This window comes from Lycium barbarum, chromosome 10 (assembly GCF_019175385.1).
Source record: "Lycium barbarum isolate Lr01 chromosome 10, ASM1917538v2, whole genome shotgun sequence".
In the NCBI taxonomy this organism is placed as follows: domain Eukaryota; kingdom Viridiplantae; phylum Streptophyta; class Magnoliopsida; order Solanales; family Solanaceae; genus Lycium; species Lycium barbarum.
The window spans coordinates 63,526,784-63,670,962 of NC_083346.1; the positions used below are offsets into that span (position 1 = coordinate 63,526,784).

At 39.3% G+C, this 144,179-nt stretch overlaps 3 protein-coding genes and 1 long non-coding RNA gene across 5 annotated transcripts; 3 read left to right on the top strand and 1 right to left on the bottom strand.

Moving 5' to 3' along the window:
- Window positions 1-25,856: 25,856 nt before the first annotated feature.
- Window positions 25,857-29,195, bottom strand: LOC132614486 (uncharacterized). Its single transcript, XR_009572316.1, has 2 exons — window positions 28,401-29,195; window positions 25,857-26,639 (listed from the first exon to the last, which is right to left on the bottom strand). It is a non-coding gene; the product is annotated as an uncharacterized LOC132614486 (long non-coding RNA).
- Window positions 29,196-44,834: 15,639 nt separating this feature from the next.
- Window positions 44,835-55,475, top strand: LOC132613804 (double-stranded RNA-binding protein 2-like). The gene is made up of 3 exons (XM_060328045.1): window positions 44,835-45,305; window positions 51,142-51,361; window positions 54,105-55,475. Exons 1-3 carry the CDS (start codon window positions 45,069-45,071, stop codon window positions 55,082-55,084), a joined length of 1,437 nt encoding a protein of 478 aa, XP_060184028.1. The 5' UTR covers window positions 44,835-45,068; the 3' UTR covers window positions 55,085-55,475.
- An 8,363-nt stretch (window positions 55,476-63,838) lies between these two features.
- LOC132613493 (protein REBELOTE) lies at window positions 63,839-95,053 on the top strand. Of its 2 annotated transcripts, XM_060327525.1 has the most exons (14): window positions 63,839-64,005; window positions 64,089-64,212; window positions 70,248-70,305; window positions 86,773-86,878; window positions 86,959-87,010; window positions 87,131-87,225; window positions 87,909-87,977; window positions 90,723-91,232; window positions 91,739-92,041; window positions 92,145-92,468; window positions 92,565-92,771; window positions 93,606-93,695; window positions 93,787-93,884; window positions 94,581-95,053. In XM_060327525.1, exons 2-14 carry the CDS (start codon window positions 64,104-64,106, stop codon window positions 94,729-94,731), a joined length of 2,172 nt encoding a protein of 723 aa, XP_060183508.1. In that variant the 5' UTR covers window positions 63,839-64,005; window positions 64,089-64,103; the 3' UTR covers window positions 94,732-95,053. The 2 variants fall into 2 exon arrangements, with proteins under 2 accessions (XP_060183508.1, XP_060183509.1); XM_060327526.1 differs by lacking the exon at window positions 87,909-87,977.
- A 3,329-nt stretch (window positions 95,054-98,382) lies between these two features.
- LOC132613017 (uncharacterized) lies at window positions 98,383-99,654 on the top strand. The gene is made up of 4 exons (XM_060327079.1): window positions 98,383-98,581; window positions 98,710-99,320; window positions 99,406-99,537; window positions 99,610-99,654. The coding sequence occupies exons 1-4, from the start codon at window positions 98,383-98,385 to the stop codon at window positions 99,652-99,654; spliced, it is 987 nt and encodes a 328-aa protein (XP_060183062.1).
- The last annotated feature ends 44,525 nt before the right edge of the window (window positions 99,655-144,179 follow it).

The window sequence follows — 144,179 nt, forward strand, 5'->3', positions numbered from 1 at the left end:
ACCGTGTGATTCAAGGTATGGGAAGGCCTAGATACTGGAAATGTAGTAGAATATAGGAAATGGGCCATTATTGAGAAAAAAGTACCATAGTTGGGTGGTAGCTAGGTTGGATCATGAAAGCTGACATGCTATGATTATGAATACGTTGTAAATGATGTTTAGGTCATGAAATAAGTATTATATACAAGAAAATGTGATAACGAGCTATAACCATAAATGTGAAGGAAATTGGAGGGAGATTGTGGGTTTTGCTTAAGGCATATAAATGATGATTGTTGCTCGCAATGTTATGAGTATTGTTGTAAATGTTTGGGGGTTGAAATAGAACAGGGGAAAAGTAGTAGAAACAAAGGAAATGCCGCCTAATCTCCCTATAGTTAACGACACATTTTTTTTAAAGTTGATTAACTAATGTTAGTACGATTCTCTCGTGAAGGTAACGACGTGACCTCGAAGGAAGACAAGTGATCGATAGTGTAGCTAAGCGACAAGGTATGTGAGGCTAGTCCTTTCTTTCTAATGGCATGAATCCTATAGTATGAGTTCATGTATCCCGAGAAGCTAAAAGTCTATATTCCTACATGTCTATATAAGATAAGAGATATGATATGATGATGCCCTTATTGCTTACACTCACCTCATGTACTAATTCATTCAAGGTGAGGCAGAATATTGATAACTGCTCCATAATGAAATCAGGGGATCACGACCTTACGTCACCCCGATAGAGTATAGAGGATCTTGAGCCTTATGCACGTATTATGTTAAGATAAGAATATTTTGATAAACATATTATTACAAGTATTTTATAGTGAGCATGTCATTATTGCATCACACCGCTCCTAGTTGGCCGGGCAGTCACCGCTACGGCGGGCAGCTATACGGATACACCACGACCTTCGGGCGTGGGCAGACACCACTAGTGGGCGGCATGAGATGGTACCCCGGACGTGGGAGGCCTGAACGCGAGCTAATATTACTGATTATCACACCGTTCCGACATGGACGGGCAGCTTGCATGTCATGCATATACGATATGATGATAAGTACGAGTAAGACAGCATGCATCACTTCTCTTATGATTATCGTTCAGATTCAGATGTTCATATTGATGTTCTCATTATATTATCGTGTTGTCCTTCTTCATTGTTCATGCCTCTCATACTCAGTACAATATTCGTACTGATGTCCTTTTTCTTTGGACGCTGTGTTCATGCCCACAGGTAGACAGGGAGGTGAGCTAGATCCAGATCCATAGCAGCGGTCAGCTGAGGGAGGGCACTCCATTGTCCGGAGGTGCTTATGCTCATTCTGTTGTTATATAGATGCATATTTTGGGCACGATGGAGTTTTGTTCCATCTATGTGTATTCAGTCTGTCGGTAGAGGCTCGTAGATACGCAGTGTGGGTTAGATGGTCTCACAAGATGTTTCTATATGTATATATTATTTTGATAGCCGAGAGGCAAATGTCTATAAAGCATTTATGTTTCTACTTAAAATATGATTTTTCCTGCATTTCGTGTATAAATTTGCAAAGAAGTATTAAATGAGTAAGATGAGCATTAGAACGAGTGGTGCTCGGTGGCTAGCTCCGGGTACCCGTCGCGGCCCATAGCTGGGTCGTGACACTGTCCCGCTCATGTGACATGTTATACTCTCCTTAGAGGCTCGTAGTCACGTGTATATGGTTAGATATGTTTGGCCTTGTCGGCCTATATTTTTGGTATGTCATTTTGTTGGCCTTGTCGGCCCATGTACATTGATGTGGCATAGATGCCTATGATGATATAAGAAATGTTGTCGTCCAATTGGGACTAGTATGATTGATGGCTAGAATGCATGATTTGATTTATGGCTCACCTAGACGTTATGTGGAAGCATGTTAAAGGGGTGCCCGGGTGGGTTAGCGTCGGGTGCTCGTCGCGTCCCTAGTCGGGTCATGACAACATACCTGGCCCTACCAAGGTTCGGTGTTATCCGTACCAAACTGTAGTGGTGCGCGCGCGATAGACATCATACCCGGCCATATAAGCTCGGTGTTCTTAATAGTCATACTTAGATATATACATGTATATACATAGGAGTACATAAGTATCATCAACATCATCATCGTCATCGTCATTTTCATTATACCTTTCCTTAGAAGATCAACTATCATAGGATGGGACCAATAGTGTCATGGGAATATCAAGAACTATGAGCTTTAATGATTCTAGGAAATGAAGTCATCATGGAAGACGTTATGGAATTCATGTGAAGGTATATGACAAATGGGAACATGCCTTAAGAAGAAGGGTTAGCCTTACATACCTCTTTGTCTTCTCAACTATCTAACGTTCACCGCCAAGGCTTGAGAAATCTACATTTAAAAGGATTTATACCATGGTTAAGTCTTAAAGACACTATTGAATTCAAACTAGAACAACTCATGAGCTAATAAAAATTGGGAAACATTTCCCCTATTTCATCGACTTCCACCATATCGCAAAACAACCCCCAAACAACCATAATAATATCCACAATACCATACTCAAGTAGTCATATTCAATTAAGTCTCAAAGTTCATTCTCATATTCAACTTCACATCCACCCTTTGCACAATTTTATACAACACTTCCTTATCATCATTAATACTCTTCATAGCAAGATTATATCCATAGCATACTAAGAATCATAACTCAAGTTAGCTTACTACTCACAAACATCGTGAAATCTACATTTAGACCTTATCTTCTACTTTCTCCTTTCACCCAAGTTATTCAACAACTAAGCATTATTAATAACATGAAATAAGCATGAAGACTAACCTTGTGCCTCATAAAAATGAGCTTTGGAGCAAGTTATCAATTTGTATGAAAACCCTAGCTTTAATACCAAGGATTTCTTGAAGTCTACTAACCCTAGCAAGTCTTCCAACACATGGATATCTTGATTCTTGCTATTTGATCCTTGATTTCTCTTGGGTTTGAGTGGAATATGCTTGAGAGAAGGTTCTAGAGCTTTTAAGGATTTGGGAGAAGTAGGAAATGAAAAATATGAGCTTGGGTCATATATATATAAAAAAAGGAAAAAATCTGGAAAAAGTGACCCAACTTGCTTATACAGACACTTATATGGTCCGTATAACTTTATACGGTCTGTATAAGTTACCGTATAATCCCACCAGGGATTGGCCTTCTCTGGAAAGGTTATACGGACCGTATAAAGTTATACGGAACGTATAAGTGGTCGTATTACTCAGGAATCCTTTGTTCTCCACCTGCTAGCATATTTGCAGAAGTTCTCGGTGGATTTCTATTTCACTTTCTCCAAATAATACCTATCTGGCACTGTCTCCATATTAAAATGGAATCTTTCCACGAAAGCAGTTGCCATGTCTTCCCATGTGACCTAACGGTGTATATCTTGCGCTATGAACCATTCTGAGGCTTCTCCTGTCAAACTCTAGCTGAACAGCCTTATGATGAGCGGTTGATTGTCTCAGACACTGACCAATTAGTCGCAGTAGGCCCGTAGGTGCGCTTTAAGATTTCCCATCCCGTTAAACAATTTGAATCGGGGTACTTTGAAGCCTTCGGGTAAATCCAAATTGGGATGCATGCACAAATCGTCATAGCTCAGACTTGTGCCAGTGAGCGTAGTCCTCATAGATTGTTCCAACATTGCGATTATCTTCCGTTCAAGTCTTTCTTCCTATTTTTACTGTTCGACCTTTCATGCCTTTTCCATCGCTTCATAGTGGTCAATTTCTTGGTTGGGCGAGAAGGTAACTGGCGTGACAAGCGTACGGAAAGACACCGCAGGGCGAATTCAGGTAATAGGGGTGCTTTTGTCAGTGTGTAGTGGGGTGATGCTTGGTTGTATAATGATTCCAGGGTGGGTATTTTGTGGTGCTGGGTAAGAGGGGATAGAGTGGGTGGTCCCGGGTATTTGGTTGATGCTAAGTGGTGGTGGGATATGGCTTGAGGCACCCATATGTCCATCAATCGGGGTAAATGGCATGGTGTCCACAACGGACCTAATGGAGAAATGATCCGGTAATAGTGAATTCAGAGATGGAAAAAAGGGCGGAGGCCTTCTTTCTTTAACAGGGGCCTCTCTGGTAGCAATGGCAGCTTGTTTCACGCTACTTCTTCTTGAAGATGGGCGATTTTTTCAAATATCAGTTTCATGACGTCTTCAGTAGGTGATGATTCGGGCAGCTCGCATAAAGGCGATTCCCTAAGAGAGATGTCAGTAGGAGTAGTTTCGTTCTCCGAAGTACCAGTCATTTTATTTTTGCCTTTGTCTTGTAGGGATAAGGAAGCTATTGCAGCTTTAGACCTCGTGAAGTATGCCAGTGTGAACACGAATCAACTTCTCTTTTTAAGAAAAGAATAACTCAAAGGCAAACAAAGTTAGTTTCATCAGAACACGGGAAAGGGAAGCAAAATATCACATATAAATGGCAGTTTAATACACTTAGCACAAGAAGGATCATATGTTTGATTCAAATGCTCAATTGATCTCTTGTACCGGTTATAGGTACTTGGGCTTTGTTTGAGTGAGGGGATATAACATTTATAATATGTAGGGACCGAGTCTTACGTTGATTGCCTATGTATCCCTCCGCGGGAATTCAGGCCCTTTTGTAGTTCGGTTTACATGAAAATAACCTTAAACCTACCTGTGACCAGGCCTGTACAGGCTTCCTGCGTATCCCTTCTTGGGACATCAGGTCAGCGCAGTTCTGTTTACCCAAAATAGGGGGACAAATCCGTGTTAAATACAAAAAATGGGATCCCCTAAAACTACCCAAAAAGCGACCTTTGTTTTGAGGTCAATATAGGTTGTTTGTCCGTTCAACCTTTCCTGGCCCTAAGGCTCCCAAATCCTAATACTGAGAAGGGAGCACCAACCAAAGGGCTCCCTCATGGACCAAATAGGGCTCCCTCATGGACCAAATTTTCCAACTCAAATTTGAATGCATCGCATTCCTCTATGTCATTCCCTAAAGCTCCAGAATGATACAGACACATTTTGCGGCGGCCAACTCCTTCGGTTTGGGCCCTTCTAGCTCTGATGGGATGAATCTTCTCAATACTGACCAATTTCTGGAAGATGCTGGCATAAGAGTCTATGAATATAGTGAAGTTGTACCGCCAAATACGAGTGTTCCGAGAAATCCCTTCAGTTGGGATGATGTTGTCATGGACCAATAGTGAATGCGCCCCACATCTTAGTGATACTTTTCTCATCTATCAGTCTGATGAGTCTCCTTTTGAAGGCTAAACATTCATTGAGGGTATGCCCTGTCTGATCCTGATGATAAGGGCATCTCTTATGTGCGAAAGCAGGAGGGAAAGATGGCAACCTGTCGAAGCAAACACTGACTATTCCTTTGCTTCGAAACTTAATCATCATCTCCTCATTCATAACCTGCTAAGGCGAGACTCGGTAAGGACAATCCAATGCTTTGACCGCAATATCCCACCATTCGGGTGAAGCTGGTCGAGTATACTTCATTTGCTCTATGCGCTCCTCCCTAGTGTTACACCCTATAGTTTCGTATGTTGAGATTCGAGCTACCTTTCAAGAGGTATGTGAGATGATATGTGTTTATCTTATGGTTATGAGGATTTAAGTTCATATAATAAGCCATGGGAGGATAGGAGAAAGAATACCTTTTAGTATATGTGAACTTTTGAAAGGTACAACCATGGGAAGTACGTAGCAATGAAGTAAGGGATGAATTACGATCTCTTAAGTCGTAACTGGGATGGCCAAACTTGGAACCGAAGGATATGACCATTATCAAGTATGATTAATGATAAATATCATGTATGGAGAGTTTCGGAAGATTCTGGGATCAAGAAAATCGAAGAAAATAAGTTTGTCGAAAATTTGAAAATAAATTGGCAGAATTTTCGGTCATATTTGGAGGGGTATATCTCCGGGTATATTAGGAGATTTAAGGCGTTTCAAGAGCCTAAAATGAAGTTCGTCAAGTCTAGTTTCCACCGCAACAAACCGTTCATCAACACGACATCGGAGTAGGGAGTATGGGCATTTTAAAACGGACAGTTAGAGAAATCCGAACCTGGGCGGAAAATCCGGAAAGTTCAGTTAAAAAGGCCCAACAATTTCGGCCCAATGGAGCCTAAACCGACCCACACACCTATAAATACCCCTCTAACTCATCATTTGTCATCATCCTCTCATCCCCACACTTCCAAAGAGTTCTTGAGAGTTCTTGAGGATTCTATAACCTTCCATAATCTTCTATAACCTTCCATAACCTTCCATAATCCTCCATAATCTTCCCTAATCTTCTATAACCTTTCCATATCATCAAGAGAGAAGATCAACATCAAAACCCCAAGGATAATCCATAGAAGGTAATTCCGATAGGGCTACACCACAACCACAAGTCACCTACACATAACTGTCTACAGACCTCTAATGGAATAAAAGCTGTAAAAAGGACGGGACAGGGCCCCGTCATACCCATATGCATATATGTATCTCAAAAGTATCATACCAAAATGAACCACTGCTCCGGATCAAGTGGAGCACACTGACCACCACTGGATGAATGTCCTACGAAGCTGGACCGCCTTTCGGTCTAGCAGTACCTGCGGGCATAAACGCAGTCCCCCGAGTAATATGGGAGTCAGTACGGACAATGTACTATGTATGTAAGGCATAAGAGGAACATATACCTAAGAATCATGAAAGGAATCTGAAACTCATAAACAACTGACAGTCTGAATGCATCTGTATGAATGAAAATACCCTTGCGGTATATAATATGCATGTACTCTGTGTAATATAATATATCTTGTGGACGCTGCGTTCATGCCCGCATGTGTAGACAGACGGGATGAGGATCTTCTGCAGTAGGCTGTTTCCAGGTACTAGTTTTGGTTGGTGGGCTCCACTTCCTCCGGGAGCACTGCCGAGTCTGGATGGTATATGTATTTTGTGTTAAGGGTATGTCAGGGGCCCTGTCCCGACTTATGTACTTCAGTCATGTTCTTAGAGGCTTTGTAGACAGATTCCTGTGTACAACTCAGTTATGTTTTGTTAGTGGATATGTTGACATCGCAGGCCCATTGTATATATATGTACACATGATATTATATTCATAGTTGGCCTTCTTAGCCTTATTTTACCGTTTGAGACATCGAGGATGCGAGTTATAAGTTGGTTCGCTCGGTTTCCGTAAGATGCCGGGTGCCAATCACGCCTCACCATTGTTGGGGTATGACACCTAGGGCTTGATAACGCATCAGAATCTCCTTCCCCTTTAGGGCTTGACGGTGCAGCAGAGGTTTCTTCCTTTTTTATGCTTGAAGGCGTAGCGGAGGCAGCCCCCTTTGATTGCCATATGGGTTCCTGTGGGTCCAACTCTATTTCTTCTTCCTCGGACTCTTCCATTATCGGGATGTACTCGGGACGAATTCCTTTTCCCTTTTCAAGGACGTTTTCTCCTTAAGCTTCGATAGGGTTTTTCAGGAGAGCTTTCCGCTGAATCCAACAACTCATCTGCCTCTTTAATCTTGGATTTTACCATCCGGATCTGCTTTTCGAGGTCTTGAATCTTCCGTCGCAGCGAAACCTCATTTTTCTTTATGACCTTGAGCTCAAACGCAGTCTTATTGTTTATCTTCAGATTCTGAGAAAATCGTTAGGCTTAGTGCGGTTATAGGCTTAGTGCGGTTATTTTTTGTTCATTGTTTTCTTTGGGTGAGTGGACAGTATTCGAGACCAATTGAGCATTTAAACGAAACATATGGAAGCAAATAGAGTCACACAAAGTAGTTCATAAGATTATACTACGCGTGTACTAAACGTTTGAAACATAAATGTTCCATTTGAATTAAACCATTGCCCCATAATCATTAATAATAACATTTTTCCCCGCAGGGGTACAAAAGATAAAGTAAAGACAGTGCATAAAAATAAATCAGCAGAAATTTCCTCCAGTAGTGGATGATGAAGCTCGATCCCTATCAGTCTTGGCTTTCTTTGCTTTCCGGAGGGTAGTCTGGATATGAAGATGGGCTGACGTCAAAGTCGCCTTCATAAGAAACCCTTTCTATGTGAAGGTCAGTGGATCGACATCATCTAAAATCTTCTTCATTCGGTCATCTAGCTCAACCAAACAATCGTTGGTAAGCTCCAACTCATGCCTTATACTCTCTGTGACGGCCTTATCATGCTCAATTTTCTCCAAATACTTAGCATTTTTGTCGTCAACTCTCCTCTTAATCAAACGGGCTCGGATCTCGGCATGTCAATCCTTGTCTTAGACACAGCTATAGATAATAGGCCTAGGAGGAAGTGTGCCTCGCAAGTCGGCCCTCAACCAATCTTTATATTCTACGACACAACCTAGACGAAACCTATCCTCAGCCAAGGTGTTGGGACCCCAGATCATGCGACCCTTCCATTCTCGGACACAATCCAATGCTCTTGGTGTTCTGTCAATGTCGTAGTCAATGATGAAATATCCCATGCCTCCAATTTGGGGTACGACTTGGATTCTCCCAAATTGTCTTACAACCCAAGCAGGAGCATAAGGTCGAATCCCTCGAATTCCCATAAGCGGCACGAATGGAAACTTTCTTCCTTTAACTACGACCTCGGTGGATACGAATTCATGGAACATCCATTGAATGCTTAATTCCTTCAACCTGGAGAAGGTGAATGTCCAACTTTGCCTGTTTTGTTCTCCGAAGTTCGGGCAAAAATCCTGAAGACTGTCCCTTTCAGCCGGCCTACTTAAGTGTTGTTCACCCCTAACCTTGACCATATGTTTGAGAATCCACCATTGCAGGAGTAGATTACAACCTTGGAAATATTTGTAATGATTCCGGCAGAGACTCAAGGATACAAATCAACTAATATGATCAGGGTTATGTCAAAGTATTTAGTTTTTTCTTTTTGGGTTATGCCGTAGAAGACGGTATGGGCGACCGAAATGACTCGGGTATCAATGGCTAAGGACCAATCTTTGGGAAAACCATAGTTCCGAAAAAGCAAATGGCGAAGGCCAAGGGTTTGGTAGCCGTCAAGTCGGCGTAAGTCTTGAATTCTCCAGGATGCTCCACGAATCCGTCCGGGCTTCCAAACCTTCTGTACAACTCTATGAAGGGTATAGTGGGGCCATGGGCCCAATTGGCGTAGTTTAAAGAAAGCATCCTACAAATTTGGGAGTAGGTGGGTTTTTCCAGGATCAAAGCATTTTGGTCGGGTTTCTTTCTTTTTTTAAACCCCGAGCCTACGCTGGTTAACACATCCCTAAACTCCTCCAGTGTTGGTGTCATTTCGATGTCATCCCCAAATCTGAAAACCATCCGGTCTCTATCCCAGAATCCGATAATTACATCTATCAACTCCTTGCAACCGGTCATAGTCATGATGGATGTCAAATTTCTGAATTAAACTGACTCATAGAAGAACAATATCAGGGATTATACATCAGGCATCTATCTATCTCTCTCTCTCTCTCTCTCTTTATCTATCTATCTATCTATATATATATATATATATACTGAAGGTAACAATGTAAGCCGACTAGGCTGTCACATGAACTGTACACAAAAGAAGAGGAGCCGATAGGGCTACACCACAACCACAAGTCACCTACACATAACTGTCTACAGACCTCTAATGGAATAAAAGCTGTAAAAAGGACGGGACAGGGCCCCGTCATACCCATATGCATATATGTATCTCAAAAGTATCATACCAAAATGAACCACTGCTCCGGATCAAGTGGAGCACACTGACCACCACTGGATGAATGTCCTACGAAGCTGGACCGCCTTTCGGTCTAGCAGTACCTGCGGGCATAAACGCAGTCCCCCGAGTAATATGGGAGTCAGTACGGACAATGTACTATGTATGTAAGGCATAAGAGGAACATATACCTAAGAATCATGAAAGGAATCTGAAACTCATAAACAACTGACAGTCTGAATGCATCTGTATGAATGAAAATACCCTTGCGGTATATAATATGCATGTACTCTGTGTAATATAATATATCATGTAATAATGTCTAGGAACGTACGGCCCGATCCATATCTCATCTAATCCCGCGTCTGGGCATCCAGCGTCCGGGACGATAATCATCTCACGCTGCCCACTAGTGGTGCTGCCCGGCCATACAGGCACGATGTTACTATCATCATCCATACGCCACCCACCGTAGTGTGCTGCCCGGCTATACAGGCACGGTGTTAATATCATCATCCATATGCCACCCACTGTAGTGGTGCTGCCCGACCATATAGGCACAGTGTAAGAAAATAGTTGTACATGTATGTATATACATATGTATGGTGCATGACAAACTCGTGAAATCTATACTCAAGATTTCTCTAGATTACCAAGATCTATATAAGACATGAACATGAACATAAGAAATCAAGGATGCGATGGATCCGATATCATCTATGAGTAGAGTCTTTGGAACTCGCTTGACTACTTGTTCGTTCAAACAATAAAGATCATGCCAAAAGAATGAAAGGAACAGCCTTAACATACCTTGAAGCGTATCTACTCGTCCAACATCCACTTCCTGAATTAGTAGGTCTACAACCAAGATAACATAGGCCACAATTAGGCACTTATAACACTTACCACCCAATTCAAGTGAAAAGGGGCTTGATGAGTTCGGACAACATCCCCTTCGTCAATCACTAATTCCTCAATCTTCCAATTCAGCTAAAATATTAGCAACAATACTAACAATAATCATGTCAATACTTACATATAAAAATATAATCAATTCTACTCCAAATCATCCCTTGAGATAACCCTGAAGTCCAACTTCACTCTTATTCCCCTTACAACTCTCATAAGTATAATTCTCTTTGCTTAAAGCCACTAAAACTCTTGGTAATTAACTTAAACACAAAGATAGAAATCATATACATACCTTGAGGAGTTTAGGGTTCCAAGAATCAAACTCCAACTCCAATCCCAAGGCTCAACAACACCAATAAAACCCTAGGAACAACTTTCCCTTTATAAGCTCGGGTTTACGGGGCTCGGATCTTGCTAAATCTCCACTATGGTGTTAGAAAATATTGAGAGGAATATTCTAGGACTTTCTCTGATTTTGGACATGGTAAATAATGAAAATAAAACGTGAGGGCCAAATATATACAGAGGGAACTAGAAGGTTCTAGTGATGCGGGTCGACGGTGGGTCGACGACCCGTCGACGTCTCGACGGTCCGTCTACTTGCTCTGTCGACTTGCGCCTGCAGATTGGAGGCTGCAGAGACATGAGGACGTTGCACAATGATGGTCCATCGACATGTCGATGGCTCGTCGACGATGACTGGTGTCTGCAAATTCTCCTGAATCCGTTCACATTCCGCCGACTCGATTCGTTCAACTTCTAACCTTGTAAATTACCAGGAATACCTACTAGTACCTTTTTACACAGGGTGAAACACTTTCTATCTCAAAAATTTGGGCACGGGTCTCTATTCTAAAGACATACCCAACTAGGAAATCATAAGTTCTCCTACGACGAAACCGAGAGGTGTAACATTTATGCAAGAGTGGGTTTTTTCCAAATTGACCTTAGACCCGAGCGGACTACTCGGGGTGAACCGTTGTCGGCCGTTAGGTGACCGCACACCAACTTAACGTTCAATGTGTTCCAAACAAAGAGTGTTTCGGATTTTTTAGTGAAGGCTAGACCGCGAGTGTTACACCTCAGAACTTTTCCGCGAGCCTACAATGAATAGACCAATGAAGGGTATGAGTGTCCGATGTTTCACTAAGCAGGGAATGGCTAATTATGAATTTTTGGAAATAAGAAAGTTGCGGAATTGTATTTCAGCCCAGTGGTCGTAAAGTGATTTACGGCCCGTAAAGTGATTTACGGACCGTAAAGTGCCATCGTCCTTCAACATTTCCAAAATTTTGACTTTCTGTTAAATGTTGAAATGGTAAAATACGACCCAGAATATGGACCGTAAATCGAAATATGGCCCGTAAACTGAGTCGTAAACTGTCAGGATCTCCAGCCAACCTTTCTGTTTCTGATATGCTTAAATACGACCGTGGAGGACGGACCGTAAACCAGTATACGGTCCGTAAACTGTGGTTTACGACCACTGTACACCCCGACTGTTGTTCATTAAAAATTAGATTTTGAGTATTAAAAAAGGACCCTAGCCTCATTTTATTTCATTTCTCATCTCCACAATTCAAGAACACTCTAGAATATTCTCCAAAACACTTCATCCAAGAGAATCAAAGGAAAATCAAGATCAACAATATTAAATCCATGAAACAAAGTGTATGGAATGCAAGTAAAGGTCATCTACCTCAAGAAAACCCAAGAAAGGTGAAGTAGGATTTTGGTGCAAAGAAGGTATTACTACTCAAGACTTATTCAACCATCATCTATGGTAAGTTTCATGACTTTATCACGTTGTTTAAGTTATTGGAAAGCTAAGATGCTTGAATTGTAGAAAAACATGGAAAATGGGTCTTGAATGAGTGAATAGTGTCACAATTGAATGGTAGTTAAATGGAATCATGAATGTTGATGTACTATGATCATGAATACGTTGTAAATGATGTTTAGACCATGAAATGAGTATTATATATGAGAAGATGCGATAACGAGCTATAACCATAAATGTGGAGAAATTGGAGGAAAATGGTGGAACGTGGTGAATATATATAAATGATGGTTGTTGATTGTAATAATGTGGATGTTGTTGAGAACGTTGGGAGTTGATATGGACTATGTTATTGATTACTCACACTCACCTTATGTGCTAATTCCTTCAAGGTGAGGCAGAATGTCACTAATTGCTCCATAATGAAATTGGGGGATCTCGACCTTACGTCACCCCGATAAAGTATAGTTGATCTTGAGCTTTACGCATGTACTATAATAATATGAGCATGTCATGATAATATTACACCGCGCCTAGTTGGCCGGGCAGTCACCGCTAAGGCGGGCAGCTATACGGATACACCATGACCATTTGGCATGGCCAGACACCACTAGTGGGCGGCATGAGATGGTACCCCGGACGCGGGAGGCCTGGACGCGGGCTAATGTTATTGATTATTACACCGATCCGACATGGACGGGCAGCTTATACATTATGCATATATGATTTGATGATGAGTATGAGTAAGACAGCATGCATTACTTTCCTTATGTTTATCAGTCAGATCCAGAGGCTTCATATTGATATTCTCTTTATATCATTGTCTTGTTTCATTGTTTATGCCTCTCATACTCAGTACAAAATTCGTACTGACGTCCGTTTTCTTTGGACGCTATGTTCATGCCCACAGGTAGACAGGGAGGTGAGCCTGATCCAGATCCATAGTAGCTGTCAGCTGATTGAGAGCACTCCATTGTTCGGAGGTGCTTGTGATTCCCCTTTTGGTATATATGCATATTTTGGGCACGACGGAGTCTTGTTTCATTTATATATACAGTATGTCAGTAGAGGCTCGTAGATACGCAGTGTGGGTTAGATGGTCTCACAAGATGTCATTATATGTATATATGTTATTTTGATGGTCGAGAGGCAAATGTATATAAAGCATTTATGCTTTTGTATAAAACATGTTTTTCCTATAATTCGTGCATAAGCTGATAAAGGGGCATTAATTGAGTAAGATGAGCAGTAGAACGAGCGGTGCTCGGTGACTAGCCCCGGGTACCCGTCGCGGCCCCTAGTTGGGTCGTGACAAAAGTGGTATCAGAGCAGTTCGTCCTAGGAAGTGTCTACGAGCCGTGTCTAGTAGAGTCTTGTTTATGGTGTGTTGCGCGCCACGCTAATAAACAACAGGCTACAGGGCATTTAGGAAAATGACCATCCTTCTTCTTATTAGATCGTGTGATAGAGCCATGCGTAAGATTTTATCCTCCCTAATACTGTGCTGTGATTTCAGAATGCCGCCAAAGGGGAAAGCTACAGCTGCCCAAAAGGGCAAAGCTACAACAAAAAGACGGGCGGAAAGAGAGCCTCTGATGAATGTAGAAGAGGGCGAATCACAAAATGAGGCCCCGCCCAATGTAGAAGAGCAAGGAGAAGCCTCGGCTTCGATTCCTCCAGCGGGTGCTTCGGGTCAACAAGTGACCGAGGCCATACATTTATTGACATAATTGGTTGTCGCTCAGGCACAACGACAGAATGCGGGCCCGAGTGATCGTTCAGCTAGTATGAGAGCCCGTGATTTTATGAATCTAAATCCTCCGGAGTTCTTTGGGTCGAAGCCGAATGAGGATCCGCAAAACTTTATTGATGAAATGTCGAGGACCTTAAAGATTATTCATGCCTCCGAGACCGGATCCGTGGACTTGGCCTCTTATAGACTCCGCGATGTGGCGGTATTATGGTATAACAATTGGATGGCATCAAGAGGAGAGAGTGCGCCTCCTCCGGTTTGGCAGGAATTTGGGGATGCCTTTATTCGTCATTATTTGCCACCCGAGGTCCGTCGAGCTAGAGCGGACAGGTTCTTGAATCTAAAGCAAGGAAGCATGAGTGCCCGAGAGTATAGTATGCAATTCAATTCTTTGGCTAGATATGCCCCAACTATGGTGGCCGACATGGGAGACCGAGTCCATAGATTTGTGAGTGGTTTGGGGCCACACTTGTTTAGATATTGTCTAACGGCCTCTTTGCAAGACGGGATGGATATTTCCCGAATACAGGCCCATGCTCAGAATCGTGAGGAACGACAACAGTCGCAACGAAGTGATCGTGATAGTGACAGAAGACAAGGTAAGAGGGCTAGATCTACGGGAGCGAGCGGTGAATATAGAGGGGGACCGAGACAGATGTATTCTAGACATTCAGGCCAGTCAGCGACTAGTGCGCCTCTCAGATTCACAGATAGGAGGTTTGATCGTTCTTTTTAGTCAGGACAGGGCCAGAGTTCGAGGGCCTCAGATTCTCAGTTCCGGGAGATTTTAGTCAGTGGAGACCTCCAGTACCGCGGTGCAGCCAGTGCGGTAGATTGCATTCCGGGCAGTGCCGTCAGGGTTCGGATGCATGTTATGCCTGCGGGCAAGTTGGCCATATGATGAGAGATTATCCTTCGGCGAGAGGTAGAGTTGGGACTCAGCCTACAGGATCAGCAGCTGGGTCTTCTTCAGTACGCCCGACAGTACAGACTTCTCAGACTACAGCAGGTAGAGGCAGAGGTAGAGGGGGAGCATCTACTTCAGGTGTTGTTCAGCCCCGCGTATATGCTTTACCTGGGCGACAGGATCTTGAGTCTTCCCCGGATGTTGTCACAGGTACATTAACTATATTTTCCCGTGATGTATATGCTTTGATCGATCCAGGTTCTACTTTTTCTTATGTCACTCCGTATGTTGCTGATTGTATTGGGGTGCAATCCGAGCCAATTAAACCTATTGAGGTATTCACTCCGGTTGTGATCCGGTAATAGCGAGGAAAGTGTACAAAAATTGTGTCATTGTGATATGTGATCTCCAGACTAAAGCCGACTTGATTGAGCTTGAAATGATAGATTTCGATGTAATTATGGGTATGGATTGGTTGGCCTCATGTTATGCTAATGTTGATTGCCAGACGAAGATGGTTCGATTTCAATTTCCAGGAGAGCCCGTGCTTGAATCGAAGGGTAATACGGTGTCTCCAAAGGGTAGGTTTATTTCCTACCTTAAGGCGAGAAAACTGATAGCTAAAGGTTATATTTATCATCTAGTTCGGGTTCATGACACAGAAGCAAGGGTGCCAACTTTCCAGTCTGTTCCGGTAGTGAATGAATTCCCAGATGTATTTCCAGACGAACTTCCAGGTCTTCCTCCGGAAAGAGAAATTGACTTTGCTATTAATGTGTTACCTGACACTGAGCCTATTTCTATTCCTCCTTATCGAATGGCTCCGGTAGAATTGAAAAAGCTGAAGGCACAGTTGAAGGACTTGCTTGAAAAGGGGTTTATAAGGCCCAGTTCATCGCCGTAGGGAGCACCGGTCTTGTTCGTAAGAAAGAAGGACGGATCTCTACGGATGTGCATCGATTACAAACAGCTGAACAAGGTAACAATAAAGAACAAGTATCCCCTCCCCAGAATTGACGATTTGTTTGATCAATTACAGGGCGCTAAGTGGTTCTCCAAGATAGATTTGAGATCTGGTTATCATCAAGTGAGAATTAGAGAAGGAGATATTCCCAAAACAGCCTTCAGAACGAGGTATGGCCACTATGAGTTCCGAGTGATGTCGTTTGGGTTGACAAATGCCCCGGCAGTGTTCATGAATTTAATGAATAATGTGTTCAGGCCATTCTTGGATCTCTTCGTGATAGTATTTATCGATGATATTCTGGTGTATTCTCGCACAGAACCAGAACATGCAGATCATTTAAGAATTGTTCTTAGCGTTCTTCGAGCTCGGGAATTATATACAAAATTTTCAAAGTGCGAGTTCTGGCTAAATTCTGTGGCATTTCTAGGTTATGTTATTTCAGATGATGGCATCCGAGTCGACACTCAGAAAATAGAAGCTGTGAAGACTTGGACAAGGCCTACAACGCCTACGGAAGTTCGTAGTTTCCTGGGTTTGGCGGGATATTATAGAATATTAGAGGGCTTCTCGTCTATTTCAGCTCCATTAACGAAGCTAACCCAGAAGTCGGCGAAATTTCTATGGAACTTGTGAGCGTAGTTTCCAAGAGTTGAAAGACAGATTGACTTCAGCCCCAGTGTTAACACTTCCAGAAGGGCCAGAAGGCTATGTAGTATATTGTGACGCTTCCGGTGTGGGACTAGGATGTGTATTGATGCAGCATGGAAAATTTATTGCATATGCCTCGAGACAATTGCGGAAACATGAAAAGAATTATCCAACTCATGATCTCGAATTAGTTGCGGTTATTCATGCCTTGAAGATATGGAGACATTATCTGTATGGTGTTGTTATATCCCGCATTTTTTTTCTCCGCTTTTGAATAATTTAAGATAATGGCGGGAGGTTAAGAGCAAGACTACGATTTTGATCTTGTTAGGTGCATAAGTTGTTTATGAGAATTTTGAAGTGAGAATATTAAGAAAGGTCAAGGGCATGAAGGGAAATTCACAATATGACTCGTGGAAATATGGAGGAAGACGAAGGGCAAATCTGGAATTTGGAAAAATTTAATTTTTCATGAAGTGCAAAATAAGACACAAAAAAAAAGGTGGGCTTATGTTTTGGGCCATGTTGGCCGACCCACTTGGAGTGGGCTTAGCCCACTTAGGAGTCTTATGGATTAATAAAAGATGACCAAGTCATCTTTTCATACCACACTCTAGAAAATTCAAGAACTTGGAAACAAAAGATAAGGAGGAGAAACCCCTCTAAGGCCAAACGGCCAAGTACAAGATCAACAAAAACCTTGGTAAAAATTTCCTCAAAAATTATTTCCTACCAATTGAAGGGTCCCTAGTGAGGTGAAGAGGTTCTTGGAACAAGAAAAATTCATATTCTTACAAGTTATAAGTCTTAGCCAAGTGAGAAATTAAGGAAGAAGGTAAGAATCCATTCTTTTCCTTTCTTTATATATTATGGATGTTTATGCATGTTGTAGTGTACAAAAATGGATGAAATTCATGAAGAATAGGAATATTGGGGTGTGACCGTGCATGCATGTATGTGTGTGAGAATCATGTTTTAATTATTTCATCTAGTGGTTGGTTGTTGTTATTGTGGGTGCCATGTTGATAATGGAGGTTGGATGATTTTAGTAAGGTTGAAGCCGTGTGTGTGCATGATCTTTGGCCGTGTATATGGTGTGTATAGCCGTGTATATGTGTTGAATTGTGAAGGAATAGTGAGCAAGTTTTATTTAGTATTTTAGTTGTTGTGTTGAGGATTTTACATTGCAAATAAAGGTTTGATGAGCTTAGTGAAGTATTAGTAGTTGGAGGTTTGTTTTGGAAGATTATGTAAATTGAAAATTATGTCCTTACATGTATGGAAGATAATGATATTAGTATGGTGTTGTTGGAATATATATTATAAGGTTGTTATTGTTTTTATTGGAGTTGGAAGGTTTTGAAGGAAGTAGTATATTGATTGAATCGTTGGAATGTATTTTGTATAAATCGTTAAAATTGTTAGTGTGATTGTTGATATTGTTGTGAATAGTTTGGCTGGGTTGAATTCCCGGATTGTTGTTGATGAGAATTGTCCAAGGTGATTTTTGGGAATGATGTATTTACAGGGGAAGTGCTGCCGGAGTTTCGGTAGCCAAGTGTCACTTTAAGAATTCAATTCTAAATGCTCTAACCAAAGTTGGTAAATGTGACCAATTTGTAAATTTTGGCGGATTTGCAACTTGAGTTTGGAATAGCATAAGGAGCGGAAAGAGGTATGTAAGGCTTCACCCTTCCTTCTATGGCATGTCTTAGACGTAATATGTTGGATATGAGCCTCGGGGATAACTCTACCCTCCGGAATCCGTGCCTAAAGTTTCCCCTTTTTCATTCAGAAGAATTGAATTAAAATTGTGTACAATGTTGGAAGAACTTCCTAAACCTCTAGAACTCGCATAAAATAGGACCCGACTACCTTAAAACCCTCACAAGTAACGCCATGACATGTAACATATGCAAATTTGGTACGCCGCCTCATTTGACCCGAGGTGGGCCCATTGTTCCCGGATTCTCCTTATTGTTCCGCTTGACTTACTTTGAAGCTGAATCCAAAAGAAACCTTCGATCCTTATTCCATTACCAAATGACAAGTACTATACCTATCCCAACGAGAATACTTCCATGACGATAATGATAACGATGATGTTAGAAAAGAGGATATGCCTACGATAAGTATGACTAGAATGATTCCATGACCAAGATTTCTAAGCAAAGGATTCAATGTGAATACGAAGGTGACAAACTAGTTCTTGATCCTTATCCCTATTTCTTAGCTATGACACTATGTTCTAAGGATTTCAAAGCCTATGAATTGACGTCTATGATGCCTATGATTTCATACTACACTTTCTTCTAGTACTATTCTTCGTTGGTAGTCTCGCTTAAAATATTCGTTCCTTCAAGGTGAGACAAAGCGATCACGGTTATTCCATAATGCAATCGGAGGTCACCGACCTTACGTCACTCCGATGGGTACATGATTTTCTTTGGGCTCTCTTGCATGCTTATATGATATATATATATATATATATATATATATATATATATATATATATATATAAGCTATGAATAAGAACATGGGGTGGGGGGAAAGGATACATGGGGATGGGAAGGGAAACATGTTTCACTGCCACCTGGTCAGCTGGCTTATCATCCCGGACGCGGGATGCCCGGACGTTGGATATATATATATATATATTTGGGCGAGCTGATGTATTTCGGCGCAATGTGGGCGAGCCGACATTGTTCGGTGCTATGATATTACATAATATACTATGATATGCTATGACATGATACAATGTGAAATAAGCTCTATTTTCTATGAATATGAAAAAGAAATGTTTTCAAAAGACAGCCAAGCATGCATGGTATCCGGCCTAAAAGGGCAGTCCTATGTACAGGTTACTTTCTTGTCTCATTATATGTCTATGACCCCATGATATTGGTAATCATAATCTATGTTCCTGTGTTTTTTTTAATTTCCATGCCTTACATACTCGGTACACTATTCGTACTGACGTCCCTTCTTGTGGACGCTGCGTTTCATGCCGCGCAGGTCAGCAGGTAGACGGACCAGATTTCTAGGAGTTCTATCAGCGGTTATCGGCAGCGCTCCAGTTGTCCCGGAGCCTCAGTTTCTTGGTACTATTTTGTGTATATATGTTCGGGCACGGCAGTACTCGGCCCTTCCTATGTATATGTATACTATGTTTAGAGGCTCGTAGACAGATATGTACAGTTAGATGTTTTGTACTTTTAATGGTTCTCGTCGTTGTATAAGGTGCTAGTAAAATCTATTAGCCTATGTTTATAATTATGCTACTAATGTTAATGGTTAGCAACAAAAAAAAATATGGCATAGTTCATACGGCCCACTCAGTAATAGAGGTGAAACGATAGGTAAGGGGTGCTCGGTACAAGTATCGGGTACTCGTCACGGCCCCTAATTGGGTCGTGACAGGTGTGCACGTCGATATTTATACAGATCACAAGAGTCTCCAGCATATTTTCAAATAGAAGGAGTTAAATTTGCGGCAGAGGCGATGGTTAGAATTACTGAAGGATTACGATGTGAATATTTTATATCATCCCGGAAAAGCGAATGTGGTAGCCGATGCGCTTAGCCGTCGATCAATGGGTAGTTTGTGTGAAGTTCCTCCAGAAAACCAAGAAATGGTTCGTGAGCTCCATCGATTAGCAAATCTCGGAGTACGGGCAATTGATTCGGGTAGCACAAGTATTAGCATCAATGACCCCACAGTGTCATCTTTGAGTATAGAAGTAAAGGAACGGCAATATGAAGATTCTCGGTTAAGCCATTACCGAGACCTATCTCGTGAAAAAGAGAAGTCTCCATTTGAAGTTTCCATAGATGGGGTCCTTAGATATCAGGGCAGGCTATGCGTACCGGATGCGGCAAATTTGCGCCAACGAATTTTAGAGGAAGTACACTATTCTCGGTATTCTATTCATCCGGGTGCGACCAAGATGTATCATGACCTCAAATCACTGTATTGGTGGGATGGCATGAAACGGGACATAGCAGAATTTGTAGCTCAATGTCCAAACTGTCAACAAGTAAAGGCCGAACATCAGAAGCCAGGGGGCTTATTACAGGCAATGGAGATTCCTACATGGAAATGGGAAATTAATATGGATTTCATTGTAGGATTACCTCGCTCCCGAGGCAAATACGATTCTATATGGGTGATCGTGGATAGATTAACCAAAGCAGCTCACTTTCTTCCAGTCAGGACCACGTATTCAGCGGAAGATTATGCTAGGTTGTACTTGAAATAAATTGTGCGACTTCACGGAATTCCATTAGCCATTATTACCGACAGAGGGGCACAGTTTACCGCCAAGTTTTGGAAGTCCTTCCAGGAAGGTCTAGGTACCCAAGTTAAGCTCAGTACGGTGTTTCATCCGCAGACGGATGGACAAGCCGAACGTACTATTCAGACCTTGGAGGATATGCTACGAGCGTGTGTGTTGGATTTTGGCGGTAGTTGGGATGAGCATTTACCCCTTATAGAATTCGCATACAACAATAGCTACCATTCCGGTATTCAAATGGCTCCATATGAAGCTTTGTATGGAAGGAAATGTAGATCTCCAATTGGATGGTTTGAGACCGGAGAGACACAATTAATAGGCCCCGACCTGATTCAACAAGCAGTCGAAAAATTCAAGGTGATACGAGATCGATTAGTGACAGCCCAAAGTCTCCAGAAGTCTTATGCAGATAATCGCCGACGAGATCTGGAATTTCAGGTCAATGATTGGGTATTCTTGAAAGTATCGCCAATGAAAGAGGTAATGAGATTCGGTAAAAAGGGGAAGTTGAGCCCACGATATATTGGACCTTATGAAATTATCCGTAAGGTGGGTCGTGTAGCCTACGAATTGGACTTTCCTTCAGAGCTTGAGTCAGTGCACCCAGTTTTTCATGTTTCGATGCTCCGCAAGTGTATTGGAGACCCAACAAGAATAGTTCCGGTTGATGATGTCCAAGTGACGGAGAAACTAGCATATGAAGAAGTGCCTGTTGCCATTTTAGATAGACAAGTGCGAAGACTTCGAAACAAAGAAGTAGCTTCAGTGAAAGTCTTGTGGCGAAACAACAATCGGGAAGAAATGACTTGGGAAGCGGAGGAGAATATGAAAGCCAAATATCCACATTTATTCCAATCTCCAGAAGAGGTTCATGATGATACGCCGAGATTATAAGGTATGTATGCTTACTTTTTATGTTCTTGGTCGTGTGTGGCCATAGATGTGTTGATATTGTGATGTAGCCCTGTGAGGCGATGATATTGTGGGCTGTTGCGACAGGTTGGTAGCGCCAGATTACAGAGGAAACTCTGGCAAAATTTTCGTAGAATCCCAAGTGTTTAACATTCGAGGACGAATGTTCCAAAAGGGGGGAAGAATGTTACACCTCGGAAATTTTTCGCGAGCCTACAATGAATAGACCAATGAAGGGTATGAGTGTGCGATGTTTTACTAAGTAGGGAATGGATAATTATGAATTTTTGGAAATAAGAAAGTTGCGGAATTTTATTTCAGCCCAGTGGTCGTAAAGTGATTTACGGCCCGTAAAGTGATTTACGGACCGTAAAGTGCCATCGTCCTTCAACATTTCCAAAATTTCGACTTTCTGTTAAATGTTGAAATGGTAAAATACGACCCAGAATACGGACCGTAAATCGAAATACGGCCCGTAAACTGAGTCGTAAACTGTCAGGATCTCCAGCCAACCTTTCTGTTTCTGATATGCTTAAATACGACCGTGGAGGACGGACCGTAAACCAGTATACGGTCCGTAAACTGTGGTTTACGACCACTGTACACCCCGACTGTTGTTCATTAAAAATCAGATTTTGAGTATTAAAAGGGGACCCTAACCACGTTTTATTTCATTTCTCATCTCCACAATTCAAGAACACTCTAGAATATTCTCCAAAACACTTCATCCAAGAGAATCAAAGGAACATCAAGATCAACAATATTAAATCCATGAAACAAAGTGTATGGAATGCAAGTAAAGGTCATCTACCTCAAGAAAACCCAAGAAAGGTGAAGTAGGATTTTGGTGCAAAGAAGGTATTACTACTCAAGACTTATTCAACCATCATCTAAGGTAAGTTTCATGACTTTATCACGTTATTTAAGGTATTGGAAAGCTAAGATGCTTGAATTGTAGAAAAACATGGAAAATGGGTCTTGAATGAGTGAATAGTGTCACAATTGAATGGTAGTTAAATGGAATCATGAATGTTGATGTACTATGATCATGAATACGTTGTAAATGATGTTTAGACCATGAAATGAGTATTATATATGAGAAGATGCGATAACGAGCTATAACCATAAATGTGGAGAAATTGGAGGAAAATGGTGGAACGTGGTGAATATATATAAATGATGGTTGTTGATTGTAATAATGTGGATGTTGTTGAGAACGTTGGGAGTTGATATGGACTATGGGAAAAGTAGTATAAATAAACGAAGTTCTGCCCAATTTTCTCTAGAAATAGTGACGTATTCCTTGAGTCAATTAACTAATACTAATTCGAATTCTCTCGTGAAGGTAGCGACGTGATATCGAAGGAGATCAAGTGAACGATAGCCTAGCTAAACGACAAAGGTATGTGAGGCTAGTCCTTTCTTTCCAATGGCATGAATCCTATGGTATAAATTTCTTTCCTCTTTATGAGTTCATGTATTCTGAAAAGCTAAAAGCCTATATCTATAGATGTCTATATAAGATAAGAGATATGCCATGATGAAGATGTTATTGATTACTCACACTCACCTTATGTGCTAATTCCTTCAAGGTGAGGCAGAATGTCACTAATTGCTCCATAATGAAATTGGGGGATCTCGACCTTACGTCACCCCGATAAAGTATAGTTGATCTTGAGCTTTACGCATGTACTATAATAATATGAGCATGTCATGATAATATTACACCGCGCCTAGTTGACCGGGCAGTCACCGCTAAGGCGGGCAGCTATACGGATACACCATGACCATTTGGCATGGCCAGACACCACTAGTGGGCGGCATGAGATGGTACCCCGGACGCGGGAGGCCTGGACGCGGGCTAATGTTATTGATTATTACACCGATCCGACATGGACGGGCAGCTTATACATTATGCATATATGATTTGATGATGAGTATGAGTAAGACAGCATGCATTACTTTCCTTATGTTTATCAGTCAGATCCAGAGGCTTCATATTGATATTCTCTTTATATCATTGTCTTGTTTCATTGTTTATGCCTCTCATACTCAGTACAAAATTCGTACTGACGTCCGTTTTCTTTGGACGCTATGTTCATGCCCACAGGTAGACATGGAGGTGAGCCTGATCCAGATCCATAGTAGCTGTCAGCTGATTGAGAGCACTCCATTGTTCGGAGGTGCTTGTGATTCCCCTTTTGGTATATATGCATATTTTGGGCACGACGGAGTCTTGTTCCGTTTATATAAACAGTATGTCAGTAGAGGCTCGTAGATACGCAGTGTGGGTTAGATGGTCTCACAAGATGTCATTATATGTATATATATTATTTTGATGGCCGAGAGACAAATGTATATAAAGCATTTATGCTTTTGTATAAAACATGTTTTTCCTATAATTCGTGCATAAGCTGATAAAGGGGCATTAATTGAGTAAGATGAGCAGTAGAACGAGCGGTGCTCGGTGACTAGCCCCGGGTACCCGTCGCGGTCCCTAGTTGGGTCGTGACAGCGAGCCCGCGTGTCCCCTTTGAAACCATGCTTTTTGCCAGAAGTGGCGGAGTTTATGATATGATATGAATGATAGTTCAAAAATTGGAAATTAAACACATAGGCAAAAAAATACAGTTAAGATCACATTATATTGATACCCTTATAGTTAGAACCTGGAAAAATCCCCAGCAGAGTAGCCATATGTTACGGTTCACTTTTACAGGGGTTAAGGCATAGAAGCTACTACGAGGTTGTTGGTGCTCTAATTGATTTTAGTATTTTTTAGAGTCGCCACCTAATTTATTAAGGGAAATTAGGAAAACCACGTTAAAAAGGGTTTATTCAAACAAAGAAAAATTCTTTTAAACCAGAGTTCGAGGTAAGGGTTCTGGTGATCTCCTATGGAAGGTTTTAAGCACCCTAATATTAAGAATCCATAGAATACAAGACCTTCAAGCTTCAATGTGTGATTAATGTATGTACTTGTTTAAAGTGTTTAATTTTCCGCAAAAATGTCATTCTTATTCACATCATAAACTTTTGAGAAAAAATCCTGCAAAAAGTCTCCTTATTAAAAGGGATTTTGGTTTAAAAAAATCCGCGCAAATGTTCAACTCACTTTGTTGTCGAACTAGGATACACCCGAAATTCCTCCCAAGTAGAGTCGCTACTATTCTAATTCTAACAAAACGGTTTAGTACTTACGAATTTTGTTTTATATATATACAAATTAGGGGATATATTCCCATTTTATACATATGTACACACACAGAGAGATAGATATATATATATATATATATATATATATACAAAAAGGTTACAAATTATATTAAGTCCAATTTTAATCATCAAATTATATTAAGCCCAATTTAATCATTTGAAGCCCATAGGTCAAGCACATTCTAGATCCAAGTTCATTTCACCGTCATTACCCAGTCCAAATACTCTCGGCCTAAAAAACGCAATTTCGTCCAAACAGTCTTGCGGGCTTCCAGGCCCAATCTATTTCCAGAAAAAGGTCTATATATATAGAAAAAGGTTACAAATTATATTAAGTCCAATTTTAATCATCAAATTATATTAAGTCCGATTTTAATCATTTGAAGCCCATAGGTCAAGCACATTCTAGATCCAAGTTCATTTCACCGTTATTACCCAGTCCAAATACTCAGACCAGAAAACGCTATTTAGTCCAGTCTTGCAGGCTTCCAGGCCCAATCTATTTCCAGAAAAAAGGTATCTACGTTTTCCAAGTTCAATAGTCCCAATTTGCCAAAGTTCATAATGTCTAAAGATAATTCCTCTTTAAACTTACTAAATTCCCAGAAATCATTTTTTTTCAATTCATCAAATTCAGTGGGTGTGTTTTGAAAGGTTCATTATTACCAATATTAAATCCGTAACAATTTCATACTCAGCAATACGATCATTTTTGTTTTCAAAGGAGTATCCAACTCGTTTTTAGGACTTAAAAACACTTATATTAGGTAAGACCCCTTTGATTACTGCTATTAAGTCGTGACAGTAAAAAAGGGTTAGCTTTTGAAATCTCTTGAGTTTTTTAAGAAAAAAGCTGATTTGTGTTGACGACATTGCCTAAATTACTAAGTTGTTTTTCCTAAATCCTAACATACACAAGGGTTTCACTAATAATGAGGTTTAATTTACATTTGTACAGACAATCAAATAATAGAAGGGAGAGAGAGATTTCACTAATGGGCTACCAAAGACCCATTAGGCTATTTTTACCCATAGCTGGGCCTTCAACACAATATTTGCTTCCCTTTCAACTTGCAATAGGACTCGATCTGAACTTGGAACTGGGCCTCGGTCCAATTCCTGCTTTGGTAGATGAAATGGCCCAACAATGCAAGGAGAGTGTTTTGCGCACATAACACAAGGAGTACAAACTTTATATCCAGTTTTAGACAAGTACATCAAAGTATAAATAAAGCAGGCTGAATATAGGCTACATAACTGAATTAAATTGAGGCCATGGATTAAAACTTTAAAAGATAGACCCAAGTTATTTTGAATAAGTCAAAGTCATATGGATATACTTGTATATACTGCCAATATACACCTATTTATACACTTATAGGATATAGAGTAGCCAATGAAAGAAAGCTTTTACCTCCATATTCCCGATGTGGCACAAGATTCAAGGGGTTTCATGAACCCCAGACATGGCAGACACTGGGAAGGACTCAAGCTTAATCCTTAATGTCTTATTAAGTCTTCCTACCAATGTATATTAAGTGTAAAATAGAGGTATATATGCATATATCAAGGTCTTTGTCTTATTTAAAGTAAGTATAAGCAAGAAATAGAAAAACAGTCAACAAATAGTCATCTACAATCATTTACAGCAATGGCAAATAAACAGTCAACATTCAATGTCCCATAAGACATACACAAAAAGGATAAGTGATTCAAGACAATTTCCTACTCCAGTCACCTATGCATTTGGTCCAGTTAAGGTCCCATCAAGTTTAAACTTAAAGATAGGCAGGCACAGATGAGTCCCCAGAACTTCCAGTATTGGTATAGTCATGCCTCAACAGGATACCAATTCAATTTTAGGCTCCTTCCCCAAGCATAAACAATTAATCAAACAAACTACCCTAGTATTTAAGGCCTTAGTCTTCTTAGCTTTTAAAATCCACCCAGGTCTTCATTACACTATGTGTCAAAACACATTGGATAGATTTCCAAGCTTAAAGTCAAGTGAAGTTTAGACAACTGTATTCATATGAAGATTGCTTATGCTAAAACAGAGCAGATGAATACTTTTAAGGTTTATAGGACATAAGGGACTATCTTTGCTATTATAAAGCTTAAACACAGTTCACAGAGACAGATTATGTTAAATTCAGCTTAAAAAAAAGTTTTGAAACAAACTCAATGCCACAGCCTTGACTCAAAAAGCTTCTTAGTTGATTTTTTAGGTTAGATCAACTAATAAAATCAATCCTGTTTTCAGAAAAACCAAGCGTATAGCCTCAAGTTATCAAAGTTGTTTTGAAATGAAGTTCATCCAGTTGCAAAGTTGTATCCAACAATTCAAACTAATCATTGTAGCTTTCATACACACTGGCACATATTGAAGCAACAAACTCACACACCTAGATAAAATTCCATTTAGAGACTCAACACCAAGTAGGAAAAGAAATCATGAGCAGATAATTCTTTTTTTAAAATTAAAAAAAAAAAAACTCTGGATTTCAGTATTTCATTTAGACAAGGCAAACAGAGAACTCTGACTTCATTTTATCCATATTGCAACAATAACAAGAATTCTGACTTCATTTTATCCATATTGCAATAATAACAACTTATCAGCTGACTAGAAAGACCTCCTCCTCCGAAAAGGAAAACAAAATTCACAGAGTCTAGTTCAAATTGTAAGGTTACTCAGGTACACCCAAAAACAATCAGTTTTCCCCTAATGAAATGAATAACATCGGTGAATCCATAAAAGTAAACAATCAACAAACAGACCTAAATTATAAGCAACAACTCAATCACACTTCATCTTTCTCTGAAATAATTCACTCAAAGTCACACATGGCTTAACAGATTTACAAGCCAAGTTCAAATGTGCCAACATCTTTACACAACAGCCCTTTAGGATCCAATCTTATTCTTAACTTAAAAGTAACCATTTATTCTTGTGTTAGGTGGTACAGAAGTTCTTGAATTTAATCACACCTAAACTAACCAAATGGACTAAATCTGATTAAGGAAACTCATATCCCTTTATTCATTCAGACATTATACATAGCTTACTCAAATAAATAAGAGAACTGTCTAAGCCTATTTAACTAAATCTATTACCCTTAACTAATACTTTATAGAACAAGACATGATTTATCTAAGATATATATCAAATCTTAACTAAACCCCTAATGACATACTCAAATTGTATTAGCAAGCAAGTATTAAGCTAACAAATAATTAACTGAAATAGGATTGCAATTAAACAAATAAGAAGAGCATTACCTTGTAGATGTGCAGCCTGGAAGAGATGAGACTTGGATGCTTCAAACCTCAAAATACTCAACCCAAAACACGAGCCACACAATAACAACTAAAATAATATTTTAAAAATTTTAACTTACTGAAAATGGTAAGGGTTCAAATTTAGAACAAACCCTAAGTATTTTCAGCACTTACAATACAAAAACAAATTCGATTTTTGTAAGATATTACGATTTTTTCTATCTATCTCTGTCTTCAAATGCAAAATGGGAACCCCTTTATATAGGGGTGAAACCCTTTCAAAAACCCAAATCCCATCGGTGTGGGACAAACAACTTTTACCAAAAAATAACCTTAAACAACGAAATCAACGACTAGGATTTACAAAATGAAACAAAGGACGGTCAGATTTCGACTTGAAACGAATCGATCTAAGTCAAACGACCCAGAACCAATGAAAATGAGCTCGTACATATAGTCACATGCCAAAAAATACCAGATCTTCGTTGACTCGAAGAAAAAAGTAAGAAGTAAAAGGGGTTTTACCTTGATGCGATTTTTCTGAAATTGTTACACAAAAATGGTTGTGCAACAGTCAAAGAAGGTTTGCACCTCTGTATTGTTGCCATTAACGGCAAGACATGCAAAAAAGGTGGTTTGCGGCGCTTAGGGTTAAGCTGATAAAGGAAAAGAGAACGAGAGATAAGAGAAAGGCTGCGTTTGGTCGTGAAAAATGAGGAAAGAAGGGGATATACCCCCTCTTTGTTATCCACGGGCTGGGTCGGGTCTACTCTTTGTGAGTTGGACCTGGCCCAATTAATTTTAAACAAGAAGTGGGTTGAATATGTATGCTTATATCTATATAGGTTTAATATATAAGTATACATGTGTATATCAACGTATATAGGTATACATACATATATATAAAAATTCGGGCAACTTAACATAATTTTCGCAAATTGCTTTTGACATAATTTCACATAATAAAAATATCAAATTTGCAAGAAATAATCTCAATTATGCCACCCAATGAAGTCATAAGAAAATTAACGAGGAAATTTGCAAAAATAGCCTCAATCCGAGACATGATTTCAAATTGATAGGTGATTGGACTTATTAGTTGAGTACTTCAATTATAGCCACTTTAAAATCAATTATCCTCAAAATTACCTTATGATAACAAATAAATTATTTATGCAAAAAATAATTAGATGACAAGTAAAATGATTAATTTATTAATCAATCAAATTCCTTGGATTTTAAAAAGAGTAACATACCTGTAATTTTATCATTTAGCCGTTAAAATCAATCAAGTAAGTAATTGTAATGAACTTGTAAAATGTAACAATTAATTTATAAATGATCTATAATATTTATAGAAATCATCTTAACATTCTAAATGGTGAAATAATATTTGAATATTTATAAAACAAAATCATTTTATTTCAAAATGGTAGGTATTTTGCCCTGCTTGGAATCCAGGGACTCTGAATGATTAAAATAAATTTCGGGAGGTCGAAAATTAGGTGTCAACGACGAAAACCTCCAAATTTTGGTCTAAAAACCCTAACTTTCATTCATGAAATTCAACTCTAGCATGGAAGATTATTGGTTAACAAGCCTAGATATGTCATTATCCAGCATAAATAGCAACGTTAACATCAATTATTCACAATCTAGGAAGCCAATTCGTTTTGAGAACCTTTTCAAGAAAAACCCCGTAAACCCTCTTTGATTCTATGGGTTCTATGGTCATATTGACAATTAGAAGGTGAAACTAAGTAAATATGAGGTTAAGAACTTTACCTTTGGGTGGAATTCACCTTTCTACCCTCAAAGTCGCCTCTTTTATGCCTTAGAATAGATAAGGAATGCTTAAGGGTTTATGAAATAAAAGGGGTATTCTGGTGCAGTTATGCCGCTACAGCGGCCATCGTGACTCTCGAGCGGTACCACACCAGTGGTGCCCAGACCGCTATGGCGGTCTGGCCTTAACCCTTCGCAATGCCGCCCCAGCGGCACCCTGAACACCAGAAACAGATTCCTAACTTTCGTAAAATCAATTTCGAAACTCGATTATCATGCGAGACCCAGAACATACAAATAAAATATGTAGATATACATAAAAATGCACTACGAACTCACCCTTGGCCTTGGATTTCCCAACAGAGGTTTCGTTGACCAAGTCAACTCTAGGTCAAACGGTTTTCGCTTAAAGTCACAATCCTAAAGAGTGTTCCAAGACTCAAAATGACGCCTAGGAAGCCATGACAATTATCTTCTCGAGTCCAAATAGTTCTAACGAGACTTAGGAACGGGTCAATGAGGGGAAAAAGGGGGATAATCATGGTAACGACAAAATAGGTCGTTACAACCCAAAATAAAGGAAATAACTTGAAATAAACAAGATAAAGTTGATATGGTTGCTTCCACGAACAATGTGGTAGCTCACCTCAGAAACAGAATCCACTCACAAAATCTTCAGCCACGAGTAGCGTTCTCAGCAACGGTATCTACATGGACATGCATGTAAGGAATGAGTTATACATAAATATAACCTAGTAAGATCCTTGACCCGTCACTTTAAATGCCCCTGGAACAAGTGTTAGAAAATACAAACACACAACGAGCACAGAAGTATTATACACAGGAATTATATCCGAATATGATATCCAACAAGATCCAAACAAGTGTTTATCAAGAATAGTATCTATCTCAACACAATTTGCACCAAGGATTTGTCATAAAGGACAGTTAAAAAAATTAATCAACATCACGAGTCCACGGTGGCATACACAATGTGCCAAATATATCAAGAAGCATACACAATGCTCGGGAAGCATACACGCCCAGTGAAATCAAGTAGAATACACAATGCTCAGGGAAGCATACACAATGCCCCAATCTCATGGCTCACAGTCGTATCACATCACGAAATAATTCATAAAGAGAGTTTTAGAGTATTTGAAAATAAAATATATGCGGCTGGCCTTAAGGGCTACCGATTCTGTCAAGCACACGCTCGTCCCAACACATGGACTAGTAGACAAAACATATTTTTAAAACAGGTTTGAAAAGCAAGCACCCAAAGCTTAAAGTCTCAATTACCTCGTTAACGATAAGTTCCCCAACCTTGCAATGTCTAGAACACTAGCCAAACGGCCTCCAATGGCCTCAATCTATACAAACATATTGACTCACAATGTCAATTATGCTAGTCAAGGTCAAATCTCAATATCCCTAACTGTCAAGCTTAGAGCTAGACCTTAATATCTCACAACTTAAACCATGAATTAAAATAAAATATCTCTACATCACTATTGATTGAGTTGTTAGAATGTATCTTGGATTGAATATGCAAATTGTTAGAATGGTTGTTGACATTATGTTGATAGTTTGGCCGGGTTGAATTCCCGGATTGTTGTTGATTGAAATTGGCCAAATTAGATTTTGGGGATGGTGTATTTACATGGGAAGTGCTGCCGAAATTTCGGTAGACAAGTGTTACTTTAAGATTCCACTTCTAAATGCTCTAATTAAGGTTTGGTAAATGTGACCAATTTGTAGATTTTGGAGGATTTGGAACTTGAATTTGGAATAGCATAAGGAGCGGAAAAAGGTATGTAAGGATTCACCCTTCCTTCTTTGGCATGTCTTAGACATACTAGGTTTGAATACGAGCCTCGGGGACGACCCTATTCCTAGAAATCCGAGTTTGAAATTGACCCTTTTTCATTCAATAGAATTGAATTAAATTTTCATATCTTATTGAAATAATTGCATCTAGCATTTATAACTTGTCAAATGAAACCGGATTACACTAAAGCCTTCACAAGTGTCGTAATTATTCTAATGAGAATATTTCTATGACGATTACGATGAATATGTTCTACAATGACATGGATGAAGTCAAGGAAGAAAATGTTTATATGAAGAATATGACAATGATGATTCCATGATTAAAGGTTCCAAGTTCATGATTTCAGTGACGATATGAGAACGTTGAGCTATTTCTTGAATTCTCAACTCTATTCATGAATGATGACTATTTTTAAAGATTCCAAAGTATACGAAACGACACCTTATGATCCTGTTTTATGTTTTCTCATGATATTACTCTCCATTAGTAGTCTCGCCTTATAATATTAGTTCCTTCAAGGTGAGACATGACGATCATGATTATTCCATAATGTAATCGGGGGCTACCGACCTTACGTCACTCCGACGCGAACATGGTTTTCTTGGATTCTCATGCATGATGTATACATGTTATAAGTATATGTAAATGTATATGGGGAATATGGGGAAAGGTAAGGCGCTATAAACGCATAGCCACCTGATCAGTTGGAGTATGGTACATGATATCGTCCCGGACGCGGGATGCCCGGACGCGGGATATATGGTTAAATGGACCGCAGCCGACGCTTCGGCAATATGATATGATCTATGTTATATATATATGAAACGAAATGTTTTCCAAGAAAGCAAAGTATTATATGTATATGGATCGGGCTGCACGTGCCGCAGCAATATGTTCATGAATGATGACTATTTTTAAAGATTCCAAAGTATACGAAACGACACCTTATGATCCTGTTTTATGTTTTCTCATGATATTACTCTCCATTAGTAGTCTCGCCTTATAATATTAGTTCCTTCAAGGTGAGACATGACGATCATGATTATTCCATAATGTAATCGGGGGCTACCGACCTTACGTCACTCCGACGCGAACATGGTTTTCTTGGACTCTCATGCATACTGTATACATGTTATAAGTATATGTAAATGTATATGGGGAAGATGGGGAAAGGTAAGGCGCTATAGACGCATAGCCACCTGATCAGTTGGAGTATGGTACATGATATCGTCCCGGACGCGGGATGTCCAGACGCGGGATATATAGTTAAATGGACCGGAGCCGACGCCTCGGCAATATGATATGATCTATGTTATATATATATGAAAAGAAATGTTTTCCAAGAAAGCAAAGTATTATATGTATATGGATCGGGCTGCACGTGCCGCAACAATATGTTATAGTATATGCACATATGGATCGGGCTGCACGTTCCGCAGCGCTAAACATGCATGGTATCCGCCAACGTGCACTTATATGTACAGGTTATGTTTCTACCTCATGACATGCGCTATATCTCTTTTATGTCATTATCCCTGTTCTATATTTGTCGTATGTTATTATTCATGCCTTACATACTCGGTACATTACTCGTACTGACGTCCCTTCTTGTGGACGCTGCGTTTCATGCCGTGCAGGTCAGCAGGTAGACAGATTTGACTCCTAAGAGCTCCATCAGCAGTACTGTGGCAGCGCTCCAGTTGTTCCGGAGCCTCAGTTTCTTGGTACTACTTTTGTGTATATATTCGGGCACGGTAGAACCCGGCCCTTCTTGTATATGTGGATGTACTTTGTTTAGAGGCTCGTAGACAGATATGTACAGTCAGATGTTTTGTACGTTTGTTGTCCTCGTCGTTGTATAAGGTGCTAGCAAAGTTTATTAGTCCATGTTTATAATTATGCTATTAATGTTACTGTTAGTAACAAAAAAAAGAAAAAGATATGGTATAGTTCATACGGACCACTCGGAAATAGAGGTAAAATGATAGATAAGGGGTGTTCGGTACAAGTATCGGGTACTCGTTGCGGCCCCTAGTTGGGTCGTGACAGAAGTGGTATCAGAGCAGTTCGGTCCTAGGGGTTTGTCTACGAGCCGTGTCCAGTAGAGTCCTGTTTACGGGTGTGTAGCGCGCCACACTTATAGACAAGAGGCTGCAGGGCATTTAGGAAATATGACCTTCTTTGTATTCTAGATCGTGCGATAGAGCTATGCTATCAGGTTTCCATATTCTCTTCCTAATCCTATGTTATGGTTTCAGTAATACCGATGAAGAGAGAAGCTTCAGATAGTGAGGGCACTAAGAAGGCCCCTAGAGTATCTCCAGAGCCGAGTAAGGGGAGCCTCGGCTATTCGATTGAGACTGATCCGTCGGAGGGCCCAACAACAATTCCTCCAGAGTTCCTGACCCCCAGAGCAGAGGATCCCACGGAGGACAGCTATGATACAGATCCGTCGGAGGACCCAGCAACAATTCCTCCAGAGTTCCTGACCCCAGAGCAGAGGATCCCACGGAGGATAGCTATGATACAGATCCGTCGGAGGACCCAGCAACAATTCCTCCAGAGTTTCTGACCTCTAGAGTAGAGGATCCCGCGGAGGGTAGCTATGATACTGATCCCTTGGAGGATCCGACGACGATTCCTCCAGAGTTTCTTACCTCCACGGAGGAGGATAGTCATGACACAGACCCATCGGAGCATTCTTCTGGGACACCGAAGGAGGAGATTTCCGGGGACATACCAGATGCTCCTGTGATGGAGCACTATGTCAGACAGGCCTCCCCGGAAAGTGCTACGGATTACTCCTGTCCTTTGTCCTGGTCATCAGTGAACCAGGAATCGCCTGGTTATCTATACTCCTCCGATTCGGATGCGGGAAATGACGGGAGTCAAACTAGTGGAGAGCAGACAGATGAGGATGAGGAGCACACTTCACATGACAGCTCCCTGGACCAGGCCCGAGATTGATTGGCTACAGGTATATGAGATTTTCTTTGAAACTTTCTATGTATACGTAATCTTTGCAAAATACTAATTAGTGACGGCAGACAGAAATTCAAAAGGGGCCAAAGACTTAGCGGTTGTGAATAATGGCGATTGAGATGTCTCCGCCACCAGTGCGAATTTAGAAACCCCAGATAAAAGATAATCATATGTATGGATGGGAGTAAATAGTGAAGATTTAAACAAAGGCAATATGGTAATTGTATGGTCAGGAAAGTGAAGATAGGAGTAGGACCCGCTGTGAGGACGTTTTGGGAAGTTGTTAGAACCCCGACTTACCTTAAATTATGTGACAAAGGTCATGCGGGGCAGTCGATATAATTATACCAGCATTCACTCATTTAAATGCACCAAAGTTTCGAGGTTAAGCGTGCTAAGGTGGGAGGATGGGTGACCCCTTAGGAAATATGCTGAAAATTTCATAAATGTGGGAACAAGAGACAAATGTGAAATGAGGTAGCCTAAAGTAAATTAGAGTGTGTGAAGTGGTTAAGAACCCTGTAGAAGTCGTGTAGGCTGAGACGGACTAGACTAGCAGAAGGGGAGAAAGCATGACAGAGCTTCAGGACTAGAGAAGGTTTGATTAGTGTTTGAAAGTGTTTGTAAGTAAAGTAGTGGTGGAAATTTATATATGTACATGACATCTTATCTGTGACTGTAGAACACTAACAAACAGTGTCGCGATACATAGAATATGCTAGCTGAATGAAATTCAAAAAACGTGATGAAGGATATAAGTACGGATGTCACAGGGTAAGACCGATGCCGAACCCACACTAGTTAAGGCTAGACGACCCTAATGCGGTGATATACGAGAACATATCTAGCGAGGGAATAGACACGGCAGACTCCGCGAAAAAGGGATTACAATTGTAAAAGATCGCGGAAGGCGATAATTATTTAAAGGGCATAGGCGTGTGTAGACCCTCTTAATAAAGGGGGGGGGGGAGAACATGTTAGGCCTAAAATGGACTATGAAGATTCAAGTTCCAATAAAGAGGGCTTATTAACGTAAGGCCAGAGTTCGGAGTATGTTGGCATATCGTGAGGGTCATGAAAGAGCGTAGAAATAAGTTGGCAACGGATGTAATATGAGGTAGAAACCAGGAGGCCATACGAGGGATACCTGGAAAGGTCGCCGAATATAAACGACAACTGAGACGGTACTAGGTGGGGATTTGTATCTTAGGAAGAGTAAGTCATTAATTCGTTGGATTGGTATTAGCGGAGTTAAGTCAATTGGCCTACAAGCAACCCAAGCTCCTAAAAGGGATATGTTCAGCGACGTGTGAGATATCTACAAAGGAGACCTCCCGGAAGCATTATAATACATTATGAGACCAGTTTAACATTCGAGGACGAATGTTCTAAAGGGGGGGAGGATGTTATATCCCGCATTTTTGTGCAATCGGATGATTCAAGATAACTGCGGGAAGATAACAAGTAAGGCCTTATTTTCATTTTGTTTGGCATACAAGTTGCTTATGAAGAATTTTGAAGTGGAAACGTTAAGGAAGGCTAGGGGCAAAAAGGGAAATTCGCGATATGACTCATGGAAATATGGAGAGAGACTAAGGGTAAATTTGGAATTTGAAAAAATAAAAAAAATCCTTCATGAGTTGTAAGACCCAAATGCATATATGGACTTGGGAATTAAAATGGGCCATTTGAGTCATCCAATTGGAGTGGGCTTAGGCCCAACTAGAAGTTTAAGAGACCAAATAAAAGATGACTTAGTCATCTTTTCCATGGGACTTTCTAGACTTTTCAAGAAAACAAAGAACAAGAGAAAAAGGAGAAATTTTCCAAGGCCATTCGGCCAAGAGCAAGTTCCACGAGAAACTTGGAAATTTTTTTTCTTTAAAAATCATTTTCTACTAATTGAAGGGTTCCTAGCAAAGTGAAGTGGTCTTTGGAGCAAGAAAAACCCATATTCTTGCAAGTTGTGAGTTCTATCCAAGTGAAGAAGTGAGGAAGAAGGTAAGGTTTAATTCTTTCTTTATATGTTATGGATATTGGTGCATGTTGTAGTGTACAAAAAATGGATGAAATTCATGAGGAATATGAATATAGGGGTGTGGCCGTGCATGTATGTGTGTGTGTAGAAATCATGTTTTAATTATTTTATCTAGTATTGTGTTGTTATTGTTGTGGGTGTTATGTTAATAATGGAAGTTGGATGATTTTAATGAAGTTGTAGCCATGTGTGCATGATGTTGGCCGTGAGTTGTATATTATATGTATAGCCGTGTATATTTGGTGAATCATGAAGGAATGGTGAGCAAGTTTATTTAGTATTTTGGTTGTTGTGTTGTGGATTTTTTTGTTGCAAATAAAAGCTTAATGAGCTTAGTGAAGTTTAGTAGTTGGAGGCTTGTTTTGGGAGATTATGTAAATTGAATATGATGTTCTTGCGTGTATGGAATATGATGTTGTTAGTGCGTAAATTATTAAGTCGTTATTGTTTTTATTGGGGTTGAAAGGTCTTGAAGGAAGTAGTATATTGATTGAGTTGTTAGAATGTATCTTGGATTGAATATGGAAATTGTTAGAATGGTTGTTGACATTATGTTGATAGTTTGGCCGGGTTGAATTCCCGGATTGTTGTTGATTGAAATTGGCCAAATTAGATTTTGGGGATGGTGTATTTACAGGGGAAGTGCTGCCGAAATTTCGGTAGACAAGTGTTACTTTAAGATTCCACTTCTAAATGCTCTAATTAAGGTTTGGTAAATGTGACCAATTTGTAGATTTTGGAGGATTTGGAACTTGAATTTGGAATAGCATAAGGAGCGGAAAAAGGTATGTAAGGATTCACCCTTCCTTCTTTGGCATGTCTTAGACATACTAGGTTTGAATACGAGCCTCGGGGACGACCCTATTCCTAGAAATCTGAGTTTGAAATTGACCCTTTTTCATTCAATAGAATTGAATTAAATTTTCATATCTTATTGAAATAATTGCATCTAGCATTTATAACTTGTCAAATGAAATCGGATTACACTAAAGCCTTCACAAGTGTCGTAATTATTCTAATGAGAATATTTCTATGACGATTACGATGAATATGTTCTACAATGACATGGATGATGTCAAGGAAGAAAATGTTTATATGAAGAATATGACAATGATGATTCCATGATTAAAGGTTCCAAGTTCATGATTTCAGTGACGATATGAGAACGTTGAGCTATTTCTTGAATTCTCAACTCTATTCATGAATGATGACTATTTTTAAAGATTCCAAAGTATACGAAACGACACCTTATGATCCTGTTTTATGTTTTCTCATGATATTACTCTCCATTAGTAGTCTCGCCTTATAATATTAGTTCCTTCAAGGTGAGACATGACGATCATGATTATTCCATAATGTAATCGGGGGCTACCGACCTTACGTCACTCCGACGCGAACATGGTTTTCTTGGATTCTCATGCATGCTGTATACATGTTATAAGTATATGTAAATGTATATGGGGAATATGGGGAAAGGTAAGGCGCTATAGACGCATAGCCACCTGATCAGTTGGAGTATGGTACATGATATCGTCCCGGACGCGGGATATATGGTTAAATGGACCGCAGCCGACGCTTCGACAATATGATATGATCTATGTTATATATATATGAAAAGAAATGTTTTCCAAGAAAGCAAAGTATTATATGTATATGGATCGGGTTGCACGTGTCGCAACAATATGTTATAGTATATGCACATATGGATCGGGCTGCACGTTCCGCAGCGCTAAACATGCATGGTATCCGCCAACGTGCACTTATATGTACAGGTTATGTTTCTACCTCATGACATGCGCTATATCTCTTTTATGTCATTATCCCTGTTCTATATTTGCCGTATGTTATTATTCATGCCTTACATACTCGGTAAATTACTCGTACTGACGTCCCTTCTTGTGGACGCTGCGTTTCATGCCGCGCAGGTCAGCAGGTAGACAGATTTGACTCCTAGGAGCTCCATCAGCAGTACTGTGGCAGCGCTCCAGTTGTTCCGGAGCCTCAGTTTCTTGGTACTACTTTTGTGTATATATTCGGGCACGGTAGAACCCGACCCTTCTTGTATATGTGGATGTACTTTGTTTAGAGGCTCGTAGACAGATATGTACAGTCAGATGTTTTGTACGTTTGTTGTCCTCGTCGTTGTATAAGGTGCTAGCAAAGTTTATTAGTCCATGTTTACAATTATGCTATTAATGTTACTGTTAGTAACAAAAAAAAAAAGATATGGTATAGTTCATACGGCCCACTCGGAAATAGAGGTAAAATGATAGATAAGGGGTGCTCGGTACAAGTATCGGGTACTCGTCGCGGCCCCTAGTTGGGTCGTGACAACTTCCCTCAGAACATAGTCGGTTTCCCCTGGTCCTAGGCATCTCGCTAAAGGGCCGTGGAATGATCTTCGGTACAACTGGCCATCGACCAAACAAAATCTAGCTGCCTTGGTTCGGAGGGCCCTTGATTCCTTAGCATCAGATGGTAACTTTCGTGTTTGGAGATAGTCTATGTATTTGTTCCTCCAATCCCAAGTGAGGCTAGTCGAGTTTATCTCGGCGTGGCCGGTCTCTATGACTGATTTTATCAACTGTACTATAGCTCCGGAGGCGAACCCTTCTGATTCGACCGAGGATCCCAGATTTTCCAGGGCATCCGCTTCATTATTTTGATCCCAGGGTACGTGTTCCAACGTCCACTCCTTGAACTGGCGAAGGACAACCTGTAATTTTTCTTGATATCTCCGCATTCTACCATCTTTGATTTTGAAGGTTCCGTTCGTTTGGTTGACCACCAAGAGAGAATCGCACTTGGCCTGTATGATCTCAGCTCCCAAGCTTTTAGCCAGTTCTAAACCTGCAATTATAGCCTTATACTCGGCTTCGTTGTTAGTTAAATCAGCCGATCTAATAGATTGTCTTATTATGTCACCTGAGGGAGGTTTGAGAATGATCCCTAACCCGGACCCTTTTACATTAGACGCACCATCCGTGTAAAGGGTCCAGACTCTCGTGCTAGTCCTCGAGGCAAGAAGCATCTCCTTGTCGACCTCGGGGATCATGGCCGGTGCAAAATCGGCCCCGAAATCCTCCAGTATTTGGGATTTGATTGCAGTTCGGGGTTTGTATTCAATATCATACCCACTAATCTCCACAGCCCACTTTGCTAGTCGGCCTGAGAGTTCGGGTTTATGCATGACGTTCCTTAGGGGGTATGACATTACGACGCATATGGGATGACACTGAAAGTAAGGTTTTAATTTTCTCACTTAATAAAGCCAAAGCGAGTTTTTCCAGATGTGGGTACCTGGTTTCGGCGTCACCGAGGGTTCTACTTACATAGTAAACCGGGTATTGCGTACCTTTCTCCTCTCGAACCAAGACACTGCTCACCGCTATCTCGGACACCGCCAAGTATAGATACAACTGCTCGTTCGCTTTTGGTGTGTGGAGTAGAGATGGGCTTGATAAGTATCTTTTGAGTTCTGCCAAAGCCGTCTGACATTCGGGGGTCTATGCAAAGTCAGTCTTTTTCTTGAGTAATGAGAAGAAACGGTGACTCTTGTCCGAGGATCTGGAGATGAATCGCCTCAGGGCAGCTATCTGTCCCGTTAATCTTTGTACCCCTTTGATGTCGTTTATCACGGTGATATCTTTGATTGCCTTTATCTTATCCGGGTTGATTTCGATTCCCCGATTTGATACCATGAATCCGAGAAACTTGCCCGATCTAACTCCGAAGGCATATTTTTCCGGGTTCAACTTCATGTTGTGCTTTCTTAATATGCTGAAAGTTTCCTGCAATAATTTCAAATGGTCCTCTGCTAGCAGGGACTTAACGACCATGTCATCTATATAAACTTCCATGGATCTCCCTATTTGGTGTTCAAACATTCGGTTGACTAAACGCTGATACGTGGCACCACATTTTTTAAGCCGAAAGGCATTACATTATAACAATATATGCGAAATCTAGTTATAAAAGAGGTTTTTTCTCGATCCTCCGGGTCCATTTGTATTTAGTTGTACCTGGAATAGGCATCGAGGAAACTCAGCGTGTCGTGACCCGCGGTAGCGTCGATCATGCGATCAATGCTGGGCAAAGAAAATGAATCCTTTGGGCAGGCTTTATTTAAATCTTTATAATCTACGCACATTCTAAACTTATTCCTTTTTTTAGGCACTACTACAACGTTAGCTAACCAATCTGGGTATTCTACCTCTCGAATGGATCCTATATTAAGGAGCTTGGTTGCCTCGTCCTTGACGAATGCATGTTTTACCTCGGGTTGTGGCCTTCGCTTTTGTTTGACCGAGGGAAAACTCGGATCCAAGCTCAACTTGTGTGTCGTCACGTCCGGTGGAATACTTGTCATGTCTAAATGGGACCGAGCAAAACAATCTGAGTTAATTTTAAGAAACTCAATAAATTCTTTCCTGAGCTCGGGGGTTAACCCCGTGCCCAGGTATACCTTCTTTTCTGGTAGATGAACGAACAGTGTGACTTGCTCGAGTTCTTCAATGGTGGACTTAGTGGCATCCGAATCATCGGGCACCACAAAGGTTCTCGGTACTCCGAATTTAAACTCTTCGTCTAGTGTGTCTCCGTTTCGATCATCCGAAGATTCCGAGATCGGGATCTGTGATTGCTATTTGGCATTCTTCCTTTCGCTCCAATCTGGCGCCTTTATAGTCTTAATAGATTCTTCAACCGCGAACATTTCTTTTGCGGCCTGCTGTTCACCACGGACGGTTTTGATACCTTCTGGAGTCGGGAATTTCAATACCTGATGCATAGTCGATGGAACCGCTCTTACGAGGTGAATCCATGGTCTGCCCAGCAATGCATTGTATCCCATGTCTCCCTCTATCATATAAAATTTTGTCTGCTGCGTAGTTCCTGCCATACCTATCGGTAAAATGATCTCACCCTTCGTCGTTTCGCATGCCATGTTGAATCCATTGAGGACCCGTATTGCTGGCACGACCTGATCTAGTAGTCCCAGCTTTTCGATGATTCTCTATCGGATGATATTAGCCGAGCTACCTGGATCAATCAGCACACGTTTAATTCTAAAGTTATTGACAAGGACAGATATTACCAGTGAGTTATTATGAGACTGGGTGATGCCTTCCATGTCCTCGTCATCAAACGTGATGGGGCCATCGGGGTCATCGTTCCGGATACGCTTTTCCCTCGTTATGGAAATTTTCGTGCGCTTCATAACTGGCCCAATGGGAACGTCAGTTCCTTCCATGATCATGTGTATCACCTGCTGAGGCTCTTCCGGCCTATCTTGCTTGTTGGAATCCAGGTTTATAAAATGGGTTTTTGCTCGTTCACTTAGGAATTCTCGAAGATGTCCCAAATTGAACTGACGGGCGACCTCCTCTCTCAGCTGTCGATAATCCTTGGTTCGATGGCCGTGAGTATGATGATACTTACAAATAAGAATTTTATCCCGCTTCTCCGGGTCAGATTGGATTGGCCTCGGATGCTTTGTTTCTTTGTTTCGGATAACGGCTGCCGCTATGGTTGCTACATCGTCGCAAAAGTTGTACTAGGATAACCTTGGAGTTTCTCTGTTTCCCAGAGCTCTATCGACAACATTTCTGTTTACCAAGCCACAGTTATTTTGGCCTCGATCATTCCTTCGATCGTTTTTCCTATCATTCTTGCCCGATTCGCTGTTACGCCCGTTCCCCCTTCGATCAAGCGGGTAAGGCTGGTATCTGTCATATGACGATCTGGAATCTCGATCTATCACTCTTCTCAAGCGATCACCTCCTTTACCGGAATGCCATGATACTAAAGCGGTCCTCAGAATCTTATCATCTTCGACCCTGATCTTTGACTGATACCTGTTGTGTACATCAGCCCAGGCGATTGCCGGGTATTCTATCAAGTTTTGTTTTAGTTCCATAGATGTGATCGAGCTCCTCGAGTTGAGCCCTTGGATGAAAGCCTAAACGGCCCAATCGTCAGTAACTGGAGGTAAGTCCATGCGCTCCATTTGAAATCGAGCCACAAACTCGCGAAGGGTCTCGTCATCTTGTTGCTTAACGTTGAATAAGTCCGATTTTCGAGTTTCGACCTTGATGGCCCCGGCATGGGCCTTAACGAAAGCATCAGCGAGCATGGAAAATGAATCAATCGAGTGCTCGGGCAAGTTATGATACCAAATCATAGCCCCCTTTGATAGAGTTTCTCCAAATTTCTTAAGTAGCACCGATTCCTTTTCGTCATTGGCGAGATCATTGCCCTTAATAGCGCATGTATACGCAGTCACATGCTCATTTGGGTCCGTTGTCCCATTGTATTTCGAGATATCGGGCATGCGAAATCTCTTGGGGATTTTTATCGGTGTTGCGCTCGGCGGAAACGACATTTGAACAAACTTTTTCGAATTCGGTCCCTTCAACACTGGTGGAGCCCCCGAAATCTGATCGACCCTCGAGTTGTAGTTCTCCACCTTCTTGTCATTCGCCTTTATCTTCTTTTCACCGGACTCGACCCATTTGGTCAATTCTTCGAGCATTCTTATCAATTCAATACTTTGTCCGGGGTAGTTCTCGTTACCCCGTGGGGTATGTCTTTCCTCCGTATCCTGGGTCTGTTCTGATGGGGAAATATCGGGTGCCTGACCCCGATTTTGCAATTGTGCTATGATCTCTTGCTGGGCCTGCAACTGAGCCATAGCGATGTCTAACTGGTTTTGGAGCTGTTGCAGCATGACCCCGTTATTCTCGCCGGCCGGTACGTTGCCCACCGATGATCCGACTTGAACAGGATTAATGGGGGGCGCGTTGTTGTTTGGTACGTCCCCGTCGTTATGCTCATGATGGCTTGGTTCCACTTGGAAGTTGACAGAATGGGAATCCGACATTTCCGGTATACCTAAAATCAAACCTTAAAAAGCAAGTGTAAAATATCGAGCGTGACCAGAATGTTGTATTGAACCGCCACTACTATCTAAGGCCCCACGGTGGGCGCCAAACTGTTTAACCTTAAAACGGAGAACAATTAAATTTATGCGTGATGCCAAAGATATGTGGCTAAATTCAATTCAAGATTAAATAGCGAGATATGTCATTAAATGAACAGAGAAGCAGATCTGACCAACTGTTAAGTGCGTCTGGCCTCGGGTATAGAAACCGAGGTCGATACCTTTCGTTACGAACTTACACGACGTATAATAAAAATGAACTTAAGAACAGATGGGAATGGATTTAATAAGATTCTTATGATTGTTGATGTAAACTATTTCTGTCCTTGCTATTGTCAACCCTCTTCATGAATGATAACCTCCTCTTTATATAGTAGAGGAGATTCAACCCTAATACAATTCTAAATAAAACAAGTAAATCTGGTGACAGCTGTTTTGCCGAGATCGACGCCGAAATATCCGGTTGAGGACGGATATTTCGGTCTCCCGCTGATGGTAGTCAATCGCTTCATTCCCGGCCCGAACTCGAAGCCTCGTTCCCGGTTAGACGGTCGTACTGTGACCGAGCATAACCATAACAACGGGAAACTGAGCGTGCCTGTATCCTTGGTTTTACCCGTATACAAGTCTCTTTTGAATTTTTTTAGCGTGATTTGGAGTGAAAATTGTGAAAATAGTTTTTTGAGTTCCGGAAAATTATAATAATTCTATGTCTAAATAATTTTACGGAATAAAATATTGGGAAAAAAATGAAAAGTATTCATGGCCAAACGGGCACCCGGTGGACTCAAACTTCCCTCTCTACCGGGTCAACATTCATCGTTTCTCCACCTTAACATGAGAATGCGCGTAGACACAGTAGTCCACACCTCTTCTTTAATGCGAAAAAAAAGAAAAAAAAAATGACTTGATTAATTTAATTAAACTTTCTCTCTCTCTCTCTCTAGAAGTAAAAATCCACTGATCTTAGCTCGCTCTCTTTCTATCTGGAAAATCATTTACCCTGCCATTGAAACAAAAACCCTAAAAGACCAACATTCCAATGGATCATTGATCTGAGTTGATTTCTATTTTGTGTTGTTTGTCGAAATGTATAAGAACCAGCTACAAGAGCTGGCACAAAGGAGTTGTTTCAACTTGCCGTCATATGCATGTATAAGAGAAGGTCCTGATCATGCCCCGCGTTTCAAGGCTACAGTGAATTTCAATGGAGAGATATTTGAGAGTCCAAATTACTGCACAACACTACGTCAAGCTGAACATTCTGCTGCTGAGGTGGCACTTAATGCACTTGCTACCTCTAATTCCCTCGCTGCTAGAATTCTCGTGAGTCTTTTTCCCAATATCTTTATTCTTTTTTCCTAAATGTATGGTCTCCCGTAAAACTAGATATTTCGTGTACATATTTTCTAGAATTGATATAATATTAACTGCTGGTACCTATGCTCCGAAAAGGTTGAATGGTGCACTTGCTGGAATGCTGAGTTATTTACCTAGTGAATAAGGGATTAATTCCCACTTGCTACTTTTTTCCCCTTGTTTTTTGAGTGGTGCACCTATGTTCTAGAAATCCTAGATTCGCCTCTGCTTCTGTCACGACCCAACTAGAGGGCCATGACGGGTACCCGCAGCTAGCCTACCGAGCACCACCTTTCCTTTTATTATCTGCCTCATCCTGAGTTAATACAATTCTCAAAGCAACACTTAACATGGGACAGTCCTCAATTACTCCTCGAAACATATATATAAATGTACAAGCCCATGAGGCTACGAAATGATATACAAAACATACGCTAAAGAGATCATAAGACAACTACTACCCACATATATGTATCTACGAGCCTCTAACTGGAGTACTGAAATCATAAGGACGGGATAGGACCCCGCCATGCCCCAAATATGTGCACAAAAGAATATAACAATAAGCGGCAACTCCGGAGTAGTGGGGTGCTCCTGAATATCTGCTGATAAAGCTCCTAGGTGTCTGTGCCGTCTCCCTGTCTACCTGCGGGCATGAACGCAACGTCCATAAAAGAAAGGACATCAGTATGAACAATGTACTGAGTATGTAAGGCATTTATAACAATATAATAAAGAAATAAGAGAGCATAAGATGAAAGAGTAACCTGTAACTGATTGCCTCTTAAGGCGGAGTCATGCATGCTAACTTTTATATTAAAACAACATCATATCATATATATACATACATAAACTGCCCGACCATATAGGTACGGTGTGATCATCATTAGCCCGCGTCGGGGATAACCATCTCATGCCGCCTACTAGTGGTGTTTGGCCGGCCAACTAGGCACAGTGTAATTATCATCATAGCTGCCCACTACGCCCATCGTAGTGGTGTCTGCCCGGCCAACTAGACACGGTGTAATCATCATCATATACATAACATAAAGCATGCATGAGAGCTCAAGTAAAAGCTATAATTCTATCGGAGTGACGTAAGGTCGGTAACCTCCGATAATATTATGGAACATTCATAATCGCCATGTCTCACCTCGAAGGAACTAGTATCATGAGGTGAGATAGCCAACAATGAATAACATCAAGGAAATTATAAAACAAGGTCATTAAGCTCATACTAGCATCAATTCATAAGCTTTGGAATCTCTAGCAATAGAATCATCATCATCATCGAACATATCGTATCTCTATCTCATAGGAAGTACTTAAGAATCTTGGTCTCTCAACTTTTGGAATGTAAGAGGGTTGTGGAAGTATGTAGGAAATCGTAATATAGGAGTCATGCCTTTGAAAGAAAGGGATTAGCCTTAACATACCTTTACGTCTTCTTAACGACTAAACGTTCTCCTTCCAAGCTCACAACTCTACATTCAAAAGAATTCGTACTAAATTAGATCATTTAAAACATGCTTAAGTCTAAACTAAAGCGACTAAGAGCTAATGAAAATTGGGCAGCATTTCCTTTGTTTCAACAACTTTCTCCATATAATAAACATCTCCCAAACATCAATAGAAACACCCACAATACCATAATCAATAGACTTTTTCAAGTTAAACATTGTTCAATCCTCAAAACTCCTTTTCAAAGTCATTCATAACCATAACTACAACACAACACCATATCCGTTCACATATAACACTTCCTCAACGTCATTAGTATCATCCACAACAAAATTATACCCATAGCATACTAAGAATTATTACTCAAGTCAAGTTACTATTCAAGAATATCATTAAATTCATGTTTGAGCTTCATATTCCACTTTCTCCCCTCATCCAAGTCATTCAACAACCAAGTACTCTTAATAACTTGAAATGAATATAAAACTCACCTTTTATCATATAAGGATGAACTTTGGATGGATATACTTCACTTGAGAGAAACCCCAACTTCAATACCAAAGGGAATCTTGACTTCTACAAACCCTAATGAGCCTTTCTTCACTTAATTCTCTTGATTCTTGGTATTTGATCTTTAATTTCTCTTGGGTTTGTGTTGATATGGTGTGAGGAACTTTCTAGAGCTCTCAAGAGGTGTGGAGAATGTGGGAAATGAAAAATTAGGACTTGGGTCATCCATTTATAACAAGAAATAAAAGCTGCCCGACGTGATTATACGGACACTTATACGGTCCGTATAATACCACCAGTGATGACCCTTCACTGTAACTGTTATACGGACCCTTATACGGACCGTATAAGTGGTCGTATAATTCACCTTTTCCAAAATTGTTTTCGTCGATTCGTTTGATCTCAAATCCTTATAGAGTCTTCTTGACACTTGTATAACACTTCATTAACCATCTAAGGAGCCCTATAGCTTCTCCTCAAGACGTTACTAAATAATCATTAACTCGATAATTACTAAACCTTCCCAAACACAACTTATACTTCACTTCCTTCGACGAACTTGATTTCTCCGATTCATAATACCTCAAAAATCTTGTAGTATACACCTTTAAGCTACCAAATACCCTCCTTAAGGTCATATGGACTTCATGTTCACCTTAAGCTTGCGTTAGTCTATTCACAGCAGAACAACACGAAATGTCCGAGGTGTAACAACTTCTATATAAGAAATGTTGATTATGAAGTTTGTGAATAAGTGATTTTGTCTAATAATGAGCAAGGAATATCCGTCTTTCTGTTAAATAGGATGGATTGAACTCATTTTTCATTAGATGCTTTTTATGAATGTCAACTAAGTATCGTAAGAATTTCTATGGTAAGAGGTTGGATAGAAGAGTTAATTCGTCCTTTTCAGGTGGTAAGCTAGCCGAATATCTTAAGGCATTTATGATTAAGAGTGTTTTTCTGTATAAGGAATGATGATCTTCTATGGTAAGAGGTTGGATAGAAGAGTTAATTTGTCTTTTGGCTTAATACATAGGCAGCCCCTTAAATTTGTCAGCAAATTTCATTTAGACACTCGAACTATGACTTGTTCCAGTTGAGCACCTGAACACATGATAAAGTGTTCCAATAAACACTTTTAAGTTCAAATTTTGAAAATAATTTTGTGCCTTCATATTTATGTGGTTAACTTAACTATCTAATAGGCGAATGAAAACACGCGCAAGAAATTTTCCGAAATTTGAACCGAAAGTGTCTAATTGGAACACTTTATCATGTGTTCAAGTACCCAATTGGAACAAGTCGTTGTTCGAGTATCTAAATGAAATACTCTGGCAAGTTTAAAGGGCTGCCTATGTATTAGGCCTTCTCTTTTTGAGCCCAAATGTTAATAAGCTTCAAAGTCTTTGCCATTATTAGCAGCAAATTTTGTAGATGCAAACATATATGCACAATCAGGTCACTTGGCAATTCTTAAATACTCCTCCGTTTCAATTTGTTTGTATGGTTTTGAGTTGACACGGAGTTTAAGAAAGTAAAGAAGACTTTTGAATTTTGTGGCCTTAAACTAAAGATAGGTAGAATGTACCAAAATTCCCTTTAGTCTTGTGGTCTTAAACATGTCATTTGGAAAGTTAAAATTGAAGAGTTGCCAAATAAGGAAATAAGCATTCTTTTTTTAAACGGACTAAAAAGGAAAGTAAGACAAACAAATTGAAACAGAGGGAGTAATAAGTTTCAAGGTCTCAAGTTCGAAACCCACTGGGTGCAAACAATTTCTGAGGGTCATCGGATTGGGGTAAAACCCTGAATTACCCGTGGTGCACTTGCGGGAAACTCCTTGTCGAGGGCCTGTGCACCCCCGGGATTAGTCGGGGCTCAAAGAGACCCGGACACCCGGTGCTTAATCAAAAAAGTAATAAGTTTCAAGGTCTTTGCCATTATTAGCCATGTATGGAGTTTTTCTAAGCAAATTTTGTAGATGCAAACATATGTGCACAATCAGGTCACTTGACAATTCTTAATAGTAATTATTAATTAGTAATCTGGAAAATAGTAAGTAACACGTGGTAACTGATTAAAGTTATATTGATGTAAAAATCTTTTATTGTCAGTGCATATAACTGAAATCCAAATTTATATCCTCTTTTTTGCTAGTTGAAGTTATAGGAGAGCTGTGTATGATAAACTTATATGTAGGTTATGTGCATTTTAGAGCTAATTGTGGATACAAGTAGAACTTCAGATTTATTATGCACATTTTAGAATTTGACACATACAATGGCTTATTAATGTGTATCATGTATGACTGTCTATTCTGTCTCCGCTTTGTCCTACCTATTTTAATTAATAGGTTTGGGATAAATCATTTATAAGCTGTAACATTTTGATAATTCTATGAATTGATGCTTCACTCGGGAGGGATTCCTAGTGAGTTCCTAATTGTTTGTTATAACATTCTTTTTGTCAAGATTAGTTTCAGTTGCTGTAAGTTTCTCTTGAATTTGTCAAACTTAAGCATATATTTTAGCTTTAGTTCTAAAAAAGGTTCAAACTTAAGCATAATTAATTTTTATCTTTAAGTTGGACGTTTAAAAGATTATAATAGAACTACAATTATATCATAGTGTTATTTGATTAAGGCCTTTGAGACCGCAGTAACATGTGGACCTGGAGGGGGAATGGAGTCATATTTTGAAAATGGTGATATTTACACTCATATTAGGTGTCTTTTCATGTGGAATATGCTCAGCACATTACATATGACAGTGTAGGCCTCTGCATTATTGTATTAAATAGAAAATGGGGAGTCAGAAAAAGAGAAGTGGAACTCTTCAAGTGGAAGTGGTGCGATAATAATGATTAGAGTATAGGACCACTTTGGTTGTGTAGTTAATATCATTCATGATGTTTAATATAGTTGATTTTCTTTATAAGTGAAGGGGTCCTAACTAAGTTGGGTACTGTAAAAAAAACTGGTATTTTCTTCTTCTTCTTTTTTTTGTTTTTTTTTTGATTTGAGATAAGAGAAACAGATAAAGATGGCGATGTGTTAGTCCTTTAGTAGGTATAGCACTTGGTAGCATAGGAAGAGTTATTGTTAAAAGAAAATACTTAATGCATTATCTTTCTCTTCTTTACCATCGGCAAAACTCTTATATTTTGTGCCCGCCGAGCTTTGGTCTAGTGGTAAGAGAGCAACATGTGATGTGATGTATGGGTTAGGTGCATGTCACAGGTTCGAACTTTGCTATAGACAAAAGCCTGGTATTTAAGTGGAGAAAGGTGGAGTGGTGGGTCCATTATTACCTAGCGTGTTTCGAACTTCGCGTCCAAAAAGATATTGCTTTTTATTGTAAATCATCTTTGTTGAGAAATTTGTGGTTTGGTGAAAGATGTTTAGGGTTTAGTTCCTTATGTTTTTATCTCCTTATCAAAAAAGAAGTTATTTTTTTTTTCATCTTAGAGCTGACAGGTCTAAGTTTCCCAAACTTTTTTTTTTGTCAGGTCTAGGTTTCCCAAACTCTTTTTGTTTGTTTGTTGTGATGGTGCAACTTTTTGAGGTATAGACTTGTGATACCATAGAGGAGATTAAAAACCCATTTTATGTATGTATAATCTGTGATATCTTCGCAGCAGATACACCTATGTATTCGTGTTGGTATTCTATTTGGATATGTAAACTTTGTCTTGTTATCGGAGATGTAGCTGCCAATCTTTCTGCAGGCTCATACTTACGTTGGCTGTTTGCTTCGTTAAAAAAATACTAATGATTGGTTGTTTGCTTTCTTCATGCTTGTTTCCTAACTCTGTAATCTACAATTTGCAGGATGAGACAGGGGTATATAAGAATCTATTACAGGAAGTTTCACAAAGAGTAGGAGCATCATTGCCAGCATATACAACCTTTAGGTCCGGTGTAGGACACCTTCCCGTCTTTACCTGCACAGTAGAGTTGGCAGGTGTTACATTTACTGGAGAGCCAGCTAAGAATAAGAAGCAAGCTGAAAAGAATGCAGCAATGGCAGCCTGGTCATCTCTGAAGCTACGTAAGTGATTTGTATACCTACTGAGCTAATCGATATTTGCTATATAAATTAAAATTTTGAAACCTTATTTCTTTTTTAAGAGAGACTCTAAAGGTGCATCTCAGTGCATGTACTTTTTCCCCCTTTTAAATTTGTCTCTTTGGCCATATCATGTTTTGTGGAGGGGTAACCTTCCTTTCTCTGAAGTTCAACTCTCAGAATTAGAAAATTTGTCCATCTTTTGTCTTAACATATGGGAAGCAAATGTGCCAAATTTTGCTTGCAAATGATACTAGCCAAAAAATTCACAGCCTCCACTAGTATGAAACTTGCTATCTGTGCTTTAAATGTTACTGTTGTACAGTTGGTTTTCATGAAGGGGTCTGTAATGAAATTATTTAGTTGATTGAAATTAAAAGGCTTGGTGTTTTCGACAGAGATCTTATTATATAGGTTTAGGGGCTTCCGCTCAATGATATTTGAGCGAAGAACTGCAAGGAGAAGCTGGAGAAGTAGATAGGGTGAGAATTGTTGCAAAAGTAGGAGAAAAGGAGCAAGAATAAGAGAGCACTAAAGAGTGTAGTTAGTAACTAGAGCTAGCAAACAGATAAATTCTGTTAATTTTGATGGATGTTAAAGATATTTAGGAGCCGTTTGGACATTTAATTTTTTTCCATCTTGTTCAACCAAAAAAAAAAAAAAATCAAAACAGTGTTTGGTTATACATTGGACTGATTTTTTTTCGTTCGTTTTTTTTTTTTTTTTTTTTTTTGAAACTGGTAACTTCAAACTTCAACTTTTTTTCAAGTGAAATGTAGGTCCAAACACAATTTCAACTTCCGATTACCATTTTTCAACTTCAACTTTAAAAACTTTTTTTTTCATGTTTCAACCAAATCTGTATCCAAACGCCTACTTAGTAGATGATGTTGACTGCCAATTATGTCTACCCTTTGGAAACGTTAGCCATGGGACAGCATTCCTAACGCATGTATATAGATATAGTTAGCTAGAGAAATAAAAAGAAAGATGGAAAGATTGATAGAGAGTAGAGACAGTCTGGTCAATAAGACCTGTTTGGAATCAAGCGAAGTGTTATCTGTGACGGCTGTATCAATCTTTTTTCCCTTGAAAAGAAGAAGCTCTATCAAGCTTGGAGCAAGAGGTTTTACTTGAAGCTCATCTTGACACTTAAAACTTGATCAGTTCCAAATATAACCCCTTCATGCCCCTTCCCACTAGGAAAGGATAACCCAAAGAGAAAGAAATTACCTTCGTTGACCAGCATAAAACGGAACCTGCTGATTTGTCACTTTTCTTGGCATGTACAATAACAAACTTATTTGAAGCACTTTTCCTCCGCAGAATAGTAACATCTTTCAGATGAAGACTATTGAATATCCTTATCCTGTACTTGGATATGTTGCATTCTGTGTATAGTAGCAATTTGAAACCAGCTGGTGAGGTGATAAACCATCAAAACAGTCACAAGCACATAGCCCCTGCCATCTGTTTACTTTCATTACTTGTCACATACTCCCTCCGTCCCAATTTATATGATACTCTTTCTTTTTTAGTCAGTTCGAAGAATGACACTTTTCTATGTTTTGCAACAATTTAACTCTAAAATTCCCATTATACCCTTAATGATGATTTCTAACCACAAAAATTTCTTTGGCTTGTTTTAGACCACAAGATTTAAAAGTCTTCCTTTCTTTCTTGAACTTCGTGCCCAATCAAACACCCTCATATAAATTGGGACGGAGGGAGTAGCAGGTCCATATGTGTTCCACATGATCCTTGGAGTTGCCTTTTATGAAAATGTGATCTCAAGTGCATATGCACACATGAATCTTGGTCGATATTTGTTCCACAAGCTCCTTCGACTGGCTCTTTATGAAAATGTATGTCGAGGTGCATATGCACACGTGTCTTGGTTTTGTCAACGCCATACGTGAAGGTTAATATTGCAAGGCAAGACTGCCTGCATCCTTTTCTAAGTACTCCCTCTGTCCCATAATAAGTGTCACCTTAGCCAAAAACACGCATATTAAGAAACCAATAATGAAGTGTGATGTTTACCAAATCACCCTTATGTAAAAAAAATTACTTTTTCCTCTTGATGATTAGAGCATGCACAAGTAGTCCATCTTTTGACATTGGGAATCCAACCATCATCATTTAGAGTACTACTACTTCTTTTGTCCAAGGGCAAAATTGGAAAAGACTAGTCAATACATGCATTGGTTTCCTAAGGTGACACTTATTATGTGACAAAAAAATTTGGCTAAGGTGACACTTATTGTGGGACGGAGGGAGTAATTGATAGGGTGAAAATGGTACATGATACGAGACTTATTTTTTAGCTGATTGACTCTCTCGTATTGTTGATTCCTACAAGCAATAAGCTAGGAGTATTAACTTTTTCAACAGTATGATGTCAACAGTGATACCAGTTTCAGTGTGACAATCTGATGTTGCCTCAATGTGCTTACAAATGATTATTTGGTCAATTATGCATGATTTTTTAACTGTTGATGGTTTAGGGTTTACACAGAAGGTTTCACTGCTGCAACTGGATATTTGTCTGAACATTTGTGTTTTCAGAGATATTCCATGAGTTTTCAGTTCTGATCTCTTATTTTTGTTCTTTTTGGTTTTGCTCAGTAGCACAATTAATAATTATTTTGAATTGTGATAAAAGACTTCAAGTTATTAGTGCACCTCTTTTGTTTGACATAAATTTGCCATTTTGTCCATCCAGTGGCACAGCAGTCTGAAAGTTCAATACCTGATAGAGGGAAAAATGATGAGCAAGAGCATGTAACTGTGGCACGTTCTCTAAGAAGGTACATTTTGAAGGCAAAGCTAGCTAAAGTACCATTTCCAATTAAATTTCCAATGCCTAAGCCCAGACCATCAAGTATACAGCAGTTTCCACCTTCAACATCAAAAATCCTTCCCCTAATATGCCCAAGAACAGCTACACGCCCTAGACCAATCAGTCCATTATGTGTCAAAACTGCTTCTCAAAGTCGACCTATTAGTGCTCAGGGGAGTAATACATCCTTGAGTCCTAGAACAGCTCAAGCAATCAGTAGTATTCTAAACGAAAGCTTCTCTGTGGAGAGCCACAGTGTTCGAGCAGATAAGTTCCCTGCTGTTGATGCAGCGCCATATATTCCTGTCAGGCATTTAGGCCCACACCATAGAATGGCGCCTCCAGTGACAATAAGGAATGCAATTCCTGTTTTCTCGGCACCACCACTTCCTCCAGCATCTCAATCTCCTAGCACTTTAAGGCCACCGGCATTCGGAGTGGCACCACCTGTCTGCGTAAGACAGACGGTGCCAGTTTATGCTGATCCCCCTACTCGGCCAGACAAACTACCGGTATTAGATCCAGAACTTCAAGTAAGGACACCGCCATTTTCTAGAGCTCCACCTGTTGGAGTTGAGGAACCAATGACATCAAAGGAACCTGAAATTCTGGTGCAGGACTTGCCAGCTAAAGTACTAGCATTACCAAAGTACCTCCTGGAGGGCCAAATTGCGGAGAGACCAGGCTCTCAAGTCCAACCAGCCCAGCTGGTAAGGCCAATTGATTTTGAAAATTTACCAACTCAAGTCGATCCCGTGGTTTCAAAGAACTCAACAGTGCCAGGAGAAGGGACTGGGATTGCAGTTAATAAGAAGCTGCAAGAGTCTGAAGAAATAGAGAAAATGAAACAGCTAAATATCTGATGTGATCTCGGGTGTGGGATGTTCTAAAATGCAGGAATCTATTGTAGGCGGTTGTACTGCTATCTATCTTGTACGTCCTTATGGGCTTAAAATTTTCAGTTACTTACATTCTATTTGGAATGGGTGTAGCTGCCTTATCCATGTTCTCTCGAGTTCACATTGCAGTTCAGCGCCAGCAATATGCGAAAACTGCCTCTGGTTATCTGGAAAATGGATGTGTAGTATATTATAATAGCAGTCAATATATGTAAGTTTCTTATTAGTATGAGCAAGTAGATGTGTAGTTCGATCAGATCTTTCCTAGAATATGTGGGTGCACTGATTAGGTCTAGCTTGTTGCTTCCGTGAAATAGTCTGCCGTTATTAATGCAATATGCTTTTATTTATCTTATTTTTCCCCTTCTTTGGTTGACTTAGTTCTTCAGTTTTCTGTCTTTGCTCTTCTTCTCTTTATTTTCATTTTTTGGTACAAAAATAGGATGACAAGATCTGTTAAATGTGTCATATTTTAGGCCCCCGCACTAGGCCAACGCAGGCTCAACTGTGGCTTCAAAAAGGTAGATATTCCTCCCGTTCTTTTTAGTTATCCTGCATTGGAGAATTATTAGGTGAGAAGGGGTCGATATCCTAAGAATATACCGTTACGATTAGCTACCAATGGAACACACACCAAAAGGTTCAAAACAAGATTAGGTTGTTAAAGCTCGTGTTCTGACTGTAAGATTAATAATTAAATATTGTATGAACACGTTTTCTCTATTAACATGTCACCAAATTGTTTCAACTGTGTGCACTCGCCCATAGATAGATGCAACCGGGTACAGAGTATACCTTTCTGGGTCTTAGTTTCTTCTGAAAAATTATAACACTCCTCTAATGGGGGTCTGGTTAATTTTTTTTTTTCTGATTTTTTTTCACTTTTTGAGAAAAGCAAACATTTTTTCACACTATTCAATCCAAACGCCGTGAATACTTGTAAGACCCTTCCATGAGGTACTATTAAAGTACTTTTCTTCTCCAACGAGGCAGTAGCCTGATTTCGATCCGATCAGCGATGAATTGTCCAACCAATTCAATACGAATGAGATTAAGTTCTTCTACTTCTACCCAAAAAATACTGATAAACAAAAAGAGATTCACCAAAAGAAAATATCCATTACTTGCTAACTATGCTTCAGTCTCAAATCATTAATGTTCAACTATGTGAATTCTCTATATTCAATTTCATTTCATTCCAACATTAAACAATTTGTGTTTTGATGCAAATTAAGTTAGACATTTATAATCACATCCACATTTCACTCCAAGTAGTCTGGTTTACGAATCAAATGACCTCGTTGTTTCTCATAACTCCAGCAATAAACGTATTGGGCAAATAAAGGATTCGACACGTAGATTTTCTCATCTCGTAGGTTTTCAGGTTGTCCATGAGTTCCTCCATTGTCATTGTCTTCAGATCTCTTGCTTCCGTAACGCATTGACTTTGCTTTCCCAGTAGTCGGGTAGAATGTCCAGGAGTTTTCCAATCCTTCTTTATTGAGAGATAGTTACTCCAAGAGAAATTAGTTCATTGGTTATGTCCGTGAACCTGTTGAAAATCTTTTGAGGTGATTCTCTTTATTCACTATGAAGAGTTCATACTGCCTATTTAGCAGGGCAATTTTGGATTTCTTGACCTGACTTGTTCCTTCATGTGTGGTTTGCAAATTATTCCATGCTTCTTTTGCAGTTTTACATGATGAGATTCTGTTGTATTCTTCAAGCCCAAAGAATCCTTTTTACCTTGATATTATGTTGGATGGCCTTGATGTCTTTGTCGGTGTATTCTTCTCTCTTTTTGGGTACGTCCTTCTTACCTTTTTCATTTGTGGTCATAGGAATTGTAGGACCATTCATGATGATATCTCATAATTCAAGACCTTCACTAATTATGAAGTTTTGCATCCTTGTCTTTCACCGGCCGTAATATTTGTCGTTGAAGCGTGGTGATCTTGTTGTTGATTGGCCTTCTTGGACTCCAAGAGGTGCAACCATCTTTCAAAGTGCTAGTCTCTAGTGAAAGATCTCGCTCAGATACCAATTGACAAACCGAGCTATGACCTAAGTACTCAAAGAATTAGGTTCTTTGAGTAACTACGCAAGAAGGTAAAGTAACAAATTATAAATCAATACAATTATTTATCGTGAAAAAACTCTTTACTCAAGGGAGGAAAAACCACGACCTACCTCTATAGGATTGCCCAACTTTCCACTAAACACGAGCAACTTGTTAAGATTCCGATGACTTGTACAACTAAGGAATTGTTCCAAACACTCCCTTCCCCAACTCTCTCTTCCTTAACAGTTCCAAACGGTTGACTCTCTTTATATATACTCTTTTCAATGACTCTACCAGTCAGTGAAGTTCCTTACAACTTGATAAACTATAATTACTAGGAAACGTAGATAGATAGAACCACACTCAAGAGCTTAGCTATTACAACTCAAGAACAAAATGATAAATTTTGATAGGAATAGGTAGGTTCTTTGTTGCTGCTCTAGTTGGCTCTCTCGAGACATTGGTGTTGACTCTCAAATCACTCTAGATGTCTCTCTCATGAGTTATGGTCAAGCTCTAAAGCTTTTGATGTGCTGTATATATAGAAGTAGTTGCCGCTTTCAATTCTCCAAATTCATCCAAGTCTTGATTTCATAAGTTGTCCGAAAACCAGTCCTTATTTGATATGGATTTCCTTCTTTCCTTGTTTACGAACACACAGTTTCCTTCTCCTATTTTCAAGCTAATACGATGTGTTCAACTTATGGTAATCTTTCCATAACTTGAACTCCAGTTCCTCATCGAATAGGAATGATTCAAAACTTTCAATTCTCCAAGTCGCATGGAACAACTTCATCTCGACAGTGTCCAGTTCTTCTGTTACACCTCGAAATTTTTTCCATTCATACACAGTGAATAGACTGACGAAGGGCACGACGTATACGATGTTTTGATAAGTAAGAAATAACATTTGATGATTCTAAATGAGATTTCAAAGACATGCGAGGTAGGAGACGGAAGTTGTTAAGGAAAGCAAGGTATAGGTGGTGTGTCGGGCAAGATTTACGAGTATCGAATTAATGATGGCTTAATGATGTTTTGGAGAAGAGTTATAATGTCCCTTAGATTATTAACGAGGTGTTAAACAAGTGTCAAGAAGGTTCCATAAGGATTGGAGATCAAACGAAGTGACGAGAACAAAATCGGAGAGAGATAGATTATACGACCAATTATACGGTTCGTATAATATTATACGGTCCGTATAATGGTCCGCAAAATCGTCACAGTGAAGGTCCCTCACTGATGGGATTATACGGTCACTTATACGGACCGTATAATGTGCCGTATAATGATTACAGAAGCGAAGTGTGGTTGAGATGATTTCACGGTCACTTATACGGACCGTATAAATTTATACAGACCGTATAAGTGTCCGTATAATAATGTCGGGACAGATTTTTATTTTATAAAAGAGCACCCCGAGTTCATTTATTTCATTCTCATTTTCTCTCCACACCTCAAGAACTCTCTAGAACACTCTCCACACTTCTTCTACAAGAATCCAAGGGAAATTAAGGATCAACTTCATCAAACCAAGGAAATCAAGTGCAAGAAACTCACTAGGGTTCATCCAAGACAAGAAATCTCTTTGGAAGTGGAACTAGGGTTTTGCTCAAGTGAAGTGTTTCCACCTAAAGCTCATTCTCATACTATCAAAGGTCAGTTTTATGATCATTTCATGTTGTTTAGGGTGTTGAGGGGTTGAAAGATTTGGTTTATGAAAGGAGGTAGAAGATGGGTCACAAAGATAGGAATAATGAGATTTTGATTAGTAGTTTGGAGTGAATCATGAATATTGATATGTTGTGATTGTAAGTATGCTATAAGTGACATTTAGAATATAGGATAAGCATTATATGTGGAAAAACGCAATAGTGAACTATAACCATGATTATGGAGGAAGTAAAGTGAAATTGTGAAATGTGGATAACGTAGATGAATGATGATTGTTGCTTATGATATTGTGAATGTTGTTATGGATGTTTGGGAGTTTTTATATGTAATATGAGGGAAGTTGTATAAACAAAGGAAATACTGACTAATTTTCTCTAGCTTTAGTAAGCACGTTTTTATAATTGTCTAGCTAATGTTAATACGAACTCCCTTGAAGGTAAAGACGTGAGCATTGAAGGAAAACGATCAAGCGGTAGAATAGCTAAAGGAAAAGGTATGTAAGGCTAGTCCCTTCTTTCTAAGGCATGACTCCTATGACATGAATCCTCCTATCTTTCCATGATTTTCCTACATATCGGAAATTATGAGTCTACGAGTATAAAGAGCTTCTTATAAGATAAAGATGAGAAATATATCATGAATACGATAATAATGATGATAAGTTTAAGCCTAGAGATTCTAAAGCAAGATATGATGTCTATGAAGTTAATGATCCTATTTACGATCCCTTGATGTTGTTCATGGTGTACACTCACATTAAAATGTTAGTTCCTCCAAGGTGAGACATGATGAATATGATCACTCCATAATGTAATCGGGGGTTCTCGACTTTATGTCACCCCGATATTGTTATAGATTGTCTATAAGCTCTAATGCATGTCCTATGACCAATGTTTCGAAAAATTACGAGTCTATGTTCATAGAGGGTTTCATATGAGATAAAGGTAACAAATATGTTACGAGCACGACGATAATAGTGATAACGATAATGATGACGACGATAATGGTGATGATAATGATGACGATGATAATAGTGATAATGATAAAGATGATGGTGATTCAATAATAGAAATTGGGAGTTTATAGACTTTGTGTCACCCCGATAGTGTTGAAATGTTTCTCTCGGATACATATGTATGTTATAAAAGTATGAATGCTATGTTGTGACACCGAGCCTATATGGCCGGGTATGATATCTATTGCGTGTGCACCATTGCAGTTGGGTACGTATAACACTGAGCCTTGGTAGGGCCAGGTACGGACAACACTGAGCCTTGGTAGGCCAGGTACGCATAACACTAAACTTTATTATAGCTGGGTACGTAAGACACCGAGCCTATATGGTCGGGTATGATACTACTATGTATTCAAATGTATGAAAAGCCCGGAGGACATGTATGTGATATTGTCGAGCCACTACGTGGCCGAATACGGATATTGTCAAGCCACTACGTGGCCGAATACAGATAATGTTAATGTGTATGAGCAGATACGGTACTATGATATATATGATACGATGATGTATGCGCTATAATGATACGTGTACTATGATTATATATGATATAGGCATGAAAGGTATCCACCCTTAAAAGTTACGCAGTTTATATCTTCATCTTATGTCTTATGATTTCTCTATTATGTTCATTTCATTCATGCCTTACATACTCAGTACAATATTCGTACTAACATCTGTTTTCTTTGGACGCTGTGTTCATGCCCACATGTAGACAGGGAGGCGACCCAGATTTATAGAAGCCGATAAGCAGACTTTTGAGAGCACTCCATTATTCCAGAGGTGTCATTGATTTACTATTTTGTGTACATATATGTTTTGGGCATAACGGGGTCCTGTCCCGTCCATATAGTACTCTAGTAGAAGCTCGTAGATACATATGTGTGGGTAGCATGGTCTCACGATGTCCTTATTGTATGTATATTATTTTGATAGCCGAAGGGCTTATGTATATAAAGGTAATTATGTTCAAAGTGAAAAATGGTTTTCGTATGATTTGAGTATAAGATTAATGAATGAACGCTTGATGTGTACGATGGGTAATGGTACGAGCGGTGCTCGATGGTTAGCCCCGGGTACCCGTCATGGCCCCTAGTCGGGTCGTGACATCTTCCTTCTAAGGATTAGTTCCTCTCCTGTTGTGACTGCTTCACTAGTTCCTTTGGAGATCTGTTTGGTCATTGGTTCTTATCCATCTTTCGTCAATCTTCCTTGTACTTGATTGTCTTTTTGATACATAATTTGTCAATCATTAAAATTTCATTTTAAGCTCTGAATTATTATTGATACAACAATATCTCAACAGTAAGCAAACTCTTAAACCACCCTAATGAAACTTACAAAATTTTGTTGAATGAATGCAAGTTGCTACTTCGGACACTAAGGGTCAGCCTAGTTATGCACAACTACATGAAGCAGAATCGGGTGACAGACTTGCTGGCAAAAAAAGGTGCTAGAAGGAAGCTGCATGACAACATCATTTCGGATGAAGTTCCTCATGTGTTTGTTCTAGCCTTGGCCTGGACAGACAAATTAGGAACTACTTTTGCTAGAAAAATTTCAAACAATGTCCGTAATAGTAATCTAGATACTCTATACTCACGTTATGCTCATCAGACCACCAATGTCCCAAACATTGATTCTTTCTGTTTTTGATTAACATATAAATATTAACGCCCTTTCAACAAAAAAAAAAGAAAAAAAGAAAAGACTATAGCTAATTTAGTGAAACCAAATTATTTACCTTTTATAGAATCTCAACTGTTATTTCCCTTTTTGTTTTCTCTTTCTTTTCTCATTTAAACTTGATCAGAATTTTAGCCTGTTTGGCCAAACTTTTAAAATCACCTTATTTTGAAAAATATTTTTTTGAAAAATGCTTTTTTAAAAAGTGCTTTTTGTGAGAAGCCGTTTGTGTTTGACCAATTAATTTAAAAAACACTTTTGAGCGGCAATTAACTTTTGACCAAACTTTTAAAAAGTACTTTTAAGTATATTTTTCTCAAAAGTGTTTTTAAAAAAAGTGCTTCTGGGGAAAAACTATTTTTTTTAACTTATGAAAAACTGCTTCTGCTACTCCCCAAAAGTACTTATTTTCTTCCAAAAACTTGGCCAAACACCTCACTTTTTTTTTTAAATAAGCACTTTTTTTTAAAAAAAAATTACTTTTGGAGAAAAATAAGCTTGTCCAAACAGGCTAGTTTGCTAAAAAATCATAACCATACGATTAGTATCATTTTTAATTCGTAAGCACATGTATCCTGATTATTATATATTAACATGTTAATATAATCATGTAAATTTATTAATCACTATGCCCTACAATTTCAATTATCTGGATTTTTTTTCTTCCTTTGTTGATTAAACTGAATATTTTTTAATGACACTTATATTATGCTAAATTTCTTAAATCCAAATAGGTCCTCTACGACGAATGATTAATTTAACAAAGTCTTTGCTAAACTAAAAAAATCGAATAAACAATAATTAGCAAAAAAAATATTTTATTATTCAAGAAAAATAATGAATGAAAGATCAAGTTATTAATTGGCCTAATATGACTTAATAATTATATCTAAATAACGTTATAGATTTTTTTGCTTTACTTATTAGTGCAGCAAATTCATTGCTATCCTGGTTAGTGAGGATTGAGGAATTACTATGGTTAACTAAAATTTTCGATTTTGAGCCATGGGTATAATTTTTTTTTTATAGGGATCGCTTTCCCCTTTCATGGATCTTACTAGGTGCGAATTCAAATTAATTAGGATCCCAATGCAAATAAAAAACGCCGAATGAAAACTAAAAAAATTCAGTTAGAAATTAGCATTCAAGTAATAACTTGTGGCACTGTAATCTAATCTCGTGCATTACATCAAATAGCACGATTTAAATTATGCCTATCTTATACTATTTTATTTTGACAAAATTATATATATCTTTCTTCATTAATGTATGTGTAATTTCAACATGTTAGAGGAAAACGTGTGTATAAATTAATTATATTTTTTTATGTGTATGCTGGTGAAAGATAAATTTGATTGGACAATGAAGTGAGCAATATTAGAATTGTTTATACACCTGTTTGTATTTCAAGTATTTTAAAATCTCTTGAAAAAGAATTAAAAGATAAAGAAGATTAGAATTGGTTTTTCTATAGAGAAGTTTGGTTTTATTTCATCACCTCTACTTATTTTATAGCTGTAGGCTTAAAAGAAACATAATAACAATGAAATTTAAGTTTGTCATAATCTTGCAGCACCAAAGTTCATCGCAAACCAGAGGAAATAAAACTTCAAAGCTCAAAGCTACAGTAATTAGAAGTGGGCAATTTGCACGATGGCCCTTCGTTGGGGTGGTCTTTAATTTTGTCCCTCAAATTGTTAGTCTTTAACTTTTGTCCGTCGCTTAAAATACCTGATGTTCTAGATTCGAATCCCGACTTAGTCATAAAAATAAAAATAAATTCGCAAGGCAAGACTTTATAAAAAGTCCGCCTTATGCGGCAGACTTTGCCTTAAGGCATAATTAAAAGTCTATCGGAGACGGCCGACTTTGCCTTATAAGACAGACTTTTAGTTATAACTTATGCGGCAGACATTTTGCAAAGCCTTACCTTGTGAAATTTTTTTTGACTGAGCGGGAGTTTGAGCACAGAACTCAGGGTATTTTCGATTACCTTTTTAAGCGAAAGACAAAAATTAAAGATCAACAATTTGAGGGGAAAAAATAAAAGACCATCCCAAAATAAGGACAATCTGCGCAAAAAAAAGGGGCAATTAGCAGGAATGCCCTTATTACGGGGTGGTCTTTAAGTTTTATCCTTCAAAATGGTGGTCTTTAAAGTTTGCCCTTCGCTAGACCACTTGGTCACGGGTTCAAACTCTACTCAGGCGAAAATTAAAAAAAAAATGGCAAGGCTTAGGGTATAAATAATGTTTTATGTTTTTTTAGGTTATGGAAAGGGGTCTGAAATTGTGATAAAACCCTTGTCTGTCTGTCTTTGCCCTTAAACCCTTCAAACTCCCTCCCCCATTTATACTACAAAAACAAAATACAAAAAGGCAAGTGGGAAAGAGGCTTTAAAGCTGAACACCAACGCCACCAGACTTTCTCCCAATCTTTGGCCGTCTCTATGTATGTGTATGCGTGTGTGTCAGTTAGATGGGTGTGAACAGTTCCTCAAATGCTTTCTTATTTTTTTTTTTTTTTTTTTACAGAGGAGTAATTATTAGATGGGGAAGCTAGGGAAGAAAGCGAGGAAATTTGCCAAGAAGAATCTTCAGTCAGTTCTGAGAGACCGTCGCAAAAAGAAAGCTTTACTCAAAAAAAGATATTCTTCCAGTAAGCAAACACTTTGGATTCCTGCATTTTATTACACCTTTTTATTTGAAAGAAGCTAAAATATGTGTAACCCATATGTTTTATACGCCTAAATTGGCCACACTTCCTATGTTATGTATTTATATTTGATAGACAGATGAGAATGTTTGGGAAAGAAGAAGAAAAGTGACGGGGTTGTTCCTATTCTTTGGTTACTCAATTAGAAACTGGAACTGGAGCTTCAAAGAAGACAACATAGTCTAATGGAATATCAACTTAATACTTTTTCTATTTAAGCCCAAAGTTGCTAGACGAGTATCAGTTTTGTCAAAATGCCTTAAGTATTTCATTAGGGCAAATTAGTTGCAATATTTTAATTTCCCAATTTACTTAGGGATTTTTTAGAGCTTGTTTTGACGCTACATTTTTTTTTTTTTGATAAAGGTAGGTTCAATTTTATTAATGAAGTACCAAGCTGGTACAGAAATTACAACACAAAGAGGAATAAGACCAATCAACCATTACATGCTTCTCCCTGACAACTCTAGGAAATCAAGATATTGATCCATATCCTCTAAAAAGCCCTCCTTACACCAATAGTACAGATACAATTTTGAGAGCCTTTGATTGTTTTCTTTTTAGTTTCACTTGGACAAAACCAAGCATGGAAAGATTAGGCACGATGTCCCTTTTTTTTTTTTTGACAAAGTAAGATTTTATTAAAAAACAGTATCAAGACTATACCGTCAAAGTACAAGGAAAAAGCAGGCTAGATTAGATTAGAAACCTAAGCAGCCTAGCATGTCCACCATACTATCTAAATTCATAACAGCATTTCCATCTTTCCAGTAATACAACAACAACAACAACAACAACAACCCAGTGAAATCCCACATCGTGGGGTCTGGGGAGGGTAGAGTGTACGCAGACCTTACTCCTACCAAGGTAGGACGGCTGTTTCCGAAAGACCCTCGGCTCAATAAAAGCATAAAAAGAAGTCAGATAAGGTTAAGAGATTCAAAGCGTTATGAAATGAAATAATGCAAGCGACACAAATAACACAGGATAATCAAAGCACAGGAAATAACAGATAATAGCAGAAATCTGAGCACAAGAAATTATATTGCGCTAATGCGACTACTAATAAGAACGGAAAACGAGACTATCTATTAGCCTTCTACCCTAATTTGGGTCCTCCAAACCCTCCTATCTAAGGTCATGTCCTCGGTAAGCTGTAATTGCGCCATGTCGTGTCTAATTACCTCTCCCCAATACTTCTACTTCTTCGGCCTACCCCTACCTCGTCTGAAACCATCCATGGCCAACCTCTCACAACTCCGCACTGGGGCATCTGTGTCTCTCCTCTTCATATGCCCAAACCATCTCAATCTCGCTTCTCGCATCTTGTCTTCCACCGAGGCCACCCCCACCTTATCCCGAATATGCTCATTCCTAATCCTGTCATTCCTGGTGTGGCCACACATCCATCTCAACATTCTCATCTCGGCAACTTTCATCTTTTGAACGTGAGAGATCTTAACTGGCCAACACTCCGCCCCATACAACATAGTCGGTCTAACCACCACTTTGTAGAGCTTGCCCTTAAGTTTTGGTGGCACCTTCTTGTCACATAGCACTCCGGAAGCAAGCCTCCATTTAATCCACCCTGCCCCAATACGATGTGTGACATCATCGTCAATCTCCCCGCTGCCTTGCACAATAGACCCAAGGTACTTGAAACTACTTTTCTTCGGGATGGCCTGGGTACCAAGCCTCACTTCTAAGCCAGCCTCCTGAGGTGCTTCACTGAACTTACACTCCAAGTACTCTGTCTTGGTCCTACTCAGCTTAAACCCTTTAGACTCTAGAGTATGTCTCCAACCCTCCAGCTTAGCGTTAACTCCGCTACGAGTCTCGTCGATCAGGACTATGTCGTCCGCGAAAAGCATACACCATGGCACCTCACCTTGAATTTGCCGTGTCAATCCATCCATCACCAAGGCAAATAAAAACGGACTAAGAGCTGATCCTTGATGCAACCCCATCTCAACTGGAAAGTGCTCTGAGTCTCCTCCTACTGTCCTTACCCTGGTTTTGGCTCCCTCATACATGTCCTTGATCACCCTAATGTACGCCACAGGTACACTTTTAGCCTCCAAGCATTTCCATAGGATCTGTCTTGGAACTTTGTCATAAGCCTTTTCTAGGTCGATGAATACCATGTGCAAGTCCCTTTTCCTCTCCCTATACTGCTCCACCAACCTTCTCATAAGATGGATGGCTTCTGTAGTTGAGCGTCCCGGCTTGAATCCAAACCGTTTCTCTGAAATAGACACACCTCTCCTCACCCTCATCTCCACCACCCTTTCCCACACTTTCATAGTATAGCTTAGCAGATTGATACCTCTATAGTTGTTGCAACTCTGGATATCTCCCTTATTCTTGTATAGAGGGATCATTACACTCGCCCTCCATTCTTCGGGCATCAACGCCGTCTTAAAGATGACATTAAACAACCTAGTCAGCCACTCCAGACCTGCCGGGCCCGCGCTCTTCCAAAATTCCCCAGGAATCTCGTCAGGTCCGGTCGCTCTTCCCCTGCGCATCCTACGAATAACACCCTTAACCTCGTCAACCTTAATACTCCTGCAATACCCAAAATCGTGACGCCTTCCTGTATGTTCCAAATCTCCCAACACAATGTCTCTGTCCCCTTTTTCATTCAAGAGTTTGTAGAAGTATGACTGCCATCTCCGTCTAATGAGAGTCTCCTCTACCAATACTTTGCCATGCTCGTCCTTGATGCACGTTACTTGATCCACATCACGTGCCTTTCTCTCCCTCGCCTTGGCTAGCCTGAACAATTTCTGGTCCCCTCCTTTCTCTTCTAGTTCAACATACATGCGTTCAAAAGCTGCCGTTTTTGCCGTCGAAACCGCCAACTTCGCCTCCTTCTTCGCCATCTTATAAAGTTCTGTATTCGTCCACTTCTCCACCTCATCCTTGCTTTCTATCAACTTCGCATACGCCACCTTCTTTGCTTCCACCTTCCCTTGAACTTCTCCATTCCACCACCAGTCCCCTCGATGCTGACCACGACTACCTGTCGAGACCCCCAACACTTCCCTTGCTACCACCGTAATGCAACTAGCCGTCTTATCCCACATACTGGTCGCATCCCCACTACTATCCCAGGCCCCCATATCCTTCAATTTCTCTCCCATCTCCAGGGCACTAATCGTGGTCAAACTCCCCCATCTGATCCTAGGTCGGTCCTCCACGACCCTCTTCTTCCTCGTCATCTTGATTGCTAAATCCGTCACCAAGAGCTTATGTCGGGTTGTAAGATATTCGCTCGGAATGACCTTACAATCTTTGCACAGACCTTTATCATCCTTCCTAAGGAGTAAAAAGTCTATCTGAGTCTTAGTCACCGAACTACGGAAGGTTACCAAGTGTTCCTCCTTCTTTGGGAAACTCGAATTGGCTATCACCAACCCAAAAGCTCTTGCAAAATCCAAAAGTGAGACTCCTCCTCCATTCCTGTCCCCGAAGGCAAAGCCTCCATGCACATCATCATAACCTCCCGAAATAGGCCCGATGTGTCCATTGAAATCACCTCCCACGAATAGCTTCTCAGTAGGCGGTATGCCTCCCACTAATTCGTCCAAATCCTCCCAAAAGCGCCTCTTCTCCTCGTCGCCTAAGCCCGCTTGCGGCGCATATGCACTAATAATGTTCAAAGTGAGTCCTTCAACGACCACCTTAATCGACATCATCCTATCAGTGGCTCTCCTAACCTCTACCACCTGATCCCTTAATTCACTATCTACTAAAATGCCCACCCCATTTCTATACTTCGACCTACCAGAGAACCACAACTTATACCCGTCTACCTCCTTAGCTTTAGGACCTACCCATTTGGTCTCTTGGATACAAGCTATATTAATCTTCCTCTTCTTAAGAATCTTAACTAGCTCTATGGACTTCCCCGTTAACGTCCCAATGTTCCAAGATCCTACTCTCAACCTAGACGCTCCTTTAACCCACTTACCCCTCCTAACCCTCGCCCCCATCCCCGAACGAGAACATGACCCTAGTCTACCATCACTAAGCAAAGCCACAAAAATGAGTATGAACTAATAAATTATTCAAAAGTCTAAAGTTAGCAAAATGTAACTACAAGTGTATGGACAAATAATGGGTATGGCAACCGGAGGTACCAACTCCAGTTGAACTGAACCTGGTCGCCGCCGGAAAACACTGTTCAACGTCCGAGTTATTGTTCACTGTTGAGTTACTGTTCACTGCCGGAATTTTGCTCACAGAGACCTGAAACAGGAGAAGAGAAGAGGGGGGAAAAGAGAAAAGGAACAGGAAAAGAAAAAGAAAAAAGGAGAGAGAAAGAGAGGGCTGGCCGGAAAATGGTGCCGGAAAAAGTCTCCGGCGATGACGCAGCTATGTTCGGGCAGCGCCAGAAGCAGCTTAAAAAGAGGAAAAAAGGAGAAGAGAGGAAGAAGAGAAGAAGAAGAAAAGGGAAGAGAGGAAAAAGTAAATCTGGCCGGAAAAGTGGCCGGCGTTACCTGGTCGCCGGAGTTACCTGAACAGTGCTGCGGTCTGGTCGCCTGACGGGGTGGCGGGTGGGGTGGGGGAGGGAGGGAGGAGATCTTACCGTTGGAGAGTTGGAGAGCAGAGGAGAGAGAAAGCAGAGGAGAGAGAAAGCCTTTCCAGTAATACAAATGGTGCAAAAACTTCATTTCACAGACTGCAACTGCTCCTTTTTGCCTTCAAAACACCTCAAATTTCTTTCTTTCCATATAGTCCAAGTTATGGTAAGAGGAATAGCTCGCCAGATCTTCTTTAGGGATGCATCAGGACATGCAGTTTCCCCAAACACGTTGAACGTGATAGGACTCGTCCAATGAACGCCAAAGTTAGCTATGAACATGGTTCACACCTGCCAAGTAAATTCACCATGCACAAAAATATGGACCATCCTGGATAAATAAATCAACTTCTTGCATTTCTCTGTCAAAGAGATTCCTTCTGAACTGGACCATCCTGGATTAGGCATGATGTCCCTAATTGTGTATTTAGAAGAAATTCTTTGAATATATTGAATTAAATGAAGTGTAACAGTAATTACCCAGAAATAGTATGATGCTAGGAAATTAAAAAGATAAAGCTGTTGACTTCAACTGTTACCTTCTAAAAACAAAAAAAGCTGTTGACTTCATCAGGACATGTAAACAGAATTGTCCCAGAAAGAATTAATCTGTCAGTAGCAGGGGAGTGGAATATAGCCATCTAGAGTAGAGTAGTCACTTGTTGAGATATGACAGCCCTTGGAAGGCTCTGAAGAACACTTATTTTCCACTCTGTGCTTTGATGTGATCTTGAGATACATGTAGTTAAGTGCATGGGCACATTCTGGATTCTACTGTAAAGTTTGATAGCATAAAAGGTGTAAAGAATGAGAAAAGCAGAGCTGTTAGTAATGAATTGCTTGAATATTCCCTCAAGTATGTTGAGGATTGAATAAAATTTACAAGTAAAGAAAAGTAATCCTTATGTCTAATTAAATAGACGTTTCTCATATTTACAAAGACAAGGCTCTTTTCATATTACCAATTTCTAATTCTTAACACTCCCCTTCAAGTTGGAGTATACATATTGTAACTCTTAACGTATACTATACTCAATTCTGGAGCCATGAAGTGATTTGTAAGACTATCTGCTAACTGATCATTCAAGCTGATAAAACCTTGTCTAAGAGCAAGAGAAAGATCAACTTCATCTAATGAGTGCTAGGATGTGAGGTGCTGCTGAAGTAGGCAATAAGTCACTAGGTGGACTTATGTACCATTTGTTTGTGGCTGTAACTTATTGGTTTTCTTTTATGTACTTATGTCAAAAGCTTGGCCAAATGGTTCAAGTTTGCTTCTCTGTTTTGACTTCCCTGGAAATCTTGCCACAATTTTTTATTGTGCTAGTAATTCTATTGAGATTGGACAGTCATGTGAATATCTCTATGACCTTGGGTTCTGTACTTGTAGAAAATGGGCAGAGTAACGTTGAAGACCAAAAAAAGCCAGTACACCACTCTAATGAAAGGTAAAAAATAGGTGAATTTAGTTCATATTTTAAAGTTGGATACAAGCTGTTTGCTTTTAAGGCTGGATATTTTGTCCTCTTACGCTGTTTCATTTTCAACTTGTGGCTTTATTTACTCTAAATTGAAAATTTAGGTGATTGTTTTACTTTTTTTTTGAGACTGGTAACATGTATATTTATATATATATATTAAACCTGCACCATAACAGTGCAGCCATACTTACAAAAACCCCACCATGCTGAGGACTACTGCTTCACAAGGAACCTATCATATCAACTAGTGATTCAGCCTCCTCTACATAGTTTTCTTTACTCCAAAAGTGAAACAAAATGACACAATTCATCTTGATTTTCTGCACAGAATTGCATTTGTCTTCAAAAACTCTATTGTTCCTCTCCTTCCAAATTATCCACCAAATAACTGCTGGGACAAGTTTCCACCAACTCTTTTATCTTACTGCTCCCCCTTTATAGTTCCAGCACTTCAATAGCGCACAGCTGTTTGCCGGCATAGTCCAATATAGTCCTACCATGTTCAAGAAAAATTGCCACAATTGTATAGTGAAAGGACAATGTATAAATAAATGGGAGTTACTTTCTCTGGATGCATCACACAGAACACATCTAGTACATAGATGAAAACCCCTTCTCCTTAAGTTTTCCTGGGTGAGACATGCTTCTCTTGCTACCAGCCAAGAGAAACATGAAACCTTATACGGGGCCTTAGTCTTCCAAATGGATTTCCATGGCCACTGATCGGATTATGTATATTGCCTAAGCTGATAATTGTATGCTGATTTGACAGTAAAAACACCATTATTGCCATGGTTCCAGTACAAAGAATCCTCAGATTCTTTAAAACCTTGAAATTGTTCCAAGGTCTTGAATAATTCCACAGCTCTTTCTAATTCCCAGTCATGTAGTAATCTTCTGAAAGTAATATTCCATCCATGTACTCCTTTAGCTGATTCAAGTTTTGCATCCGGTAGAGTAACAATATTATAGAACTCAGGAAACAAATCTTTTAAGGATCCATGCCCACAGCCAGTTGTCATGCCACAAGAGAATTTTCCTTCCATTGCCCACTTTTATACTGATATTTTCAGCCAAAGATGGCCACAATGATCTAATAGTGTCACGTCCCAAAACACCCGCTAGACGTGATTGGCACCCAGCAAACACCACCCGCCAGGCGAACCATATATCACTCTTAACTATTTACAAAAACACTAAAAGAAAATAAGTGCAGGTCCAACAACGTTATTAATGATAAAAATGCGAAATAGTCGTCAACCAAATCCATAATCGATTTGTGAAAACCAATCAACGCTAAGGTAAAAAGAATCTCTAGCCCACATCCCACACTAAGACCATGGAGCATCTAACAGAGTTACATGAGTTTGAGTGTCGGGCATGTAAACCCAAAATAAAAGAAATAACTAGAAATAAACAGAATAAAGCTGAAATGGCTGCCTCCACGAACAATGCGGTGGCTCACCTCTACAACAGAATCCACTCACGAAGTCTTCAATTACCAGCCTCGTTCTCAACGACAGTATCTGCATGGACATGCATGTAAGGAGTGAGGTATACATAAATATAACCTAGTAAGATCCTCGACCCGCCACTTCAAATACCCCTGGAACAAGTGTTAGAAAATACAAACACACAACAAGCACAAAAATATTATGCACATGAATATATCATTATATAGTAGCAACCAAGGTCGAAACCACTGTTTATCAAATATATTATATGTCTCAACACAATTTACACTACGAACCGTCATAACAGCATTTAAAGAATTAGTCAACACTATGAATCCACGGCAACATACACAATGTGCCAAACATGTCAGGAAGCATACACAATAAGGGAAGCATACACAATGCCCAATATAATCAAGAAGCATACACAATGCTAAGGGAAGCATATACAATGTCCCAATATAATCAAGAAGCAGACACAATGCTAAGGGAAGCATACACAATGCCCCAATATCATGGCTCACAACTATATCACATCACAAAATAATTTATAAAGAGAGTTTTGGATTATTTGAAAATAAAGTATATGCGGTTGGCCTTAAGGACCACCGATTCTGCCAAGCACACGCTCGCCCCAACACATGGACCAGGCAGACAAAACATATTTATAAAACGGGTTTTGAAAAGCAAGTACCCAAAGCTTAAAGTCTCACTTACCTCAAATTCACAATTCAGGCACACTTCTCAATACATCAAAACTGCGTTCTCGAGTCTCCGTATTGCCTCAAACTACACAAAAATGGATTTAGAATGGTCAAAACCCTTAAGGTAAATCACTTCTATATTTTTAGAGGCTTAAACGGTTAAAGTCAAATTTTAAAGGACGAAAACGCCCTCTGGTCAATGTGTTCAAAACCCGACAAGACTTATGTTTTCGGAAAGGCCTTAACGAGAGGATTCCAACGATATATAGAAGTCTAAAATCCGACGCTATTTGCCCTTTCAAATCAATGATTTTAGGTTGAAGAACCCTGGAATAAACTTTCTCAAATCCTCATAATTTCTCCATGTTTCCACCCTAAAAACTTATCCATAATCATGTAATAAACTTAAATAAAAGATTACAATCATTACCTTAATGAGTTGGGAGGAAAATCTTTATTTTTTTCTCCTCTCCCTTCTTCTCTTTTTCTCCCTTTCTTCTACTGCGTTTTTTTTTCCCTTGTTTCTGCTTCTATCATTTCGGGTTTTCTATTTCACATCTGATGCTCATCAGACTCTTATTCCTTTTTCTCTTTATTTTCTTTTTCTTCTTTTTGTGGGCTTGGCCCACTTTTTTTTTTTTTTTTTTTCCTAAAGGACCCTTTAATCCTCCTTTTCTTTTATTTTGTACCACTTAATTCTTCTATATATATATTTTTATTATTTCCTTCTTTTATTTAAATTACCAACTAAGCCTAAAAAAATATGGGTTATTACATTCTCCACCACTTAAAATGACGTTCGTCCTCGAACGGATCTAGATCATACTTGTCGCGTCAAATAAAGGAGGATATTTATCTCGCATATCCGTCTCAGACTCCCAAGTAGCCTCCTCGGTTGGATGATTACGCCACAACACTTTGACTGAAGCTACCTTCTTCGACCTCGATTGTCGCACTTGCCTATCAAGAATAGATATCGAACCTTCCTCATAAGTCAAATTTTCATCGAGCTCCACATCCTCTAGTTGAATCTTATGGCTATCATCACCGACATATCGTCTTAGCATAGACACGTGAAATACAGGATGAACAACAGACAATCTCGGAGGTAAAGCAAGTCTATATGCCACCAACCCAATTCGATCCAAAATCTCATAAGGACCAATGTACCTAGGACTTAACTTGCCTTTCCGACCGAATCTCATAACTCCTTTCATACGGGATACTTTTAAAAAGACTTTTTCCCCCTTCATGAACTCCGTATCACGTACTTTCTTATCTGCATAGGACTTTTGTCTGCTTTGTGCTGTCCGAAGCCGTTCTCGTATCAATGCAACTTTTTCCAAGGCTTGCTGAACCAGATCTGGACCTAATAGTTGTGCTTCGCCCGGTTCGAACAATCCAACTGGTGAACGACACCTGCGACCATATAGAGCCTCAAACAGCGCCATCTGTATACTCGATTGGTAGCTGTTATTATAAGCAAACTCTGCCAAAGGCAACTGATCGTCCCACTGACCACCAAAATCAATCGCGCAAGCTCTAAGCATGTCCTCTAAAATCTGAATAACTCGCTCAGACTGTCCATCAGTTTGTGGATGAAGCTGTACTCAACTCGACCTGTGAACCCAACGACTTCTGAAAAGACTTCCAAAACTCAGCAGTAAATTGTGCACCTTGATCAGATATTATAGAAATAGGCACACCATGAAGTCGTACTATCTCACGGAGGTAAATATTTGCTAATTGCTCTGCGGTATGAGTAACCCGAACTGGTATAAAATGAGCGGATTTAGTGAGTCTATCCACAATCACCCAGACTGAGTCATGTTTCTTGAAAGTATTCGGCAAACCAACTACGAAATCCATCGTAATCCTTTCCCACTTACACTCTGGGATATTCAAGTTTTGCATTACTCCGCCGGGTTTTTGATGTTCATATTTGACCTGCTGACAATTTAAGCAACTTGTCACATGCTTCAAAATATCAGCCTTCATACCTTTCCACCAATATAATCCACGCAAGTCTTGGTACATCTTCGTAGCACCTGGGTGGATGGAGTACCGCGAGCTATGAGCCTCTTCAAGAATTAGTTGCTTCACATTACCCACCATAGGAATACAGTCTACCATGACAACGTAACACGCCTTCGTCATCAATAGAGAATGACTTAACGCCCCCATTTTGCACTCGATCTCGCAATCTAGCAAGACGGGGATCTTCATATTGGCAAGCTTTGACCTGCCCCACTAAGGACGATTGTGCCACCATAACTGCAAGTAACCCGCCTTGTACTGTATGATCAATCCGAACCCCGCGGTTGGCTAATGCCTGAATATCCTTAGTCATAGGTTGTTCTTCAGCAGTAAATCGGGCCAAGCTGCCCATAGACTTTCTACTCAAGGCGTCTGCCACCACATTCGCCTTACCAGGATGATACAAAATAGTAAGATCATAATCTTTAAGTAACTCTAACCACCGTCGCTGTCTCAAATTCAGATCTTTTTGCTTGAATATGTATTGCAAACTCTTGTGATCAGTATAGATTTCACACGGCTCACCATAAAGATAGTGACGCCAGATCTTGAGTGCAAATACAACTGCGGCCAATTCTAAGTCATGAGTTGGATAATTCTTCTCATGTTTCTTTAGCTGTCGAGACGCATAAGCTACCACTTTACCATTCTGCATGAAGACACAACCCAACCCTACTCGAGATGCATCACAATAAATGGTGAAACCACCCTCATCAGTAGGTAAGGTCAAAATCGGAGCCGTAGTCAATGCAGTCTTTAATTTCTGAAAGCTTTCTGAACATTCATCTGACCACTGGAATACCACACCTTTCTGAGTTAAACGTGTCAATGGAGCAGCTATCTTCGAGAAACCCTCCACAAACCTTCTGTAATATCCAGCTAGTCCCATGAAGCTGCGTATCTCCGTGGGAGTAGTGGGTTGAGGCCAATCTCGAACTGCTTCAATTTTCTTTGGATTAACTTGAATCCCATCTCGGGACACCACGTGTCCTAAAAAGGAAACTGTGCTCAACCAGAACTCACATTTTGAGAACTTGGCATAAAGCTTTCGTTCCTTAATTGTCTGTAGCACAATTCTCAAGTGTTGTCCATGCTCAGTCTCACTCCGAGAGTAGACCAAAATATCATCAATGAACACAATCACAAAATGGTCTAAGTATGGCTTGAATACCCTGTTCATGAGGTCCTAAATGCTGCGGGGGCATTAGTCAGCTCGAATGACATCACCAAAAATTCGAAGTGCCCATATCTTGTCCAAAAAGCTGTCTTGGAGATGTCCTCAGTCTTGATTCTCAGCTGATGATAACCTGATCTCAAGTCGATTTTGGAAAAATGAGTAGCACCCTGCAGTTGATCAAACAAATCATCAATACGAGGCAATGGATACCTATTCTTGATAGTCGCCTTGTTCAGTTGCCTGTAGTCAATGCACATTCTCATCGTGCCATCTTTCTTCTTCACAAATAACACAGGTGCACCCAAGGAGATACACTAGGCCTAATGAACCCCTTATCAAGTAGCTCTTGGAGTTGAACCTTCAGTTCTCTCAACTCGGCTGGAGCCATACGATATGGAGGAATAGAGATAGGTTGAGTCCCTGGAACTAAATCAATGCTGAACTCGATTTTTCTCATCGGGGGTAGGTCGGGTAAATCTTCAGGGAAAACATCCGCAAATTCGCGAACAACAGGAACACTATCAATAGTAACATTCTCCGCTCGAGTATCATGAACGGTGGCAATAAAACCCAAACACCCATGATTAATCATTCGGCGTGCCTTTACATAAGATATTATTTTTCCTTGAGTCACATGAGTCATGCCTTTCCACACTAAAGTTTCTCCAGGAAAATTAAAACGTATAAGCTTAGCATAGCAATCAACCGATGCATAACATGATGCCAACCAATCCATGCCCATAATCACATCGAAAGCGGACATCGGTAACACATATAGATCAACTACGGTGTCCCCGCCCTGAACAGATATCACACAATCTTTATAAACTCTATCCACTAATATACTCCCCCCCCACTGGGGTTTCTACCACATACGGCACATTAATAGACTCAACTCCCCGTTCTAAGAATATAGCAAAAGAAGGAGATACATACGAATACGTAGAACCAGGATCAATAAGAGCATATGCACCATGAGACCCAATAGTAATAATACCTGTAACTACTGCATTAGATGCCTCGGCATCCTGTCTGGTCATAGCAAAGAATCTCGGCGGTCCACCCCTTCCTTGAGCAACCTGTGCACCCTGTCGACCCTGTCCACGAGCACCCTGTGGAGCGGTCCTAGCTGGCTGAATCTAACCCTGTGTAGCTGTAGTAGTTCCCTGCGACTGTGTCGTAGCTCGACTAGCACCAGAATTTCCTTTAGGTTAGTATTTAGCAATATGCCCCTTTTCACCACATGTAAAACAAGCCCCATCTACCCCAAAGCAACGACCACTGTGATTTCTACCACAGTTAGAACACCTCGGATGATAACCTGACTGATATGAGCTATTACCCTTCCGCTGCATTTGCTGCTGGCCCTGTCTAGCGGAATAACCACTAGAAGACTGCACCACTGATTCTGATTGAGTAGATCTGGACTGCCCACGATAAAAACTACTCTTGCCCCCAGATGGAGCACCACTAAACCCACCTGTGTTACGTGGCTTTTTGCTTTCACGCTCAACCTTGTCCATCTCTAGATAGGACTCGTAACGGAGAGCAGTGTCAACTACATCTGAATAGGTACCATATCGTACATCTCGTACCACAGGACCACGATAGCGATGCTCAAGTCCATCCACAAATCGTCTCACCTTCTCTCTCGGATCCTCTACCAAATAAGGTACATACCTGGATAAATCTGTAAACTTGGCCTCATATTCTGTAACGGTCATAGTTCCCTGCCGCAGATTATTGAACTGACATCTCATGTCATCTTGCTTGCTTAATGGAATAAACCTGTCCTTAAACAGTGCTAAAAATTCTGACCAAGTAATAGGTGGTAACCCTGCTTGTCTACCTCTCTGAATCGAAATCCACCAAGACTCTGCAGACCTTGAGAATAAGAAAGTGGCAAATTTCACACCACGAGTCTCCTTCAGCCCCAACGTAGTCAATATCTTTTCACAACGATCAATGAACTTCTGAGGTTCAATAGAAGTAGGTGAAGCATCAAACTCTGGTGGCTTAAGATCCATGAAATTCTTAAACTCCTTAGATTGCCCTGCAGACTGGACAACCTGTTGAGGGGCCAACTGAGGTGTTTGATTAGTTGCAACATTCAACTGAACTTGAGCTTGTGCTTGTGAAGTAGCCTGAGGACCTGGAATTCCATCATGATTAGGCGCCAATGCCTCCAACACATTCAATAATCTGGTCACCACCTCTGCGGGCATAGCAATAGTAGGGGCAGCAGCTGGTGCCGGTGGATTGTTCTGAACCACTTGTTCCTGCACTTGCTCTGACGGTACTCGAGGCTGACCCCCATTCACAACTTCAGGCTGAGGAGTGGCCGGAGTCCTAGTCTGAGCTCTAGTCTGATGAGCACTAGCTTGTCTACCACCACGGGTAGCGCTCTGTCCAGCACCACGTTTAGCAGATGAAGATGCGTTTCTTAGCCATCTGCGAAATAAATGTTACAAGGTTAAACTTGATTCATCTCACGCACGAACAAGGAATGAAAAAAGGGAAAACTTCCTAGATGTCCAGTAGCCTCAAGGTCATAAGTATGGGCGCCTACATACCCATGAACAAGACTCTACTAAACACTGCTCCATGACCCGGGACTTAAAGCCTAGGCTTTGATACCAACTTTGTCACGTCCCAAAACACCCGCTAGACGTGATTGGCACCCAGCAAACATCACCCGCCAGGCGAACCATATATCATACTCTTAACTATTTACAAAAACACTAAAAGAAAATAAGTGCAGGTCCAACAACGTTATTAATGATAAAAATGCGAAATAGTCGCCAACCAAATCCATAATCGATTTATGAAAACCAATCAACGCTAAGGTAAAAATAATCTCTAGCCCACATCTCAGACTAAGACCATGGAGCATCTAACAGAGTTACATGAGTTTGAGTGTCGGGCATGTAAACCCAAAATAAAAGAAATAACTAGAAATAAACAGAATAAAGCTGAAATGGCTGGCTCCACGAACAATGCGGTGGCTCACCTCAACAACAGAATCCACTCACGAAGTCTTCAATTACCAGCCTCGTTCTCAACGACAGTATCTGCATGGACATGCATGTAAGGAGTGAGTTATACATAAATATAACCTAGTAAGATCCTCGACCCGCCACTTCAAATACCCCTGGAACAAGTGTTAGAAAATACAAACACACAACAAGCACAAAAATATTATGCACATGAATATATCATTATATAGTAGCAACCAAGGTCCAAACCACTGTTATCAAATATATTATATGTCTCAACACAATTTACACTACGAACCGTCATAACAGCATTTAAAGAATTAGTCAACACTATGAATCCACGGCAACATACACAATGTGCCAAACATGTCAGGAAGCATACACAATGCTAAGGGAAGCATACACAATGCCCCAATATCATCAAGAAGCATATACAATGCTAAGGGAAGCATACACAATGCCCCAATATAATCAGGAAGCATACACAATGCCCCAATATAATCAAGATGCATACACAATGCTAAGGGAAGCATACACAATGCCCAATATAATCAAGAAGCATACACAATGCTAAGGGAAGCATACACAATGTCCCAATATAATCAAGAAGCATACACAATGCTAAGGGAAGCATACACAATGCCCCAATATCATGGCTCACAACTATATCACATCACAAAATAATTTATAAAGAGAGTTTTGGATTATTTGAAAATAAAGTATATGCGGTTGGCCTTAAGGACCACCGATTCTGCCAAGCACACGCTCGCCCCAACACATGGACCAGGCAGACAAAACATATTTTTAAAACGGGTTTTGAAAAGCAAGTACCCAAAGCTTAAAGTCTCACTTACCTCAAATTCACAATTCAGGCACACTTCTCAATACATCAAAATTGCGTTCTCGAGTCTCCGTATTGCCTCAAACTACACAAAAATGGATTTAGAATGGTCAAAACCCTTAAGGTAAATCACTTCTATATTTTTAGAGGCTTAAACGGTTAAAGTCAAATTTTAAAGGACGAAAACGCCCTCTGGTCAATGTGTTCAAAACCCGACAAGACTTATGTTTTCGGAAAGGCCTTAACGAGAGGATTCCAACGATATATAGAAGTCTAAAATCCGACGCTATTTGCCCTTTCAAATCAATGATTTTAGGTTGAAGAACCCTGGAATAAACTTTCTCAAATCCTCATAATTTCTCCATGTTTCCACCCTAAAAACTTATCCATAATCATGTAATAAACTTAAATAAAAGATTACAATCATTACCTTAATGAGTTGGGAGGAAAATCTTTATTTTTTTCTCCTCTCCCTTCTTCTCTTTTTCTCCCTTTCTTCTATTGCGTTTTTTTTTCCCTTGTTTCTGCTTCTATCATTTCTGGTTTTCTATTTCACATCTGATGCTCATCAGACTCTTATTCCTTTTTCTCTTTATTTTCTTTTTCTTCTTTTTGTGGGCTTGGCCCACTTCTCTTTTTTTTTTTTTCCTAAAGGACCCTTTAATCCTCCTTTTCTTTTATTTTGTACCACTTAATTCTTCTATATATATATTTTTATTATTTCCTTCTTTTATTTAAATTACCAACTAAGCCTAAAAAAAATATGGGTTATTACAAATAGCTTTCCAAACACCAACTCCAAAGGGGCTATTAACTGTATTAGAGCACCGCTCTTCTTCTTGGCCATATTTATCATGCACAAACCTCCTCCATAATGCATTGGCCTGCATGTTATATCTCCACAACCACTTCATAAGTAAGCTTTGATTATGGATTTTGAGATCCCTAATGCCAAGTCCTCCATCCTTCTTACTGGTGATGAGGCAGTCCCATTTAACCAAATGGATTGCTTTCCTTTCTTTGTTGCCTTGCCAAATGAAATTTCTCCTCAATGAACCTATTCTTTTCAGGACATTAGATGGGATAGGAAACAGAGACATGACATATGTGGGGAGGGCATCCAGTACACTGTTGACTAAAATGACTCTTACCGCCTAATGATAAATACTGCCCCTTCCAACTAGCAAGCCTCTTTTCACACCTTTCCAAAACACCATTCCAAATTTCCAGAGCTTTACTTTTAGCACCCAAGGAGAGTCCTAGGTAAATGGTGGGTAAGGCTCCCACCTCACACCCTAGAATTTCTGCTAGCACTTGAATATTATCCACTTTATTGACTGGAAACAACATACTCTTATTCCAGTTAACATGTAGCCCTGATACTGCTTCAAAAATCACCAAAATAGACCTTAAATATTCCACCTGGCTGATATCTGCATCACAAAAAACCAGTGAATCATCTGCATATAGTAAATGTGTGATCTCAGTGCCATTGTTCCCCCCCAACTGCAGCTCTAAACCCCTTCACAAAACTCCTGTCCTTTGCTACCTGAAACATCTGATTTATACCCTCCATGGCAATGAGAAAGAGGAAAGGTGAAAGAGGGTCACCCTGCCTCAAACCTCTTTCTGAGGCAAAAAAACCTTCTGGTGAACCATTCACCAAAACTGAAAATTTTACTGTCTTTATGCAAAAAGAAATCCATTTAATCCACTTCACCCCAAAACCCATGTCTTTTAGAACTTAAGTAGATAGTTCTAATTAACGTGGTCATATGCCTTCTCAATATCAAGTTTGCATAATATGCCTGCTTTCTGTCCTTTAAGTCTAGAATCAACACATTCATTTGCTAACAAAGCTGCATCCATAATTTGTCTGCCTCTTATGAAAGCCATTTGGTGTCCATTTACCAACTTGTTGATTACTCTCTTAAGCCTCTCTGTGAGCAACTTAGAGATGATTTTAGACACACTCCCAATCAGGCTAATGGGTCTGAAGTCTTTTAGTCTCTTGGCACCATTCTTCTTAGGGATTAATGCAATATAAGTTGCATTAAAGCTCTTTTCAAAGAATTCACTTCTATGGAAATTCCTAACAGTGTTCATCAGATCCTCTTTCACAATCTCCCAGCAGCAATGGAAAAATCCCATAGAATAGCCTTCTGGACCCGGAGCTTTGTCAGCTGCACATGATTTCAGACAGTCGAGCACCTCTTGTTCTTCAAAGTCTCTCTGTAGCCAAACATTTTCCTCTTCAGTAACTCTGAACTCTCCTTGTAGATTGAAGCTAGGTCTCCAAGATTCTGTCTCAGTGTAAAGTCTCTGATAGAAATCCACAATTTTCCCCTTAATTATTTGTGGATCAGTGATGGTATCTCCCTCCACTTCTAGACTGTCAATGTGGTTGTACCTCTTATGGCAATTAGCCATCCTCTGAAAGAATTTAGTGTTCTTATCCCCTTGCTTCAGCCATAGAATTCGAGATCTTTGTCTCCATGAGATTTCCTCATTTTTTGCCACTTCATGCTACTCCATTTGTAAACTTGCTTTCAAAAGTAGTTCATCTTCTGTTAAGGTTCTTTGCTCCTGTATGGAATCCATAGAGTTGATTTTGTATAGGATATCTGCTTTCTTGACCTTCAGATTCCCCCCATTTAAAGCACTCCACTCCTTCCGTTTTGATTTCAGGAACCTCAGTTTACAGGCCAGAATATAATCTGGTCTACCTGATTCTTCATAAGATGTCCACCATTCCTCCACCCTTTCCTTGAAACCTGCAACCTCCATCCACCAATTCTCAAATTTAAAATATGATTTTGAGAAATCCCATTCTCCACATTTCAATGATATAGGGGAATAATCAGAGATAATCCTTGGTAAAACAGATTGTTTAATCATGCTGAACTTTTCATCCCATTCCACAGAATGCAAAAATCTATCAATTCTTGAGGAACATTCATAATTATCACCCCTGAACCAAGTGTATTTTCCACCTAGCAGAGGAGGATTCACAAGTTCAAGGTCTTCAATGATTCTAGAGAAATCCTTCATAGCTCTAGATAAAACAGTGCAATTCCTTCTTTCAGTATGGAACCTGGTGGTGTTAAAATCCCCACACACTACCCAGGCTCCTTCACATGCCCCTCTAGTTCCTGCTAGTTCCATCCAAAGCTCCTTTCTTTCTTTTCTGCAATTAGGAGCATAAACCCCAGTTAACACCCAGCTGCAATTGTCCAATCTAGAATAGAGTTTACAGGAAATAGAGGAAAAACCAAAATTGATTAATTCCTCCCCTGTCCAAACCCTTTTATCCCACATGATAAGAATCCCTCCACTTCTACCATTGGCCTCCAAACCCACGTAATCTGCCCATCTATTACTGAACAAATGCTTAAATACTTCCCCATAATCCCCTTCCATTTTAGTTTCCTGGAAACAATATATGTCAGCCCTCCAATCGAGTATTAGAGATTTGATCACCCTCCTCTTGTCGAGATCGTTTAATCCCCTCACATTCCACGAGATAATGTGTACTTTCATCGGGAAACATTGCTAGCTTCCCTCCCCCTAGTCCTTGGCTCACCATCTTTGAATTTGATTCCGAATTCCAGAAGATTCTTCACTTCATTCTGACCCCGAGGTTTAGGAGATGAAGGTTTGGTCTTGCTGAGGGTTTCCTGTATTCTTTTATCCAGCTTCAAGAATAAGGCCCATATTTCATCTTCATACCCCTGAGTTTCCACACCCAGTTGTTTACTAAACTTCAATATATTTTGTTGCACCCTTAAAATTGTCTCCCCCTCAACTGCCTGCACTTGTACATCCAAAGGTTGAATGTCCTCAATTGTCAACTGCTCCAACTGTTGAAATTGGTCCATCTGTGAGCAATTTCCCTCTGTGATATTTGTGACCAAGTCCCTGGATCCTTGATCATCATCACTGTTGTCACAAATCGAGCTAATTGAGGTTTGCATGTGCAATCGATCTCAGGATCGTGTATATTCTCCTGTCGCACTGCTACTGCCAGCTGTAATTTTTTTGAGATGAAACAGTCCGAGGTTTCTTCAGCTTCTGGGTTAAGAGGATCGAGATAACTGGGCTGCTCTAATCGATTGGGAATACAGCAGACTGGTCCCATTTCTTTCTTTTGGGACTTGGGCTTTAATGAAAAGCCCAACAGAGAACTCTTTTTCCCATAGGTTTCGAAATTTGCTTCCTCTGGTATTTTCAGTTGGGTCAGCCCATTATCGTTAGAAGGCCCAATATCGTTCCTTTTTAAAATATCGTTGACCAGCTCTTCCTCACGTGCCGTCTCCTGCTCCCAAGAAGATCTGCTGCGATTTTTGCCCTTTTCGGCACCCACGTGCTCTGGGAAGTCAACTTTGCAGCTGTCAACCCTATTATGGGAGTTGGATCTATCTATTACCCAACGGTCTGTCACCAGTTTCCGACCATCTTCTCCGGCAACCACCCTCGCCGGCGTCTCGCTCCAGATAGGTATGATGAAAAATAAACCCTTTTCTTCTATTATTACTTCTGTAGGTACATTCCTGTCCCCTCATTTTATCTTCAACCTAGCCCATTTGAGATGATTCTTAAGGGATGTTTCTTCCTCTGTAGCCATCCACTGCATTGGTCTCCAATAGCTTTGAAGGTTTTCTCTGACCAGAGATGAAGCGGAAGCCCCATAGCTCTGATCCAAGTCCCATCTTTCTCCTGAATATCAGTGCTACATCCGGCAACCGGCGACCACCATTCCAGAAAGATTTTCTCCTTTTTCCAAGTCCAAACACCCTGCAATACATGCTCCGCCATATGTTTGTTTGGAAACTCTAAGAGGAAGAAAGATTCTGCCATTTCGTAGATGTTCACTCTGAAAGCGTTCTTCCAAGTCGAGGCGACCCATCGTCTTAGATCAGAAAGCGTTGGTGTCTCCTTCAAATCTCTTCTAAAATGGCCAACTACACATCTTGCCAGTAGTCCATTCTCAGCGGAATCATCATCTCGTTCCACATCAATTTTATTGTTGCGAGTATTGACCATTGCGTCCTTTTGATCATTTGCCTGCCACTTGCTAGCTCTGACAGTAGCCGCATATGTGATTTTGGGGTCAACCTTCCTGGGAATGTTTGTAATAAATGGACTTTGTCTTCCTTCATGAATCTGATAATCTTAAATGCAATATCCTTCCATCCAGCATTGAATGTGACTTCTGGTAGTATAATAACAGCTCTGTTGTCTCCCTGTACTGAAACAATAGAGATAAATCTGCCATGTTTGTTGCTCTTCCTTGAGCAGAAATATAAGGAATTTTGCTCCTTATTTTTCCACCTTCTCGACTGCGTTCCGTTGTCCCCCGAGGCTTCCTGAAGGACATAGCATATCCACTCCATTATCTTGCCGTTGAAGGTGGTTCTACGCATCAAATTACGGCTTCTTTCCTTCCCAATCAAACCATAGTTCCGACCTTGATTTAAGTCTAGTGATATCATAAGACTTAAACCCTGCTGTAAAATACATTCTATTCTCCCCCATTAAAGAAAGTCTGAGAAACCAGGAGGAAAAAAAAAATCTTGAAGAGTGAGAAAGGAAAAGAGAAGAAGAAAAAAGAGAAAGGAAAAATTTCAGCGTTCACAGTAGGTGAAAGCTGAGCTACCAGACAGATCAAATTCAGGCGAGAAGAGGCGAATCTACAATCCTAGGAAGTAGGAGAGAGAGAGAGAGCCTCGGGAGATGTGCCTGGGAGCATTCCACACTATTGTCAGAACTTATTTCAATTACTGCAATGACATACATTAAAAGAGCTGAGATGTGTGAAAAATCTGAAGCTTGGGAAGGTCCTAGGCCACAAATAAAGTAGAACCAAATGCTGTAAATCTATCTTTTCAGCTAGATGGGTCATCAATTATAGAGATTAAAATCTTTCGGTGATATAGTCTAATGTCAGAAAACTGAAAATTCTTACATAGATTGATTTCATTGTGACCTCTCTCTTTGCAGTTGCATTCTTCATGTTTATATAGACCGATCATTTGGACTAGTAACAACACACAACTAGTAAATCCAGTTAGATATTGGCAATTTTCTCAACCTAAAAGATTGTAATTCTCTTGGACGATGTGTCTAGGCAATATTACATAAAATTTCTGACTATGCTGAGGTTGCCCCTTTCTCCGAGTTTTCTTACTTGATCCCCAGTGCCTATCATTTCCTCAATAAGATAAATGTCTTTTGCAACATTACATGAATCCTGAAACTATGCTCGCGTTTCTTTCAGGAAGAACTCTTTATTTTCTCTTTCCTTACTTTCCTTATCAGCATTTTGATTCAAATGATGTTCTGGCACTTCTTTGTTATTGGTGCCCTCTGTTTTTTCTGGTTGCTCTCTCTCTCTAAGGAGAAACTATTATCCAAGACTTGCAAGGAAAATATGTTTTTTTGATAGGTAAAGGAACATATGTCATTCTGGAAACACATAGGCAATGTTTTGCAATGTTTCTTATATCAAACTAGCTATCTCTAATAATATGGAATTGTAAAGGCTAAATTTCTCGGATTGTGTTTCAACTTGTGGCTTTGCCTTTGTTCAGTACTATAATTTTCAGCATTTGACCCCTCGATATCATCAAAAAAGGTCTGTTCAACTCAGTGTTGTCAAAGGCAAAAGCTTTAAAAGTGCTCCAGGTCTATTGGGGCTTTAAGCACAAGTGCAGTTAAAGTGTAGGTGTTAGTAAAGATGGCACAATGAAGAAACAACAACATACCCAGTGTAATCCCACAAGTGAGGTCTGGTTAGGGTAGGATGCGCGCAGACCTTACCCCTATATTTACCTATATCTATCGTGCAAGAAATAAGTAACAAATTCATTCATAATGTTCTACTTAACAATTAATACATCTTTTTGCCGATTAAATTTGTTGTTTAGTACTGCTCAGTTCAAGATAGAACTCATGGGCAATGAGGTGCACATCTTAGTGCCTTGCCTACACTGAAGCACAACTTAAGCTAGGCAAAGCACCATCCCCTGAGCTTTTCTGAGCTTCAGGGCTTAAAGCACACTTTAAATGAGCCTTTGACAACACTGGTTCATCCCTTATAAAAGAAAAGGTCCGTTCATCCATTGTGTGCTGAAATTTTTGTTCCTGGTGTCTATCTTGTATCGTAAATCATGCAAGACTTGCATGTATAAGACATTATTTATTGACTAGTCACAAGTTTTCCCAGAAACACTGAAGTTGAGCCTTTTGAAGACTTGCCTCTTGATGCACCATTCACGGAAAATGACAGCGATGTTGCCGATTTTTCAGACAGTGATGGATACCTTTCAGAGGTCTCAATCTTCAATTTAGCAATTGTCTTTACTTCATGTCAACTTTTGCTTTATGAAAACCTTTTATGATCATGTTTCAGGATATAAGCTATGAAAATGGAACAGATAGTGAGCCTGGGAAACTTTTAGAAGGTTATGGGATTATCTTGGTGTTCTGTTCCTTATTTTAACATCCCCTTCCATTCATTTACTTATTTATTACTTTCCTCCTTTCAACAGCACAAATCCTCTGATTCATTAATAGATGTGCAGGTGACAAATGTACTAGTGAATTGATGACGCAGAATATGAAAATTCAGGAAGATCTTGCTTTACAAAAGAGAAAGCTGGAAAGGCTGAAGAGGAAGGTAGGTTGCTTCTGCTAATCAAATCTACTTTCTTTCAAAAGTCCAAAAGATGAAACTCGTGGATTTACTGAAAAGTTTATGATATTGTAGTAAGAGAAGTGCTTAGAATTTTCTGGGATGTGAAAGAGTAATAGTATAAGTTTAAAATGTGTTACATCAATATTGAAATGATTTTGTCGATATTAAGTTATGTTTGCTTGAGCTGTCGAAGAAGAAAAGTTTTCCATTTAATGGAACCAATCAAATTTTTTTGGATGATGAAAAAGCATAGTAGATCAACGCCTTTGGGTTGGAGGAATAGAAGACACTTTTCTCTTCTGCTCATGCTTGGAATTTGACTGTGATGGAAACTATTCAAGGTGACTAACCACAGAAGGAAACTAGTTAACTCATTTTTTCTTTGATGCGCAGCTCATGTTTGCGATTTAATTGCGATGGCACTATTCAAAGTAACTAAAGAAAATATTACTTGCCTTTTTCGCAGTAAAAAAAGGAGTAGCTTCAGTTTTTTCATTTTTTTCGAGAAATGTGCTTTGGAGGAGGGCATTGTACTTGTAGTATGAGTTCCTTCTACTTGATTGCTGGTTATAGGATAGGTTGTACAATACTTATTTTGTTGATATAAAGGGTTAAAAGATCTTACAACACATATAAGTTGTTCATTGTTCTTCAAAAATTTTCAGCATCCAAGTTTCTCTAAGTTCTTAGAAAAGCACAAGAAGGACATTGAAGCAATGCAAAATGGAGAAGTGGTAAGTAATTCCGAGATGTTTACTTGTTAACTGTTATGTGCAAGTTTTATTGCTTGGTAGTGATTGTTGTCTTCCAATAGTGAAGTGCTCACGAGATCTAGCTCATATTTTTGCACAACAATTTGTTCATATCGTCCTCAGGGAGAAGCTTATGATCTAGTCAATGATTTACTAAAAAAGAATGCAAAGACATACATGTTAAAGTATTTATTGTATATAACTTAATTGCGTCTAGTTTGTCTGTAATTGAACCATAACTGCTACATCAGGCACTTAGTATCGGGGTCGAGAGAATGCTTAACCGTCTTTTTACTTGTTAAGAATAGAAGATCTTATTTAGAAATAATCACCTTGTTTGGGAAGGCAAATTATAGAATACAGTTGTCTTATAGGGTTAAAGCTTGATTTGTACTTAAATTACATGGATGATAAATATGTATGCTCCTCATATTGAGGACCTAAGCCTATGAATGTTACATATAGAGCCAATTTTGTTTGGTGAGAGGGCTCCACTAGGAGGTAGTAGATTAAAAGACAACCTTGACTAGGACTAAACCCGCTTGAGCTGGATCTAGAAAAAACTTGTAATTAGATTTGTTACGTGTGTTTTATCCCACAGAGATGTTTTTAAAACCTCAATTGTGGCAATGAGCGGAATTTAAGATATATGGGTTTTTAGATGGTTTAGACAGGAGATGCTTTACCTCTTTTTTCCCCACTAGTCTTGTAGTTGAAGCGGAGCCTCAGCGTAGCGGTAAAAGTTTGTGCGACCAGGAGGTCGCGAGTTTAAGCCGCGGAAACAACCTCTTGCAGAAATGCAAGTAAGACTGCATACATAAGACCCAATGTGGTCTGGCATTTTCCTGTATAACGCGCATAGTAGGAGCTTAGTGCACCAGGCTACCCTTTTAATCTTATGGTTGGTGTTTTCATTTTAGATGGCCTCTACAAGAGAGGAGGCTTTATTTGCTTGAGGAATTTGGCGTATGATTTCTAGTTTCATCAATGAATAATTTTTAAAATGTTACTACTTCCGTCCTATGTTATATGATGATGTTTGACTGGACTTGCAGTTTAAGATGTTAGATTGACTTCCTATTATATTAATGATGGAAGAATATATTTAAAATAATAGTTGAAAAGTTTGTTTGGTAGTTACACATCACATCAAAAGTATAGTGCCTATCTTCTGAAATTTCCTTAAACTTGGAGAGTGGAGAGAGATTGGTATTACATGCAAGTGCGATTATGATTCTCCAATAGCGATGGGATTCTGATTGCATTATGAAGAATATCTTGAAACTTAGACTGGAGGCAAGTTTTAATTGTTTTGTCGGTAAAGCACAACCATTATTTGAAATGATAAAGTAAAATTCGCTGCTTCCAAATGTCCTAGCGGCTCAAGATATAAGGTCTCCTGAAAATTTAAGAAATTAGAACTTAATGTAGATTATAGTGATATAGATGATAAGAGGAAATGTAGGCTCCTTGTCTATACTATACTGAAGATTGTCAGTTGGAATGTTCAGGGGTTGAGTGGTAGGCAAAAACACAGGATTATAAAGTTACTTACTGACACGGAGATGGAGAGCCAACATCTATTGTTTGCAGGAGACCTAAACAGATTATTTGGGTCTTCATTTTGAGTGTAGTATTTAGAGAAATAGGGGACTGACTTTGCTTTTTGGCAGTAAGAAGGGAATAATGGAGGAATTGTAATGTTTTGGTACAAAAGGGATTAGGCCTCTAAGGAGACTATTCGGGGCATTTCACTGCTATCCAGCAACACTCATGGGAGTATATGGCCCAACTAGAGGTATCCGAGGGAGGACTTGCGTCTAGAGCTTGCAGTTATGAAATGCTATTGGGATTAGCCTTGAGTAATAGGAGGTGATCTTAATGTAAGAAGATATGAAGAAGAAAGAAATGTACATGATAGACAATCCGTGGTTATCAGAGACTTCTCAAGTCTTATTGAAGATTTTGACTAGACTGATTATTACTTTCAAATGGGTGGGATGATATGTTCAAGTTTATTAGTTCCTTAGAATTTCTTCATACCATTGCCCCATTTGTGGGCAAAATGAGAGGAAATCTTGTACTTTAATTTGAAATTAATGGTGATATGGTCAACCATGATGACTTTTTTTGGGTGAGGAGGATAGTTAGGAAAACCAAAGTACATCCTAGCCCATAAGTTTAAGGTTATTTGATAGACCTGAAGGAATGGAATTTGAACACATTTGGTAGGTTGTACGAGAGAAAAATGAGATCCTGGAGAAGGAGGTGACATATTTTATGGGGTTTATTTATCTATGTAATAGGACCTTTGAGAACACACAAATTTTTGTCAAAATTTGAGCTAGAAGTGTTTAATAGGAACACTTTAGCATACACTCAATTGGAATAGGCCATATTTCACGTGTCTAAATGAAATTTACTGGCATGTTTAAGGAACTGTCGATGTATCCCGCCAAACTTAACTAGTAGAAAGGCCAAATTGTGTGTTGGGCATGCGCTGGATCGTGGCGTATATGTTGGACAGCCAGGCCTTATATCTCTTTCTGCTTATGTGTTTTGACTTTCTGCTAATGGGACTTCAGCTGAATTTGACATCAAAATTTATGAAATAATATAGAATTGCAAAATGGAAGTCTCTGATTTCCCTTTAGAGCTAGTTTATATAATTGTATCTTGATTACTCTGAGATATCAAGAATTTTGCTTCTGATTAGCTTCGTGGCAGTTCTCAGATGAGGATGAGACAAGTAATCCTGGAAGAGACTCAGTAACTGAAGACAACCAGGGTAAAATAAAGGGAAGAGTGCTGACAGTATCTACCATTAGTTCTTGGTGTCGACTGATCAAAGAAGAGAACAAGGAGGCAGCATTTGTTTGTGTATTAAATGCTTATCGAGCAGCATGTTACTATGGTGCTGAGTCCATTGGCTTAAAGTTTCAGAATGCTGAGACATTCTGCAGCTTAGTAATGTCTGTTCTTTCCGAGGCAGATAATATACTTCGGGGACTTTTGGGGCTATCATCCTCCAGTTACAAGAAAGAAGCAATATTAGAGCTGAAGGATACCCCACAATGGGTTAATGTGAAACCTCAAATGAAGTCTTACTTAAGGAGTACATTATCTTTGTTGGATCAGGTTACTGATTCAGAAATTCTGGGTTTCGCTTTGACTCGATTCAGGGCTTCTTTACCATTCTTTGCTGCTTTCCCCTATCTTTTACCGAGGCTCATTAAGGTACATTTTCTTTAGCACTTTGATTTGTGTGAAGAATCTTCTACATGCGATTTGATGATATCTTATGCATATGCTATCCAGGTTGACTATTAAAATTGTAGCAGCACTTTTTTTAATTAAAAATTGATCTCATATATGTATGCACTACTTGAGTCCATGCTGGTAAGCTGCTAATGTACCACTAGTGGAACTGCTACTTTTGCTGTATTATTTTATTATTATTCTTTTTGCTTCTGCTTATCCCATATATGATGTATGCTTTTGTGAATCAGATAAACAATAAGTCTAGCTGTAAATTTTCATGCATATGCTGTTTACCGAATTCCTAGCAAATATATTCTTAATTGGTACTCTTTCATGAACCTCTCCACATTCTAAAATCCTATGATTTGCAATTTGACGCTATGTTAACATTATGGATTTTCCACTAGCTTGTAATGCTAATACGACTTCTAAATAGTGAATATATGCTGATTCCTTTATTCGTGGCCTTTACATTGAAACAGACGACCGTACATTTGTGGGCTACAGGTGGTGGGATGTTATCATCAGCATCTTTTTCTATCATATGGGATGTCGCCTCTCTATTTACAACTGATTGTTTTGACACTTGCTTAGCCAAAGCTTTTGTGGGTTATCTTGCTCAGTCAAGAGCTACAGAAATTGTCAATAACAAACATTTGCAGTTCCTAAGAAATTCCTTAGTTGACTTGTGCTCCCTAGATGTTCAAAAATCATTATCTAAAGCCACAGTGTCTGTCCGTCAGCTTGCCAAAATATTGCAGTGGGGCTTGCGTACTAAGAAAAAGGTAATTAAAATTGTCCCGTGGCTTTTAATGACTAAGTAGGAAAAATGTAGCTAGGGTTTGGTAAAAGTAGCTACTTGACTATTTTTATCATCTTATGGTGCAGGAAGCTCTTCAAAGGATCTGCAGTTGGGAGTACATCAGTTGTATTAATCTCTGGGTTGGTTTTATAGCAGTCAATATACGGGATTATGATCTTCAGCCCTTTTCCGTCACCATGGTTCAACTTATAAATGGAGTGGTGGGCCTTTTTCCTGGACCAAGATATTTCCCTTTGAGACTCAATTGCATTCGATGGCTTAATGATTTGTCTAATTCTACGGGAGTTTTCATCCCTATTGCTTCATTTGTGTTGGATGTTTTGGAATACAAAATAGTCAGAGGGGGTGGAAAAGCTGGACCTGCTCTCTTCTTTCAGTCCGTTCTAAAGGTTGGTTGATCGACATGTCAATTTTGCAACTGAGTTTTCTGACTTTTCTCTATGTATTTGTGTCACCATTTGAAATTGCAAATGAACATACTGCAGTTGCCAAAGAATTGCTTAAAGTCTCAAACATTCCAAGACGAATGCATTACATCTGCAATTGAACAACTATCATCACACTTTTTACAATGGAGCTACCACATTTCTTTCCCTGACTTAGCAACTATTCCACTCATCCATCTGAAAAAGTTTTATGAGTCAAAGACAAAGGAAAGTCTACGGCGTGCGGTAAAACATTTGATTGAGCAGGTACTCAACCACCTTTGATGTTTTTGATGGTTAGTTACCTAGTATACCCATTTCCGTTCAGAAACATGCATGGTGGATGCCGTTCTTGTTAAATTAAGAATATGCAGCTTAAACAGGATTTGAATCCAAGTGCCCAACAAATAAATTAAAGCTCAAAGGCATCTCACGCAACCATCTCACTCTCGTAGTCTCATTTGACTTATGCACTTGCTTCAGCCCGCACATGTTCAGCATTTGTCTGACAGGGTTCTTGGGTAAAATAGTATATTAAAATAATGGGTTTTGAACAATCTGTACAAGTATAGAGGAGGATAACATCGTTGTCTTTTTCACAAGTATGAAATCGAATATATTTGTCGGTTTGTCCTGTTTAGATAAAGTAGTTAGTGTGGACAGTCATTCTCTGAGATGATAGTTTGGAAATTTGTTTGGTACGTTAGCTTGGCAAGTACATAGTTAAATGTTTCTTTGCATATTCTGGGATCATTTGTTATTCCTTGTAAATTATTGGGCACTAAAGCAAAAGCTTGCTGGATAACAATAAGTTGGTTTGGGGTATTAAACTAGCAGCCAGCGAAAAGGACAAAGTTTTGCTCATGCCTTGTGGCTAGGAAGGAAAAGTTAGCTTAGAAAGATTTGCCAAGTCAGTTTACTTTGTGGATCCCTTTTGTTCATGTTTAGTCTCCTTCATATAGGAAGCAGTTTCTAATTACTAGACACTGGTAAATAAGAGAATACAAAGGATCCAAGCTATCGAATTTCTCAATAACAATCTCTTCTTACCATCAGTTGCTTTTCTTGTCTCGTTCTGAACGCTTTCTTTTGCCTCTGCAGGTGGAGAAAAATGTCGATTTTGTGCAGAAGAAAAGAGATGAGGTTGCGTTTTCACCAAATGATCATCAATCTGTTGAAGCATTTCTTCAGGTGAGCCCATTTCTTATCAACTTGTAACAGCTATCTTTCAGACTGGAGAAAAATATAATTTATTTAATTCAAATAATTGTTCAACTCGCAGTTTGAGAAGTCCAGTCTCAGTTCTCCATTCACTCAGTACTACAGAAGTGTACTTGAAAAAGCTGCTCTAAGGGGCTCGCATAAGAACGACAAGATCAGGTACTGTTACGCTGCTGCAGTTTGGTTTAATATCTTTTAGTAGTGTAATGTCTTGGTGGTTTTTGTCGTTTGTCTATTGTGAGGGCTGATAATAATGTTATTGAACAACCGATGGCTACAGGGCATGGTTCATATGATTGCCATATTTTCTTTGTAGTCAGAGGCGATTCTAGGATTTCTATAACATGTAGTAAGTGCGAATTGATCTCTCGTCCTCTAGGTAAATAACCCAACCTTCAACCAAATACACCATTTATCCTTTTTGTAGCATGGCTGCCAGTAGATAGTATTATACCAATTTAAAAAAATATATACATAAATACCTAGTTTTACGGAGAGACCATGGGTTCACGTGGAACTTTTCTATGGAGTCCGGAAACATATTTTGTTATTAACTATCTTTGGATAAAGCAGTTTGCAATTTGAACAGTATTAGTTGGTTTTTTTTTTTTTTTTTTTTGGCGTGGGGGATGGGGGGACGGGGTCTTGTAGATAACTCTATTAGTGAACCAGGGCTTGTTGTCGGTCTTCCTCGGAACATTTTGCTCAAGCACATTGCCAGACATTCAAGTTGCAGTTATTTTAAGGGCTGTGATTATGATAGATTGTGCTCATGATCACTTTTTGTTTTAACTCCAAACATCAGTGTTTTGCAGTGCTACTTGTATCGCACTGATTCTGTAAATAATACTGCAGTTTGCCAAGACAAGAGAAATCAAAGCGTAAAAGAGAGCAGCCCCTAAACAATGCAGCGGATGAAAGTTTGATTAATGGTTCAGGCCACAAGGATCTGGATACTGCTAATGGAACAAAGAAGCGGGTCAAAAGACGAGCTCTCAAGGCATAATCGTTGTACCAGTTTTTTTTGCTATAGGTTTTGATAATTTTCTAATTGGCCCTAGCAGGTTGAAATTTTGAGCGTCGATCTTTTCTCCCAACGTACATGTTAAGATATTCTTCAGCTGGGTAAAGATCAATTTTCGTGTTACTTATTGTTCAAAAAGGAAAATAGAGAAGACTTTGCTCCTTTCGAGGCGCTTGAATCGTTGATTCCGGTATTTATTTTTCTCATTTTTGTAATTCCAAGTTCAATCAAATTAGATGTTTTCAATGTGACACTGTTTTTCAAGGATTCTAATGTGAGGAATGTTTTGCTTCTCTTGTATTAATTATTTTTTCAAAGAAAAATATTTTTAACGAATTGAGAGGTGACTTATGTTATCTGATGGCTCAATTTGTTTTCTTGTCCAATGATATGAACCATTATTTCACATCGCTCTTAATATTCAAAACCAAAACAAAAGCATTACTTTTACCAGCACAAGAATATTTTTATGCTGCATCCTTTAAGAAAATCCGGAAAAAGATTTATTATCCTGTGTGCATGAACTCTTTTCTTAAAGCCATTTACCGCAGGTTATGCCCGCTTGTGGTGCTGGGGAGTTTGGCTTCTTTCACTCCTACTTTGCATATATTAACATTCAAAAAGTAAATACATAAAGGAGAGGAATATGGGACCTAACATCCTCATCGATCCTAGATGTTAGGTGAACATTAGCACCTTTTACTGTTGAAGGATCCAAAAAGAGCCTATGTGCTTGTGAGACTATAGTGATTTCATCTTTTAGGAGGGCTTCTCCTTTGTGCATGTCTACAAAATACTTTTTTTTTTTTTTTGCGCGGATTGCCCTTCATTTGGGGTGGTCTTTAATTTTTGCCCTTCAAATTGGTGGTCTTTAAGCTATGCCTCTCACCTAACACCTTGAGGTTGTGGGTTCGAACCCTAACTCAGTAAAAAAATAAATAAATCGCAAGGCAGAATTTTCGCGAGGCAGAAGTTGCAAAATTCTGCCAATTTGGGCCTTAAGGCAAAATTTGCACGGGCAGAAATTCTGCCTGAAGGGCAGAATTTAAAGACCACCGTTTTGAGGGGTAAAAATTAAAGACCACCTCCAGCGAAAGGCAATCATGCAAATTGCCCCACAGAATACAAGGGAAAAGGGCAGAATTGGCCTGGGCCCAAACTAATCCCACCCGGATGGCCCAAGTTGTTTCAAACCCAAACTGTAGCCACTAAAACTAATCCCATCCATTAGCCAAAAATTAAATAAGACAGTTTTTAAATGAAACCCAAACCACGAAAAACTTTGAGAGAGAATATCTTCACCCACGTGATTTCCTCCTGCAATCACTCTTTAAGATGGAAACTTCAACTTATATAACACCTAAACAACAGCCGTAAAAACCAATTTGCTAAAAAATCTAGGGTTCCATTATGAAATTGAGGAGTAAAATTAGTTACCAACTCCACAAAACTCAATTGATTGAGTTGATTGCGGCCACAAATCAAGTTGATTGAGTTCTGAAATTACGAAATTTATACATAATAATGTCTTCTATTGCAAATTCGACTAAAAAATTGGTTCCAATTTTGATACAACATGGAGGTAATTGGTTGAACAACAATGAATTTGTTAATTACAATATTAATGGAATTCTTATCGATTCGGACTGTAGTTATGAGTATTTTGTTGATGAAATATACAAACAATTAGGTAAGGATTCAACTACAACTTTAATGGAGATTAAGGACATAGTGAGGGCTGGATCAATGCCAATATACAATGATATGAGTGTCCAATTGTATATGGCGATGAAGAAACAAAACTTAGATATCAATGAATATCCACTATGCATAACATTGAAAGATGCTGCTGAATGTTCGAATAGAAACTTGCTGGGAACAACTTCAGTTGCTATACAAAATCAGTGGATAGAAGGAGTACATATTCCTCCAATGGCTATAGAAGGAGTAGACATAGATGATCCTATTATGGTTGATTATGGAAGTGAAGATGATTTTCAGGACATAGCGATGGAGGAAAAGATAATAAAGGATCCACTTCATAAGGAAATTGCAGAAGGTCAACTGTACTGGGACAAAGATACAATATCTAGCATAATGAAACACTATGCAATATGAGAGAGATTTCAGTTTAAAGTCGATAGTTCATCGAAAACAAGGTATGATCATTGTTGTATATAATGTATAGAAACTGCATAAAATATGTATCATTGTTGTATATAATACGTATCACTACAGTGCCCTGTATAGAAACTGTATCATTGTTGTATATAATATGTATCACTACAGTGCCGTGTATAGAAACTGTATCATTATGGTATATAATATGTATCACTACAGTGCCGTGTATAGAAACTGTATCACTATTGTATATAATATGTATCACTACACTGCCGTGTATAGAAACTGTATCACTATTGTATATAATATGTATCACTACAGTGCCTTGTATAGAAACTGTATCACTATTGTATAGAATATGTATCTCTATACTGCTCTGTATAGAAACTGTATCATTATTGTATATAATATGTATCACTACAGTTCCCTGTATAGAAACTATATCATTATGGTATATAACATGTATCACTACAGTGCCTTGTATAGAAACTGTATCACTATTGTATATAATATGTATCACTACAGTGCCTTGTATAGAAACTGTATCACTATTGTATAAAATATGTATCACTACACTGCCTTGTATAGAAACTGTATCATTATTGTATATAATACGTATCACTACACTGCCCTATATATAAATTGTATCATTCTTGTATATAATAGGTATCACTACACTGCCCTGTATAGAAAATGTATCATTGTTGTATATAATATGTATCACTACAATGCCCTGTATAGAAATTGTATCATTATTGTATATAATATGTATCACTACATTGCCCTGTATATAAATTGTATTATTATTGTATATAATAGGTATCACTACACTGCCCTGTATAGAAACTGTATCATCGTTGTATATAATATGTATCACTACACTGCCCTGTATAGAAACTATATCATCGTTGTATATAATATGTATCACTACACTGCCCAGTATAGAAACTGTATCATTATTGTATATAATATGTATCACTACACTGCCCTGTAGAGAAACTGTATCATTATTGTATATAATATGTATCACTATACTGCCCCACCCCCTGTATAGAACCTGTATCATTTTTGTATATTAAATGCATATTTCAACTGAACTTGCACATTATAATTTATATTTTTTAAATAGGTAGTCTCTTAAATGTGTCGATACAAGATGCACTTGGGATTTTAGATCTTCAAGTCTACAAGATTAAAAAATCTTCAAGGTGAGAAAGTTCATTCATGTTCACACTTGCCTAGTCGTGGAGAGAATGTTGTCACAACGTCATGCTACTTCAGTAACCATTGCAAAAATGGTGAAGAACAAGTATGTCAATCTTAAATCAACATACACTGCAGTACAAATCATAGAAGACATGAGAAACCAATACGGGATTAGGATGAATTACAAGAAAGCATATAGATAAAGAGAAAAGGCGCTTGAAAGCATATAGATAAAGAGAAAAGGCGCTTGAAATGTTAAGCGGTTCCCGGGCCGAATTTTATCGTAAACTGCCAGCTTTCCTGTATATGGTAAATAAGACAAATCTAGGATCTTTCACAATGTTGCCCAAAACAGCAGACTGGCACTTCTTGTATGCTTTTGTCGCACTGAACGCATCAATCAGAGGATGGAAATATTGTATGCCTGCTGTCGTGGTTGATGGGACTTCCCTTAAATCATCGTACGCGGGGACCATATTGTGTGCTACTGTACTCGATGCAGCAGGTGAGTTAAGGGAAATTTCATTTTACTGACATGTTTGAATATTACTACTATGTTCAGTTCAAAGAACCTTTTTAATATGTTTCTCGCTGTCATTTCAGTATTGATACTTTCTCATTTGCTTAATTCAGGTAAAATCTTGCCACTAGCATATGCTATTGTTGATTATGAAAACGATGCTTCATGGGATTGGTTTTTTCGAAAGTTGAAACAGGCTTATGGTGAAAGGGAAAACATGTACATAGTATATGATCGGCATGATAGCATTTTGAAGGCAACTTCAAATGTAAATCCAGATGTGCCTCACTACAATTGCATCTACCACCTATGGAACAACATCAAACGTAGATTCAAGAAGCACCACGAGCGATTAAGACTCATATTCTTTGCAATGGCAAATGCATACACGAGGGCAGATTTTAATCGCCTCATGGAAGATACGGACAACGTCGATGATAAGGTGAGGGGTTACCTGTACGATATTGGCTATGAAAAATGGTCCATAGCTCATTCCACAGTAAACAGATCTATGGTGACGACTTTAAATATAGCGAAGTCCCTAAATTCGGCAACTAGACACGCAAGAGACCCGCCAATCAATAATTTGCTAGAATTCATGATGAATTTGGTTATGAGATGGAACAATGACAACAGAAAGGATGCAATAGCAACATTTAGTGAATTAGGGAACAAATATAACATAATAATGAAGGAGAATATCATTTTGTCGGATAAAATGACAGTAAAACATTCAGTTTCATTTCTGTTTCATACACTTGACTAACTCTCTTCTCCCGGTTTACTAATGACATTTGGTAAAAATTTAGGTAATGACTTCAACTGATTATGTATATTCAGTGATGGATGCTGAAAAGAGCAACATAGTGTGTATGCGTGAAAAGAAGTGCAGTTGCCAACGATTTCAAATCGACTGGATCTCTTGTCCACATGCTATGGCGGTATTGAGCTACACACATATGGAGGTGCAAAATTATTGCACTGCTTATTACACCAAATAATACTTGTTGAAGACATATGAAATGCCAGTGAATTCAATTCCTGATGAGAGTGCATAGGACATTCCAACAGAGGTGTTAGATCAAATAGTCAAACCACCCATATGGAAACCCGACCAAGTAGACCAAGGATTAAACGATACAAGGGAATTTTCAAGTATTAGTCTATCGCGAATCCAAGCTCATGTGGTCAGTATGGAAAAATAGGGAAAAACAGAAGGACATGCAAAAATGCTCCTACAAGAATCTAATAGATGCTGTCCCAAGAATGTTTGACTGTTTCCTGTTCTTTTTTCATTTGAATGAAGCAACTGTTTACGTTACAAAAAATGTTGGCGAATAATGCATTTACACTAGTATTCTGATTTTTTAGAATAAAACAGATACTCTTTCATTCCGACTAATCTTTGTTGGAAGATTGTGTTAAACCTTTTGTATAAGTGCATTTGTGTTGCTATTTTGTATAAAAAATAGTCTTTGCTGCTCAACAGGTACACCAATCTGTTGCTATTTTATCCTTCAAGGCTGAAACTTGCACTAGGAATATGAAGAAGTCTAAAAAATCAGGTTATGTACACAAGTTCAAAATATACACTATTTATACAAAATTGTGTATATATACACAAAATATACAACTTATATACACATCATGTGTGTATCAGAAAAGGAATAGCCTCCAGTTGCTCCAGAACCAGGGGTGTGCCTTCTATTTTTGGTATGCAAGGTTAGTCCAGGTGCTTCCAAAATATACAACATAAATTCAAAATGTGTGTATATACACACAATATACAAACAGTGTGTGTATATATACAAAAATATACAAAAAATGTGTGTATATATGTCACGACCCAAATTATCGATCATGCGGGCACCTACGTTACTATCACTAGTAGGCGAACCCTTACCCGTTAACCCTTTAATCACTAGCCAACTTTAATTTCTTTAATCAAATATACTTAAACAATGAATGAACATGTGAATGAATAAATAGTCTACCAAGTCATAAATAATAAACGATACAAGTGCGGAAGTCTAACTATTACATCCCCAAGATCTGAAAGTCATCGTACAAGGACTCTAACTAACAATGTCTAAAGAATGAAGTATATCTCAAATATAATAACAAAGAATGTCTAGAATAAAAATAGACATCTGGAAAGAGAGATCTTCAGGTGGCATGGCATGGATAGAAGCTCGCCCTCGGATCTGATTAAGCAAACTAGCTTCAAGCTAGAGATGTAATCTGGATGAAATCTCTAGAACACAATCTGCACTAACAAAAGGTGCAGCAAGGTAGTATCAATACAAACATTATGTACCGGTAAGCATCATAGGCCGACTAATATCAGTTCACGCATATAAGTATAAAATCAACAAGATAAACAGATAGACACTTAATACTCAATTCCAAGCCACAAAACCTCTCATAACAGAGTCACAGCCTAAGATGAAGCCTCTAAACCACAAGTCTGTCTAGTTTCAATAATCTCACCTAATAATCACAAGTCCAAGTTTCATCCCTAGATAAAGTCACTAATCCACAATTTAACTCAGTCAATTGTCATATTTATATCATAATAGGCATTCAACATCCATACCAAAATCATAACCAAATGAGCATATCATAATTCAGAATAATATGTAATGATGCACAATGCAAAATATGATGATGTGCAATGCAATGCAATGCCATGCACTCAGGGGCGGATCCACATATGTCACTGTGGGTGCTCGAACACCCATTACTCCCGACGCGAAACTCATATATCTGCACTAAAAACTTGTTAAAACTGATAAAATCAATGCGTGAGCACCTAGTAAACAAAAGTCCAACTAGGTGCGGTGGTTGTTTGGCAAAATGCTTATTGTCAATGAAGTCACTTACCTAGGATCGATTCCCGCATTAAGCATTTTGTAAGTGTTTGTTCCTTTTTTCCTTATTTACTTTATATTTTACTTTATTTATTCCTTCCAGTGTTGCTCCCAATATTAGGCTTCTTTTTGTTTATTTGCTTTCTTTTATTACGTTCCATTTTTACTCTTGTTTTCGTTCCCAACGCTAACTGAGAAGGATTTTCTCTGTCCCTTTACCCTTTTAGTTCTCTTGTTCCACTTAATGAAAGTCATTTTTTTCTGTGTTAGTTCTTTCTTCTCTATTATATTATTGACTAAAAAGTTCTACAACAAATTTTGTGTAATTAAACATTGTCAAAATATGAAAATGCTAATAATAATTGTGAATATTTTTTTCTTTATATTAAAATGATAATATCAATAATAGTTTACAGGTTAGACATTTTCGTTATCATTCTCAAATAATTGTGCACTTATATGACATTCTTAGCGATTGTACATTAGTAGATGGTATTTAGGAATAAATTTTGATTATTCCAATTTTTAGACCTTTAGTAATGAATTCATTATTACACTTTTGAAATTATAAGTTCGAAAATTTATATATGTTGAATCTTGGTGATCTTATGCATATATCCTTACTCTATGTGGAAAACATTGGGTTTAGTTGAATCCATTGATTATCTGCTCGATGCTCCTGCTTGCGCTAAATACTCGATGCTCCTGCTTGCGCTAAATATAGTGGAGAACCCATTGCTTCAAAATCCTGGATCCGCCACTGCATGCACTGGCCAATCACTCGAACTGTACGCACATGCTAACTGATGTCATTGCGCAGTAGTCATGACCTGCAGGGGACCCATGGTGTCCATGTACCACTCGTTCCAGCTTCACTCCTCGGACCCGAACATAAACCTCCGCTCCGGAAAGAACCTTGGATGCGGGCCATATCAATATATCCCTCGTTTTTGGAACGAACCTCGGACCTCAGACCACGAGCCATAATCTTAGTCATATATGTGCCTTTCCATATATCTGTACGTAACCGTATTTCCTGCCCTCTTATTATCCATGCTCAAATCATCAAGTACCATGATGTATGTCTCAACGTATTCCAGTTTATTAGTATGTATGGACTATGAACAATTAGCAATATCAATGTCAAACACAAGGCATCATGCCACAAGTCTTTCATGAATCGTTTCCGAACCATTTCCACCATGTATGAGTGTATGAATGCATAAATGAGTGTAAACATGATAAATCAATGCAACCCAATAAAGCAACAGTGAAGGTACAAGTCACAAGCCACAAGTCATATCAAGCCTTGGATCAACTCAACCATGAAATGAATCATACAAACCGTCTCAACCAACATAAGAGTCTATGTCCCTCTTTACTTCCTCATATAGCAAGTACGCCGTATCACCAAGAAGCTCCACTTTTCTATATATTATCATCAACAGTAAATCATACATCAAGTTTTACTCTACGTATTGTCATAAGTTTGTATCACAATTCGAGCCTAAACTCATTATCCTTCCTTTCTCCGATAATATGTGTCACAATAAGAGAGAATTGAGTACAACACGACAATTTAGGTAAGAAGTCTAATCACAATAGCAGGGCAACGAGCCACCATCAACAACAATCAACCTAATAGAAATCCATCCCGAATCTCCACAGTATGAATAGAAACGCACCTCATATTTTAGTACATAAAATAATGGCGACGAGCCCACAAAATCAGAAGTCATACCAACCTAGCTAATATCGAAACAAAACACCATGTCCGATGACCTAATCATGCTTTCTCCCGTCAATTCTACACAATACATACGTTTCGCTAATCAAAGTCTAACTAAAGTAAACCATAACCTGCCTTGAATGCAGAACAGGAGCCACGAACTACTCCACATAAGTCTTCTATTTCCGAAGCGCCTCATAACAGTCAAAGTCTAACAATATGATGCTAAATAAGCAATAAACCATGTATTTAAACAAGAACAACAATTTGGGGAAGAAGACCCACTTACTTCTACCCTTTTCGATTGGTCAAACAATCCTTTAATGGTGAATTTATCATAACTTCTATCTCTACAATCATTAACCTTCAATTCACGGGTTTCTAATCAATTTACCCTTTCAAACAGATTTTAGGATAAAATTTCCATTTTTATTAGAACCCTAAGTCTCAACATGCAATTTCAACCATAAGAAATAAAATTCGCTTCCTAAAAACTGATAATCTATACTCCTAGATGATTAATTAACAACAAAATGAACAACTCACCAATTATTTAAGGGTTTACTAATTCTAGGGTTCTAGGATGTTCTGCCCCCGTCGGTCGCTAGCAGCGGTCACCAGACCACTGCAGCGGTACCGCTATAGCGGCCTCTTGGTCGGTACAGCGGACCTGCTGGAACAGTCCGCACTAAAATGGTCATAATTCCCTCATACGGAGGCGAAACACGACGATTCGTTTTGCTATGGCTTCGTAATTACTATACAGATCTAATGATTCAAACCTCAAATAAAAAAAAGGTGGTTGAGCAATATGGAGCCATTTCTATCCAAAGACCTACGGTGAAAATATCGAATACAAGCGCGACAAAACCCAAACCCATATGAAACTCTTCGGAACCTCACCATAACTTGTGGACAAGTTCAAAATCATCATATTAACATGTTAGAACTTCCAAAAAGTTGACAGGGGGTCATCCTAACCCGATGTTGACTGTGGTCAACTCTAACACTCTAACTTTACTAGCTTCTCCATCAATGACTCAATTTACACTCAAACCTTGCGGAAACCAACCCAATGACTTCATTAAGTCATAGATCATACTAACGGGACTTGGGGAAGGGTCAACAAGGTTAAATGGGTCAAAACATTATTATAACTAAACAGGTTGTTACAATATATACATTAGTTGGGTTTTGAGTGGTTGGGGGTTGAGAATCTCAGCATCAGAACATACAAATCAAAAATATATTCAAGAAAATGGCATAAAACCAGAAAGTGAACCAAAATAATGACATACACAAAAACAGGCACATCAAGCTAGTTCAGATTATAAATACATGTTTTATACATAAGAAGTTCACTATACAAAAAATATACAACATATATAAAAAACAATGTGTATATATACAAAATAGATTCAAATTATATACATAATCTTTTACATTGACATAAGATTTGTATAAGGTGACATATATATCACAAAAAGGAAGGAGCAACCCCCCACTCAAAATCTCAGCCTCAGAACATATAAACCAATAAAATATATTGAAGAAAATGACATAGAACAAGAAAGTGAACTAATGATATTCAGACACAGAGTTTTACGCATTGACATAATATTCAACATAGGTAAATGTCACGACCTAAACCGATGAGCCGCAGCGAGTGCATGATCTCTGGTGACCAAACACCCCTATACTCATACCTAGACAACACTACATAATAATGGCCCACAAGAAACTCAATCTAGATTAAAATGACTCATGAAAGAATAATAGGAGAAACTGTGCATCATGCATATATAGATATACTGAAGATAACAATGCAAGCCAACTACGCTGCTACATGACTGTACACAAAAGAATGGGAGCCGACAAGGCTACATCACAAGTCATCTACACATAACTAACTGTCTACAGACCTCTAATGGAATAAAAGCTGTAGAAAGGACGGGACAGGACCCCGTCATACCTATATGCATATACATCTCAAAAGAATGGCATACCAAAATAAATCGCATCTCTGGATAAAGTGTAGCGCACCAACAACAACTGAGGGAGAGTCTATTGAGCTGGATCACCTCTCTGTCTACCTGAATTTGCGGGCATGAACGCAACCCCCGAGCAATAGGGGAGTCAGTACGGGCAATGTACTGAGTATGCAAGGCGTAAGAGTAACATATATATGTATAAAAATCATGAAAGAAATCTAAAACTCATAAACAACTGACTGTCTGAATGCATTTATATGACTGAAGACACCTCTGCGGTGTATGATATGCATAGATCATAATATAATTGGTAATGCTGTGGAAAGTACAACCCGATCTATATATCATATAATAATACCGAGGAACGTACGGCCCAATCCATATCTCATTTAATCCTGCGTCCGGGCGTCCGGGATGGTAATCATCTCACGCCGTCCACTAGTGGTGCTGCCCGGCCATATAGGCACGGTGTAATCATACATCATCATCCGTATGCTGCCCACGGTAGTGGTGCTGCCCGGCCATGTAGGCACGGTGTAAGAAAATAGCTATATATATATATATATATATATATATATGCATGAAAGACTCACGAAAGATATACTCCGGATTACTTTAGATAACAAGAGATCTCTAGAAGTCATGAGCATGATCATAAGGGATCAAGGATACAATGAATCCTATACCATCTAAGAGTAGAGTCTTTGAAATTCACTCGCTTACTTGTTCGTTCAGATAATAAGGATCATGCCAAAAGAACAAAAGGAGCAGCCTTAACATACCTTGAAGAGTATCTAATCGCCTAACGTCTACCTCTTGAACTTGTAAGTCTACAATAAAGAAAACATAGACCACAATTAGTCCCTTCATAACACTTAATATCCAATTCAAGTGAAAAAGGGACTTAACGAAGTTCGGGCAACATCTCCTTCATAACTCCATAATCCCTCCATCTCCAATTTAACTTAATTATCAACAACAATACTAACAATAACCTTATCAATACTTACATATCAAAATACAATCAATTCTAATCCAAATCATCCCCCAAAATAGCCCTCAAGTCCAACTCTACCCTTATTCAACTTACAACTTCCATAACTATAATCCTCTTTACTTAAAACTACTAAAACTCTTGGTAATTAGCTTAAACACACAGATAGGAATCTTATGCATACCTTGAGAAGTATAAGGTTCCAAGAATCAAATTTCAACTCCAATTCCAAAGCTTAACAATTCCAATAGAACCCTAGGAGCAACTTTCCCTTCACAAGCTCGGGTTTACGGGGCTCGGATCTTGCTAAATCTTCATTATGATGATGGAAAATATTAAGAGGAATATTCTAGGACTTTATCTAATTTTAGAAGTGGAAAAATAATGAGACAAAACGTGGGAGTCAAATATATATAGAGGAAACTAGAAAGTTCCAGTGGTACGGGTCAACGGTGAGTCGACGACTCGTCGATGTGCTCCGTCAACCTGCCACCTGAAACTTCAGAGGCGGCGGAGCAGGGACGATGCACCACGACAGCGCATAGACATGTCGATGGCCCGTCGATGGTGACTGAGTTTTGCAGACTCTCCTGAGTCGCTCTGGCCCGCGTCGATTCGATTCGTTTAGCTTCAAATCCTATCAAATCACAAGGAATATATACTTACACTTTGATACACGCGGGGTAAGGAACTTAATTTCTCAAAAACTCGCGTACGGATCTCCATACTTAGGGTATAGACCATCCATAAGCTAAGGACTTTCTTGCAATGAAAATGAGAGGTGTACCAGTAAAACCCAACAGATTCTTCAAAAGACTATGCAATTGTATCTGCATTTACTAATATGTCACTTACTACACATGCAACTAATATCTAATCGTGCTTTCAATCACCCTCTCTTTAATCTACCAGTAGACTCATCATCACTATCTGCATTTCTACTTTGTTTCTTCTTTCCATAATCCCATAGCAGTACCTTATATCAGTTCCGGATAACATCAATATCATCTATAACTTTGGTGATTTCACTGCCTTCAATCAGGTGCTCAACAAATACTCAACAAATATGACAAAAAATAGACCACAGTCCCTGTAACAAAAAATCACACATAACAAAGTTAGTACAAATATCCAAAAAGTAAAAAAAATGCAGAATGAAAAAAAATTATTCAGTAATAATTTACGTGTTATCTTGGGTTGGCAATCCATCAACTATACGGATATCAAAGAAATCAACTGCTGGTATTCCATCACTCCTACTAGCCCAAAAGTCAATACAAGAAAGGAAATGTGGGATCAAATCTGAGTATGCTTCATCTGCTTTCTTGACTGCAATATTTTGTCGTGCACCACCCATCCAATCATATATATAAAAGCAATGATCTTTAAAGGAAAACCTCACCAATATCCAATGCCATTTCTCAACAACATTTACAGGAAATAGAATTTGTCAACAGTACACCAGGGAACATTGCACCTCATGAAATACCCCAGCATATACTCAACAATTGGATCTTCATAAGTAATAAGACTGACATCTTAATTTTTCTCCAAAAACTGTTTGTACATAGTTTGTATCAAGCAGTCAAACCAACAATCGGTGGTTGTGAATTTCACTGAACCATCAACATTTCCATATTTTCCTTTCTTCCTTAATTAGTAAAAAAACATATCCATATGCTGAAAAATGTGAAGATAACACATAGTCAGAAAAAGTTATATATATTCTGATGATATATACACTGTCAATTTACTTTAATTGCAGAATTAGGATACAATATAAGGTATGTAGAAAGTAAAGGGGAAGATAGTTCTCAACACATCCAATCTAGCAAGAACTTGATTAAAATGAAAATGAGCATATCTAGTAGAGCTAATATATAGATGCACCAGAAAGACGCCAAGTATACCATTTTTTTCTGAAAAGCACACGTACTTCAGTCAATCCAAATTCTATTTATAGATCCCCTCTATATATATACTACTATACTAAATATTTATTTGAATTAGGATCATACACACAAACTGACAGCTGCTCATCGTTCAATATCAGTGTCCTTTCAAGGCATAATATTTCATAAGACAAATAAATCCTCAAAATTTTGCATAAACTTATAAACCAGTTACTATAGAGAGCAAAAAATGCCTCATCTAACACTAAAGCTGGTGACCAACAACGGCAACAACTAATTTACTATTCAAAGATGACTAAAATGAAAATGATGTAAAGCTATTTGAATACTTATATATACACCTATTACACACTTATTATACATTTCTGACTGCATATGCACTTATTATACACTTATTACACACTTATTATACATTTCTGACTACATATACACTTATTAACAAAAAAAAGACTTAACTACCTATAACAGGAGATCTGACTATATATACACTTATTATACATTTCTGACTGTGTATACACTTATTATACATTTCTGACTGCATATACACTTATTATACACTTATTACACACTTATTACACATTTCTGACTACATATACACTTAACTACCTATAACTGGAGATCTAACTATATATACATTTATTATACACTTATACATTTCTGACTACATATACACTTATAATACACTTATTATACACTTATTACGAAAAAAAAAAGACTTACTGAGTCACTTAGTGGTTGCCCTGGATATGCAAGTATGAAGAACCATTCCTTTTCTCCAATAATGTCAACTCCAAAGTCAAAAGTCTTTTTCAACTTATTAATATTTTCTACATAAACAGGCCTGCAAAAATCATGATAAAAATGGCATGATTTATGACACAAAAATAAAATGAGAAACATAAAGGGAAAAAAACAGAAACATAAGATGTACTTCTGCTTCACTCGTATCGATCTGTTGACAAAATTGTTGAATTTTTTAACAAGTTGAAATCAACAGGAATCTCAAAACGAGTTTGAAAGGGATGCTTTACAGAGAATATTTACTTAGTTGGAGGCACTACGGGAGCTTGAGCACTGCTACCACCAGAATCAAAATTGGTCAAGTACAGCGACTCACATGCCTTTGCTAGTTTCTGTGGTCTACGAGGCATTACAGGTGTTTCATCCAAAAGAAAAACACCTTTGTCTCATCCTACAGAATCCTCCCCCACATTTTTCTCCACCTTTGTAACCACCACATTTTTAGCCACTCCCTCAATAACACTTTTATCACTATAGGATTGGGTGAATTTGGAGAACTCAGTAATAGGTATAGTAGACCAGTCTAACTCCTCAATGTTATTTTTACCCTCATTCGCAGCCATGTGATCGGCTACGCAATCCTTCAACTCATCCCTACTATTTTTAGCAACTTCTAAAGCATGCAGTTTTTTAGTAAAACTTTTGGTGATTTTAGAGAAACCAACCCATTCATCATCATCCTCCTGGCTAATTTTACTATCCACAAAATCATTCACCACATTATCAACCTCCTCCGTAGTCTTATCATTTTTATCACTACCGTGTTGGTGAATTTGGAGAACTCAATATCAGGGATAGCAGACCAGTCTATCTCCTTCGTACTACTTTTACCCTCATCCACCACAGGATCACCCTCCGCCTTACTCTCATTGTTATCAGGTGAATCAGGAAAGTCACCCTCCTTGCCATTTTTTTCCTCTTCCCCGCTACGTTTACCCTCATCAGCTGCATGATCAACTACATGATCCTCTAACACATAATGAAACTCCTCATTATTCTCACTGTTATTAGGGGGATCAGACAAGTCACCCTCTTTGTTATTTTTTTCTTCCTCCCCGCTACTTTTACCCTCATTCGCCAAATGATCACCTGCATGATGCCCCCCAATGCATGATCATTTTTTTCAACCCCCTCATCACCTACCCCATTGCTATCATAGTGGTCCGCCTCTCTTCTATCACGCTGTTCCTTAGAATCATCATCCTTTATATGTAAAGCTTTAAAAATCTTTTTGAATGAGGAACTCATTATCTCCTTCATTGAGGAACCCTCATCGCTTAGCTAAAAAAGAAAAGGGCAAATATCAAAACATCAACATTAAGAAAAAACAATTATTCAGATTGAAAAGTATATTTCAGACAACATACATACCAAAGTGAAATCCCTTTTCAGAAGTGACAACCCATCCATACTTTTTATTGCTTGATGCTTCTTGGAAAGTTTAATAGGTGGAGTACTATGTTGAGAATTCTTGTCCACACAAATTTTATCTTTTTTAGGAATAGGTTCAAAAGCAGGAAACTCTAATGATGTTTTTTCAACACAAGATGGCCCAATATTACTCAACGGTAGCTGCATGATACAAATAGTAAAAATAAGCATGGCATCAAGTACTAGACATTAAGTTTTTTAAAAAAAATACTTTTTACCTTATCCCCAATTAGATTGAAAAATTTAGTCTTCAAACTTTTGTAGTGTCACCTTGTGCTTATCATTTACTGACCAGTTTAGTATGCGTGGCACTCTACGTCCCATCCGGCTAGTAATTCTTTTATCTGCATAGCCACAACACTCATAAAGCCAACACTAAAAAGCCAAAAGAAAACCGCCACAACGATACATACTACTCATCCTACAAACCTTGTTCTTCATCGACTCCAACATAGATGTAAAACATACTTTCCCCCACGGGTATGCTTTGTAATCACCACTCTCAACTGGCCAGAAGTCATCCTTTGTTATGACACTATCATTTGTAATCGAAAACATAAAAGTGTGAATGAAGTACAAGATAGCAATCATTAATGCATCCTCATAAAATTGCCAATTTTTTCCAATGAAACATTCAACCAGTTGGAGGTTCGTAACCTTTGACACACCAGGAAAGTACAACTCCATCAACCGAATGGGCTGGTCAACAACATAATCCTTATTATAACCTCCCGTGCACTTTAACTCGGCAATTAGAGCAAACTCCCCAAGTCCAAAGCGTAACCTAGTCTTATTCACTTTAATCCATATCTCACAATCTCTATCCGACGCCACTTCCCTAAGCAATAATGCATGTATAAGTTGGTTTTGTATGAAAATTGGTGGCAAATCTAAATAATAATCAAGACATGTATCTTTAAACATCTGAATCTGCTGTTCATCCAATTTGGATTTCAATTTATCCACAATGAGGCAATTTGTGTGTACACTAACTCGAGTCGAGTAACGATCAAGTGGATGAACAAAGAAACCCCAAAGCTGCAAATAGAATACACTATGTGCGTATACATCTCATATATACTATGATTTTTTTTCTTCGATGAATCATTTTTTTTCTTTCAAAAAATGAATTGAGATTTGAAAGAATCCATATTCCCTATTTCGTATTCTCTACCCCCTAAATTAGCCTAATTAGAATCAATTTTATTTTTTGTGGATGTTTTGAATTTTCGCCAAGAGGGGTTTTTTGGTACTAATTAAATTCACTAAGTCTCTTAATTCCTAATCAATGAGTCAGTCTAAACTATCAAAAAAAAAAAGAGAGCAAAAACTTGACTTAATCTGGACTTGTTTGGCTTTGTGCCTAGACAGCTCGCATTTTGTGAAATAAAATTATATAGATATTATACATATTAGTACTAACACTCCTATACACTATACATACAACTACCAAAATATGCCTAAAAAAGGAAGGATACAATTAATATACACTAAAAATACACAGAGATTAAAAGAGATAACAAAATAAGAAAAATACCTACAAATCAGACTTGCTATGACAATTTTTCTTCTTGACAACAACCTTTCTTGTAATACCCCGTACCTCTAAGCTAAATTGGGTCTATGACTCAGGGATCTCGGAACCCAAAAGGGGGAGTTAAGTCAAAAAACCAGACTCAGTTCTTCAGGTGTCATTCGATGGCTACAAGGACGGACCGTCGACTCCTCGATGGGAACCCAAATTGTGAACTCTCTGAATTTCTCTGAGACTGCAACAGTACGGTCCAATCGATGGACCGTCGACATATCGACGAACCGTCGTTGTTCACCGTCGTTGTGCACTGCTCAGACCGTCAAGTAGCTCGACGGAACTGTCGACATGTCGACGAACCGTCGAGCTACACCGTCGATTTACCTCAACACCAAATAGTATAAATACAACACCTTGTCCTAGAAAATCAATTTTTAAAATTTCAAGAACCCAAGAACGCAGTCCCTCTCTCCTAAACAGTGCAAGGCTTCAAGGTAAGCATTCCAAATTCTTCCAAATCAATTCTAGCATATAACTATGTAACCTAATTAGTTAATCATTGTTCTTAACCTAGGGTTTTCAAGAAAAACCACATTCAAGGTTTAAGACACAGGTTTTGGGATTCTTCTCGAAGTTCAAACCAGTAGTTACAAGTTTTATTCTCCCTATGTCTCGTTCTTCATGCTTATCAGTAAATTGCCTCAGATATAGTTTAGTCGTAGTTTCTCGAATAGTTATAGAACTTCTATCTTCTAGGGTTATAGTTTCATAATTCATTCATGATTATCGTTTTGAACATCATGAACTCAGTACGAAATCATTACAGACTTGTGTATTGATATCACATAAGTCTCAGTCAGAGTATAATCAGTTGTTGGATCAGGCTATCAGTTATAATTCAGTCCCAGTATTTTAATTATCTAATGTTGAACACCTGTATCTGTATATTTTTAGGCCTTAGGCCACATTTTATGCATACGCATTGCTTGGTCCTGAGGAAACAATTTTGTGCATACTTATTTGGGCCCTATGCCATAGTTCATATTTGCAGTTATACAGTTGATTCTTCATTCAGAACAGGGAGTACTTCAGATCCTTACCTTTCTGTTTAGTTCAGTTTACAGTTATTAGTTTCAGTACTTATATTTCCTTCTGTCAGTTTCTTTACATACCATTACAATTCAAATTTGCTGATGTCCCTTTTATTTCTTGGGGCACGATTTACATGTTTATGATTTATCTAGCTAGGATGTGCCCGTATCAGCTATTGGTGAGCCCCAATTCCTCCGAGGCATTATCATACATTTAGTCTTTTTAGCATAGTAGTCAGTTGGGTACGCCGGGGCCTTGTCCCGACAGATAGTTATCATTTCGGTATTCTTTAGAGGCTTTATAGACTATAGTCCAGTCACTCAGATATTAGCAGGCTTTTCATGTGTTAGCCTTGTTGGCTTATTATTCAGACATTTCCATACTTATATAGTATTTTTCGCACTTAATAATATAGTAGTCAGACTTTTAGCAGATCAGCACGTGTAAGCCTTAAATTCTGCAATTTCATATGTTTTGATATCACATGTTGAGTCAGCCAGCCGATGGGTTCGCTCGGTCTCATGCAGTTAGGCATCGAGTGCCGTGTTATGCTCAGGCCATGGTTCTGGGTGTGACATTTCTCTGTTTTTTGAAGAGCCAACATCCCCCATCATCCTCATTATCCTCATCAGCATTGCTACGAATGAATTTCTTTCTTTTCTTTGAAGTACCAACATCATCCTCCTCATCAACAGGCTTCAGGTTTTTTGGATCTTTCCCACCCATGGCTCGCTTTCTTTTATAACGATTACTTTTTTTAGGTTTCAATGGCATTTTTACAGAATCACTCCCCATTTTACTTTGTGACCTAGTAATTCTCTCAGTGGGAGAATCACCTAATGCAACACTCTGAGACCTAGTCTTTGTATCAGAGGGCGTATCAACAACAACTACACCATCAACACTATTTTCCCCTGTTCTTCTAACAATGGGAGTCTTTGGCTTTCCTTTAACAGCAGCAACATCATCCTCAACAACAAAATTAGCATCGAATTTCACCTCTTTATCTGCTAACTTCATCTTAGACTTTGATGGTTGATACATCCAAGTGCCTTTTTGTTTTGATGATTGTCAAACTATTTCAGAACCAGCTAGAGACTTGGTCTGTAACCTGCTCTCAGTGCACGTTGCACCGTCAGCAGAGAATAGTTGTAAAGCCGAGCCACTTACTGCACACAGTACAATTGTGAGTTGGCCCATGCTTTAGGTCAAAGTGAATGAGTGGTCTCAATCCATCCCACATGCTCACACTATATATACAACATGATGGAAACATATTAAGGGTCTTGAAAAAACCTAAATTCACAACAAAAGTTTAGCCGTCACAAAGTTATTCAAGTGCCATACAAGACAAAGCTACAACAGATTGAAGGACTCGCTCGTTACAAAGAAAGATACTTCTAGTTCTCAAGATGTTTGAGCTTTTTCATTTGTCCTAAATGGTAAACCTACTTTCCTCTTTAAAGTAAGTTGTGTGTAGGTGTATTAAAGTCTCAAGGTTGCTTCCACAAGCTCTTGAGTGGTACACTAGACTAGATTTAGTCTAAGTGTATTAGTATGTGGGTGGCTAGAACAAGACAATGGTGTAGAAGTTACTAGTCAATCTATTGAGAATACAAGGGAGTCACATCAAGCCAAAGAAAACCTGGTCTCCTCGGATATGCATGAGGAAAAGGCTATATGTGATAAAGAGAAACAGGCTTCAGAAGCAGAAAATGTACAAAAAGGTAACTCTTCTCTCTCTAATCTCGACAAAGGAACAGAGAAGTCAGTAGACGAGTCTCCCATAAAAGTGGATGGACCCATCTCTGGGATTGGTCAAGGACAGTTTGGTAGAAATTGATAGTGATGCAGCCATAATGGAAGAAATCGCACAAACCATGAGAACTATAGGTGATCTAGGGAGTCAAAGGAACTCAGTGAAAATAAAGGAGAGACCTGATCCCTCAGTACTAAGAACAACTGAAACTAAATCCAGGACATATCCTGTGTGGGACAAGACACCAGGGTTGCCAAGAAGGAAATTAGATATGATTCTAAGACCTGAACTTGTTCCTCATACTGTCGCACCTCTTGGTAAGTTTTCACCAGAAAAGATTCATGGTCAAAATGCTTGTGAATCTGATGAAGCTAAGATACTTCTTGCCCTTAAAATGTAGAAGAAGTCTGGAGATAAAGGAACTGCAGGATCTGGAGTTAATGAGAAACTCAGTTTTGGCCGAACGACACCTCGAACCAGAAAAAGTAAGAAGGCTGCATTTGCAGCTTTGGAATCAGCTCTCCAGGCCAACAAAGCAAAGGGTAGAAAAAGGATAAGAAGTTCTCAGGTAGACAGCCGCTTGACTGATGAAATTGAGCTAGTCGATGTGGAGACTACAGTCGTCAATAATGATGAGGCAGTGGAAAGGGAAGAAATGAAAGATGCCTCAATTTTGAAGAAAAATTCAAAGAAAAGAAAGAGCAAAAACAATGAAGAGTCAAGCTCCCTGAAGAAGCCAAGGGTGAGCAAAGTAGGTGCTCTAAGTGAAAATGAGAGAAGAGAAAATCTGAGAAGCTAAAAGGTTTTACTGGGAAGGGTTCTTGATTCGAAAATTGCTGAAAAATTTGGGATGAAAGAACTGATTGAACTAATTAGATTTCAGAGTTGGAGTCATTTGTTGGCTCCACCAATGCCAAGTGCCTATGAGGAATAAGTGTCTGAGTTCTTTGCAAACCTCGTCTACTCCGATGATCTAAGAACCCTCATTGTATCAGTTGGCCAGACTGAGTTTATGCTAACTGAAGAGACACTGGGAAACATCTTGGGAGTTCCCACTGAAGGAATAAGAACCGTTGATGGAAACATAGAAGCTTCAAGTGACTCTAAAGCCAAGATAGCTAAAAAATGGGTAAAAGATACGGGTACAAGGGCAAGACTTAACATGAAGGAGCTCAAACAAGAATATCCACTCACTTTTGAATTGGTCAACAAAGTACTGCCTCTAAGGGCTGAGAGTCGTACTGTTGCCTCCATTGCAGACCTGGTAGTCATGGAAGCCCTGATCAACTACCAACCCATAAATCTTCCTGCGATGATGATCAAACACATCATCAAGGTAGTGAATACACCAGACGGGAAACATGGGCTACCTTATGGGTTCTTTCTAACCAAAGTATTTGAGCATTTCAAGATCAAGACTGGCAAGGCTATCAAAGGATCTAAAAAGAAAATGTTCTCCTTGGCCATTTTAGAAGATTGCGAATGCTTACCTAAGAAAGGTGAAAGTACTTCCACAATCTCCAATCTACTTGCGGCATAAGAAATTGCCACTGTTGAATTGGAAAGGGTCAAAGCTGAGAATGCTGCCCTTCAAGCTCAGCTATCTCTGATGGAGAAAGAGGTTGGCTCTCAAAGTGCTCTACAAGATGCAAAAATTGAAATTAGGAAGCTTAAAGCTAAAAATGAGAGGCTGACACAGAAGGTGGACCAACTGAAGGACCAGATGCTTCAAGATCAGTGTATCAACAGTGATCGAGTGGACAGATTACTCATAGCACTGACTCAAAATACCCAGAAGCCTCAAATTCCTTAAGTGTCCAACCCAAAATCCCTTCCTATGCCTTCACTTGATTTTTTTCCTCCTATTTTTGGGTGAGAATGTTCCAACACTCATGATAATTTTTTCTCTTATGCACTTCTGATTTGACTACTATGTTTTTATTGTATTAATCTTCTGGGCATCTACTCTGTCTTATACCAAAATATGTTCTTGCTTGTCTCTCTCACACCCATGGTTGTGTTGCCCGTGTGGCTCTGAGAAAGTAATGTTGAACTTCTTTCTGCCGATTCTAACTGCCCTTTTTGTTGATGCTAAAAAGGGGAATATACAAGCGTAGCAAGGGGGAAGAACTAGAAGATTGATATGTGATGGTATTGTGGCAGCAATTTTTTTCCTTCCAGTTGAAAATGGTATTTTTTTGCTAACATGTTGCAGGTGCCTTGACAATGATGGTATGCTTCAGAGCGAGAATAAGTGGGAGGCTAGTTCTCAGGAGGAACATAGTCTATGAGTTTTTCATCATCAAAAAGGGGGAAATTGATACATCCAAGTGCCTTTTTGTTTTGATGATTTTCAAACTATTTCAGAACCAGATAGAGACCTGGTCTGTAACCTACTCTCTATGCACCTTGCACAGTCAGTAGAGAACAACTGTAAAGCCGACCCACTTGCTGCACATAGTACAATTGTGAGTTGGCCCATGCTTTAGGTCAAAGTGAATGAGTGGTCTCTATCCATCCCACATGATCCCACTATATATACAACATGATGGCAACATATTAAGGGTCTTGAAAATACCTAAATTCACAACAAAAGTTTAGCCGTCACAAGGTTATTCAAGTACCATCCAAGACAAAGCTACAACAGATTGAAGGACTCACTCGTTACAAAGGAAGTTAATTCAAGTTCTCAAGCTGTTTGAGCTTTGTCATTTGTGCTAAAATTGTAAACCTACTTTTCTCTTTAAAGAAAGCTGTGTGTAGGTGTCTTAAAGTCTCAAGGTTGTTTCCACAAGCTCTTGAGTGGTACACTACAGTAGGTTTAGTCCAAGTGTATTAGTATGTGAGTGGCTAGAGTTAGTCACGGGTTGAGTTCTCAAAGGGTGCCTTCGAGTGGTACACTAGGCTAGAGTGAGTCTAGGTGTATTAGTTTTCTTGGCTAGAATTAGTCAAGTGGAAGTGTTTGCAATCGGTGTATTGCAAAGGTTGAGGGACTATGGGAGTTAGTTCCTAGGTTGGATAAGCGTTATTGTAAGGGTGAGGGATTATGTGAGTTAATTCTTAGCTTATGATAGAGTTGTAACCTGAAGTTACTTGTGTAATGAAGTTGAAATCCTACTGGTGTAGGTTGTGATTTTTAATCCCTTGAGAAAAGAGTTTTCCACACTAAAATCTTGCATTCTTTACTTACTGCATTGCATAAGAGAGCTGGTACTTAACCAGGTCCCTCCATGGACAAAGGGGTGGGTTACGGGTGGGATTAGTTTGGGCCGAATGTCCATCTCACGACATTAAGCCCAAACATGGGCCATTTTTATTTGAAAAGGCTATACAGTGTCTTTTCCCAAAATACAGTGTAGGATTAAAGGAAGAAGGAGAGTATCATTCTAATGTACAATGCATTTAAACAAAAACCTAATGCTGCAAAGTACATTATGCCCAAAAATTATACCAAGTTATCCTTCTTGAAATTTGCTGACTCTTCTTCATGTGACTATCCATTCTGAAGGCACCTTTACCATTCCTTGGTAATCTTTGAACATTATAATGCATCATTGGAGTAAAAGTGTCCTGGATTGATCCTCCATTCTTAGCTAAGAGAACAACAAGTTCATTTCCTTCCCTAAAATAATGCATAACCTTGTATTTCCTGTCTTGTATGATTTTCTTCATTTTAATCTCACCAGAATTTTCATTCCAATCTGTTGAGCAGTAGTTAAGAATCCATCTCCAAATTACATTTTTATAGTTATTCCTTTTATACAAATATAAAGCAAATGAGGCAGCATGTACCTATGTGGAATTATATTGTTAGAGCAGAATTGAAGTGTCATTGTAAAAGAAAAATCAAAATATCATTTTTTGTCTCTAACAACTCCTCCCATACCTGTTACGACCAAAATCTACATCTAGGCTGCGATAGGGTACCTAAACACACACTACCCATTAGGCGAACTACTACATGTGCAGAGAGAAAAAATAAATGCTACTAAAAATGTCTCAATAAAAATGTTTCCAAAATGTAATATAAAGTGGAAAAAACAACCCATACAACCCAAACAGAGACTAGCCACATTTTCATACGTCAAGTATGTCGTAAGTCAATTGATGTAAGCTCATAAATGAGACCATCCTTAAGATTATACAAAGTAAGTTAATCATGTTACCTTGGAGGTTACAAAGGTTTAAGGTCATGATCAGCAAGTACCAAGAGGGTTAGAAGTTAAATGAGTCGAAGAAAATAAGTTTCGTCAAAAGTTGGCAAGTTGGGAATGTTATAATACGTACTTTTGGGGTAATACTAGGAGTGCTTAATATGCTAAGAAGGGTATTTTATGAGATATTTTAGTCGTATGATAGTCGTGAGTTAAGTTTTTGTCACGACCCAATTAGCCGTGAGTGGCACCCACACTAATTCACCTAGTGGGAGAACCAATCCCCTTAACCAACCATCCAACGATTACCAATTATTTAGCCATTTTTAGACATATCAAGGATATAAGTAAGTAATAATCATCCAAACGTCTAGTCATGTCATAAATAAATAAAGATGCAGATTTCGAAAGTCATCATACAAGGACTCTAAAACATAACTGTCTAAAGAATGAACAACTGTCTGGACTAAACATAAATGTCTGAAATGAATTAGACGTCCGAATAAGAAAGATCTTCAGGCGGCCTGGCACGGTTAGGACCTCACCCTCAAATCTATCGAAATGGGCCTCACGCTAAATATGAGGTCTGGTAGATGCCTCTGGATCACAATCTGCACTCAAAGAATGCATCAAAGTAGTATCAGTACAAACACTATGTACCAATAGACATCATAGACCGACTAAGATTAGTATCATGCGTAAAATCACGAAATCAATAAAATAGACAGACAGGCATAACAACACATAACCACAAGAAATTATCAACAAGAATCATCCCACTGGATTAAGATAAGCCCACACAACCAACAATCAATAAAAGTAACTCAAATCTTGTAATCACCAATACAGCTGTATCTCACGAATAAACTCACTCTGTCACATATCCGTACACACATGCTAAATGGTAATGTTTGCCCGATTAGCCATTAGTCCGATGCAATGCAATAAATAATAAAAGTATCTCAACCGTGTACACACATGCTAAATGGTATTGTTTTTCCCAGTTAGTGATGTGTCCGATGCAATGCCATAAATAACAAAAGTATCTCAACCATGTACACACATGCTAAATGGTATTATTTTCCCATTTAGTCATGACCAGCAAGGGACCCATAGTGTCCATGTACCACTCGCTCCGGAACTGACCTCGGATCACAAGCCCATAACTAGGACACATCCTCACCCCCTATCAAATGAGCCTTTTCATATTTATAATATCTGTATCATCACAGTGTATTTCCGTTCCACAATCAATTAAGGAATGTGAACAATTAATAGATCAATATCAGGGAACACAAATCACCATGTCACAAGTCATATCAAGACTCAACAATTATTTCATCAATAACATGAATAAGGGGTTACTTCAAGTCCGCAAGAAGAGTATTCATTAACTCCTATAGTTAATCACAAATAAGTCAAGCAATATCAATTAAGGAATTTCCAACCACACTTTATGTCTGAAGCCCTAATCATGCTTCTCCTATCAATCTCATAACATATACAATCAGCTAATCAAAGTCTAACTCAAGTAGACCGTAACTTACCTCACGCAGAATTGGGACAATGCAATCACTCCGCGGTAGCTTTCCCCTTTCGCAAGGCTTCCGAACGTTCAAAGTCTAGAAATATAGCACTATATGAGTATTCGAATCATCTATTCAATCAATACAACAATTGGGGGAAAGGACCCAACTACTTCTACCATTTTAAAATGAGTGAACTATCACTAAGCGTGAATTCAAACTAGTATTGATCCCAATAATCATATTCTATCCGTTCATGGGTTTTCTAATCGTTTCAACCCTTTTACATTGCTAAAGTTACCATCTTTATGAACCCCTAAGTCTCAATACATCATTCCCATCATGTAATAACCATGTTCTCCTCCTAGGAAGTGATAATCTATGCTCCTAGATGATCAAACAACAATAAAATCAATAACCCATTGATTTATTCGAGGTTTTACAGTTTCTAGGGTTCTATTCTTCCATTCACCATTAGAGAACCTTTAACTAATCATGGAATCTAACACTATGATGGAATGAACAAAGTGAAGGGTTGAGACTTACCTTTCAAGAGAGTTTTAGCCCTAGCCTTAGAATTTCACCACAGGAGTTCTTGGAAACTATTTTGGAGTTGTGTGGGAAATGGGTCCGGAATAAAAAATATAAAACACGGATTCTGCCTCGCATCGACTGCTGCAACGGTCAAAGCTATATTAGGAACCCTCCCGCTATGGTAGACCTCGTTAAAATGCCAGCTCCCGCGGCGATGAGCCTTGCCCTACTATGATGGACCCGCTACAGCAGTCCAGTAGCTCGGGTTTTTCCACCAGTTTTCACCCAAAAATCCTAACACCAATCCGAGGCCCTACGGACGCAAATAGAACATGCACTTATACATAAAAACAAGCTACGGACTCACCCGCAACCTTAGAATTCCCAACGGAGGTGTATTATTCTAAGTCACCGCCCATAACGACCTAACGGGTCGTTACAGTTTTGAAGTCAAGCGAGTTGTAAACCAAGAGTCGTCACAAGTTACGTTTATAAGTTACCCAAAATTTTGGTTAGATGTCACGGAGATTTTCTCTCACTCTACTTAAATTTACGGGGTGATCCACCCATCAAATTAAAGGTCTACGAGTCTAGTTTCCAATACATTAAGCCGTTCATCGATACGACAAAGAAGTAGAGAGATATTTGCGCTTACGCAAGACTGCGCAGGCAGCCCCTTAGGGACCCACTTGAAGTGGTGGAAGTTTCCAAAATTGTATAAATCGGTGGGTTGAGTTTCTTATTTCATTTTTCATAAGTTTCAGACCCTATACACCTCTAGAATCTCTCTAAAGATCCTTATATGATCGAAGAGCAAAAACCAAGACAAACAACATGAATCTAACGTATAGAATCTCATGGTGCTTGTAGATTGTTTCTTATTCTCTTGTGGTTAAATTAGAGAATTCTTCAAGGTGAAAAAACCTCAGGTTTTGTTACTTGTTGTTTGAGGTAAGAATATGTCTCTCCTTCATGTATTTGAGCTTGTAGAAGTAATATCTAGCTTGTATGGTTGAAAACCCGTGAAATAAAAGTCAAAAATTGTAGTTGTGTTGTTGTTGCTTGTTGAACTGTTCTGAGACTGTTTTTATGGTATTTTGCGGATGTAAATGTTGACACCTAATTTTTTACCTCCAATAATTTTATTTAATTACCCAAATTTCTTGGATCTCAAACGGAGTGAAATATGTATTTTATAAACCAAAATTATTTCGATAATATTTTGCCATTTCATTTGGAAAATGAGTGCAAATATATATTGTAAGTCATTTAAAAGTAATTTACATATTTTTATTAATATTAAAGTATTTTTCAAGACTAATCAGAAAATAACTCAAAATAGTTGTTCAATTGATTGTTTAAATTATCAAGTGTCAAATTGACAAATATTTTACTCCGTTTTAATTTCACGAAATTCGATTAATTGAATAAATAATCCTTTTACCTCTGAAATTCAATTTTTTGCACTATCATAGCTTGCGTTTATAATTTAAAATTAATCATAATTTTGGTTATACTAGAAAATTGATTGTTATATGATTTGTTGCGGATACAATTGACATAATCAATTGTTAGTTAATTATGGTCATAATTGAAATAACCAATTTCAAGGTTTAAGTCAATTAAGGATACATTTTCAATTTAAGTTCTTTTATGCATATGTCCGTCTTTTAAATTAATTGGTCAATTCGTTATAATTTGTGGTCATAATTGGAAGGTTCAATTAATGGACACTTTTAATTATTCGCCATTTGTTCAAATTTACGTCTTTATCTCGTTATGCATAAACATGTGTATACAGGTTATACACATATATACATGTATACCGCGTATACACATGCATATTTGGTCCATATTTCTTCCCCTTTGTTTTTGCCCAGGCCCAGTCCAAGATGGACTGACCCGACCTAACTTCAAAACAACCCCTTTAGTCTGTAAAAATACAGACCAAACGATCCCTTCACCTCTTTTGTATAGACGAGGGTTTCTTTGGTAGAAACCCTAGCTGCGCCGTCTCTCTCTCCTCACGTCATCTTGCCGAGAATGGTAAGTCTTCAGGCATACTATCACCTTTTTATTCTTTGCTTAACCGATTTGGGTAAAACATATGCTTTACCCTCTTTCCACTAAGACTCAACCCAAACGAGATATTACCTTTCATTTTTGTTGTTTTTCTGCATTTTACGGACATACGAACTGAAATTCTTAATGGCCCTTTGTTGGATTCGATTTTGAATCTCGAAATTTGATTGGTTAATATTGATTTGAGGGGGACTCAAGAGAATTTCCCCCCAAAACCCCAAGTCCCACATCAAAATTGGACAAAGGTTTTTCAAATTTTGAGGTTCTATATAAAGAACCCCCAATTCACAACACACAAGGAGAATCATCTATTCACACTCTCAAAATTGGAAACTAGGGTTTTAAACGAAGTGACCGACTAGAATTTGATACTTCAACTTAAATCTGTGTTTTCGAGTTAAAGTATAATTTTTTTTTTTGTTTTGTGGCTGATCATTGGTTTTTTTGGAGCAATAAGGATCCAATAATTCTATTCTCGACCAAGGCTGCACACAAAAAAGGTAAATACTTCTCCTTTTTTTTTTTGCATTCCTATGTTTTGTATGTGTATTAGCTAGTTTATGTGCTTATTTTGGTTGTGTGTTTAGTATATTCTTGTTAATGTTTTTGCTTAGTTTAGATTAAGTTTAGCATTAATTGTTTAGATAAGTTAGGTTAGTGATTATTATGTATTAATTCAATTTAGTTTGTATGCCTATATGCTCTGTTTAAATTTAATCAGTGTCTAAACCATGCAATTTGTTTGATATCTGGTCATTCATTAGCATGCCTGGTTGAACCAGTGTTTCAACCATGTGATTAGAAGAGTCATCATCATCTTCAATATTTGCTTATGTTCTGTACCTACTTTATTGTATGTGGATAATCTAATTGTTAATAAGTTGTAAGCCTAAACTTCAACACAGATCAACATGAGTTATCCAATTTCAACCTAGTAAGTTTTATAAGCCTATGTAAGTTTCATTCTTATTTAGTTTGGTTGATGATTAGTTAAGCATGTATAGTCACTTGTTGTTTACAGTTGTTCATGTTAGTTTAGTTTAGTTTAGTTTAGCTAAATCTAGTTTAACATGACTTAGTATGAATCAGTTAAACAATCATGTGGTTAGCTTAAGGATATGAGACAATCTGTTTATTAATATGTCCTTGTGTTAGCTAAATTCAAATCAATTAATCATTGTAATCACATGCTAAGTAGTCCTCTCCTACGTTTATAAGGATTTGATTGATGAAATATGGTCCGAGTCTTGTTTGCTATGCACTTGATGATTCACTAGTATGATTAAGGGTTATGATGTCTGATTATGTCTGTGCTTATACATGTGATCATATGAAATCTGTAAACTTGTTTTACAAATTAGTAGGTGTTCCCTTATGGATTTTGGGGTAAACATGGGTTTGATTTAGTGAAAAGTAACTATTGGGTTATGTGTTTAAAGGGGGTGGGGTGGGGGTGGGGGGGGGGTATGAACCTGTCTAGGTCATCCATGTTTATTCAAGTTTTGTGTTGGATGATTTCAGTCTAGTATAGCTACAACACAGTTTTTCTATGCTTGTTCATTTCTATGATGCTTCAGGTGCCCTTTTAGCATTTCCTGTATTCCTTACCTCTATGTGTGGGTTAGCATGGACCATTAATGACAATGTGGTATGTTTGAGTGAATATGCATGCCTGTTTGAGGTCCTGTACTGATTGTGTAGGACAAAATAGTCAGTTTATAGATATATTGTTTCCTCCTCCCCTGCCTTGCCTATGTCCTTCTTCTGATAACTTGTATCTTACTTTAAATACCCTATAGGGTCTTGTAGTGTCACGACCCGACCCGAGGGCCATGACGGGTACCCGGTGCTAACCCACCGGGTACCTCTTATCGTACATTCATATTCACATCTAGGTGGACCACATAGCTTATTCATGAAGGCTATACATCAATAACGCTAAACTCATTGGGCAACAACACATTTATACCATCATTGACAACGATGCCCACATCAATATACATAAGCCGACGAGGCCATCAAAATGATATATAAAATATAAGCCGACAAGGCTTCAAGACAACTAACCATATACAACTGTCTACGAGCATCTAAGAAGAGTAGGTAACATTATATAGGCGGGACAGGACCCCGCGGTGCCCATGTATGTACACAAAAGAATAATACCAAAACCTGTAGCTCTGAATGAAATGGAGCTCTTCTAAGCAGTCCCTAAATAAGAAAGCTATGGATCAAGCCTGTCTCCCTGGCCACCTGCGGGCATGACGCAGCGTCACAAACAAAAGGACGTCAGTACGAATATTGTACTGAGTATGTAAAGCATAATTAACATCATAATAGAAGCATAAGAGACAACATAAGAAACAACATAAGATAGGGAAATCGGGAGATAGTGAAGCCATTATCATCATTACTTACTTACTTGTTACACCTTGAAAATTTTCCCGTGAACGTACAACGAATAGACTAATGAAGAATACGAGTATATGGTGTTTTAATAAGAAGGGAACGACGTTTGACGACCCTGAGTAAGATTTTAAAGGTAATTGTAATAAGAGATAAGTTATGCTCCACAACGACTACTTACAGGTCCTGAAAATGTGAATAGTTGTAGATTTGCACTTTTGCCTAGTCGATCGTAAAATGAAATACGGACCGTAAAGTGGTATACGGCCCATAAACTGCCATGTCGTATTCCAACTTACGAAACTTCAACTTTCTGCTAAATGTGCAAATGGTTAAATACGACTTGGAATACGGACCGTAAATTGAAATACGGCCCGTAAACTGCGATCGTAAATCACCATGATTCCCTGTATACCTTTCTGGTTTTGTTATGCTTAAATACGACCACGAAATATGGCCCGTAAACTGGAATACGGACCGTAAACTGGGTTTACGACCACTGTGCACTTCAACTACTGTTCATTTCGGATTAGATTTTAAGTCATAAAAAAGGAGACCTAAGCTCATTAAGTTCATTTCATTTCCACGATACTTCTCTCTAGAAACCTCTAGAATATTCCCCACTCTTCATCTACAAGAAAACAAAGGAAATCCAAGATCAATATCAAGAATCCAAGTGAATCAAGTGTATGAAACTCATCAAAGTTCATCCAAGTTAAGAAATTTCAAGAGAAGAAAACTAGGGTTTTGGTGCAAGAAGGGTGATACCACTCAAGGCTTGTTCCTACAACATCTAAGGTAGGTTTTATAACATTTACATGTTATTTAGGGTATGGAAGAGTTGAAACACTTAGATTATAGAAGGGTGTAAAAAATGGGTCATGAAAGTGTGAATAGTAGCAATGTTGAGTAAAGGTTTGAATTGAGCCATGATCATTAATAATTTGTGATTATGAAAATGTTATGAATGACATTTAGAACATGGAATAAGTATCCTATGTGAGAAAATGCGACAATGAACCATGGCCATGATTATGGAGAAATTAAAGACAAATTGTGAAATACGGATATTGTAAATGAATGATGAGTGTTGTCCATCATACTGTGAATGTGATATGAGTGTTTGGTTGTTGATATAGAATATGGGAAAAAATAGTATAAACAAAGGCAATGCTGCCCAATTTTTCCCTAGAATGGTAGCGCGTTCTTATAGACGATTAACTAACGTTAGCGCGAATTCTCTCTTGAAGTAGAAACGAGATATCGAAGGAGAACAAGCAAGTGATAGCATTGTTAAACGTCAAAGGTATGTAAGGCTAGTCCTTTCTTTCCAAGGCATGAATCCTATGATATGATATTACTTCCCTACATTTCCATGGCTTCCTTATATTCCGGAACCAAGAGCCTATGTTCATAGATAGCAACGTAAGATAAGGATGAGCGATATGTTATGAGCACGATAATGAAGATGATAAGATTAAGTCTAAAGATTCTAGAGTTCATGGTATAATGTTTATACAAAGCTAGCGACATTAACTACGATCTATTGGTGATGCTTGATGTGTGCACTCACCTTATTTACAAATTCCTTCAAGGTGAGGCAGAATACCTATGAATGCTCTATAATGTAATTGGGGGTTCTCGACCTTACGTCACCCCGACATTGTTATAGATTGTCCATAAGCCTTAATGCATGTCCTATGACCAATGTTCCGAGAAACTACGAGTCTACGTTCATAAAGGTTTTCATATGAGATAAAGATGAGAGATACGCTATAGAAATGAATATGGAAATGATGAGCTTTAGCCCAAAGATTATAAAGACTATCATACGATACTTATACAAAATTCGTGCTACGAATATGATGTGATTTTCATAGATTGTCTTTAAATTTAAATGTGTGCATTAATGAAAGATTGCGATAAGCTTATAAGATGTATGTGAGGGCAATGATAATGATGAGATATACTGATCCTTGTATGATGTATGTGATATGGTTGAGCCACTACGTGGCCGAATACGGAAGATATGTATGTGATACTATCGAGCCACTACGTGGCCGAATACAGATACTGTCGAGTCACTACGTGGCCGAATGCGGATATTGTCGAGCCCTACTGTCACGACCCAACTACCCGTCGCGGCCCCTAGTTGGGTCGTGACAAAAGTGGTATCAGAGCGGTTTAGTCCTAGGAAGTGTCTACGAGCAGTGTCTAGCAGAGTCTTTATGGTGTGTTGCGCGCCACATCAATAAACAAGAGGCTACAGGGCATTTCGGAAAAATGACCATCTTTCTTTCTATGAGATCGTGCGATAGAGCTGTGTATAAGATTTTGTCCTCCCTAATAGTGTGTTATGATATCAGAATGCCGCCAAAGGGAAAAGCTACAGTCGCCCTGAAGGGAAAGACTACGACAAAGAGGTGGGTAGAAAGAGAGCCTCCGATGAATATAAAAGAAGGAGAATCACATAATGAGGCTTTGTCTAACACTTCTTCTACCCCGCCTAATATGGAATGACAAGGAGGAGCTCCAGCTCCAATTTCTCCACCGGTTGCTTCGGGTCAGCAAATGACCGAGGCCATACATCTATTGACACAATTGGTCGCCGTACAGGCACAACGACAAAATGTGAGTTCAAGTGATCGGGCAGCAAGTACCAAAGCTCGTGATTTTATGAGCCTAAATCCTCCGGAGTTCTTCGGGTCAAAACCGGATGAAGACCCGTAAGGTTTCATAGATGAGGTGTTGAGGACATTGATGATTGTCCATGCCTTCAAAACTGAATCCGTGGAGTTGGCATCTTATAGACTCCGAGATGTGGCTGTTTTATGGTATAATAACTGGGTATTATCGAGAGGAGAGAATGCGCCTCCTCCGGTTTGGGAAGAATTCGTGGATGCTTTCATTCGTCACTATTTGCCACCCGAGGTCCGCCGAGCTAGAGCGGATAGATTTCTAAATTTGAGGCAAGGAAACATGAGTGTCCGGGAGTATAGTATGCAATTTAATTCTTTGGCTAGATATGCCCCGGATATGGTGGCCGACATGGGAGATCGGGTACATAGATTTGTGAGCGGCCTAGGGCCACATTTATTCAGAAATTGTTTGACGACTTCCTTGCAAGATGGGATGGATATTTCCCGAATACAAGCCCATGCTCAGAATTTAGAGGGATGATAACAACCTCAATGAAGTGATCGTGATAATGATAGAAGGCAAGGTAAGAGGGCCAGATCTATGGGAACAGGCAGTGATTACAAAGGGGGATCAAGACAAACATATTCTAGGTACTCAGTCCAGTCGGTGACCAGTGCACCTCCTCGATTTACAGGTAGGAGATTTGATCGCTCCTTCCGTCCAGGACATGGACAGAGTTCGAGGGCCTCAGATTCCCAGTTCAGGGAAGATTATAGCCAGAGGAGACTCCCAGTACCGCGATGCAGCCAGTGCGGTAGATTACATTTCAGAAAATGTCTCCAAGGTTCAGATACTTGTTATACTTGTGGCTAGGTGGGGCACATGATGAGAGATTGCCCGTCGACGAGTGGCAGAGTTGGAGTTCAGTCTACAGGTTCAGCAGCTGGTTCTTCCTCAACACGCCCGGCAGGACAGATTCCCCAGATGTCAGAAGGCCGAGGTAGAGGCAGAGGGGCAGCATCTACTTCAGGTACCACCCAGCCCCGTGTGTATGCTTTAGCCGGACGACGAGATCTTGAGTCCTCCCCGGATGTGGTTACAGGTACATTGTCTATATTCTCCCATGATGTATATGCACTGATAGATCCGGGTTCTACTCTTTCTTATATTACTCCATATGTTGCTGGTTGTATTGGGGTGAAACCTGAGCCGATCAAACCTTTTGAGGTGTCTACTCCGGTTGGTGATCCCGTGATAGCAAGACAAGTGTATAAAAATTGTGTAGTTGTGATATGTGATCGCCAGACCACCGCTGACTTGATTGAGTTGGAAATGTTAGATTTCGATGTAATTATGGGTATGGATTGGTTGGCCTCGTGTTATGCTAATGTTGATTGCCGATTGAAAGTAGTTCGATTCCAATTTCCGGGAGAGCCCGTGCTTTTATGGAAGGGTAATGCAGCATCTCCAAATGGTAGGTTTATTTCCTACCTTAAGGCGAGGAAGATGATAGCCAAGGGTTATATTTATCATTTAGTTCGGGTTCATAACACCGAGTCAAAGCCGCCAACTTTCCAATCAGTTCCGGTCGTGAATGAATTCCCAGATGTGTTTCCAGACGAATTTCCAGGCCTTCCTCCAGAAAGAGAAATTGACTTCGCTATTGATGTGTTACCGGACACCAAGCCTATTTCTATTCCTCCTTATCGAATGGCTCCGATAGAGTTGAAAGAGTTAAAGGCACAGTTGAAAGATTTTCTTGAAAAGGTGTTTATTAGACCCAGTTCGTCACCGCGGGGAGTACCGGTCTTGTTCGTGAGGAAGAAAGACGGTTCTCTACGAATGTGCATCGCATAGGCAATTGAACAAAGTGACGATAAAGAACAAATATCCTCTTCCAAGGATTGATGACTTATTCGACCAATTGCAAGGTGCTAAGTGGTTTTCTAAAATAGATTTGAGGTCGGGTTACCATCAAGTGAGAGTTAGAGAAACGGATATCCCCAAAACAACTTTCAGAACGAGATATGACCATTATGAATTCCGAGTGATGTTGTTTGGGCTGACCAATGCTCCGGCCGTGTTTATGAATTTGATGAACAATGTATTCAGGCCTCTCTTGGACTTATTTGTGATAGTATTTATTGATGATATTTTGGTGTATTCTCGCATGGAATCAGAACATACAGATCATTTGCGAATTGTTCTTGGCATTCTTCGAGCCCGAGAATTGTATGCAAAATTTTCAAAGTGCGAGTTCTGGCTAAATTCTGTAACATTTCTGGGCCATGTTATTTCGGATGATGGCATTCGAGTCGACACTCAGAAGATTGAAGCTGTGAAGACTTGGTCAAGGCCTACGACGCCTACAAAAGTTCATAGTTTTCTGAGTTTGGTAGGTTATTATAGAAGATTCGTAGAGGGCTTCTCATCTATTTCAGCCCCATTAACGAAGCTAACCCAGAAGTCAGCCAAATTTCAGTGGAATGATGCTTGTGAGTGCAGTTTCCAAGAGTTGAAAGGCAGATTGACCTCAGCTCTAGACATAACACTTCCAGAAGTGTCACGACCCGTCTAGGGGCCGTGACGAGTACCCGATACTTGTACCGAGCACCCCTTGTCTATCGTTTTACCTTTACCTCTTAGCAAGCCATGTAAACAGAGCCATTTTTTTTTTGAACATTAACATTAGCGGCGTCATTCTGAATATAGACTAATAAACTTCGTTATCACTTATACATCAACATTAGCATGCCAAAACACCATATACCTAACTATACTTAACTGACTGTACATATCTGTCTACGAGCCTCTAGACGTAGTACACTTATACATAGAAAGGGCTGAGTACTGCCATGCCCGAATATATATACACAAAATAGTACCAAGGAAGTGAGGCTCCGGAATAACTGGAGCACTGTCAACACTGCTGGTAGAGCTTCTAAGGATCAAATCCGCCTGTCTGCTGACCTGCGCGGCATGAAACGCAGCGTCCACAAGAAGGGACGTCAGTACGAATAGTGTACCGAGTATGTAAGGCATGAATAGTAATATATAGAAAATATGAATCATGTATAATGACATAAGAGAGTTACAACACATGTCCTGGGATAGAAACATAACCTGTATATATATATATACCCTTGGCAGGTGCTATGCGTACTTAGCTTTCCTTTAAGAATCTTTCCTTGTTCATATACATATACATATAAAATAGGACATCTCATATTGCCGAGGCGTCGGCAGTCGATCCATTTAACCATAAATATACACATCCCGCGTCCGGGCATCCCGCGTCCGGGACGATATCATATCATGTAATGCCAACTGATCAGGTGGATATGCGTTCATAACGCTCTGCCCTTACCTCCATTTTCCCTGTATACACATGCATATATCATGTACATATATCAGCGTCTATAGCGCTCTAGCTCTTTTATCATATACATATACGTGTGTCGTGTAGGTACATCAGCGTCTATAGCGCTCTAGCTCTTTCGTCATGTGCATGTTTTAAAAAAAATATATACACATATCTTACATACATTTACATGTCTTATATGCATTTACGTATCCTATATACATATGTCTCATAGGCACGCAGGAAAGCCCAAAGAAGAATCATGTAGTCATCGGAGTGACGTAAGGTCGGTGACCTCCAATTATATTATAGAATACTCGTGATCGCTTTGTCTCACCTTGAAGGAACGAGTATTTTAAGGTGAGACTACCAACGGGGAATAATATTAAAGTAAACGTAGAATGAAATCGGGGCATCATAGATGACGGTTCATAGACTTTGAAATCTTTTAGAAAATAAAGTCATAGCTAGGAAATATAAATAAGATTCAAAAATTAGTTTATCATTTTCATGTTTACATAAGATACTTAGCTTAGTCATCTTAGTCATAGAGTCGTTTCGGTAGTACGTATCATAGGCATATTCTCTTAGCTAACATCATTGTTATCATTATCGTCATGGAAGTGCCCTCGTTAGAGGAATCATAGTATTTATCATTTGGTATCGAAATCGGGATCAAAGGTTCCCTTTGGATTCACTTCAAGTAAGTCAAGCAAGACTGTAAGGAAAAATCCGAGAGTAGCGGGCCCACCTCGGGCCGGATGAGGTAGCGTATACGATTTACGTATGTTACGTGTCATAGCGTTACTTGTGAGGGTCTTAGGGTAATCGGGTCCAATTTATACAAGTTCTAAGGGTGTAGGAGGTTTTTCCAACAATTGGCACACTTTCTAGTTCAATTCTATTGAACAAAAAGTGGAAAACTTTAGGTGCGGATTCCGGGGAACCGAGTTGTCCCCGAGGCTCTGTCACGACCCAGCCCCGTAGGCCGCGACTGGCACCCTACCTGGGTACCCAGACCGAATCGCTTATTCATTTCCAAATCCAAACTTAATTCAGAATTTTACAAAATCGTGTCAAACATAATTTATATCAAAATATGTCTTAAGCGGTCGCACAAATCAAAATGGCATATCAAATCCAAACTGGGCGGCGGAATAGACATCGCCGGTCAAAAGTGCAAACATAAGCATAAGGGCCATTTAGGGCCATCAAAACAAACGGACCGCTTTAAGACCAGAAAGCAAATCAAACAAACGTATATAGGACCCTCGCCCCACATATATGACTACAGGCCTCTACGAACTCAAAACAAAGACATATGGCGAGACAGGGCCCCGCCGTACCCAAATCGTCAAATATACAGAGCATATACATAGCAAAAGGAGTCTGTACCAAAAGTGGACTCCGGATCAGAAGGAGTACTCCAAAAATAGCAGAAAGTGAAGCCTACAGTGGAGGATCACCAATGTCTGTACCTGCGGGCATGAAACGCAGCCCCCGAAGAAAGGGGGTCAGTACGAAATATGTACTGAGTGTGTAAAGCACGGAGTACAGAAATATGGATTAAAACTGAAAGCAAATCAGATAACAAAATGGAGTACAAATCAGTATGTCAAAATCCGAATCAAAGTCATATACGTATACATAATGCAAACGAAATCATGCAAACGCTTAAGAACGTGGTCGCCACTCCGACGCTGGCGCCACACACAACATAACACCAGAAAGTTTCAAATCTCCGTATCTCCGAACACAAACACAAACATAGGTGAGCGTATCGCATCACGAGCCATATCACAGCATAACTCCAAACGGAACCCGGCCCTATGGCGAAGCCTCGGGAACCGTAACACAGCATACGGCCGAATTATTGTAAGGCGCACGAATCATAACCGGCCCGGGAACCGGTGAACGAAGTCATAATAAGGCACGAGCGGAGTCGTGAGCAAACAAATGCAAATCATACTTCAAAATAGTCTTTCAAAACAGAGTAATCCCATAAGTCATTTCATAATACAAAATAATCGAATGCTTAGTCGATACAAGGTTTCATTTCACAAAACGTTTCCAAAATAGTACGTATAGCTCAAAACGTAACTTAGCGTATCGTAATATTCAAAACACGTCCCGTAGGAGGAAGTTTCAAAATCGAAGGTATCATTTCAAACTTTATTCAAAAGGACAGCCCAATAAGACAAATAGGGCGTCTTGGGGTTAGCGGGTCCACCTCGAGTCGAATTGAGGTGGCGAACATAATTTACGAACATTTAGGGGCCAAAAGTTCATACGTAATCATTTCTAAGTTACCCGACCACGTTTCGATAGGTTTCGAACGATTGGTGGCATTCTAGCCAAAATAGAGCCCTTAGGCTTCAATTGAATTGAATGAATAGTAACTTTTCTGTGGATCGGGTTTCGAGGAGCAGAGATGCACCGGAGGTTCCAATATTCACCTAGCATACTAAGACATGCCAAACGAAGAAGTGGGAAGCTTTACATACCTTACAGACGTCTTACGCTCTCCCAAAAGTCAAGTCCCGTTTCGTCTGAAATCTGCAAATGGTCAAAGTTACCAATTGAGATTCTTAGGCTTAAAAATGCCATTAACTTTATTTTTGCCTACCGAAATTTCGGCAGCACCTCCCCTATAAATCTAACACCCCCGAGACTTAGCTCGGCTCAAAATACATCAACAACAACAGCCCACACATCAACAACAACACAATTCATAATCAAACCACTCTAGTTTCAAAGTTCCACCTTATTACCTAAGTTGGCAACTTTTCATTCAAACTTCCAAAATTCCAAATCTATGCCCACATTATTGTATTCATTTACTTATTCAAGATTAGTCAATCACATCCCAAATATATTCCAAACCATATACGAAAGTTCCCGAAATTCATTACTCTCCATATTTCATTCAAAACATCAAAAGTCACGACGGACATTCTAACTTGCGTCGTTTCATTCCGAATTCATTAACATCAACTATATGTCACATTTAAAGTCTTTAGCACCCCAAATATACAATGATATACACAATTATACCAAAGGTATACACTTTCCGATAATGTCCGAAATCATTTTCCAACGCCAATTTAATTCATCAATCGATCATTTGCGTCTTAAAGGTTATAACGACCCAACTAACGAACTAAATAGGATTCAATTCACCTCCCCTTCTAACTCTCATGGCTCACGGCCACACACCAACACACACACACACACGGCTGCACACACATACACTACTACCACAAAATTCTCATTTCATTTCATTCATCATAACATTCATACCAATTCCATAACACAAAAGTGGAAGAATTCTTACCTTTACTTGAAAACCCGACTTGTCGCAAACGAGGTTCTTGTGTCAAGCTAATTATACCCCGTTGAAGAGGGCCTTGAGTACTTCACAACTATGTAGAAATTAAGATTTTTGGATCAACAACAAAGCTTGGGAAATTTTTTTCTCTCCTTTTTCTCAAGCTTGGCCGAGAGCTTCTTTGAGGTGCTTTCTTATTATTATTTTTTTTTGATCTTGATTCTTGATAATTCCAAAAGGCCTAAGTGATATATATCCAATATAGATCATGTGCATGGCACATGATCATTTAAAAAGGGCTTGGGCCTAGCTAATATGGCCGGCCACCCCACTAACTTTGGGCCTCATTTTGTGTTCTAATTTTTTCTTGGCCCAATTCGATAAACGTCCCGTTTTGTAATTCCCGAAACTAATTTCCGAAATTCCAATTTTATCCTCGGCCTTCCCCGATGTCTTAACATTTATGATTCCATAACCATCATAGTCATATTCACCAAAATCAAAATATTTCCTTATAACACACAAATCGTAATTATTTCTCGATTTCTCGTTATACGAAAACACGGGACATAACATTCTCCCCCCCTTTTGAACATTCGTCCTCGAATGTTAAATTGACCTCATGGGGTGTCATACTACTCCGGGAGGGTCCTCTTCATAATTGTCCTTCGTGGATTTTCCGACATAGCTTTTTCACCCACGTGACGGGGTAATTCTTCACATCACTAATGCAAATGCCTTCATAATATATTTTCTCATACCCCACGTAATCACCGAACCATACGCTATATTCTTGTAATGGACGAACACTTTCCAGACATCATAGTCAATATCATTTTTTTTTGTTACACTTCTGAGTTTCTTACCACATCGTCGTAATCTCACTTTACTTCATACCAGACACTTCATGCCAAACAGATTCAGAACTAGGGCCAGATGCGTTTAAGCATATCGGACGGATTCATAGTCAACATCAGAGGTACGGAAGTATATCAGACAAATCTGAGATCGGAGTCAGACGTACAAAGGCGTATCGGACGGATTCATAATCAGAATCAAACACACGAAGATATACCAGACAGATTCATAATCGGAGTCAGACGTACAAGATCATATCGGACAGATTCGAAATCAGAATCAAATGTACAGAATTGTATCATACAGAGTCGTGATTAGACAGACTGAAATGTATTGAACATACGCGTGATCAAAATCAAACGCACAGAAGCATATCAGACGGATTTATATCCAGAGTCAGACATACAAAGGTGTGCCAGACAGAAACATATCCAGAATCAGACGCACAAAGATTCATCAGACGGGAACATAATCGAGCTCAAAAATACAGAGGCGTACTAGACAGAGCCTTATCGGAATCGGAAGTGCAGAAGCACAACAGATAGAATGTCAATTTAGAATCGAATCATTCATATTAAGGCTCCAATGCTTCATGGGAATTTACCTTTTTGGTAAACTTATTCGCCAAGTTGTCACACAAATTATCTTGCGTCTCGCGTACCGACTCTTTCAAAGGTTCTATTTATTCACACTGCTTACCTTTCATCTATCGCAACATTAGTTGCCGGGGCTCGGCTCTTAATCCATATGGGCACCAAACGAAAATCATACACACACATATACACATACACATACACATACACACACTTATTCAGACCTTACTGGCGAACATCTCTGGCTGTTATTCAAGTTCGTTCAATTTCCCAAGCGGTGTTATACCCTTTTTCTTTTTGCCCGTTTAGTCCGCCTCGTTCCGCGCGACTTCCAAAAGGGCACTAATTACTCCACACACATTCTATTTACCTCTTGGTTACCCCAAATTTCCATTTATTTTTATCATATTCTCACTTATGAAGAACTTTGCATTACTTCCCAGGGGGGTCACCCATCCCAGAATTGCTCTGGCTCGAGCACGCTTAACCCCGAAACTTTCATGCATTTTGACGCGTTAGGACTGATATAATTTCATCGATTGCCCCACACGACCTTGTCACGTAATTTTAGGGCCAAACGGTGTCTTAGCAAAATTTTTTTGGAAGTTTTCGTAGCGGGTCCCACTCTGACCCAAAGAGGTCGTTTGCTTTTCTGGCTGTGTGGTTTATCGTTCTAGCCTTCCAAATTCCATATATTCGCCTCCCACATATACAAATAACTGCCTCAGATATTTTCATTAATTCGGATTCTTACCCTACTTTTACTGACACACAAAAAGAGAATATCGCATAATATACTGGAATACAGACCTATCATTGCACACGTTCATTCAGAAGAAGGTTAGTAGTATACCTGGGTCTGCGTCTGGTGATGCCTCTGGGTCACGTCGACCAGCCAAAGCGTATATGCGGTTCGAGGGACCGCTAGAACCTGAACCGCCACCGCGGCCTCGACCGCATCCTGCCGGTGCTGGTATACCTCGCCCTCCAGGGCGTGCAACAGATGGAGCAGATGGTGAACCGGCGGCTGACCCTGTCGGCTGAGCCACACTACCAGAACCGCTAGCCAACGGACAGTCTCTCATAAAGTGGCCCTGACCACCACAAGAAAAACAAGCTCCAATCGCTCGATAGCACTCCCCAGGATGAGACTTCCCGCAATGAGAACAACGGGGCCTGGGTGGTCTGGCCTGGCTGGGACCCCTGGATACCTGTGAACCTGCCACCCTGGGGCTCTGACCGGCCCCAGACGGTCCCGCACTATCCAATCGCTTATTAGCAGACTGTGTGTCCCGGCCTGACGGAGGGAAGTATCCACTGGACTGATACTGAGGCTGCCCGCCCCGAGAATCTCCAGAATACCCCACTGATCTGGCCCTCTTGGGCCGTCTCCCATCATACTCTCTGCTGGGCCGATCTGCTCGGTGCCGGTTCTCCATCCCCTGGGCGTAGGCCTGTAGACGGGCAATGTCCATATCTGTCTGCAATGACACCGCCATACAGCCGTCAATCAGGTAACGATCCAACCCCATAACATATCTATGCATCCGATCAGACATATCAGCTACCACGGCAGGTGCATACCGGGCTAGGGAATCAAACTCCAAATTATATTCGCGAACGCTCCGACCCCTCTGCTGCAAATGTAAAAACCGATCAGCTCGCTCCCGTCGTAACTCTGGGGGCAGAAAGTGGCGGGTGAATGCTGTCACAAACTGATCCCAAGTGGCTGAAGGGGCACCCTCTCCCCTAGACAACTCCCAAGTCTCGTACCAGTGGGTAGCAACATCTCGAAGCCTGTGCGAAGCCAGCTCGACCGACTCAGTCTCTGAAGCCCTGACTAAGTCCAGTGAGCGCCGCATCCCCCGAATAAAGTCATGGGGGTCCTCGTCGGGCTTAGACCCGAAAAACTCTGGAGGGCCACATAATAGAAACTCCCGAACTCTCAGGCTGTCCCGCCTGTCATCATCATCATCGTCCCTCCGCCCGCGTCTGCGAGCCTGCCCTGCTACCAGTGTAGTCAACAACTGTACAGTCTCTCTCAGGGTCCTATCCTCCACCCCAGGCTGAGGAGCTGGAGTCTCAGGAGCGGGTACACGGACCTCTGGAGCTGCTGAAGGTCCTGCTCCAGGCTGTACTAATGGGGGTGTAACAGACCCCTCAGAATGAGGCACAACCTCGGGCAAATCATAGACACGAGCCCGGGTAGCGCGCTGTGCCTGACTAGTCTCTCCCATCCTCGCTTTGCCCTTCTGGGCCGCCGTTGCCTTCTTCGGAGGCATCACTGCAAACACAATAACGGGTCAGATCAAAATGACCCTAGTAGCACAGCTCTATCGCACGATCTAAGATTCCAAAGAAAGTAACACCCTAAATGCCCTGTAGCTTCCTGTTTATAGGTGTGGTGCACAACACATCGATAAACAAGACTCTACGAGACACGGCCTGTAGACATTCCGAGGACAAACTGCTCTGATACCACTTTTGTCACGACCCAGCCCCGTAGGCCGCGACTGGCACCCTACCTGGGTACCCAGACCGAATCGCTTATTCATTTCCAAATCCAAACTTAATTCAGAATTTTACAAAATCGTGTCAAACATAATTTATATCAAAATATGTCTTAAGCGGTCGCACAAATCAAAATGGCATATCAAATCCAAACTGGGCGGCGGAATAGACATCGCCGGTCAAAAGTGCAAACATAAGCATAAGGGCCATTTAGGGCCATCAAAACAAACAGACCGCTTTAAGACCAGAAAACAAATCAAACAAACGTATATAGGACCCTCGCCCCACATATATGACTACAGGCCTCTACGAACTCAAAACAAAGACATATGGCGAGACAGGGCCCCGCCGTACCCAAATCGTCAAATATACAGAGCATATACATAACAAAAGGAGTCTGTACCAAAAGTGGACTCCGGATCAGAAGGAGTACTCCAAAATAGCAGAAAGTGAAGCCTACAGTGGAGGATCACCAATGTCTGTACCTGCGGGCATGAAACGCAGCCCCCGAAGAAAGGGGGTCAGTACGAAATATGTACTGAGTGTGTAAAGCACGGAGTACAGAAATATGGATCGAAACTGAAAGCAAATCAGATAACAAAATGGAGTACAAATCAGTATTTTAAAATCCGTATCAAAGTCATATACGTATACATAATGCAAACGAAATCATGCAAACGCTTAAGAACGTGGTCGCCACTCCGACGCTGGCGCCACACACAACATAACACCAGAAAGTTTCAAATCTCCGTATCTCCGAACACAAACACAAACATAGGTGAGCGTATCGCATCACGAGCCATATCACAGCATAACTCCAAACGGAACCCGGCCCTATGGCGAAGCCTCGGGAACCGTAACACAGCATACGGCCGAATTATTGTAAGGCGCACGAATCATAACCGGCCCGGGAATCGGTGAACGAAGTCATAATAAGGCACGAGCGGAGTCGTGAGCAAACAAATGCAAATCATACTTCAAAATAGTCTTTCAAAACAGAGTAATCCCATAAGTCATTTCATAATACAAAATAATCGAATGCTTAGTCGATACAAGGTTTCATTTCACAAAACGTTTCCAAAATAGTACGTATAGCTCAAAACGTAACTTAGCGTATCGTAATATTCAAAACACATCCCGTAGGAGGAAGTTTCAAAATCGAAGGTATCATTTCAAACTTTATTCAAAAGGACAGCCCAATAAGACAAATAGGGCGTCTTGGGGTTAGCGGGTCCACCTCGAGTCGAATTGAGGTGGCGAACATAATTTACGAACATTTAGGGGCCAAAAGTTCATACGTAATCATTTCTAAGTTACCCGACCACGTTTCGATAGGTTTCGAACGATTGGTGGCATTCTAGCCAAAATAGAGCCCTTAGGCTTCAATTGAATTGAATGAATAGTAACTTTTCTGTGGATCGGGTTTCGAGGAGCAGAGATGCACCGGAGGTTCCAATATTCACCTAGCATACTAAGACATGCCAAACGAAGAAGTGGGAAGCTTTACATACCTTACAGACGTCTTACGCTCTCCCAAAAGTCAAGTCCTGTTTCGTCTGAAATCTGCAAATGGTCAAAGTTACCAATTGAGATTCTTAGGCTTAAAAATGCCATTAACTTTATTTTTGCCTACCGAAATTTCGGCAGCACCTCCCCTATAAATCTAACACCCCCGAGACTTAGCTCGGCTCAAAATACATCAACAACAACAGCCCACACATCAACAACAACACAATTCATAATCAAACCACTCTAGTTTCAAAGTTCCACCTTATTACCTAAGTTGGCAACTTTTCATTCAAACTTCCAAAATTCCAAATCTATGCCCACATTATTGTATTCATTTACTTATTCAAGATTAGTCAATCACATCCCAAATATATTCCAAACCATATACGAAAGTTCCCGAAATTCATTACTCTCCATATTTCATTCAAAACATCAAAAGTCACGACGGACATTCTAACTTGCGTCGTTTCATTCCGAATTCATTAACATCAACTATATGTCACATTTAAAGTCTTTAGCACCCCAAATATACAATGATATACACAATTATACCAAAGGTATACACTTTCCGATAATGTCCGAAATCATTTTCCAACGCCAATTTAATTCATCAATCGATCATTTGCGTCTTAAAGGTTATAACGACACAACTAACGAACTAAATAGGATTCAATTCACCTCCCCTTCTAACTCTCATGGCTCACGGCCACACACCAACACACACACACACACGGCTGCACACACATACACTACTACCACAAAATTCTCATTTCATTTCATTCATCATAACATTCATACCAATTCCATAACACAAAAGTGGAAGAATTCTTACCTTTTATTGAAAACCCGACTTGTCGCAAACGAGGTTCTTGTGTCAAGCTAATTATACCCCGTTGAAGAGGGCCTTGAGTACTTCACAACTATGTAGAAATTAAGATTTTTGGATCAACAACAAAGCTTGGGAAATGTTTTTCTCTCCTTTTACTCAAGCTTGGCCGAGAGCTTCTTTGAGGTGCTTTCTTTTTTTTTTTTTTTTTGATCTTGATTCTTGATAATTCCAAAAGGCCTAAGTGATTTATATCCAATATAGATCATGTGCATGGCACATGATCATTTAAAAAGGGCTTGGGCCTAGCCAATATGGCCGGCCACCCCACTAACTTTGGGCCTCATTTTGTGTTCTAATTTTTTCTTGGCCCAATTCGATAAACGTCCCGTTTTGTAATTCCCGAAACTAATTTCCGAAATTCCAATTTTATCCTCGGCCTTCCCCGATGTCTTAACATTTATGATTCCATAACCATCATAGTCATATTCACCAAAATCAAAATATTTCCTTATAACACACAAATCGTAATTATTTCTCGATTTCCCGTTATACGAAAACACGGGACATAACAGGCTCGTACCCAACTTATTTCAACTAAGACATGCCATAGAAAGAAGGGTGAAGCCTGACATACCTCTTTCCGCTTCTTTTGCTATTCCGAATTCACGTTGCAATCTCGTCAAAATCTGCAAATTGGTCACATTTACCCAAACTTTCATTAGGGTACTTAGAGTTAGAATCTTAAGGAACCACTTGGCTACCGAAATTTCGGCAGCACTTCCTCTGTAAATATACCATCCTCAACATTCAACATAGCCAAATTCTCATCAATCACAATCCGGGAATTCAAACCCGGCCAAACTATTAACATAATTCAACAATCACACTAAAAATTCACATATTCCATTCAAGGTGCATTCCAACACTTCAATTAACATTCTACCTCCTTCAATACTCTCCAATTCCAATGAAACAACAATAACCTTATAATACATATATTCCAACAACATCATAGTAATACCATTACATGTCTTCCATACAAAAACATTATTTTCAATTTACACAAACTTCCAATTGCCAATACTTCACCAAACTTGTCAAGTCTTTATTTGCGATATAACATCTACAACACAACGATTAAGATATTAATTACAACTCGCTCATTATTCTTTCACAACTCACCAATATACACGACTATACATCAAGTATACACGGCCACATATACCATGCACACTCACACGGCTCCAACATGTATACACCACTACAATCTCTCCAAACTCATTCAACTTCCATTTTCCACATATCATTCACAACAATAACAACTAAACACTAATTAAAATAATTGAAGCATGACTCCCACACACATATATATATACACGACCATATACTATATTTCTCTCCTTCATGAATTTCATCCATTTTAGCATACTACAACACATATAAACCATATATAACACATAAAACAAGATCAAAACTCACCTTTCTTCTTCAACTTCTCACTTGACTACAACTTGACAACTTGTATGATTTTGAATTTTTCTTGCTCCAACAACAACTCCACCTTGTTAATCACCCTTTACTTGGTAGAAAATGATTTTTGGAGAATTTTTGCAAATTGTTCTTGTGAAAATTGCTCTTGGCCGAAATGGCCTTAAGTTTTTCTCCTCTCTCTCTTGTTCTTGCTTTTCTTGAAATTTCTAGAACATTATGTGGAATAAGATGACTTAGTCATCTTATTTATTGACCAAAATTTATTTAATATGGGCTTGGGCCATAACCATGGCTGGTTGGGCCTCACAAATTTGGGCCTTATTAGTTTTTTTGATTTTTTTGGGCCAACTCGGTTTGGTCCCGAGTTGGGCCTAGCCCACTGACCTTTCGACCGTAAAACGTTCATATCTCCTTGTACCGACGTCACCTGGGCACCCACGACCTATGGTTGGAAAGCTAATTCAATTATCTACAACTTATAGTGCTTGGTACTTTTCCAAATTCCAAACTTATAATACCGTTTTTGCCCCTTGAAGTCAGATCACCCGAAAACGTTTTCTTAAAATATTCGTTTGGAGGACTTCCACTTTGATTTGGCCCAAGGGTCCTTCTTGAGTTGTGTTTAACTTCTCATATGTGATTCATATGAGTTTTCAGATGTCCCAAAAAAATCTCGATGTGTGGGTCCCATCTCAGCAAATAATCTGACGTTCAAAAATACGGGATACAACATTCTCCCCCCCTTTAGAACATTCGTCCTCGAATGTTAAACTGACCTCATAGTGTATCATAATACTTCGGGGAGGTCTCCTTCGTAGACATCTCACATGTCGCTTAGGTCGCTTTTATGTCGTAAGTCCATTGAGTAAGCTCTGAACGTTGGCCCTACGTTAATAAGTCCCCTTTCTGTCACGCTTTCTCCTCTTCCGTTAGTCTTGTCCGTCTCAGCCTACATGACTTTTATAGGGTTTGTAACCACTCCACACACTCTAATTTACATTGGACTACCTAGCTTCACATTCGTCTCTTGTTCCCACATTTGTGAACATTTCAGCATATTTCCCAGGGGGTCACCCATCATGAAATTACTCTCACCCTAGCACGCTTAACCTTGAAACTTTAGTGCATTTCAGCGTCTTAGCGTTAGTATTTTCGCCCGCACTCCCTCGCACTACTTATATCACATATTATGGAACGAGTTGGGGTCTTAACAGTTTTCGAAACGCCGCGTAACACATCTCTTCTTTTATTTACGGTTCTAACCTCCGCAATCTCTAGTATTCGTCTTTTTACCTGTGCGTATGGCTACCTTTCGTCCTAATTTCTGAATTCTTAATATGATCAGCAATATAAAGGCAACGTAGGATAGGATAGAATCCGAATCAATTAACATACACATCATAGAAGGTGCCGAAAAAGTACCTGTGGCCGCGTCTGCCGAAGGCTCAGGGTCCTGTCGTCCTGTCAATGCATATAGGCGGTGCGGAGGACCAGCTGAACTAGGTGTCCCTCCTCTACCTCGGCCGCGGCCCGCTGGAGCTTGGGAGGTCTGTCCAAGAGGGCGTACGGTCGACGATGAACCAACCGCGGACCCGACGGGCTGGGCTTGGTCTCCCTCATACCCCAGTGGGCAATCACGCATCAAATGGC

Bases quoted from the DNA above. Each gene is read 5' to 3' on its own strand.
- LOC132613017 (XM_060327079.1), top strand. From the start codon at position 98,383: ATGGTAAATAAGACAAATCTAGGATCTTTCACAATGTTGCCCAAAACA. The intron at 99,321-99,405 runs GTAAAACATTCA...GTAAAAATTTAG, and splicing joins TTTTGTCGGATAAAATGACA to GTAATGACTTCAACTGATTA. The intron at 99,538-99,609 runs GTATTGAGCTAC...TACTTGTTGAAG, and splicing joins CTTGTCCACATGCTATGGCG to ACATATGAAATGCCAGTGAA.
- LOC132613804 (XM_060328045.1), top strand. From the start codon at position 45,069: ATGTATAAGAACCAGCTACAAGAGCTGGCACAAAGGAGTTGTTTCAAC. The intron at 45,306-51,141 runs GTGAGTCTTTTT...TACAATTTGCAG, and splicing joins CCCTCGCTGCTAGAATTCTC to GATGAGACAGGGGTATATAA. The intron at 51,362-54,104 runs GTAAGTGATTTG...TTGTCCATCCAG, and splicing joins CTGGTCATCTCTGAAGCTAC to TGGCACAGCAGTCTGAAAGT.
- LOC132613493 (XM_060327525.1), top strand. From the start codon at position 64,104: ATGGGGAAGCTAGGGAAGAAAGCGAGGAAATTTGCCAAGAAGAATCTT. The intron at 92,042-92,144 runs GTAATTAAAATT...CTTATGGTGCAG, and splicing joins GCTTGCGTACTAAGAAAAAG to GAAGCTCTTCAAAGGATCTG. The intron at 93,696-93,786 runs GTGAGCCCATTT...TTCAACTCGCAG, and splicing joins CTGTTGAAGCATTTCTTCAG to TTTGAGAAGTCCAGTCTCAG.